Source organism: Armigeres subalbatus, chromosome 3 (assembly GCF_024139115.2).
Source record: "Armigeres subalbatus isolate Guangzhou_Male chromosome 3, GZ_Asu_2, whole genome shotgun sequence".
NCBI classification, from domain to species: Eukaryota; Metazoa; Arthropoda; class Insecta; order Diptera; family Culicidae; genus Armigeres; species Armigeres subalbatus.
Genome location: NC_085141.1, coordinates 138902801 through 139015439, shown reverse-complemented (window position 1 = coordinate 139015439; position 112639 = coordinate 138902801). Strand labels below are relative to the sequence as shown.

The 112639-nt window shown below is 41.4% G+C and overlaps 3 protein-coding genes and 1 long non-coding RNA gene across 9 annotated transcripts; 1 reads left to right on the top strand and 3 right to left on the bottom strand.

The window, feature by feature from the left end:
- Nucleotides 1-7415: 7415 nt before the first annotated feature.
- On the bottom strand, nucleotides 7416-74135 carry LOC134224902 (ATP-binding cassette sub-family C member 4-like). Of its 5 annotated transcripts, none has more exons than XM_062704546.1 (9): nucleotides 73952-74135; nucleotides 51694-52107; nucleotides 14773-14940; nucleotides 13074-14700; nucleotides 12599-13011; nucleotides 12331-12537; nucleotides 9126-9466; nucleotides 8123-9062; nucleotides 7416-8067 (listed from the first exon to the last, which is right to left on the bottom strand). In XM_062704546.1, the coding sequence occupies exons 2-9, from the start codon at nucleotides 51876-51878 to the stop codon at nucleotides 7797-7799; spliced, it is 4152 nt and encodes a 1383-aa protein (XP_062560530.1). In that variant the 5' UTR covers nucleotides 51879-52107; nucleotides 73952-74135; the 3' UTR covers nucleotides 7416-7796. The 5 variants fall into 5 exon arrangements, with proteins under 5 accessions (XP_062560530.1, XP_062560532.1, XP_062560533.1 ...); XM_062704548.1 differs by having other exon boundaries at nucleotides 51694-52089; XM_062704549.1 differs by having other exon boundaries at nucleotides 51694-52089; nucleotides 73957-74135.
- Nucleotides 62983-68778, bottom strand: LOC134222015 (uncharacterized). Its single transcript, XM_062701171.1, has one exon. The coding sequence runs from the start codon at nucleotides 68776-68778 to the stop codon at nucleotides 62983-62985; it is 5796 nt and encodes a 1931-aa protein (XP_062557155.1).
- Nucleotides 69334-69673, bottom strand: LOC134219242 (uncharacterized). The gene is made up of 3 exons (XR_009981521.1): nucleotides 69593-69673; nucleotides 69459-69528; nucleotides 69334-69389 (listed from the first exon to the last, which is right to left on the bottom strand). It is a non-coding gene; the product is annotated as an uncharacterized LOC134219242 (long non-coding RNA).
- A 13120-nt stretch (nucleotides 74136-87255) lies between the features above and the next one.
- Nucleotides 87256-106099, top strand: LOC134226373 (probable multidrug resistance-associated protein lethal(2)03659). 2 transcript variants are annotated; one of them, XM_062707117.1, is made up of 10 exons: nucleotides 87256-87488; nucleotides 87561-87811; nucleotides 101640-101822; nucleotides 101889-102271; nucleotides 102337-103261; nucleotides 103324-103528; nucleotides 103598-104124; nucleotides 104282-104622; nucleotides 104681-105629; nucleotides 105690-106099. In XM_062707117.1, the coding sequence occupies exons 2-10, from the start codon at nucleotides 87627-87629 to the stop codon at nucleotides 105931-105933; spliced, it is 3942 nt and encodes a 1313-aa protein (XP_062563101.1). In that variant the 5' UTR covers nucleotides 87256-87488; nucleotides 87561-87626; the 3' UTR covers nucleotides 105934-106099. The 2 variants fall into 2 exon arrangements, with proteins under 2 accessions (XP_062563101.1, XP_062563100.1); XM_062707116.1 differs by having other exon boundaries at nucleotides 87256-87811.
- Nucleotides 106100-112639: the final 6540 nt, after the last annotated feature.

Genomic DNA, 112639 nt, shown 5'->3' with positions numbered 1-112639 from the left:
GGCAATCAACGTGGGTTCATTAGTGGTGATGGTAGTGAAATGGTGCTGGATGGTGAAAAAATTGAAATGGTAGAAGAATTTGTGTATCTTGTAACATAAGTGACGTGCGATAGTGATGTTACCCGCGAGGTGAAAAGGCGTATTGCTGCTGCAAATAGGGCTTATTACGGACTTCGTATCCAGAGCTGCGGCAGCACACACGAGCTGGAAACAGCTTTCATAGTGATGGGTGATATGCAAAGGCGTGTGATCGGGTGGTGGCCGATCAATGAAAGAATGCGCAGGTAGAGGATCAAAGGCCGGTTCTTCAACTTCAGTATAATCAACGTCCATAGCCCACACTCCGGAAGCACTGATGATGATAAGGACGCATTCTACGCGCAGCTGAAACATGAGTACGACAGCTGCTCAAGCTACTACGTCAAAATCATCATAGGAGATTTGAACGCTCAGGTTGGCCAAGAGGAGAAGTTCAGACCGACTATTGGGAAGTTCAGCGCTAACCGGCGGACGAACGAAAACGGCCTACAACTAATTGATTCCGACGTCTCCAAGAATATGGCTATTCGCAGCACCTATTTCCAATACAGCTTTCCATATCGGTACACCTGGAGATCACCACTGCAGACAGAATCACAAATCGACCACGTTCTGAATGTTGGACGGCACTTCTCCGACATTATCAACGTCAGGACATATTGTGGCATTGACTCTGACCACTATCTTGTGATGGTTAAACTGCGCCCAAAATTATCCGTCATCAATAATGTTCGGTACTGACTGCATACGCGCAGCATCTCGAGCTCTATGGGGCCCCTCTTGAGGACTGCTGGAATACAGTTAAAGCAGCTATTAACGACGCAGCGGAGAACAACGTCGAGTATGTAGGACGAAGTCGACGGAGACGGAACGATTGGTTCGACGAAGAGTGCAGACAGATTCTGGAGGAGAAGGACGCAGTGCGGGCGTTCGCGCTGCAGCAAGGTACCAGGCAGAACGTGGAACGTTATAGACGGAAGCGGAGACAGAAGACCGGTCTTTTTCAGGAGCAGAAACGCCGCCGGAGTTGAAGGAGATGGAACAGCTGTGCCGTTCTCAAGAAACACGCAAGTTCTATCAGAAGCTCAACGCGTGCCGCAAGCCGAAATGTGCAGGGATAAGAATGGGATCGTTTTGACGGACGAACGTGTGGTGATCGAAAGGTAGAAGCAGCACTACGAGGAACATTTGAATGGCGCTAAGAGTACAGGCAGTGAAAGTCAAGGCAGCGGAGGTGATGACTACGTCAGTTCAGCGGACGATGAAAGCCAACCAGCCCGCACCTTGAGGGAAGTCAAAGATACCATCCAACAGCTAAAGACCAATAAAACAGCTGGTAAGGATGGTATCGGAGCTGAGATCATCAAGATGGGCCCGGAAGAGCTAAAACTGAACAGCTACCGGAGGAGTGGAAGGAAGGGGCTATTCGTCCCATCTATAAGAAAGCCAACAAGCTGGAATGTGAGAACTTTCAAGCGATCACCATCCTTAATGCCACTTACAAAGTGATATCCCAGATCATCTTCCGTCGTCTGTCTTCATTAGTGAACGAGTTCGTGGGAAGTTATCAAGCCGGCTTCGTTGACGGCCGCTCGACAACGGACCAGATCTTTAGAGTAGAGTGGGGCAAGAGTACGCACTTAGTTTTCAATCGATCATGTGGGCCTTATGAAGCAAGCTTCCGCATATCAAATCAGTGTCGATGATCAATATACTCTTCCTTTATGTTACCCAGTGGAAAAAATATTGAAATTATTGAGATTCGTTTTAGTAGAACCCTTATTGCAAGACAAGTGAAAAACGCACTCTTACCCCACCGGTGGGGTAAAAGTGCGCATCGGGTGGGGTAAGAATACGCATTTATCCAATCATGTGCTTTAAGTATATATTGACACAAATAAGAGTTAATAACATTTAATTGATGTTTAATGAGCATATATTAGGGAATGTTTAAAGATTACGTAACTCTTAAAGGGGGAGGGGATCCTAAAAATGTGCACTTTCATGCAAAAAACCATTGTTTTTTATATATACAAAAAACTACAGAGGTAAAAATATATACCAGGTTTCGCGTGGCGTATTCAAAGGCATTTTCCTTAAAAAAAAGTCCACCAATCACGTACCGTAAAATTTGGCTATCTTATCACCCCTCCCCCCCTATCTTACACTATTTGTATGAATCCTCTAAAAAATATATGGATCGTCACATTTCTCGCAACCCCTCCCAGCTAAACGTTGCGTAATTTATGAATGTTTCTTTTGATTAAATGAAATTATCGTTTAGATGAAATTGTGTTTTCGTACTATGTTTAGGTGTACAACAAGTCCTAATACAATTTCATTATTTCGCTTCAGTGCTTTGTTCGTTAAGTCCTTTCTAACACCGAATTTCTTCAACTTATCCTAAAAACTTGTGATAATTTCGAATTCTGTCCCTTTTTTCTTAGTTTTGGATCTTTACGCTTTGGGAGAAGTCTTATTTCGGCCGGAGATACGGGTTTGATATCATAACTTGAAGATTCAAATGCGTACTCTTGCCCCGCCGGTTCCTGCGTACTTTTACCCCACAGTCCCAAAAATTATTCAAGTAATGGTTTTGACTTCTTGGAAAACTAACCGGATTGGTGTTCTGTACCATAAAGTATTCTATACAATAGGTTATCGAAATGGTATAATGTTCACCTGATTGAACGTTTATATGGTAATGAAATACTAGTTGCGGAAATCCAATTATTTTTAGCAAAATTACCAAAAAGTTATCTAACTCCATATCTCCCTTGTTGTTTATTCAAATCGTTTACAATTACACATGATAATAGTTGGCCAGAATACCTGTCAAACTGATGCAGTGCTGCTAGTTTATCCTTTTTTATTACTTCAAAAAATCGAAAACGTACTCTTACCCCACGCGCACTCTTGCCCCACTCTACTCTACTGTACGGCAAATCCTTCAAAAATGCCGTGAATACCAGGTCCCAACGCACTATCTGTTCATTGATTTCAAGGGTGCATACGATAGTATAGACTGCGTAGAGCTATGGAAAATCATGGACGAGAACAGCTTCCATGGGAAGCTTACCAGACTGATCAAAGCAACGATGGATGGTGTGCAAAACTGTGTGAAGATTCCGGGTGAACACTCCAGTTCGTTCAAATCGTTCATTTAGCGTTAATCTTTCACTCACCTCTACACACAATCGCAAATTAGACAAACGTACACGAGCCCTTCCAATATTTTCGATTTCGATTGTCTACCGTTTGGCTTCAGTTAGTAACGAATCGTGCCAAAAACAAACAAACAAAATTCATCACCGAATCTTTCCCACAGATAGCAAATGATGCATAGCCGAGTATTTGTTTACATTCGGTTCGTAAACGAATGAAATCGCAATTGAGTGGTGAGTGAGGATTCGCCAAAAAGATTCAGCCCGCAAAACGAATCATTGAGTCTAAATTGAATCAATCTTCTGAGTCCAACTCAGTATTTTCTGCTGCACTCGGCATCGGTTTATCCTCATCTCTCGATTTCTTTTCGCACTATCTTTGGTTTCACTTATTCCTGCTGAGGAGGCACTCAGTAGGTATCAATCGTTTGTTGGTTCGCTGTTGGGTTGAGTAGCATTCATTTTGCAATCGTGTGTTCGCTTATGGATAGGGATTTTAAATCTGCGTGGTTCGTGTGAGTGAGTTTTCCCATAGCTGGCGGAGAGCCGGTGAAACAGGCGGGGTACGATTTTCAACAGATCCAGTCAATTTATCTGTTTCGCGGATGACATGGGCTTTATCGACCGAACATTTGCAAAGGTGGCAGAACTGAACACCCGCCTGAAACGTGAAGCAACAAAAGTTGGACTGGTAGTGAATGCATCGAAGACAAAGTACATGCTTGTGGGCGGAACCGAGCGCGACAGGGCCCGCCTGGGTAGCAGTGTTACGATATACGGGGATACCTTCGAGATGGTCGATGAATTCGTCTACCTTGGATCCTTGCTAACGGCTGATAACAACGTTAGTCGTGAAATACGAAGGCGTATCATCTGTGGAAGTCGGGCCTACTACGGGCTCGAGAAGAAACTGCGGTCAAAAATGATTCACCACAGCACCAAATGTGTCATGTACAAGACGCTGATAAGACCGGTTGTCCTCTACGGACATGAAACATGGACAATGCTCGAGGAGGACTTGCAAGCAAGGACTTGAAGTATTCGAGAGACGGGTGCTTAGGACCATCTTTGGCGGTGTGCAAGAAGACGGTCAACGTCAACGAAAAGAAGAGGAAATTTTAAAGGGGAGATGCGACAGACAAGGACACACAAAAAATCAAATTCTAACATCAATCACTTTCAAAAACATATAGATAAGGTTCATATACTCTAAATCAAGGCCCGTCACATTTCCCTAACGGGTCATCAAGGGCGGTTTGTCGCTTGTAAATCATATTGCCTTCCATAGCGCCCACCTTAGTCCAGGAGTCCGATTATTTCTCCAGAATAGCCAATTTTGTTTGAAAGTTTTATGAGAAAAATGAAATTGTCTAATCTCCAAAAAATATCGACGCATATTGTTTTCGTAATCGATGACCATAATTCACAAACAGGATTCCATGTTTTGTACTGCTTTCATTCTTAAACAATGCTGTTCACTGTACACTGTACAGATGAGATGTTTTTTTCTGAAATTTAAATTTGAGCTCGTTGTTGTATTGGAGGTCGTTAATTTCCATTTGAAACATTTCAGGTACATACACATCATTAAGCGGTGTTGAGAAAATGAATAAATCGTTATTGTGTTCTATAAAATCAGTGAATCCTGCTTTCCGCGCTCGGTAATGGCGGCTTGTCGGTGTTTAAGAATCAATTGATCACTGTATTTTTTGACACTAGCTGGAGGAAAACTCACTGGCGAAAAGGACTTTTTCCCTATCCTTCACCCAGTAACGCCAGCTAGTGTCAAAAAGTACAGTGACCGATTGATTTTTACACACCGACAAGCCGCCATCACTGCTGTGATGGTCTTGGATTTTATCAGCATATTGAACAGATTTACATGAATTGTTTTTAACAAGGTGAGGAAAATGTGCCAGTCTTTAGCAACCAACTATGCCAAAATGTTCCGTGCCAATTTCGTTTCAAATGCTTCAATGTAGAGTAGACCTTCGACGTGTTAGTTGATCCGTGCCTTGCAGCTTTATGTTCAAGTCATTGAGATGTTGGTAATAGCTATAAGAAAAGCTAAGTCACTCGCCCATTCAGGGTCATTCAGACCCGGCATTGTTTTTTTTTTTCATCTTGTAAAAATAGTGCGATATCGTTTCGAAGAGAATAAAATCTTCCAAACCTGGAACAACGGCGTAGTCATTTGCTTCCATTTCCGTCAACATCATTTAGAATTGGTGGTGGTGGATCTCTCCGGGTTGATATTGGCTTAATGATGACCGTCTGTACTTCAGAAATATTGGTCGTTATTGCACATAGATTTTCTTTGCGATTAATGCAAAGTGCGCGGAAATGTAACCATACCACTGTGATTGTTTTTTTCTTTCTTAGAAACTTTACAATGCTAGTGTTCTTTCCCGTCATTGCCGGTGCCGGCTCCGTCAACTGTAAGGCCACTTAAGTTTTTAAAAGAGAGCTTCAAGCTTCTTCATACAGGTCTTACCAGTTCCCCTCGGGTCTTTTCCCGTAGTCGTTCCACTCATTGGGATCAAAGCTGCCATTTCCTCTGTGATTTAATGATGATCATCAACTCCTCTTATGAAGACAGCTACCTGCAGCATGTTTTTAACACCAGCATTGTCATCGATTGCGAGAGAGTAGAATCTAAAAAAGGCAGGTGCGTGGCACGATGGCATCCCAAGTAACATTTTAAGTTTTATAACGCTCTTGAAGACCATATTTTTTTTTAAGAGTGTTATAAAACTAGTATAAAACCAAAGTGTTACTAGGGATGTTTTGCGTGCTACTGGAGACCCCTAGGTCTGGAAATGGAAATTTAGGGCGATAGGTTTAAAATCAGAGGCGCATCCACGTTCCAAGTCGTGGGTAGGACAAATACGAGAAATGACTATTTAGGCAATAGTTATGGTGTTGAAACATGAAACATGAAACCAACTTTGAATATAAAAAAAATTGACTACTGGGCAGAATCCTCACAAAAGTTGTGAAATTTTCGTTGGTCTTCAGGACAAACATTGTATTTGGACAAGTCGAGTCAAGTACGAGACACTGAAGACGGTTTCGACCACACACAGTTGTGGTCGAAATACGTATCTGCAAAGATATCGAAAATAATTGGTGGAATTAAATGGAGAGTACTTAATTCGTCTTAGACGGTTGTATCCAATTCTGTTTTTCATAACTTATAATGATTCATAGAGTTTTCTGCCTCTCTCGTTGTTTATTTTCTATTAAGAGTTATTTTTGCAAACCCTGCGTACTCCACATACCACAGAATCAAGCTTTTTCTATAGAAACGACGCGTACTACAAGTGCCCGACGATCCGTCAAGCACTAATTATTTAACTTCATTGTATCGTGATTTAATACAAAATCAACCCACACATTGCAGGGTGACTGCAGCACTCTGACTGTGAATTAGCTAAAGAACTGCCCATGACATAAAGATGGCAAATTTCTGCAGAATACTAAACTAATTTTTGCTTTAGAAGTGTTTCAAAAATATTGCTGAAATTATTTTTTCAGTCATGCTTTCTGAATACAGTCAATGGACCGCGTGATATCTCCCAATGAAAATGATAAATTGCAGCACTGGTGAATATCAAAATGAATTGGCTGCGAAAAAAAATGTTTATAAATTTGTTCATCTGCGATATCATTAATGGTACAGATAGTTCTAGCTCCACTATGAATGACAGTGCGCTCGCGCTCTCCATTGTAGAGCACACGCGTCTCAATATCGTAACAATCCGATTGAATTAAGCTCAATTGGCAGCAGGACGCCGAACGGTTTAGAGCAGCCCGCAGCTTGATGTCGGCATAAATGGATTATTGAGTTGATTGTTATTTTACGAGTGCAAGTCGGCCCGATATGATATAAAGGTACCTAAAGCTTGGATTACGCGATTTAAGTGACTTTTCATAATTCAAATAGGAATATGACATGAGACCAACAAAATTCGATTCATTTGAACTGATACAAAAATGAATGCATTTATTTTTCCTTTTTACTTTTTCACTAGCTTGATATAAACCAAGCATCACGTAAATCAGAATTAAAGAGCCAGTTTTATGAGTGATTCAATTCCACTAATCTGTCCAAATGAAATTATTTCATATATCTACATACCAAATGTCATCGTACAGATCTTAATATGGGAAATCTTTCGAAATTTTGTATTTGATTTGTTTATCAAACAATAGTTTAGGTAGGTAATTTATTAATGTAAATGAACATCGGAGTTTGTAATTAGTTCGTATTACACATCGACATTGCATACTATAATATAATATAATATAATAAGCCTTAACAATAAAAAATAATGTGATAGGAAAGCTTGGGTCTTTTCGTTTCGATAAATATGTAACGTCTCGGTGATAATGTATTAAATTAAGTAATTTTAAGTAAAATGAAGTATTATTCAACCTCCTGGTTGTAGATTCTTAGCCAAATGAGACTTTATCAACTGGGGAAATGATTTGGTTCCTGATTGCGTACGGAATCACTTGTTTTAAACAAATATTCATAAGGACACTTTTTGTACTTTTGTCTGAATTCTCTCGTTGAATGTTTGATCACATCTATTGATTGGCCCCGATTTCATCGTGCTTCTGTTTGGCAATTTGAATAAGTCTTTCGGATTCCGATGGTCCGGTAGCGAGGACCATTTCTTTAAAGATGCCCACCGGCATCTGTAGCAGATCATGTGGTGTGCCGAATTCGACAGATTCGCCCGCATCCATGACCAAGACGCGGTCCGAGTCCATAATGGTGTTGAGACGGTGAGCGATTGTCAGCACGGTACATTCGGCGAATTTGACGCGGATTGTCTCCTGAATTAGTCGATCGGTGCTAAAAAAAACGATGTTCAGTATAACTGAGGCAATTGTCGCAGAGTAATACTTACTTTGGATCAACGTTTGCAGTGGCTTCGTCCAATACCAGGACGCGGTTGCTTCTTAAAATGGCACGAGCCAAACAGATCAGTTGTCGTTGTCCTACGCTGAAGTTTGCACCGCCAGCGGCAACAGCCATTTGTAGACCTAATGGTCCGTTGGCGATATCCTTCAGCTCGACTTGCCCCAAAGCATCCCAAAGATACGAGTCGGGGTAATCTTCGAATGGATCCAGATTTTTCCTGAGTGTGCCAGAAAATAGGACTGGATCTTGAGGAATGATTGAGATCTTTGAACGCAAGCTTTCCAGGTAGATTTCCCCGGAATTCACCCCGTCTATGAGGATATCACCCTCGACTTGGGCTAAGCGGAAAAGAGCACCAATCAATGAAGATTTTCCGGCTCCAGTTCGTCCCACGATTCCGATTTTCTCCATCGGATTGATCTCAAAGTCAAGATTCTTCAGTACCAGATTTCCACCTTCAAAGTACCGATAAGAAACATTTTTGAAGCAAATACGTCCGGCTTCCGGCCAGCTCTTGTTTAATATTCTGGCCTGCTCTGGTTGTTTTTCTGGTTGCAGATCTCGGTACTCGAGCAAACGCTCAACAGACATCATGAAGTTGGCTACTTCCGCACTCTGTCGGATACCCCACTGCATCATGCCGGTCAGGGCCATGGCTTGAGTGATGGCCAACCCTACTCGGTCTCCCAAGACGTTTGATTCCAACACGAGAAAACTAAATACTACGATGAAGAAGAAAACTAAACACATAAGATCTAATGCAAAACCGAACGCTGTGCTGCTGGTGATGAACATGTAGAAGGCTGCAGTATGGATATCCTGATGGGAATCGAATTCCTTGATCAATTCCTTTTGAGCAGCGAAGGCACGAATCGTTGGCAACCCTGCTAACGATGCTGCTAGATGCGAGAAGACTGGAGATCGTGCTGCAATTAGAAGATGGTACAATACATAATCTGGTCGGAACTAAATCAATCGAACGTGCTTACTGATTCCTTCGAGCCGCTTAATGTTTTTCGATGTTTTGAGATAAATCTTCCTAAGAAAAATAAACAGCACTCCAAGTACTGCTAGTGGAATCAAAAACATCGGATTTACGATTACGGTGACGATAATTGTACCGCTCATATTGAGGAGGATTTGCGTTGCGTCGAGAATTGCTTTCGGCAGCAGTTCGTCTACTGCTCCCATATCCTTGGAGAACCGGTTCAGAATGCGCCCCGATGGGTTCGTGTCATAGAACCGCATCGAAGTTGAAACGACTCCCTTAAACATGGAATCGTGCAGGTTCTGCGATGCACGAATTGACGTTCGGTAGAAGCTGATGGATCTGCAAAAACGAGATTGATGTTAGAATTTTGGGCGCAACATTTATTGTCGTAATTCAGTTGTCAATGTTTTCGCAGTCGAACCTCCGAACTTCTAGAAAACTTAAGGAAAGGTACATTTTTTAACTCCCACGGGAAATTCTTTTGCGTTCCCACGAGAAATTCCTCTGAATTACTATAGCGGGCTTGGTAGTCATATGGCTACTGCTTCTGCCTCATACGCAGGAGGTCGTGGGTTCAATCCCAGGTCCGTTCCATTCTCCTACTTATTATCTTTCTCTTTATTTCTCATGTTCTAGCAATCGCTAGAACTGGAAATGGACTTCCATACCGTTTCCATTACTATTCCTATACTTTCAACTTGAGTATTCTAACAGTAATCTGCTAGAATTGGAAATGAACTATAGAGCTCGTTTCCTACATCCAATTAGAAATTCCATCAGTTACCTTCTCCTATCTATCACATTGGCAGCTCGTTAACCAAGACGGACCCCTGCCTCTCCAACCTAACCCAGAAATTTCAACAAATTCCGCATGAACTCGTGGCAAGTGCAGAGGTATATTCGGCTTGCAGTGGGCGAGTGATTGCATCATCATTTCCTCCCCCTTCCCTACATTGACTTGCATTCTGACGTGGCAGGCGCCAGTATGACCTAACAAATGAGATCACCAGTACTTGTACATTGAAGATGTGTGCTAGTCCCAAGCAAACATCTGTTGGTTCCCTGTGCAAGAACAGCTGATCTGGTCATAATGGAGTAGCAACTACGATTAGTCAATCAAGCTCAAGCTCAAGCTCAAGCCTACGAGAAATTCCTCTGAATTCCAAGAAAAAATCTGCATTTTAAAAGAAATTCTTTTGACTTTGAGTTTAGCCATAAGATGCGCGGCTACAAAGCAAGACCATGCCAACAAAGAAGAAGAAGAAGAAGAAGAAGGCATAGAAAACCATTTGGATTTAAGGCCAAACATTGGAAATCTAAAACATTTATACCCGTAAACACTTGAATGAGGTTTTACCCTGTCCATGGATAAGGGGCTTGACGTTGATATTTCAAGTGTCTTAAAAAGATTTTTATTTTATTTTTATTTTTGTTGTTTAATAGAGTGCTTTTTTCAAACAAAGGTTAAGTTCAACACTAAATTAAAAAATTAAGATATTTTTCCATTTTTTATATCTCCTTTACAAGAATATCGTTATTTTAATGGTAATGGTTTGAAAATAAGCTCCGTAGAGAAACTTTTATCACATCTTACTTAAATAAGGTCAACAGTTATACCAAACACTTGAGGTACCATGCCTCCAAGTTAACTAATAGTTAGTGTCGCTTTGATCTAACAACAACTGCCTATTGGTAAATTTGGAGGTGCCGGCAGGGCTCAGTAGGGGTCTAACTAACATAACTCTAATACTAACAAGACCCTGAAACAAACGCTTATCCAAATAGCATACATCTATTTATACTTGTAGTAGTAGCTAACAATAATTCATTTTGTACCCGTATAGCTGAAGTAGAATTTTAGTAGTGAAAAGTAGAATTTGTAGATTTACTAATTAGGCATTGCAGATAGTGAATGTATCTATTATATCTTCTCGATAATCTTTTTATTTTAGTCTCTGCATGCTGCATAAATCAACGCAAAAAAAACTGTTTCTCTCTTCCTTCTATTAGGTTAGTTAGAAAAATTAGCGGATATATAGGGGACATAACTTAGTGTTTCTCGTATTAAGACAAATTCGCTGACCTTTACCTTATAATAAAATAAATGACCGATAGTAAAATAAATGACTGAAATTTAATGATATCAAATAAATAATAAAAAACGAAAATAAATACATGACCATCGGTGGACAGAAAGACAAGAGACAGAGTTCTGTTTAGAATAGTTAATTGAGACCATTGCACTCACAAGATAGAGAATAACTAGTACCACTATTATTGCTACAAGACTAATAACTTGACCACTTACGGAAATGAGGATAGACCATATGATGCGTTCATCCACTATTATATTGAATATTGTATACCCTGAATCTGAATAACTGAATTTTAGACCTCATTATTTTAATAAATAATAAAGGTTTGAATATTAGAAAAGGAATAGAACTTGACCAAAAAAGCAATTACGGAACAACTGGACAGAAATTTTGTATAATGATCACTATTAGACTACTGAAACTTTAACATATGACATTACTGTGACTGATAGGATACAATTAACTCGACGACGTATTGACAAACATCCGATACTCAACCGTATTAAAATAAGGAAGCTCTTCAATGTGTCCATTTATTACAATAATACTTAAATTAATCTATTTTGAAACTACCCTACCAGAATGATATCATTTCATCTTTATTCGAAATTGTTACTTGGAAATGGCAACAGTACCACCCGTTGTCAACATAGACTACTATTAGGTATTGAATGTCGGCTCCAAGTAACTAATAATTAAATTTACATGTTAACTACTTATTCAGAAAACATCTTTGTACATGTTGAGCTTCCATTATTTGTTCGGTTTATAATTGACAGACTGTAGATAGAAAGAATAATGTATCGGTATGATCACAATACAAACCCAGGCCGCAGTGACCTAGTGAGCAACATAGCTTGAGTCGTCTGCTAGTATTGTGTATCACATGGAGAGCCCAGCCGAGATACCAGTCTATTAAGACTACAACTGGTCAACTCTCGAAAAAAAAAAAAAAAAAAAAAAAATACTCGAATGAGGTTTTAACAAGCGATGTATCATTATTAGAGCGGTGAACGCCGTAAGTCAAATTCGTTAAAGGTTTAAATATTTGTTACGTCAACTATGAGATCATGGGCAGCATTGAAAAATATTATTTTCAAAACTTACCGCGAAATTGCCACTAGAAATATGCTAATCACCAAAGCTCCGTGAACTGCCATACAGAATTCCGTACTTCGGAGTGACGAGATATAGGAATTATCTACCGCTGGTAGAACATCTTCGAGAATAGAAGAATCGTTGGTCCTTCCAAACGATTCACTAACATCGCTGTCGTTGTGCCTTAGGAATATACGTTGCTCTTCCTGCGATGTCCTGCAATGTTAGAAAACTATTAATAACCAAATCGCTTGACTACGAGTTGCGTAAAACTCACCAAAATGCAACCCAGAAATCTGCTCCACTGGCCGCTAGCTGTGTTCCCAAAAACAGGAAGAACAATATAATTATTATCACAGGATTGGCACCACATCTAATGTAATTGAGAAGAACCGATCCCTGAACGGTACCCTTGGAGCTCTGTTCCATGTTTTGATCAGGTTCTGGTGTTCTAGATTTCTCCTTTTCTCCCTTTTCGTGCTGTTCATCCTCGGTGAGATCATCTATCGACTGATGAGAGGAAACAAAAGATCTTGAAGATTCACGCGATCCGCGACGACTTCGCCTGTCCGACGTCATGATTGAACTGTCTCCATCACCGGCTTCCTCCTCGAATTTTTCCAGCAGCTCTACGAAGTCTATTCCATTCTGTGACAGATCGTAAGGTGTTCCCTGCATTGTTATTTTACCCTAGAAGATGTGAAAAACATATTTAGTTATGAAATTTTTTGAAACAATTTGGAAGTATTAACCTCATTCATCACTACAACCCAGTCGGCTTCCTTCAGGAAGTGCACCTGATGGGTAATCAAGATCCTCGTAGTCTTCAACTTCCCTAGGCGTCCTCGAGGACCTATACAGGTATCGAACAAATGCCGACCTACGTGGGCATCCACGGCGCTGAGCGGGTCGTCCATAAGGAATATGTCGGCCCTTCGATAAACTGCCCGAGCTAAACTAATTCTTGCTTTCTGTCCCCCGGATAAGGCTGCTCCACGTTCGCCTATGATTGTCTTATCGCCGTGCGGCAACTGTTCAAAATCCCTTATCAAAGCACAAGCCTTCACAACGGCATCATATCGATCCTTCTCCATCGGTTGACCAAACAGAATATTCTGGCGCACTGTTCCAGCAAATACCCACGCTTCCTGACTTACATAAGCGAGCTTTCCTTTATGAACGATTGTTCCCGTTTCTAATGGAAGCTCTTTCAACATTGCTTGTAATAATGATGACTTACCCGCCCCTACCGGACCAATTATCCCTATCAAAATACCCTTACGGAAATCAACGTTCAGGTTTGACAGCGTAGCGGTTTTCCAGGATTCATCCAGTTCATCCATCTTCTGAACTGTTTCGACGATCTTCGGAACATTTCCATTCTTACTTGGGGGTGCATCCTGGCGCTTCACCGCTCCCCAACGAGCAGTAACATTTTTCATTGAAATCGCCACATTCGGTGGCAGCTGTGTATCCGACTCGATCAGCTTCTGTTTTTCAGAAACATCTCCGTTGGCTCCAATATCGTCGAGGAACTTCTCCTTGGCCCCCGCATTTTCTCCCTCCTTCTCCTCATACTCTAAAAAGCGTTGCAAGCGCTTCATGGCGACCAGCGCCTCTGCGATTTCCGCAATACCGCGCACAAACATGGCTGACATAGTGTTTGCCAAAATAGCGAAGTAAGTAGACACTACAAATACCTTAGCAGCCGTTAGATCATTGCCCAACAAAACCATTGCCATCATTGTACAAAACAGCGCCATTCTAGTAGTGAACAGCAGGAACGTCATGTACAATCCTCGCACATATGCACTCTTGGTTACAATCTTCAACTCCATTCTTCTTGCCAGCCTAATCAGCTGCGCAAATGGCTTTTCCCAGGCATACATCTTGATGACTTGAATACCCGAAATGATTTCGTCCATCAACCGGATTCGTTCGTCAGTTCTCAGCGCCGTTTGCAGTCGGAACCGGGAAGTCAACTTGCCAGTGTATGCCTGAATCGGTGTCACAATGAAGATTACAATCATTCCGATCAGGCCTGCCACTCCGATTTCGATGTACAGCAACACTCCGACGACAATGCTCAACAGAGGAGCGGACCACATCGAATGTAGGAAAACCGACACGATATCGAACCGGTTGACATCGTTCGACAACAGGTTGACCACCTTGCCGGATGCCGTGTCGCCCAAGGCCGTCCGCGATAGCCGCAATGCTTTCCGGTATATCACGCTGCACATTGCAATTCTCACCTTCATTCCGTTCTGGAAGCTGCCCAGAATATATTGGTTGATTGTTACCACGCTAAGTGCGTTTAGTATGACGATGGCAGCGGCGTAATACATTGCGCTTTCCCGTGTTACATCGGTTTCCTTCCTATTGATGCGGAAGAAGAGATACATGGCATTAGTACTTAGTTCCATTCATGTATGGGTTGGCTGAACTAACCGAAAGTACTGCAGCAACCAACCGAGGAAGATTGGTTGGGCCAATCGAATGAAGATATCGTTCACAACGCAGATGAAACCGAGTATAGTGTACTCCCACCAGAAGGTTTTGAAAATCGCCTTGACCAGCGACGGTCGACCCTTGCCGGACTGTTGTTCGAACCATTTCCTGGAAGGGAGATCGGAAACATATTTATCAGTATGAGTTGGTATAGAGTTGGTAGAGATGCGATGATATTAAAAAAAAACGTAAAATCATAATTTCAATCGAAAATATTTTTTTCATAGAAATATCAAACATTCAAACATTTTAAACCAATTTTCTCTGCTTGACGAGATGAAGCTATATTTGTCTATGTAAAAATGTGTTCGTAAAAATAGTCCCGTAGAATCGATGTTATGTGTATGATTATGATTGACGTAGAAACTTTCAAATCTGAATATTTAAAACGCTTCTGTGCTGCCGTAGATAGAATTCCGAAGGGTGATATCAAGATCTGTTTGGGCGACTTCAATGCGAAGATCGGATCCGACAATTCGAACCATGAGCGCATTATGGGACGCCATGGTCTCCGATAAATGAGCAAAAACGGAAAGCTGTTGGCAAAATTCTGTGATAATAACGACATGGTGATCGGGGGATCGCTCTTCTCTCATCGACCGGTTCACAAGGTCACGTGGGTCTCCTGTGATAACATTATAAAAAATCAAATCGACCACATCTGCATCAGCCGAAAATGGAAACAGAGTCTTCTTGATGTACGGAATAAACGTAGTGCCGAGTCGATATCGCGTCTGATCATCACCTCCTCATCGACGATATACGCCTGCGCATTGCGCGGATTCGTCGGCAGGAGGAGAGGGTTGGAAGACGGTTCTGCAGGTATGCAGAACGGTGCTGCAGGTATTCCGGAAGGTAACGTGGAAGACCATTGGACCGCCATCACACAGAGAAAACAATGGATCACCAATGAGACCTGGAGGAAGATAGAGGAGAGAAGAGAAGACAAAGCCGCGATAGAGCGATCAAAAACCAGAGGAGCCAAAGTCTTAGCCAGTCAACGATACTCGACTCTGGAGAAGGAAGTAAAGATGAATGCGAAGATGAATGCAAAGATACCTGTGAAAGACGCGAATGGTCAATTATTGACCAGAGATGCATCCTGAACAGAACATGAGCCAAGAGCGTGCATTGGTGTTCTTAGTTTTGAACTCTGAACACAGTTCAGAGTTCACTGGGTTGGTACGCAAGCAAAACGATCATGGTAACTAAGATTCCTTAGATTTGGAACTATGCAAAAACATACGCTGGTTCGAGCACATGATCTGCCTAGGAGCCGACGTATAACACGCGTCAATACCGAAGCTCCATCATTGCTAGAGATTCAAACAGCCATACAAAGCATGAAATTGAATAAAACCCCAGGGGTCGATCGCATATCAGCCGAGATGCTCAATGCTGACCCCATGACATCCGCTCAACTATTGCATCGTTTATTTCGTAATATCTGGGACATCGCAACTTTCCCGGTCGACTGGATACAAGGTATCTTAGTGAAGGTTTCCAAAAAGGGTGACCTGACTGTATGCGATAACTGGTGAGGCATTATGTTGCTGTGTACCGTTCTCAAAGTTCTATGCAAAGTTATCAAATCATTATCAAAGCCCGAATTCAGGAGAAGATCGATGCAAGGATGTATTCTATCACCGTTACTGTTCCTCATCGTAATCGACGATATTCTGGTAGGTGCGATTGACCGTGAACCAAAGCTAAACGCACTGCACTCCACGTACCCCCGTCTGACGCCATTTGGCTACCAAGATATTGGAAGCATTCAACATTCTCTACCAGCTACAGTGATGTTGGAAGGGGTTGCCGTGTTTACATCCAACGATTTGGTTTTGTTGACGTTTATGACTAATCCTGCCGAAGAGGAGCGCTCGGCAAGGTCGATGCGCTTATTCTGCATATCAGAGCGCCGTTGAGCGAGGATATCTTATATCTCTAGTTATCTTATCTTGCTGCTTCACAAGCAAGAGATCTAGGTCGTCTAGCTTGGTGCTTAAGTGAAGCTAGTTAAACGGAAATAAAAGAACAATTCCAACTCGAAAGCTTCCCGTTACAGCCTCACATCAGCTACGACCCGGATAGGGTCGGACAAGACCCTATTGTGCAGCACCCTACATGAGAAGGCTTTGTACTGTGCCTCGATGAGGTCGATGATTTTCTCAAGGACCCCCTTGCGTATCAGGGTGCCCCATATTTTCTCATGATTGAGACGGTCGAAAGCTTTTTTGTAGTCAATGGATACCAAGTAAAAAAAAACGTGACAATATAAATTCCATCACATTGACAACAATTTAACTCTGTCATAAATTCAACAAAAATTTTGCACGAACTCGTGGCCAGTAGGAAAAATCTGTGAAAATACTCTCCAAAACGAGAAGTAGGAAAAGCAGACTGGGGAACATCTTTTATTTTTTTATTCCTTTATTTATTTGATAGGCACTCTGTGTTACTTAACCGCTACTGTGCCGAGATTTTTAGATCGTTTGTTGTCGTTGCTGGTCTATCTCGTCATGAGTCCATTGTGTTCGTTTTGTCCATGTCGTGTATCCAATGATCGTTGCATTGTCCGGTTGCCATTTATCCGGATTACGTTGGAGGAATGACCCCGAGAAGAACAAGTTGTCAGTCGTCATCAGGCAGCCGTGACGGTGAGGCGTGCACCCCAATACGCCACCGCATAGGCTGCGCATCCGGCGACTGACGAGGGTTTTGGTGGAGGGGCTGGGAATCGAAACCATGACCATTCGCTTGAAAGGCGAACGTGTAGCCAACTACGCTACGGGACCCCCCGTGTTAGGGGAACATTTTGTTAGGAAGATTTTTCCATCCAGTTTTCCACGAGTGGCCGTCAGCGTTTACTCCCGAACTTACTTCCGACATCATGAACGTCAAAACAAAATTTGAGTTTGTCACCAACACATTGTCGAAAGACCGTTCGGAAGTGTGGAAATCGACCTCCGAACTTCAATCTGATGCCGGCGACGTTGTCAGCGACAAAACAAGCTCGATTTTGTAGCAGATAACACCGTGCAGTGCTGCATATTTATTTCATTTTTCCGTGTGAATCTCGTCGGAAGTGGGCCTAGCTGCCAGTTCCCCATGCGTCATGCAAACAGTTTTGGTCTAAATGCACAATACAGTCGGGATTCGCTGGGATTTTAATACTTGTACACCAATTTCTTGAAAAGTATTTCATCGAAATGATATGCTGAAAAACCACCAGCAAATTCAAAGCTTACACACCAAATTTTTTTCGCCGAAAATCAGCATAATTTTGCTGAATTTTGCCGAGCTGAACGATCAGTAATCATTTCAGCAAAAAGAAATTACTGAAAATTTCAGCGGGTCAAGCTGTCATTCCATTTGACAACTATTTACTGAATAATCAGCAAATACAAAAAGTTTGCTGAAAATTCCGTAGGTTTTGGCCATTACAGAATTTGACAGCAACATGCTGATTAAATTCAGCAAAATACATCTAAACGCTGATATCTTCAGCTTTTTCGATCTTCAAAATTATTGACCAAGTGTTTTTTTTAAATATTTATATATTTATTAACAAAGAAATTAATTAAACATTCAAAAACAATTTATAGGAAAAGATACTCCTTTTTTTGTTTTTTACAGGGGAACGACCAAGGGAACGACGCAAGTTTTTCCAAGCCGAAAAATCCCGAAAGACTGCATATTCCACATAAAAGACGGAATATTTCGTGCGACTTTTTGCGGGATGTGCAGTCTTTTTAGGGATTTTTCAGCTTAGAAAACTTATGTCATTCTCCTTGGGTTTTCTATGATTGTAATGGCCTGAAATGCTGGACGTCCTTTTCGATGAGATTTGCTGAAAAAAGAACAATGATTATTCTACATTAGCTTTATGTAAATATATACACACATACAATTTTATTTATTAGATGTAATACTCACAGGAATCATGTTGTATTGAGCGAAATTAAATGTTGAACTTTAATAACACCAGATAAAACCGCTCCTGTTCTAAAATAAACAAAATGGCTACTTCTCTCTAAACTGTCAAGTAGATGGGAAATGCTGAGCCATCAGTAATCGAGAGAAGTATGCTGATTTTCAGTGGAGACAAATCAAATTACTGACTTTCAGTAAGCTACCAAATTGCTGATTGATTTTCAGTAAAACATTTTGCTGAAACACTATTTAAGATTTTGGTGTGACTGAAAGTCAGTATACTGACTTTAAATTGATTCGTATTTGCTGAAAATCAGTTTACTTTTCGAATTTACTGATTGTTCAGTATTTTCCATTAACTGTCAAACATTAAAAAAAACAGCCATCAGTTTCGTGGAAAAGGTGATAATTACTGCGGCTTTCGTGTCCCTCAAAGTTTGGCTCAAATATATAAATATTGAAAAGTACGTTTTATACAACATGAGTCCTGTAAGTATGCCATGTAATGTATCACATATTTGAGATTAAGAAAGATAATTTATGTGAAATCAATTTAAATATTTTTCAGCCAAAGCAAACAAATGTCTTCCTGTGATGCGGTGTGATTTTGGTCGTCCTGGTTATAGAAAATCGTCGAAAATATGGACGTTATTTCATGTATGTCGTATATATTATATGTTACGTTTAAATCAGACAAATAAATTATAAAAACGCAAAAACAAAACAAACTATATTTTTTCTTTTAACAATTTATGCGGGATTAAAACACTGATAATGCATTTTGCTGAAAAGTATCAGCATGAAGCTGTCAAATCCTGCATTGGCCGAACTTACTGAATTTTCCAGCAAACTTTTTGAATTTGCTGATGGTTCAGTAAATAGTCGTCAAACCAAATGACAGTTCACCTTACTGAAACATTCAGTAATTTGTTTTTGCTGAATTAATTGCTGATCATTCAGCTCGGCAAAATTCAGCAAAACTTTGCTGATTTTCGGCGAAAAAAAATTGGTGTGTGGGCCACTTTTTAGTTGGGCCTCCGCTGGTTGGGTCATGGCCCAACTAAAAAGCAACCGTACGTCAAAATTCAATGTAAACACGCAAAACGGGATTGGGCGTCACTGGACATCATTTGTGATGTTCAAGTCGAAATACACGTGTTCAAATGACTGTCAGTTGGCCCAACTAAAAACCGAATTCGTTAGTTGGGTCGAGGTCGTGGCCCAACCAGCGAATCGCGACTGTATGCAAAATTCACTCTAACATTCATCTACTCTGTGACTGAGTGAAATAATATTGCCATCTCCTTTTTTGGCACGGAAATTTTACTCAATTTCCATTAAAAGTGGCACTACTCACTCATAGTTTTGAGTAGTCCTGCTTTTGATGAAGATAGAGTAACATTTTCGTGGAAAAAAGAGGGCCCGTACAGTTTTACTCAGTCACCACTGAGTAGATGAAAGTTGGCGTGTGACATTTAACGAAAACAAAACATGTTATCACGAATGTTCGAGCACGTATACTATTGTTTATTGTTATTCCCAGGTAATCGTAATAATTTAAATAAACTGTAATCATTTAAAGACGACACGTAACGCTATCACAGAGCAAACAAGCTTTATACTGGTTCTGCATATAATAGCCCCATATAGCCGTAAAGGCGAAATATAGTGCTAATGATTACTTTGATTGTGTCTATTTGAAATGAAATTATTCTTTTTTGTTCGAAGAAATCACAAAAACTCGCAATCGAGATTGATGCTCGAAAAAATTCTGCCTCACCCTGGGTGGTGCGAATAGAATCAATTTGATTGTCAAACTGAATCCAAAATTTTCTATTGTGCCAGAACCAAACATTGAAGATTGTGGTTATGTTCGATTCAGATCCTTGGGCTTATTCTACGAGTCGAGTGACTTGAGCTGAGTCGAGTTTAGCAATTCTCACGTGAGGTGACCATGTTATTCAAATGGGGCTATCACCCTACTGTCATCGCCTATCTCTCCAATGAGAAAAAATGGTGGCTAACATCTCTGGGGTTAGCGCGCGGTGGGCCCCACTGACAATTCAAAATTAGTAAACAAAAACATCATTTCAGGACTAATTTTCTGTGATGGAGTAATTGTTGTTAAGCAATTTGAATGAATTTATTACGATTATCATTATGTACCACGTATTCCGTGCCGTGAAAAATGTGTTCGATTTTCAATTTTATTGTAATAAGACCGTCATTCAACACAACACGGTTCTTACGGTGTATAACAAATTTGAATATTTGGTAACAATATTGTATCATAAAATAACGCCCATAGCAAAATAATAACCCCAATTTTATGCTGGAGCCAGAAGCATAGCTGTGTGTCATCCGGCTGGGGGCTATACGACTCTTCTCACGTCATTCGAGCAATCTCACGTCACTCCACTCGTAGAATAAGCTCACCTATATTGAGAAGTATGGTTATTATTTGGGGAAAAATAAAAATTAACTTAGTTTGAGTTTTGTATTCTTTGTAACAAATATTTTCACATTACATTTCGAGTGGTAAATTAGTAGGAATGCAATTAAAAAGCACTTCACGAGATTCAACAGCTGATTGGAGCAAAAATGTATGTAAACCATCGTAAAGTCATGTAGAGTCGCGCGCATTTGTGTGCAGCATGGAAAGAGAAATGCGAAGAGCGGGAAATGTTTGACAGCGAAGTAACTGCAAAAAAAATGTCTCTACTTGCTTGAAGCAGAAAAGCGGCTCTATCCGCAGCACCCAGGCCTCAAAGCTGAAAAATGTCCTATAAAAAAGTGTTGTATGGGTGACTATTGCAAAATCGGTTAAATTTTCGAGTAAAAATATTTGAAAAATTCTAAATTGAGTCTTACACTGAAACAAGTCGGTTTTAAAAGTTTAAAGTCGGTTTGCAAATAATACCTCTTTTGATTTGGACGAGTTTTGGTTTCAAGAATAGGTAATTCCTACCAACCGTTCATACAGAATTCGGCAGAAAATAATGCGAAAATGTTTGAATGTTTACTTTCAAATGCCGCAACGGGAGATTGTTATTGTTTTATTGCAAGTTTGTAAACATGTTCACAAAAGAAGTGATTACTAGTTTCTTGCTCGCCCAGAAGACGCCGAATGAGATTGCTAAGGTGGTAGGGTGTCATTTGGTCACAGTTTATCGCATAAAAATGCCTTTGCAGGATAATTCTAAGCAGTGGAAGCCGGGAAGTGGACGTCTGCGCTTCGCATGTATGCCAAACGTGTTCAAATCGGTCCGTTAAAAGTTTGCTCGCAACTGGTGGGTTCCATCAGAAAACATGCCAAAGAAGGCAAACTTTAGGACAAATCCATACGAGAATCATCAAAGAAGACTTGCATGCACATTCCAGAACGCCACTCGATTACGGTCCGGGTAAAGGAACTACGAGTGACTTGTTCAAAAAGATTGCTTTCATTGTTGAAGGAGGCAAAAAATATAATCCTGGGGCCTCATTGCGCATCTCTTTCGTATGACTTGTTGCATGGTTTGCTCGTTTCGAGTCGAGGTGCGCAATGCCACACCTGTTCTCCGACCCGAAAAGCTTTTCAGCATCGATGCTGAGGCCGACAGCCGCGCGGACCGGTTCATTTCACCGAAGAAAATTATGGATGTTCCGGAGAAAAGGAAGTTTAAATTCTAAACCAATCCGGCTGGTGTCATGATGTTCGGCTTGGTGGCGTCCAACAATTTGAAATGGCCGCCTGTTTTCATTGTATATGGGAATGAAATAAATACCAAAGTGTATATCGGTATTTTAAAGAATCAAGTGGTTCCCAAGCCAAATTCTCCTAGGATCAAAACGTTACCCTGCAGCAGGATGGCGCGCCATGTCACCCTACAATCAACCCAACAATGGCTGAAGGACAACATTAAATTTTGGTTGAGAGATGTGTGGCCCCCTAGCAGCCCGGATCTTGATCCGTTGGATTATTTTGTTTTGGGCGTATGTTGAAGCACGAGCCTGCAAACCATCGCATTCTGCGTAAAGACCCTAAAGTCAGGACGCACATGGCAGTCGATGTCGGAGGACTGGGTTCAAAAGGCGGTTTCTAGCTTCAGACGTTGTCTTGAGGATATTATTAATATATATACAGGACACATTAACTAACTTGATTTGAAAGGACCTTATAAAGATAACTGAACTCAAAAATGTTGATATCATTGCTTGGAGCAGTTGAAAATGGGATTTGCAAGAAATGGAACAAATTTTTTTTCTGCCGCACCCAGAAGGAATAAAAAGTTTTTCTAACGAAAACTTATTTTTGTCCAAATTTTATTTTTAATTTTCAGTGTCTTTTCATCCGAAACTAAACCATAATTATCTCAGAACCCAAAAAACTAAATTTGTTATGAATTGTTATGAAAAGGGTTTACATCTTTGAAAAATAGTATATACCGTCGTTCGGGGTGAAATTTAACCTAGGGAGAAAGATTGGACCAAAAACGAAAAATGTTTTCACTCTGTATATCTCAGAAACTACGAATATTGATGAAAACTTTGAACCGTTCGAAAGATTATTAAAAATTCACGTGTAACAAATCGCAAAACAAGTTCCAAGAGCTAAAGTGCTAATCGTGCCATAATCACAGATGCATCCTGAACAGAATATGAGCCAAGAGCGTGCATTGGTGCTCTTAGTTTTGAACTCTGAATACAGTTCAGTGTGCACTGGGTTGGTACGCCTGGTCCGCAAGCAAAAACGATCATGGTTACGAAGGTTCCCTAGATTTGAAACTATTCAAAAACATACGAGCATGCTTGATTTCTATCCGTTAGATGCCCACGTGCCCATTATTAGACGAAAAATGTGTAGCATACCGTCGCTTGAATTTGTTTTCCTAGGATACAAGTTGCTATGTTAGGTCAGTGCTCTTGAACAGTGTGCTGTGTTCAGAACGTTCAGAGGTCGCACAGACTGAACACTTAACATCTAGCATGAGACAATGGACAGAACATTCACACAACACCCAGTGGACCAGTGGAGAACTCTGCGCTTTACGAAAAGCTTTCTCCTTACCGGGTCGGGAATCGAACCCACACTTCACAGCACATGCGTCTAGACCAGCGGTTTGCATAGCTTGAGGTACCCCCTGGTTTTTTTTTTGAAAATTTATCTGGAGGCATGTAAAAGTAATAATTTCGTATTCGATCCTCACGTGGCTTCTATCAAACCGATTGAATTTTCAAAAATAATTTTGGGCTTCCGAAGCATTTATGCACTTAGACTTCGCTATTTTAAACTTTGCTAACACTAATAATCGCATTAAATTGAGTTAATTTCAAACTGTTGAGATTTAATTATAACACAAATGCGTACACAACGAAATTTTCAACACTACCAATGAAAGGTTTTCGATGTTGGAAATCAAATAGTTCCCAAAACTTTTAGTCTTCTGATGCAATATCATAGTGAAGGAGGCTAGGTTTTATTCCCGGTCTAGTCTATACCCAAGTAACCATTAGCACTATATTACGCAAAATTATAATAAATTCTGGAAGGATATTTAAATTATGATCTTTTTATAGGTTCAAGATTTGAATATTTCAGAATATTTTTAAAATGTGGAATTCTGAGTAAAACATTGCAATTCTGATAAAAATTCTAGGATATTAAAGGTTATTACTTGGTGTCAGCTGCTCAGCAGAAGTTTTTGTTAGAACTTTTGAGAATTGAGGATCTTGGAATTTCAATTAAGAAACAGAGATTAAAATGCGGTGATGTGCTCCCAGGGCTTCCATAGCTCAGCAAAATTATATATTGCCATAAAGCCGATAATGCTGAAGTTGACTGGTTTCGAGATTAGACTCGGTTTGCCTAGAAAAGTCAAGTAGGGGAACTGTTCCGATCTCAATCTCACTGTACATATATCAATCTCATCGCTAAAAAAAGAAATACGACACCAAATTCGTCACTTCTTTTTGTCAACATGCGTGCTCACTGCTGAAAAAAATCACAAAAATAATAAACAAACCAAATTCCTTTCCATTTCTTTGTTTTTGATGGGATGGAAATAGGAGCTATGAGATGAAATGGCGAACCGTTCCCCTATGTACAATTGTACAGGGGTTGAACAAAATAGGCAAAAATTTGACGAAACTCAATGCTTAAAATAATCCGAAACCATTAGACGTAGAATTTCTTCTAGTTTTCTATCCTTTACCTAAATCATAGATTTACGAACATTTGAGATTTTCCGTTTTTTAGGGTATTTTAAAAATGCATTTTTTTGCTTATCATTGTTTGTGACGTGAACCTTCATAGTAATTTATGATTTACCAAGAATCTAGAACTAGTTTTACGACCAACGGTAAAATTCGTTCTCGAAAATTTTTCTGTAATCAGCCTCTCGGAAAGCCACGAGCTTTTATATTCTAGCCCATATTCGGACTAGAGGAATTCCTGCGTTCGAATATTCCAACTTCATTAAAATGGGATAATCAGCCTTTTTGGCTTTTTCCTGTACATCGATTGCTTATTGTTTTGCCTTGACAAACCGATGTGGCTAGTAGAATTCGTAATTAGAGTGCAACCTCTAAGGAACTCTTGGGCTACTATGGAATTTTTGTGAAAACCGTCATCCATGTGGCCAAATGTGACGATGTTTTAATTTTGAAGAAAACTCGCACTGCAATCCTCTCTAATAATATGTTAAAATCTACGCCTGCTTTGTCACAAGCAGTCCCGTAGCTAGTTCCTTTTGGTCATGAGGACGTAATGCATGTTATAGAATCTGTCTCAAACGCTACTGATCAAAAGTAGTTCTTGCCAATTACGAAGTAGCTTATTACGTTTGAAAATAAATTGTCAATACATATATCAATGGGCGTTATTCAGGTCGACAAATTTCCTCAATAGAATAAAAATATTCCATTCTCTCTGGTAGTCAAATGAACAAAATATACTGAATAAAGGAGTACTAGTCGTTTTAAATTTCGATGTCAATCACAAAGTTAGATTTTTTGCAATTTTAATTTAACATCCGCCATTACGCGTCTTTGTTTCAGGTACCCCCAGAGACCAGATAAGGTACCCCCAGGGGTACATGTACCCCAGGTTGAGAACCGCTGGTCTAGACGATTGAAAAGCATAAGTATACACATATACAGCATATACACATATACACACAGTATAAATGAACATCAGATTTGACAGCTGCGTTCTTCGAAAACAATATTTTCGTAATCAAAATTCTTTAAATACTTCACACAAACTGGTAATCCTCGATCTTTTTACGCAGAACACTCACCCAAACTAATTGAGTGAAGAATGAACCAAGAGGTGCAAAGGTGATATTCAATTCCGACCCAGCAGGTACAAGAAGGCTTGGAGCACAGCGAGCTAAGTGGCTGGGCGGATCATGTACAAATCGATTTGGCAAGCGTGGTGCGCAACAGCGCAACCGAGGATGTAGAATGAGAGTTGTGAACTTTTCAAATTGCGATTATTTGTATAAGTAGGGTAAATCACTACTTGGGCCTATGGACCCGGTTCCCGGCTCACTACACAGAAAACTAATGATTTATACTGTTTGGAAGCCGTAGGTTTATGATTGATAATTTTTAAAAAGTCTCCCATTTATTTTTCACAATATTCAATATCTTTCAATCACTTGTTTTACTCCTAATTGATCCAATTGTAGAAAATAAAAATGTAGATTTCAAAATCTCACTCTCCGATGCCACACCACTGAGCCGGAGTGATTCTTTCCACTTTTACAAAACGGTATCATCAAATAAACACCTACCTGCAAATCGTCCTAGTGCTCGTTACAATCATTGCTTCAAGCTTTTAATCACCACACCATAATGCTCCACACACGCACTTCAATCTAATCACTAGAACGTATCACTAGAACTTATATAAACATAATTAGAATACCTATCCAAGCCGTTCCTGGGTGGACGTTAGGCAGAATAACAGCGATTTCAACAATGTTTGTTCTCTCATATGGCCCTCTGCTAATCTTCAGTTTCTATTCATTTCACACTTGCCGCTCGCTTGCGGTGTCAATCGAATCTGTATCTTCATTACTTTCATCTACTCCCTTTCGCTTTGAGTAGTATAATTATCACCGAAAAAAGCCAATAAATTAATTTCGATAAAGTCACGCGGTGATCAAAGCTTTCCTAATTATAATTAGAATACATTTAAAAATGTATTCTCAAACCGAACAAAAAATCACCTCGGCCCAAAAACTTCTAGCCGCACCGTGCTGCCAAAAGGCCAGGAGAATGAAAATGATCCTTCATCGTTGATAGGAAAACTGTTTAATATGTTGACGCTATCATGTTATTTATAATTTTCTCGATTTCAAAAGGTGAAAAAAATATTGTTTTTAAGTATTTGGAAAAAAAAATTGGATGAGTAAATATATCTTCTCAACCAAATAAAAATGATTATGGTGGCTCTTTTCCATAGTTTCTAAAGTTTCTGCGCGAGCGTGGTTCAGAGGTGAGGACTTAAGCCGAGGCTTCATTCGCACGATGTCGAGACTTATGTCCAATCACTATTCACTAAACGCACACCTCTATAGAATAAACCTGGTTGATAGCAACCTATGTAGGTGTGGAGCCGGTTACGATGACATCGATCACGTAGTTTGGTATTGCTCGGAAAACGACGCCTCCAGAGAGCAACTATTGGATACCCTTGTGGCCCGAGGTAAACAACCCTACAGGGAAGTAAGAGGTGTTTTGGGGGATCGCGATGTGGTTTATATGCAGGCCATCTATGCCTTTCTTTGCTCGTCTGACATCAAAGTTCAATTCCCCTATCTTTTTTCTTTCTCGTTTTTGTTTTGTCTTATTGTTCTGTGTAATACGAAGCTATGGCCATCCGGAAGATGCTCCCTGACGAACCACAACTCGAGCCCGACGCTACGCCATACCGTTATTGACGTCAAATACCCGGATGAGCAGCTGAAATACCTCAAACCTAAATCCCAACCTAGTCCGTCCTGAAATTACGCAATCTAACCTTGAGTCGCCACGAGTATCTTGGTCTATACGCTTTCCCCTTACTAACTGTTGATAATAAGATGATATCGATTGTAAATATCATAAAGTTTTGGCTCCGTTAAGTGTTATACACGCCTGAGCCTGTCAAATAAACACAATAGATAAAAAAAAAATGATTAAGAATGATACCATCTGGCATCTTGTTGTCGTGGAACGTGTATATTTTTGTTTACGTCGCATTTTCTACCGTTCCGAGAGATAATGAGAGAGAAATGTTGAGAGATTGAGTGAAATTTTGCTTAGGCCGGGAACTGGTTTTTGTGATATGTCGAATGGAAATCGCTATGACTGAAATGAGTGCTGCACCTCGTTAATTTAAATCAAATAAAAGCTTTCTTGAACGATATTTAGCACGAATAGCTATTTTTTAAGCAGAAGTGAACCCCAATGCAGTATTATACAGCCCACAAAATTCAGGAAAAGTTGCTTCCTGTCTTAAATATCAATTGAATAATGCAGTCGTACGCATGTTAGGCCGGGAATGGAGTAAGAAACCCTATTTCGAAAGCAAAACTGAAATCATGCCAATGGATGGCTTTTTTATATGTTTTAATATTGACAACCAATATTTTTTTATAAGGAAACATCGTCAAAAGCCAGAAAATGATGCGCGGCAAACAATCATTGTCCTATTCTGTTGCAGTTTGGGACAATCGACAAATTTTCAAATCAATAATTTTCACTTTCAGGAGTTAATTTGAACGTTGATGGGTCAATGCCCCCCACCTAATGTCTAATTCGTTTTTCTTCCATAAACAAACCAGAATATAACTCCACTTCAAATGGTGTCGACAGTTTCTTTTTCACATATTTGCAAATACTCGGCCAAGCAAATAGGAAACTGACAAAAATGAATAATGCGAAACTCTCAAATGGTACGGCTATGACTCAGACGGACAAGTTAAATCATGCAAATCACATTTGAATCGATCAATTTCGGACTTTGGACATATTCGCACTTGAATAAAGATCACCATCGAGATGGTGATTTGCTTCATTCGTTATGCTGTGTTTCAATTCGTATACAAGAACATCTACCCATACATCACGTAAAGCTTTTGCAGTAGAGGGACACCAAGAATCTGTGATGTTTTTGAAACATTTTAGAAGTACGATGTCGCTTAGTTCGCGCGCATAGATTTTTTCAACGAGCACATGTTTTCAAGCAGTTTAAACCTATTTCTCGCAATGTGATGAGCCTCGTTTGATATGTGTGTCATACCCATTTCGTTTCGATATTTTGATGATTTTGTTGTGGGAATAACTCATTATCCGACTTAAAGCGGAGGCCAAAATGCAAACCGCATTAAAAGCGGTCAGGGTCGCTACTTTCCGATCGACTAAACAAAGTAAAAAACCAAACCATCATCACGTTGATTCAATACCGGAGGTCAAGAGCGTGAAGTTTTCAACATCAGCTTTGAATTATTACGTTTTGTAAATTCATAAATTTGTTTCTGGAAATAAAACAACATGCATACAAAATCATTCAAACCGGTCTGATGGAGATGATGCCTATCTAATAGTATGAATTCTAGGAACGATCCCAGCAGCAATGATACTTCATAAATTTATGAGGTCAATTATAGCGCACTTCCACTGTTTCAGCTTGCCGATCGAATGGACCTCATTCATTAGCGTTGTACGGTATGAACATTTGCTGCATATTGTTTCACTGCAGCTACAGGCTATAATTGCATTGATAGCTAGGGTATCGCGCAACTTCTACAATTTCATTTTAATTAATAAAAATTAATCTATATACATAAAAATGAATTTCTGTCTGTCTGAACCTTATAGACTCGGAAACTACTGAGCCGATCGGCGTAAAAATTTGTATGTAGAGATTTTTGTGACCGGGAAGGTTCTTATGATGGTTTTAGACCCCTCCCCTCTTTGGAAAGAGGGCTCCCATACAAATGAGCCAGAAAATTCTGCATAACTCGAGAACTAATCAGAGATTTTTTTTTATGCGAAACGAAGTTCGTCGGGTCTGCTAGTAAATAATAAATTCAAATGATTTGATTATCAAAATAAAAAAAATGCCTGTAATATATTAAAATCAGAACGTCAAATAATCGAATGTTTTTGGTGAAGTCAGGTGAAGTCCATCTCTTTGTCACCTTAACTTCGTACCATATTCATATTAGGCTGAATACTGTCAATTTCCGATCGAATATAAGTCAGTGACTATTTATTAAAATTTCGTAAACTTATACATTACTGTAAAACTGAATATTTATATGATGATTTGAACAATTACCCACATAGATCGGACCTCGACGTTCAACTGAGGGAAACTTTTAGCGCCAAAATTAAATATAATCAAGGCTAACTATGTTTTCGTCAAACGCAGGGACCATACTCAGTACGAATATATGAGTGAATCTGTGCAGAAAAAAAATGAGCAAGCAATTTTATGTTTTCATTAGTGATATACGACGTTTGTTAAAATTCGGACCGAAGTTGCTTCGTGAAGGTGAATATTTTATGCTCTGATTAAAATACACTAACAGCAAGACAAATTTACATTATTTTCTAATAATTTATTCTATTTTATATGACTTGGCTTTTGTCATACAACATAGTTGTATTTATTCGAAAATTTAATTATATTTTTAGAATCGAAACAAATCCAAATTCAGAATTGAAAATCAAATTTGAATTTTGATTATAACATGAAATTGCTTTCGCAAGTTATACCGTAAGGGACTGAAATCCGTCCACCTTAAGATTTATGATATAATTTAAAAGGTTTGGAAATGATAAATTACTTTACTACTTTAGAAATAGAAAGTGTATAAGTGTGTGTGAAACTCTAAATGACAAAAATCAAAAACAATACGACCCCGCAAACACCATATTTCAAGTTCAGTATAGTAACATGATTTCACTTTTCTATTTAAAAAATGTGTGCTGCGAACTAAGCAGATAAAGTGAATAATATGTGATCACTCTGAAACTCACACTAAGGGTGGATTCTAAAGGTACGTGTTGAATAAATTACTGTGTTACATAAGATTTTAATTGTGGCGCAACTAAGATGTCGAGTCAATAAATAGGTGTACGAATTTAGATTCCATGAATCGAAGTCCGTACACTGTGGACGGATTTCGGTACAAGAGGAGTTAATTTAATCAGGATATTGAAACAACTTTGCATAGCTAATAGTTTATGACTGTGTCACATCAGAAAATAGTGACCCGTGTCAAGCAGAACAAATAACAAACTTGTTAGTTGGATAATAATTCTATATTATACTAACTCAACGGTTCTCAACCATTTTCTTATTTGAAACATCCTCTATTTTTTTTTTGTAAATGCAAATAACAGCAGATAAGATATAGGCGAATTCGAGTAAAGCTCATCGATCATTTCGACATCTGGTAGTCATCATAAGAATCACGAAAAAAAAGTGTCGTTGGCGAAAACAGTGCATGGGCAAACATAGGGATGGAGTGCTTTTTCGCGATTTCTGCATGATTCATTCACAGTGTTCAGAGTTGAAATATTCGCAAATCGAAAAAAAAAACTATTTCGTTTCTATCGACTTTTTTCCCAAACTCTCGTAGCGCACTCTACCACAGAAACGTACTCGAATTCGCCTATATGTAAAACGGACCTGAAAACTAACAGGATATATGCTGCCGCTAACCGCAAGTCAGTCCCATATGTATATGAATGCCACATACAGACGGGACTGACATGCGGTTATCGGCAGTATCCCGATCCCAGCAATGCATAACAAAATTATAACAAGAGGAGTTATTTATTTCAGAAAAATATTGTAACAAAATGTGTTATAAATTTGGCTGGTTAGTTGTTAAAATAACAAAAAATATATCAAAAATCCCTCTAGCCGTAACACAATAAAATCAGAGGCTGATACCTTCATAGCAACATTATAACAAACGTTGATAAAATTATTCTGTAAAAAAATCTACTTTCAAGGTATAATTGCCTACATCACGTATAAAAATCTGGTACGCAACAATTTACATTTTTTGCAATGTGCTCCTGCTGATGTTGCATGAAGTTGATCGACGTCAATAACTCACGTTAGCAGGCCGCCGACGGCAGCGGATCATGTGGACAAGGGAGATGAATCAATACGTGATCCGTTGCTACTACGTTTGCACCAGGATGGAGACGGATGAGTCCGGTAGACCGGCGATGCTGGAGATGTTCAATGAGAGATTCCCTCGGTTTGCACCCCAGCTTGACCAGAACAAGTTGTACACACGCCAGAGAGCTATTATGCCACATAATATGCTGACTCCAAAAGACGTAGAGTACATCAAGCGGAAAGTGCAGAGGGAACTAGGAGAGAAGGAGGAGGAGAGATCGAGCGATACGTCGAGAAGGAGTTCTGTTGGGTTGGCTGCATCAATCGCAAGTAATCGTCGCGATTCGATTGCCCCCGCCGCTTCAGGACCAATAGTGGAATTGCAACGACAGCAATTAAAGAACGAACTAGCCAATCAAATGGGCACAGCAGTTACACAGTTCCGTGGGACAGACCCCATATCCCGACACCGGATACCTAAGTTGCAGTACTCCTATCGGTTGACGAGTACAGTAAGCATCCTTAACCAGGATATTTTGCCAAAGTTCTTGAAAACCTTGGGGAGAACTTTTAGGAGCTGCAATTTATCGTGTATTCTGCTGCAGTGGCTGTTGTAAGAACGTTTGGATTGCGTACGGGCCCACAAGGTGAGAGTGATGGACGCGCACGCCACAAAGCACAAAAACCCGCGTGGATGCGACGTCTGGAGACCCGCATCGCCACACTGCGGTCAAAGGTTGGTCGATTAACACAGTACAAGCAGGGAAATCGATCAACCAGGCTAGTTCGGAATGTTGCTGAAATTATGAAACCCACAGAACTCCGTGATTTCACCGAGGCGAACATAGCTGAGATCCTCGACAGCCATGTACAGCGGTTGAGTGCTCTTGCTAAACGCCTGCGACGTTTATTTATTTATTTATTTTCTATTGTTTTGAGCAGAGACGTTATGGAGAATATTCGAAGAGGAAGAAGCATAATCGAATGTTCAACATCAACGAAAGGGAGTTCTACAACCACATCCGAAACGACAAAGCCGGCTTTGGCGAGAGCCTTCCGGAGATTGGAGAAGTCACGCAGTTTTGGTCCAACACCCGTCATACACAACGGCGATGGGGTGTGGATGGCAGAAGAAGAGCGATATTGTGGTGGAATTGGAGACATGACCGCTATCAACGTGACCGCCCAAGACATACGTGAGGCTACCCGGTATACCAGGAATTGGGCTGCACCAGGACCCGATTTTGTGCATAATTTCTGGTATAAAAAAACTCACAACGGTCCACGGGCGGATGGCGGAATGCTTCCAGAGCTGGCATTTCCTCACACACTGTGCACAATGAGGAGATTTCAGTACACACCACAGAGAGTGACGTTGATACTCAATGTTTAAAAAAAGCCAACACGGTGAGTGAGGATGAAGACGAAGAGTGAGAGAATTATTCCGGTGAGAGTTGGGCCAACACAAAGTTGTGCCACTTAGTGTAATATTCTTGGAAACGAAATTGTTTTCCATGATGGTCGCAGAAATACTTTGGAACACAAACGTATTTTGCTATGAAAAATCAATTAACTACTTCTCACTTAGAGAGGGGCGGGGGGTTTCAGTGAAGTTTGGCGCTCTATGCGAAAAAGTATAGCATTATCGAATAAGGACAACCCTCATATAAACTAGAAGAAGCCAAAAGATAATATTTGAAAGGAATGGCACGGGAAAGCATACGGTGAAATTTTTAAGACGCTTTTCAAAAATTCTAGAAGCAATTTATCCAAAGGCGTTTGCAGTACGGGGATGGACTTTCCTTTATTGTATAAAAACACATCTTTACGATTTTGAATTTTATTTTGTGAGATTGAACTCTTTACAGTATAAGATGTCCAGAATTTGTGAGAAGAGTTTTAAAAAATTCACCGAGTGCTTTCCCGTGCCATTTTTTTTCAAATATCTTCCGGCTTCTTCTTTTTCATGCAACCTTTATTCGCCAAGGGGAATTGGAACCGATTTTAAGCTTGGAGTAATTAATAAATCTTTTCTAAAAATATTTAACATAGAATTACGCTAAATAGACAGTGTATTGCAATGAGATTGTATGAAAACATTCGTACGGCCGTGAACATTATTCTGAAGGTTGAAGACAACAAAATAACTTCATCTAAGATGGCGTTCAAATAATAAGGGTGGATCAGTGTTTCGACGGCAAACAAACAAAAACCCGTATCAGAGCAGGAGTATTTTGGGCATGATGTTAACATCAAGGAAAAATATAGCACTGATATGAAATAATGTTACTTTATATAAAGTCCAGTTTTCTGGTTTTGTTCCGATTTTAGAACCGTTACATTTACCAAGATTACCTGACGAAAATTATATTAAGAAACCATCAGTGACACGTTTTAAAGCGACAGGTGGGCGTAAGAATGTTGGAAATACAAAGGCTTCAAAGCAAAAACAAAATACAAATAATTTCGCATAAATAGTATCAACAGCTACGTTTAACTTAAGCAATGTTTACTTTCGTTCTGTTCGATTCACCGTTCTATAAAAACTCATTGAGGAACACGCTGTGTTTATTTCATCATTCATCCTCAACTCTTCGTGTTTGACAACTGCATTCGCTGCAGAGTAGAAACACAAAGAGGCCTCACTGCGTTGAGGAAGAGAAAAACTGAGCGATAATCAAAACACACTCTCTTCGGTCTTTTTGAGGAGTGCGGAAGACACGCACATTTCGACTACTCTGAGGAGTATGCCAGCCCTGAATACTTCAACACGGTACTAGATAACCCCGGGCAGCTACCGGATTTCATCACTAGGGGTGTTATTTATCTTCTGCCGAAGGATTGGAACACTTTGAACCTAGCCAAGTACAGACCAATAACGTGCCTTTCGAGTCTGTACAAAGTGCTGTCATCGGTAATAGCGAGGAGGGTGCAGAATCATTGCGACGTCAACAACCTGATGACCGAGGAACAAAAAGGTTGTCAACGCAACACACGAGGCTGCAAGGATCAGGTCATCATTGATGCAGTCGTTGTTGGGCAGGGCACCCACAAGCAAAGAAACCTGAGCATGGCGTATATCGACTATAAAAAGGCATACTATGGGGATGTGGAGCACATCCCTACACATTACCGATTGAGAAAAGATGTTACGGTCCAGGGCTCTTAGCATCAGGAGGGGCATATTCCAAGGCGATACCTTTAGTCTTCTATGGTTTTGCCTTGCCATGAACCCTCTTAGCAGAGCACTCAACCAACACATCTATGGCTATCATTTGAAGCGAGGGGAAACGAGTACACCCATCCGGATGCAGTTTGGTATCGATAAATGTCTATACAAGTTCCTAGGTTTCCTGAAACTGAAAGGAATTCGCCATACGATGATCAGGAAAGAGCTGCAGAAAAAGTTTTTGCATCGTGTCAACGGTATTTTGAAGAGCCTCTTGTCGACCGGCAACAAGGTGAAGGCGATAAACACGTTTGCCGTGCCCTTGTTGACATACAGTTTTGGGGTGATGAAGAGGACCAAGACTGACTTGGAGGTGTTACAACGACCAGTACGAGTGGCGTTCACTAAGCATCGCATGCGCCATCCAACATCGTCCATTGAGAGAGTCACCCTGCCACGTACAGTAGGAGGAAGAGGCGTCACCAATATACAGACACTATGTGTTTCCCAGATCCAGCAGTTTCGAAGATAGTTCGTGGAAAACCAGAACTGCCACGAAATCTATCGCGCTGTGTATGCCGTAGCTGATTCAGCCTATCTCGGTCGTCATAACGAAGTAGCTAAGATTGTGCACCGACAGCTTGCTTTAAAGCACAACTTGATTAACCAGTTTGTCGCCTACTACAAATATGTGCATGTCCCGGTTCTGGAAAATAGTTCCGTGAAGCTGTACTGGGATCGCGAGATCATAATGGATGTCCTCATTCGTGCCAATCAACCCGATATTGTGGTCTACGACAAAAAGAATGAGCGGGTAACCCTCATCGACATTGCTGTACTGCTAGACCATAATGTCCAAACAACATTCTCCAACAAGATAACGAAGTACCACGACTTGGCGGAGGAGTTGAAGCAGATGTGGCACCTGGAGGACGTGCGTATAATCCCGGTTGGTATCTCAGCAACCGGAATCGAACCGAAATCTCTTCTGAGATCCTTAGAAGAGCTGGAACAATATCATAACCTTCATAGCATCCATAATACAGTGGTTCTTGGAACTTGCAGTATTGTAAGAAGGTTCCTGAACCACCATAACTAATACATCCGGTGCAAACGTTTATTATAGGAATTTAAGTCATCCGGCGAATGAGATCCACAGAGCATAATCCCCTTTGACATTCAGATTGCCCGGGGTCGGTGAAAATTCCCAGCCATTATTATATTTCTTCTTCGAATCATTTGTAATTCGACTGGAGTCTTAACGTAAATCAGCAGTTCAGTGCCACTTCAATCCTTTAGATTTTGTGCGTGTATCACTGCAATTCAATTATTCGCGCAGCGCATTTAAAAACGAGACACTTTGAAACACTTAAATGCAAAGGACATGGAGTGTGGATAGGATGCTTATGAAACATAACATTTTCAATTCATCCAGTTGTTTTTATCGCAATATTTGCCCGAGTACTTTAAAATTGATTTCGGAACGAATTAAAACATGAAACTAAACTTATAACAGCAATATAGCACTAATAAGGTACACTGGGGGAAGTGGAAAAAGGGGGTAAGTGTAAAAATCGACTCAAAAAATTGGAATTGTACATACTTTACAGTTTTTACCACATCATAGCATTATGCGATGTTATACGTTGATGCTCACACTAATACTATGTTGAAATTTGTATAACACATACACTAACACGGTTAACGCTTGTTCTGTAATTTTAGGTTTCGCGAAAAATTGATATTTGCATTCCTAAAATTAATTCTTATTTGCACCAATTGTTCTTTTTTCAAGTGAATTTATATCACAGATGACCATTATAATACAACTAAACTAATCCCATTCAATTGGTAGTGGTTTGTACCAAGAAAGCAAATAATTCAAAGATTTTACACTTACCCCAGGTATCAAACACTGCGGGGGAAGTGGATAATGTTCTAATTACGCAATTTTTTCTTCCCTCCAGGGATTATTTCGATAGCTGTGAATCTTAATATGTTCCTTCTTTGTTATCATTGTCATTCCAGTGGTGATTGGACTCATATAAATGAGAAAATGCCTGATTAATCCACCTATCGGTACTGATGCCTTTCACATGTTTTACATATGAAAAAAAAATATATATAAGAAAGTTAAAAATAAATAGGTAAATATATTGTACAATTCACATTAATTTTTATTTCTAATAAGTTTCGCCGTTGAATGCAATTTTTTTGCGAACAAATTGGTTAAGGACAAGTGCTTAAGAATAGCTGATAATTTTGTACGTGCTTTGCGCACACACATACATAAAAGCACGCACATACAGACATTATCGCAATTCATTAGACTAAGTTGATTAGTTTATAACCCTGTAAATCCCATTTTTCCTTTCAAATGTTCATCTTTGGGGCGAACATATAGACTTTACGTACACTTAGTGTCCGAGAAGGCAAAACCAGCCCTCCCCTAGCTATTACGAGAATTCCTTGAGGATCTATTCCGTTAAGGTAATGAAATTATTCCACAAAAGATATTCAGAGCAATTATCGTATTGATTTTAATTATATGTAACTACTCATCACTATTGAAGGCCAAGGCAACATGGGTTTTCCACTTACCCCATCCCACTAGGGTAAGTGGAAAAACAACTCCTAATTTTAAAATCTATTTCCATAAATTTCAAGCGACCAAAATGGTATGAATTACCGCATAGTTGATGCAAAATTGACTGTTTTTGATAGCCCATTTTAATTGAACGCATTTAAATCATTTAAACTGGTTTTACACTATTTCAAACATGCACTATCGATTTTTCCTTTTCCACTTCCCCCAGTGTACCTTACTACTACTACTACTTTAAAAGTTTAATTTCGGGTTTAATATTTGTAATTACTTCATTCCGAATGGTTTTTAAACAATTCTCGTGGAAGAAAGAGAAAGAATCTCTTATTGAATCTCTCCTAAAAAAGCTTGGAAATTACTCCAGTATAAAATCCGAAATAAATCCTTAGAATTCCAAAGAAATTCTCATGGGGATTCTGTTTGAAAATTCAAAGCAATTCCGTTGGATATACAAATTATTTCCGGTGGAAAAATATAGTTCACCTTTTTTTCCTAAGCTTTTTTTAAATTCCTTCGGCAAATTCTCCCGAATCTTCACAAGAAATTCTTTTTCATTTTCATGAGAAGTTCTTCAAAATTTTCCAGGAGAACACTTCTAAACTTTCAAGAAAACTCTCAATTTTCAAGAGATGTTAAACGGCAATGCCACATGAAACACTTCATGGAATTTCTGCTGATTATTTTTGAAATCTCGACCAGAAGTGCATTAAAATTTGTCAATGGAGAATTATTCGGAATTCCCATTTCCCGTTTTTTGGGAATTCTATCACAAATTCTTCGAGTTTTACAAGGATTTTTTTTTTCATTGGGCCACTATCCATATTTTTTGGAAGAGTCTTGGAGTTACCCTCAGGAAATAATTTGAAATTCCAAAGAATAAATCTATAGAATTTCAACGATTTTCTTTAACACCATTTTTTTAATCGTATAATCAATCATATTCGGGAATTCATTTTGATTTTTTCGTAGTTTCAGCTGATTGAAATCTTTACTGAAAGTTTTCCTGCATTCAAAGTTGCACAGAGTTTTAAGAAATTTTAAGGAAATTTAAGGAAATTTTAAGGAATTTCCGCAGGAAACTGCCAAATTTTCATAATTGCCTCAGAAATTCCTGCTGGAAATGCTTCAAAAATACTCTCAACCGCAAATTCTTTCATAATTTTCACGAGTAAATCCTTTTTTGGAATTTCAGATGGACTTGTTTCAAATTTCATTTCAAATTATTTTGGCATATTGCGAATGATTTGTTTTGGAAATCTAAAAGAAACTCTGCTGAGATTTTTTGGAAAATCAGAACAATTTTCTTTGAAAATTCAGAAAAGTTTCCCAGAAAAATTAGCTGGACATACTTTCAAATATATGTAGGGTATAAGGCTCAAACCTTAGCCTATTATGCTGTGGTTGAGCACATTTATCGATTTAAATATTTATATATTGGAAGTGCCAAACTCTATAATAATAATAATAATAATAATAATAAGTAACCACAGGCCCTGAAGAAGATCCCATCCCTGGATCGAAACGTCGGCGATGAAATAAAATAGTCAACGCTATTATTCATGACTGATAGCCAACCCGAAAATCGAACTACAATAATAATAAGCCTCTTGAAAGTACTCTTTCAAGCCTATGAGCATGAGCATGATGACCGTGAATTTCGTAGTTGCTACTCCGTGATCGACCAGAACAATCGCAATTGCACAGGGAACCAATGGATGGAAGCATGGGATTTGCTCTCCAACCTCAATGTGCACAGTCCGAGAGCTCTGGTATTTTGGATATTCTATAACGGCGCTGGCCACCAGTGACGGGAAATGTCAAAAAAAATGTCGTGGGATTGCAATTACTAATTTGCTAATAATTTTTTTCAGAAGTTATTATCAATTCGGATTTTTTTATTAACATTTAATGCTTAAAAAATGCTAGAACTTTGTCGAACAGATCATTGTTCTAAATACAAAGTCTAAGCCATGAGAGCGAAATTAAAAAAATGTCACGGAATGTCATGACATTAATGTCATTTGACACTAATTAGGCTCTCACGCCGCCAATATCAGATTTAGAGAAATGACCTATTAGAAAAGTTATAGAGGCTTTTGAGGGCTACATGCTTATACAAAAAAAACATAATTGTAAAAAATGTGTGAAAAAAGTTTTTAGCAAATTAGTCCCACGACATCGAAATGACATTTCCCGTCACTGCTGGCCACGTTCTCACGGTCATCGGGGATGGGAAGGAATTGATGATGCAGTCACTCGCCCACTGCAAGCCGAGAACACCTCTGCACTCGCCACGAGTTCCTGCGGAATTTTATTGGAATCTTGGGGTTAAGGTTTCATGGCAGAGGTTCGTCTTGGTTAACGGGTTGCCAATGTGATAGTTATGAAAGGGTGGTGTAGTATTCTAATTGGATGCCGAAACGAACTTTTTCGCTCATTTCGATTTCTAACAGTAACCTGCTAGAACTAATCAAGTTGTATACAACCTATACCTATACATATACCTATAGGTATATGGATAGAAGATGGAAACTGTATGAAAGCCCATTTCCAGTTCTAGCGATTGCTAGAACATGAGAAATATATGAAAAGATACAAAGTAGGAGGAATGGAACGGGCCTGGGATTGAACCCACGACCTCCTGCGTATGAGGCAGAAGCGGTAGCCATATGACCACCAAGCCCGTTGAAAGTACTCTTTCAAGCCTATTGAAAGAAAAATTCCGAGCCTCCCGAAAGAAGGCTTTCGAGCCTCTTGCAAGAAGGCTTCCGAACCTCTCGGAAAGAGGCTTTCGAGCATCTTGAAAAGACGCTTTCGAGAAGCATAGAATGATCCTTCTTATTATATTACAACGAAGCAACTAAGCTTTTTGAAAAAAGGCCTTCATGTTTCTCAAATGGAGGCTTCCGTACCTTAATACTCTAGATTTTAGTTCAAAAGCATATTCTTAACATATTGTTTAACATTTTGTTTCGAATAGGTAGATTACATTGAAGATTTTTGATATTTCTTCATAAGACGTTTTGTTTTTTTGATTTTTTTTTTCGCACCGCCCTTCATACACTCTGCTGGTTGCCTCGAGGCCTCTTAGGTTTTGATTTACTGATCGCCATGCATATTATGTACAAGTCTTGTACTATAAGACAAAGTTTTGGAATAAAAAAATTACACAATTATCAAAATTTTATCCCCTGGGGCCAGCGAAGGTACTCCCAGAGGTATATGTAGCCCAGGTTGATTGCCTGAATGAAGTGCTTCTTCTTCTTCAATGGCTCAAAATTCCAACTGAATCTTGACCTGCTTTTCAACTTAGTATACTATTAGCATTTCCTCAGTTATTAATTGAAAGCTTTTCTATGCCCGCCATTGCATGAGACTGTATCTTGTGTGGCAAGTTCAATGGATGCACTATGCCCAGGGTGTCGTTTCCAACACGAAAACATCCTAGACCGGACCGAGAATCGAACTTGCCATATCCGGATTGGCAATCCTACGCTTTTGATCGCAAGGTTACTGGAGAATGAAGTCCTTTAGGTGTGCGGATTTCGTTGCCCACGGTACCGAAAACGGTGTCATAGCTAACTAGGGGGAAAGATGGCTTTGGCAGGTTTTGTTCTATTATTGGCAGGGGGGGTTTTGTCGACCGAATTTTATGAAATTTGGCCACAATATTCTTTGATACGCAAAGAATGTTTAGGCCAAATTTGAGCCTAGTCAGTCATAAAAAACCCCCCTGCCAATAATAGAACAAAACCTGCCAAAGCCGTCATTCCCCCTACTTCTTATTTCAGTGTTTTTGTGAATGAAACAAGAAACACTTAATTTAGGAGCGTTTATATGGCTGCCATATCTAATAAATTACTTTTTGAGCATTATCAGTTCCTATTTGTCAACCGTAATGTGTATCTATGTCGTAATAATGTGATTTAAAGAAATTATTTACCTAGATACGTTGATTAAAAATACTCAAATTAATTCACCTGGTACTAAGATACTGCCTTTCTCATAATTAGCCGTGACATCAACCTTGTTTAGTTCCATATACCATTTTCTTCGCAATTTATGTACCCAATGGTCGATCGGGATTGAATTTAACAGCGATCAATAAGGCTTTGACTTTCGTCGGATGCTTGTTGCTGGGAACTCAGTTCAAATAATTCTTCAATTGCCATGATTTTTTATAAAGTTTATTTATATTGTGTATTATTTATTATATTTATTATTTTTGATTATATTTATTTACCAGATAAAAACTTGGGTAATGTTGCTTTCATGCACTTGTATTTTTTTTCGGACAGACAGACATTCGTTCAACTCGTTTCCGAGTCCTCCTATAAGAAAGTTACTTCTTGTAATGAAAAGATAGCCTTTCCGTAAAACTTGTACGTGTATGAGAAAAGTAAAAAAACAGTCGAATACCGATTTGATAATAAATTTATCTCTGTGCCGAAAATAGCAAGTAAATACAAGACGTACACCATTCTGACAAACGTGACATACTTGTGTTATGTACACCTACCATTGAGAAAATCAGTAACGGAAATTCCATGGACAAGTTCGAACAAGATTGGGCCCCAAGCCCCATGAAGGCACCTAAATGCAAAACCCAACTCAGTGGAAGGCATCCCATTCGCAATGTGATGAAATGCGATACTGGTGCGGTCGTCGTCACGCTGTCACTTGATTGCTCTGTTGTTTCGTTACCTCACCACGCACCGGCCAGCAGCAGCAGCAGCAGCCGCGGTTGTTCACTCGCTGTTATATTATTATTGTTTCGCGTTTCAAGTGTATCAAAACAGTAAATTAGAAGAACTGCTTCATCATCGCCGCCGTGTCGTTGTCGTTCGTCCGTATCGTCGCTCCCGGTCCCGACCGGCTCCATGCAAGGCAGTATCACTCCTATTCCTCCTTGATAGCTACACATAGTGTACGTGCATAGATGTAGTGTGGTGGCGACAAGTCGTTTCGTTGATAGAGGAGCGTTTGCTACAGCAATTGGACAACGTCCACAAATTGATTTAGAATCGTGGCGTTTTCGGTTTTCGCGCCATGTGCAATACAATTGACGAAACGTTAAGTGCTTCTACGGGCGGTTTAATTTTAAGTCGTCTCCGTTTGAATGTCACATTCACTCATTTAATTAATTTCGAATATTAGGCAGCATCTTTGATGTGGTAGTTGCGGTCGCTCCGTCTCCGAAGTGTTGTTTCAGCGATTTTGTAGTCATTAGCAGTTAGGGTAATATCCCACCGTACTGAACCAATTTGTCATCAAATGCAATATAATGTACAATCGTACTATTAATTTGTTTGGTTTACTGTTATACAAACTGGATCAAATTATGAAATCAAACTTTTACAGTACTGATCTGCGGGACCATCGGAATTAGTATCAAACTGATACTAATTCCGATGTTAGTCGGACTGTCTTACATACTTCGAACACAATACAATGAAATTTACATTCATCATGTTGAAATGAACATCGCTAATGATTCGTAGATTCAAATCTTCCAAAGTAGGGTGATTCACCAAAATTGTGTTGAGTTCGGAATACGTTGCATAGTTATTCTATTCGACATCGATGGAACGCTACTACAAGTTTTAATTCTTTTAGCTAAGGCCAGCTATGTTGAGAGGTACTACCCCGTAATTATTCACATGACAGTTTCAATTGATATCCGGCATTTAATGGATGCTCATATCAGTGGAAATTTATCATTTCGTTTAGTCGTTACGAACTGAACAATTCTCTGATCAGACCTTGAACTTGTGATGTCTAAATTCATTGGACAGACGTACGTGAATGTAAATATGCCCATTGTTGTGGACATGTGTGTGTGTAACCAACCGTAGCTGAGTAAGTAAACAGCCACTGTATCATTCAGTTTGATAGATATGAAGGTCGCGAGCCTATCTTTACAGTCATTTGCGACAGCCAGCCAATACGTCATACAGTAGATTAATTTGGGTAGAGTCTTTGGGGTAGGCAAATATGAATGAGGAAGCATTAACTGTACTAAATCAAACAGTTAAAAATACCAAGGCCAAAGAGTAGCACAGAGAAACAGACGTCCCCATCAGCACATGTTCCATCATTTACCTTTTTGCCTTTCTCGTACAACAAAGTTGCTATCATACAAGTCTCGGAGACCAATAGTGTTATATTCGAAAGGTAGTGAAGTCTAGTTGATCATCTTTGAATTTGATAACGATCGACAATTGCGTTTAAAAGTTATCAAGAAAATGGTACATTGAACTTTTTTTAGCGCCATATAAGGTTGGTGTCTTGGCTAAATGCGAAAAAGGCAGTATCACTACTCGGAGAATTAAGTTGGGTTTTAAACATGACTTCCATTTTTTGAAGGTGGTCGCTTGTACAAATAGAGGTAATAAACTATAGAGGAAGATTGTCGCTGTCGTCACTGGCGAAACATCTTTTGTTGGCGAGGATAGGGCACTAAATGTCAACGAAGGAAAAATCAGAACGTTTTGACAGATAGGTACCCAACATGTTTGGGAACGATAACAAAGGGAACCGCAGCGACAATCCTCCTCTATAGTTTATTACCTCTATTCTTGTACACATCGGTTGCGCTTCCATAGATTTTGTTTGTGTTTGACGATGGCGCCCTACCTCCATCTGGTAGTCGCCTGTCCAAACAATAGTGCATTTAGAAATGGTTTCATGGCGATGATTTCGATTGCACTTTGTTCTAAGCAAGACGTTTGTTTAACTATGAGAGAAGGTACCTTATATCATTACGACAAAAATTCACTTAAACGCTCGAAAATAGTGCCTTGCACTCGACCTGTTCTGAATTGTGGGCGTGGCGATTTTTTTTATTGCGTTCGTTTCTTAAAGATTTTTTTTCGTAATGTTCTCAATACATTAACCTAATGAACTTTCCCAGTTTTCCCAAAATATTCATTTACATTTATTTTTTGGATTTTCTCGGAAAGTACTTAGAAGTTTCCATAGGAGATTTCTTAGAATTTCCAAAGAAAGCTCTTTGGAATTCTCAAAGAAAATTGTTCGGAATTTTCTAAGAAAATTTAATGGGATTTTTGGGAAATAGCTTGGAATTTCAAAATGAAAATGTTTGAAATTTCTAAGGAAAAATATTTGGAACTTCCGCGGAATATTCTTTCTAAGGAAATATGGGAAGTTTTTCGGAATTCTGCGGGAAACTCTTAAGAGTTTTTACGGGAAACTTTCTGGAATTTTCATAAGAATTTTTTCGGAATGTTAATGTGAAATTCTTCTGAGTTTCCACGGGAAATTGTTCTAAATGCGGATTTCTACTCTAAATTCTTTGGATTTCAACAAAAATTAAAAAATCCAAAGAAAATTCTTAGAAAGTTTCATAGGAAATTCTTTAGAGTCTGTACTTTTTTTCATTTGCATGGGAAATTATTCGGGATTTCCAGTAAAACTCTTCAGAATTCCTACTCGAAATTTTAAAGTTTCAAGTAAAACTGTTCGGAGTTTCGACGAGCGATTTTTCGAGTTTCGACTTTCTTTTGATTTTTTTGGATTTTTTTTGTATTGTCCATTAGAAGTTTCCCGCAAAAATTCACGGGAAATTATTCAAAAGGGGAAGCGTCGTTTGGTTCAAAGTTATTCGGTGGAAAACCATTTGGCCGAATGACCAGTTGAAATGAAAGTCATATATCCGAATTTCATTTGGCAGAACCGAATATATGGATGAAACGATTATTTGGTCTAAAACGGTATGGCCGAAAATGTCATTTAGCCGACATATGGCCGAACTAATGATTTGGACGAATCATTTGGCCGAAAATGCTGTTTGGCCAAAATGGTCGTTTGCCCGAACAGGGCATTTGCTAGAAACGGGTCATACGGCTGAAAATGTCATTTAATACTGATTTTACTGAAATATGGTCAAAAATGTTGACCCGTTCGGCCAAATGGCCCTTTCTGATAAACGACCATACCGACCAAACAACATTTTCTGCCAAATGACGTATATTAATTTCGGACAACCATTGGTGTTTTCCAGGGTCTCCAGTTAGCTTTGTGGGCAAAGGCGTAGGATCGCCAATCCGGAGATGGCGAGTTCGATTCTCGGTCCGGTCTAGGTCAGCGTTTTCGGCGTCACACCAAACGCTGGCGTGGATCGGCGTGGCGATTTTCTTATTGCGTTCGTTTCTTAAAGATTGTTTTTCCCAAGTGCTCGGGACATTTTCAAAACATTAGGGGAGAATTTTTTGAATTTCGCCAGAAAAGTCTTAGGGAAGATCCATTAATTACGTAACGTAAAAATTGGCTATTTTGACCCCTCCCCCCTATGTCACACTTTTTGTATGAAACATTTAGAAATTTTGTATGAATCGTCACACTTCGCTCAACCCCCTCCTCCTTTAAGCGTTTCGTAATTTGTGGACGCCCCCTAATGAAATTTCACAAAAAAGGAATTCCACGGAAAATTCTTCAAAGTTTCCGCGGCAAATTTTTCAAGGTGTGAATCTCAACAAAATATCAAAGGAAAATGGTTCGGAATTTCCATAGAAAACTTTTCGGAATCTGCACGCGATTTGTTATAATTTCTATGAAAAAATCTTCAGAATTTCCATGGGGAATTTTTCGGAATCAAATTTTTAAAAATTTCTTTGTATTTTTTAATATTTGAACTGAAAATTTTTCAGAATATATATCATTTAGCCAAATAACACGTTAAGCCGAAAGTCATCTAGCCGAAATTCATTTTGCCGAAATGAAAGAGATTATCTCATTTGGACATACGGCATTTTTAAAAATCATGCTAAAAATGGCCTTTCTGCCAAACGACCATTTCAATCAAAGGATCATTTCGGCTAACGACATTTTCGGTCCTATTTGGCCAAAAGACTGTTTCGACCAACGTCGTGCGAACGACATTTTCAGCCAGATGGGTTTCGGCCAAACACCTTTTGGCCAAAAGGCGGAAAGCCCTTTGTTCAAATGCCACTTGGTCGAATAACACGTTAAGCTGAAAGCCACCTAGCCGAATTTTATTTGACCAAATTGAACGTTTGTACGAAACAGTTATTAAGTCGAAAACGGTTCAAAATGTCATTTGACCGAGAAACATTCATACTGCCGAAAGGAACATTCGGCCAAACTGGTAATGCGGCCGGAAGAGTTGTTTGCCCCCCAAGCGAGACTTGCAAAGACACTTTTTTTTCTTGTTTTGGCTGTTGTAATTCTTTTCATCATAGTTGACCATGGATTTACAAACTCATTCGTCCAAGTCCCGTGTATGCTCGTCTTAGGACAATAAAAGTGATTATTAAACCTGGCAGATCTTAAAATATCCAATTACATTAAGCTACTTCGGTCTGATTTTCGATAAACATTGCATGATTATTCAATACATAGAATGACATAGACTACTACTTCATCGACTCATTCATTCAACTGTCACTGAGCGTGCTTACTATGTGCAGCAAAAACATAATCAGCCTTGTTTACATTGACGTTTACCACTGAAAGTGCCTTACGGTTGAGCATCGGACTCAATTCTGTGTGATACATTACTTTATTCATTTAAAACGTGTTTAGATTTGAAATAATTTATCAATTTATGTTTAATATTAAGCTGCCCCGGCTATTTTGGAATACTCTTCAAAGTGGAAAAGTCTTCATAACACAAGAATCATGCGAAATACTTTATATGGGATACCATTACCTTCACACAAAAGGCTAATCTGGTTCGTGGCGAGGTTTGCCTCGCAGCAGATGACGTTATTTTTTTCCTTTTTGCAAGTCCCGTCTTAGGTTTGCCCCAATAGGTCATTAGGCTGAAAATGTCATTTGGCCGAAAAGGTCGATTTTCCTGAAATGTCGTTTGACGAACAGATCCTATGGCCGAAAATGCCGTCTCGTAGAAATGGTCTTTTTACAATTTCGGCCGAATGACCTATTCGGCTTAATGACTTTTCCTAAAATGACCAGTTCGGTTAATCGATTTTTTAGCCGAAGGAACTGTTAGGGCGAACGTTATTTAAGGCCGTATCTCCCGTTCGACCAAATTACATTTTCGGTCAATGCTGAAGTTCATTTAAATAACATATTCGGCAAAATAACAACAACAAATGGCTTTATGCCAAACAATCCTTTTCCGTTCAAATATTTTATTCAAGCGAGACCGTGATCGGTCTTAGCCGTCAAATAGACGACACAAAAAAAAACATTTTATTGCAATGTTTTGAAGATCAAAGCTAAATATCACAGCAATTCCATTGAGTTGGTATAATTTCAGGCCTGAGCTGTCGAAGTCATACGTTGCCACCATTTGCTTCACACGTCACGACTATAAAAAAATGCTTGAATGATTGGACAATTTGCATCTTTTACCGGTGTTTGTCGTTCTCTGCTCTGTCGTAGCTACGTTCGAGTGGACATTGCTCATCACCAACACCTCCTTAGTCATAGTGAATCTAGTAGATACTTTGATCTTAATTCCCAGGTTGAGATGAAAACGTTGCAATAGCATTGGTAGATCTGATACATGCCGTGGGCCGAACTCGAAAACATATTGGAGAACTCGAGAACGTTTGCTTTTTGAGCCAGATTGGGTATACACCCAATGAAAATAGATACTAAAATATGGAAATCCACCTTCTATCTATTCTCATTGGTATATATCGATGACGAGGACGTCCCAAAAGCCTTGGTTGATCAGATGGATATTGGACTGCCTTCGAGGACGTTTTGGGGAAACTTGTGCATCTTGTATTCTTGAAAATTGATTACTGGCTTAACGTTCAGGACGACTGAACTTGATTCACTATGCTGAATTGTCATACAATGTGGTATAGGATTGAAACATTTCAGATTCATTTGCATGCTCTTAGACGTGAAATCTCTACAAGGTTCCGGATATCTGGGTCTTTAGGGTATAGTCAATCTTGAATTTCGATTTTTTTGCCTGTAAAGGCAACAACCCGATGAACAATGGGTACCTAGCTCTCTTTTGCGTTGGGCATATAAGACCCATCCAGTCCTGAAAGAGTTGATAAATATGTCTATCGACTTCAATATCTTGGTAGCCAGTTAGCGTCGCACAGCGCAGCTAAGATTGACATAGGAGCACGGATGAAGAAGGCTAGGGCTGCTCTTGTGAGGTTACAAAATGTCTGGAGCAGTGTTGTGCTGAATCATTATCAGACGATAATGATTGCAATTTTCATGTGAAAACTTTTCATTTAAAACAATAGGCGAGTTGTCGCCGGCGACAATTTCTCAAATTTTGTACTCGAACGATAATAAAGACATAATTTTCATTCAAACCAATATCAGCTAATTTTTAACAGTACCGTTATATCTTCTATTTGGCGTTATGATCTCATGGTAGTAAGGCGCCGTACACATATTACGTAAGCACTTATTGGTGGAGGTGGTTGTCTGTCATTCTCTTACGCCCCATATAAATAAAAAATCTTTTGTATGGAAAAAAATCTTACATGGGGGAGAGGGGGTCGAAAAACCCAGAAAAATTGCTTACGTAATAAGTGTACGACCCCTAAGAAAAAAAAAGTTCAAAATGTAACGGTAAAAGCTTCAAATGAAGATACGACTTTCAAACGATTCTTAATCGCTGGCGAGTTTTTATCACTTGATACTTTAAAAGTAAGATCACAAGTGAGTTTTGATCAATCTCGATTTTTCGAAAATTTTATTTCCCATCCCTGGTCTGGAGATCCAACAAAGATTAGTCAACGCCCCTAAATTCGAATATTCAACTCTAACGTGAAATCTGTGCTCTTAAGAGCTCCGCACATTTGATATGTTTGCATTGCGTTTGACAGTTTTCCCATGGGAAATGTGTCAAACGCAACACAAACGTATCTCATGTGTGGAGCGCTTTATACGCCTGTAAGTGATCGTTCATCAACCGATACCTCAAGTCTATTGGTCTCACAACTGGATCTCAAATAATGAGCTCCCTTGACGATAGTATCAAGAATCGATTGAGAGCGTTGACAGATGCAGGTCGGCCACACAACACGAAAAAGTGTAGACGAAAACAGTAACCAAGAGCTTGAGTGGAATCCGGCAGAACATCGTAGCAGAAACCCAGGGCCTCGTGGCGATGGCAAAGTCTAACCAAAGCAATAATTGGATTGGAATCCAACTAGCGTTTATATAGAGTTGTTCTGCAAGCCAAGTTAGCGTAATTGTTGAATGTGGTCAAGTCAACTGTCGTCAAACGTAATAAAGGAGTTGTCAGTGATTCCAAGCGGACCTTCAACCACTCCGTCAAAGAGGTCACAATCAAGCTGGGTGTGTCGCCTGCGCTGCGACTATGTATCGAGCCATACAACGAGCTCTGTCGAAGAAACTGACTGATCGCGACGATGAGCAAAATTAGTTGGTCAAACCACAAAACAGTGATACCTACGTCAAAGCAAACTTTTAACAACAACCGGTAATTAGAATATGGTATTGGCACCACGCACCATTTAAAGAAATATGAGGATTTGCAGCTTCCAACAGTTGTGTTGGATTGCGTGGGTGGGCGCCCTTTTGAAATGTTGGTGCCGATATGTCCTGGTAGCAATTCACATCTGCACGCTTGAAATTGATTAAAAGTGATTAAAAGTTACAACCGTGATTGTTGCTTGTAGTGCAAGATATAACCAACCTTTAACATCCTTCATCAAACCATAAAATCTAAGGCAAACTTCTAAAATTCGCTGCATTTATAAGAAGAAAACACCGACGGAAAGAAATCGATTAATGCAGTTACTCCCCTATGATATAAAGCGGTTTTTTTTTCGACGGGATCGGGATCGAGAATATTATCGTCTGATTGAATAAATTGTAAGCTACGCCTGAATTCATTGTCACGCGATTGACGAGTGGAACAAAATTCAGCGCCAAGGCAAAACAAATGGATCAACAATCGGCGCAGCTAGGAGTTCATGCGTTACCGTATATAATGTTACGATATAAAGGCGTTCCGGAGTAGTCTGTGTAGCACGCGGTCCTTAGCCGCACATCATGCGCGAATCCCGCGAATCACCTGATCGATCATACGTTGGGACTATTTGGCTATTGGACTTTATTTTAGATATCCGGGGTGCATTAAAAATCCAAAGATTGGGAAAATGAGTGCGTCACGAAAACATGAGAAGGTTGGGTGCTAATTAGTCGAACATTTTCCATCAGATTTCATAGATTCTATCATCAATCGGTACGAAATCTTTCTAGGAATCAACGTGATTAATAAAATCCATTGACTTTAACGGTAATTTTTTGCGATGTGGTCTTTTCTCACGCCATAATCATTCCACCACACGCATGATTGCACTCAGCTCAATCAACTATAAGCCGATCAACGGGTGATGAACAGCAAGCTTGGTGTTTCCGGTTGGTTTATGTCGAATGTTCGATAACGAAATCAATGGAAAGGATACGAGTAGATGCATGCTCGTTGTGTTACTGGCACGTGAATGTGTGATTGATGCAGCATGTTGACTGAAGAAGGGCAAAATGTCAATCGGGCTTAAGTCGATTTTACGTACATGGTGGTTCAATAATAATCAGCATTTAATACACAAAAACACTCACACATGTTAATCCGTTCTGCGTCATATTTTTTCACACATACACATACACACACAGACATCATCTAGTTTTGTTCAACTGAGCTGATTGCTTTGTAATACTCGGAGAGCCGGTAAACAGTTCTGAAAAAATACATTAGTTGCAAGAAGTGGATAGCAGTTTGAAAGCCAGAAAGCTGTATGCATCGACTCAGCCACTTTAAAATAAGCATTCATCTACTAAGAATAATTACTATATTATGATTATTGTACCAATTCAAGACGAGGGAGTTTCAACTTATCTCATTCACAGTATTGTACTTGACCGAAAATTGACAGACCGGATTTGCTTCAACTCTTCTATTTATAGGAGCGGTATGTTAGCAGTATTGAGTCATTGTCATTTTTATTTCGTTCGATTCTGTTATCAGGGCACCTGCAAAAAAAATAGTAACAAAAATCAAATCACGTTTCCGCTACTCACTTTTCTAACCGATCTCCGAGTGCTTCCGATTTGTCAACCTCCAGCGGTTTGAAGAGATCCTGCAGCTCCAACACCTTGGTGTAACCCTTCTTAAACAAATCGATGGTCCACCAGAACGTCAGCACCGACAGGAAGTTGGCATTTTCTCGCGGATTTGTGTCAAGCTTCCTTTTGATCGATTCCATTCTCGCATCGCTCACTCACTTTGGACACTCTTATTGCACTGAGCTGTTTCACTTTATCCGAGTACGGTTCTGAACTGAATTCCCACCTGACCAGCAGTAGGAACTTAACGAGGACAAACACTGCACATATATGGTAGATCGAGCTGCAGTCTACTACGTATTTCACCGGGACCAAACACTAAAAAACCACTTCACTGTTCGAGTTCCACTGCTGGAATGATAAGAAAATCTACCGATCGTTAAATGAATAGAAGCTTCGCTATCATCTTCTGATTGGTCCGCGCCGGGAAGGAACGCCCGTTCGACTGTAATAGTAGGAAGACCGCCTCGTCACTAACGCAAATATACGGCACATATTTACACCATCCTTCGCCGGTTGGCGGGATATCTTATCTCCAAAATGTCCAACGTCATTTATTTCCACACCTTGTACTTCTATGCAATGCGTCATCAATGGATGACAAGCGATAAGTAGTTATCCTATATCTGATTGGATTTTCCATTTTTGTCGTGATCTTGTAAATGGGGGGGCCCGTCTAGACGGTTGTAAACGTAACAAGTCGAGATCAATGTAGAATAGTAATAATTACCAACTAATCAAAATCCGAACGTATCAGCTGGTGTGATAACGTATCAATGGTTCGTAGTAAAGCCATTCAAATTATAGACACGGAGCTAATCAAAAGAGATATTTATAGATGTTTTCTCTCAATGTCGGGAGCTTCATTCAAACGGTTAGGGAAGAGATAGGCACAGAAACATGATATTCACCAACAAGGTTGTTATCAGTTTATGGTTGAGAGCGGTATTAAGTGCCACGTGTCGGTTGTTGTTGAGCGTATGGAGTGCTGTTGGCGAGGAAATCAAGATGTGCGTTTTGACATTGTAGTTGAATGGCCGGCCCTGTCTTTACCTCGCTTTTTTGATAGCACAAATTCCCGTCAATAGTTGCACAACCCTTTTTTGCACGCTTCAATGCAAGTTGAAGTTGTTCAGTTGTTCTCGCTTTCGTTTGCTACTTTTTGTTAAGATGTTTGCTTCTGAGCTCTTGTGACTATGACTACTTAAACCCCACATACATACACACACATAAACGTTGATTCGATTGGATCTCCGGATTATCCATAGTTCGACGTTGAAGCATACAGGCAAAAACAAACTACGACGAAGTGAGGTTTTATCTGTTCGAATATGTGTTTGCGTCTATAGAAAAAAAATGAAATCCCACATTATTTTTACTATTCAAACCTAACTGATTCTAGTTGCTGCTTCATGATAAAAACGAAGAAAATTGCCCTTTCTTTTGAATGACTGTTCAATTTGTGCATCTCTTTAACTGTGTTCGAACCGTTAATTAAACTTGCTAAATAATCAGGGTGCGAATTCTTGTGGGAATGTAGTGTAAGAAGCACCGTCGCTATTTTTCAACCAACTGTGAATAACCTGGAGGAAAATATAAAAAATGTATTTTCCAAATATTCCCATTTTATTCTGTCAAATATTATACGACAGGACAACAGCCAAACGAATAAATATGTACTACATTTTTCAATCAGCTGCTGCTATGGAAGAGTCTCGTGTCAGCCACATACATAAATTTGAGCGAAAACAAGAGAGTATCAATATGTAACCGTTAATACTGAATATTTAAACTCAATTACTCAAATTTGTAATCGTAATAATCGGATGCCGAAAATAAATCAAACATTCGAGACAAACCAGCCCAGGGCTGAAAACAAAACCAAACAACTTGATATTGTAGAACGCCGAGCTTGATCTGAGAATCATCAGCGTTGCGACTCCTACTGTTGCTGCTGCCGTGGATTTGTTTTCTCTGATTTTTGGTCGATTGAACGGCAAAAAATAATGTCGATTATTTCCAGGGCATAGGTTCAATAATTGTTGCGAACTAATTTACTTTAGGGATTGTTTAAAATTTTTCAACCCACCACAACTGCATAAATCCTAAGTAATGGAGAAGCATGGTTTCTGACGGGTCAAGTGTAAAAAAGCATTTTGTATCACTCGTTCGTTGTGCCGTTTTGCACCTATCTAGCATATGTACTCAATAAAGTTGAAAACCGGAATTGGAGACCGGCGAAGTTGGATTTTTCTCACGATTCGTACGTTAATCCTAACTTCGCTAGTGATGGGGTGTATACTGCCCCTATTCGCATAAGCGTCCCATGTCAGTTGAAGAAGTATGCCGTTGAATTTTTCCTTGATTGATAAAACCTGCAGTATTTCTGAAAATTTTGCTTAATATTCTTTATCTGTATAATATTAAATGGACCATAATTATATTTATTTCTTGTTCAAAAGTGTTTCCAAAACTAGAATGCCACTCTCATGCGAATAAATAGCGAGATGGAACAACACAAGTGGGTTTTGATTTTCAAATTTCTAGAAAAAATAGCCTATTATTTTAGGGGTCGTACACCAATTACGTAAGCATATTTTCAGGGTTTTTCAAACCTCCCTCCCCCCATGTAAGATTTTTCCCATACAAATATTTTTTTGTTTATATGGAGCGTAAGAAAATGTCAGACCCCCCTTCATAAGTGCTTACGTAATTTGTGTACGACCCCTTATCAGTTTTTCCTAAAGATGAGGTCATTTTAAGCTTATTTCTGGAAGAAAATCAAAATCGTCAAAAATTGACATGGGACTCTTATGCGAATCGCGGCAGTATAACGCTTCGGTAAATTAGATTAGCGCAACATTAGCGAGGTTAGATTTAACGTACGAATTGCAAGAAAAATCCAGCTTCGTTAGCCATCAATTTCGATTGAACTTGGTTTTAACAAATGCAAAGAGCTGTTGAAATAAACAAGTACTGAACATAAGTGGAATACCACTTCATTATATAACCAATATATTAAAGTTAATACCCACACGTAAAAATAATTCAACTTGATTCATATTCGGAAAAGATCGAAAAAGAATCAAGAGTGCGTCTGAACAACGCGCGCTACCCTCTTCCGAATCCACTCTGAGTTGCGCAACATCCATCACTACGAAGCATAAAATCACCACCACTGGCGTTCGTGCTCGTAATTTTGTTAGTCGCATGAACATTCATGATGACTTGCGATTTTTTTTGGGTAATACAAATATACGTCATTATAAGCGCGGATCGGCGTGATAGAATGCGAACAGCGATCATGTTGAAACGAGCTTGGGTTCCTGGATAGATGGTACAATAACCGGTAGGAAACATTGAACTTTGGAACAACTATTCTTAGTATACAGTATTTGCGCGAAGTGGCGCATGGTCGATGTGCTAATTGAATTAAGTGTTAGTTTTCTTTCACACGTTGACATCAATTTTACTTCAACACATTTTCAAATCAAATATAATTTCATTAATAATCCAATTATCTCACTTTTCAGTTCAATTCAAGTCAACCAGATTAATCCACCTAGCCGTGGCGGTACCTCTCACATGTCTTATAAAATGTAGTAAAAATAAATAAAAACAAATAAAATATTGCTTTTGCGATTTATGCCACACAGTTTTAAGGCAACATTTTCAGTTCGTAGTGACGGACCCGACAAATTTTCAATAAACATGAATAGAACGTCTTCGTCGAATGCCACTTTTTGTAAGCGAATCGGTTGTGGATGAGGGCCCAACGATGAGACGATCTTTTGCACCCACACGAGTTGAATGGATTAATATGTAACACTGTGGGTCTCCGGGGCTCCTTTCAAAAAAGTGTGCTTTTGGAGTGATTCTATGACCTTTACGTACAGTGTACGAACAAGTAAAACACATGTTTTTTTTACTATACTATCTGAATTAAACATCCGCTCAGTGAATTGAAATTTGGGCCGTGAATCAGCTCCGCGTTCCAAATACGGTACTGATACCAAATTCTAATTATAATCGTCATCAATCAACAAACAGGTGTCACCGATTTTCGCCGGTTTAAAATAAGCCGTCAATTAACCAATACAGCATCATCACCATTACTCGTATGTGCTTCGCTTGACCTTATTGGTACCGTTTGCTGACGGATCACTATTCGAAGGACGACCACACATATAAAGGCTCCCCAGACCTATGCGATTTCATCGCCGCGACAGTGACAACTAGCCGCCGCGATTCTATCGTTGGGTCGCTGCAGGCAATGTTCTATTTACGCTTCCATACCAACGACGACAGAATCGCTGTCGCCAAGCGATAGAATCGCGTCGCGACTGTCGCGTCGCGTGTGTTTGGGGGAACCTTAATTTGGATATCTCGTCATCAGCCGCCAGACAGGCGAATTTGCAACCTCAGCTATGGAAGTTACTTCAGCGCGCGCGAATGATTCAAGCGTCGAGATAAGATTTTCAGATGAACGAATAAACAGTTATGCGAACAATTCACCTTGAAGGTTACGAATAGCTTTTCTTTATGGAACTATGTATATTAGTTCGTTACAATGCAATGATTTACTTCAAATGTGAAGTTTTTTACTCCAGTTGAATATTTGTTTTAAATCGAAACTACAGCTTTCCGGTAGATCTAAAAGTCCCAGAATGACAAAATACCTTAAAGAAAATAACCAGATGGAACCGCAAAAGTAATCACTGTTTGCTTACATCACCATACGTCCATATCAGAAGTAATGTGATGCGAGGTAAAAAAAATAAGTGCACACATTAAAACGAATTGCCTACGGTTGATTCTGCTACTCTTCAGCCGCGTGTTTGTTTAATTCATCGCAGTATTTTGGCACTAATACACATTTCGCGAACTGATTCCGCTAGACACCCTTCGCCCGCAGGGCTGGTGTCGAAACGCTGATTCATTGCTACTTATATTCTTGTTCTTGTTCGATTGCGCTTTCAAATGAAAATTGATGCGAATGCTTGTTTTCGTCAGCAAATTTCATTTAATCTAACAAATTTAACGACCAAATTTATTGTTCGAGGGGGGATTTTAAATTTTTACTGAAAAAATGGTAAAGTTTTGAACTTTCATTGAAGTTTTTCAATTTTATCAATTTATTCATTTATTTTTTATTTTCCATTCCCTTCATTGTCAAAAAATCAATGAGACAAAAGAAGAAATCAATGTTTGTTTCGGTCTTATTTTTGCCTTTCTCGTACACGATCCATAGCATTATAGACAGACTCGCTTCACGAGTAAGAAAAGAGTTTAATTGGGTCTACCAAAAATGCCACACTCGCAAACTTACTACCTGCATTTTTCTGGCGCTTGGGGTCGCTTGGGGGGGTTCGAAAAACCTTGAAAAAATGCTTAGGTAATTAGTGCCTTGTTCGCGAGTACGGGCAGAGAAAAGACAAAAGGGGCAGCAGGGACTATGTCCAAGGGCTTGACGATCCCTCCCCAGGCCATCTGCGAGTTGTGGCGCCTGCCTAGGATGTGGTGGGGTTTGACAGTGGGCCCTGTTAAACCTCTATAAAAAGCTGCATGTATCCGCAAGTAGGCTCCGCCAAAGCGACCGTGTGCCGCTCAAAGCGCACAAGCCCAAGTCCTGGTGTTAGGTGGGACGCTAAACAGCCCTGACACGACGGCCCTCCGACGAGACAGGAGGTTTGCGCAGGCCAATAAGCCGCCTTTGAAAACAACTATTACGAACGACAAGATAATACGACTCGATACAATCGGCAACGACCTAGGCGACGAATAAAGGATCACGATTGGAAGCTTGGAACATGGAACTGCAAGTCACTAGGCTTCGAAGGTTGCGACAGGATAATCTACGATGAATTACATCCCCGCAACTTCGATGTCGTAGCGCTGCAGGAAATCTGCTGGACAGGACAGAAAGTGTGGAAAAGCGGGCATCGAGCGGCTACCTTCTACCAAAGCTGTGGCACCACCAACGAGCTGGGAACCGGCTTCATAGTGCTGGGAAAGATGCGCCAACGCGTGATTGGGTGGCAGCCAATCAACGCAAGGATGAACAAGCTGAGGATAAAAGGCCGTTTCTTCAACTATAGCATCATCAACGTGCGCTGCCCACACGAAGGGAGATCCGACGACGAGAAAGAAGCGTTCTATGCGCAGCTGGAGCAGACATACGATGGATGCCCACTGCGGGACGTCAAAATTGTCATCGGTGACATGAACGTTCAGGTAGGAAGGAGGAAATGTATAGACCGGTCATCGGACCGGATAGTCTGCATACCGTATCGAACGACAACGGCCAACGATGCATAAACTTTGCAGCCTCCCGTGGAATGGTAGTTCTTCCCCCGTAAGAATATCCACAAGGCCACATGGAAATCACCTAATCAAGTAACGGAAAACCAAATCGTCCACGTTCTAATCGACGGTAAATTCTTCTCCGACATCACGAACGTACGCACTTACCGCAGTGCGAATATTGAATCCGACCACTACCTCGTCGCAGTATGTCTGCGCTCAAAACTCTCGACGGTGATCAACACGCGTCGGAGTCGTCCGCCGCGGCTTAACATTGGGCGGCTACAAGACGGTAGACTAGCCCAAGACTACGCGCAGCAGCTGGAAGTGGCACTCCCAACGGAAGAGCAGCTAGGCGCAGCATCTCTTGAAGATGGCTGGAGAGATATTCGATCCGCCATTGGAAGCACCGCAACCGCTGCACTAGGCACGGTGGCTCCGGATCAGAGAAACGACTGGTATGACGGCGAATGTGAGCAGTTAGTTGAGGAGAAGAATGCAGCATGGGCGAGATTGCTGCAACACCGCACGAGGGCGAACGAGGCACGATACAAACGGGCGCGGAACAGACAAAACTCGATTTTCCGGAGGAAAAAGCGCCAGCAGGAAGATCGAGACCGTGAAGAGACGGAGGAACTGTACCGCGCTAATAACGCACGAAAGTTCTATGAGAAGTTGAACCGTTCACGTAAGGGCCACGTGCCACAGCCCGATATGTGTAAGGACATGAACGGGAACCTTCTTACGAACGAGCGTGAGGTGATCCAAAGGTGGCGGCAGCACTACGAAGAGCACCTGAATGGCGATATGGCAGACAACGGTGGCGGTATGGTAATGAACCCAGGAGCACGCGCGCAGGACATGCGACTTCCGGCTCCGAATCTCCAGGAAATCCAGGAGGAGATCGGCCGGCTGAAAAACAACAAAGCCCCTGGAGTTGACCAACTACCAGGAGAGCTGTTTAAACACGGTGGTGAAGCACTGGCTAGAGCGCTGCGTTGGGTGATTACCAAGGTTTGGGAGGATGAGGTTTTGCCGCAGGAGTGGATGGAAGGTGTCCCATCTACAAAAAGGGCGATAAGCTGGATTGTAGCAACTACCGCGCAATCACATTGCTGAACGCCGCCTACAAGGTACTCTCCCAAATTTTATGCCGTCGACTAACACCAATTGCAAGAGAGTTCGTGGGGCAGTACCAGGCGGGATTTATGGGTGAACGCTCTACCACAGACCAGGTGTTCGCCATACGTCAGGTATTGCAGAAATGCCGCGAATACAACGTGCCCACACATCATCTATTTATCGACCTCAAAGCCGCATATGATACAATCGATCGGGACCAGCTATGGCAGCTAATGCACGAAAACGGATTTCCGGATAAACTGATACGGTTGATCAAGGCGACGATGGATCGGGTGATGTGCGTAGTTCGAGTTTCAGGGGCATTCTCGAGTCCCTTCGAAACCCGTGGAGGGTTACGGCAAGGTGATGGTCTTTCGTGTATGCTATTCAACATCGCTTTGGAGGGAGTAATACAAAGGGCAGGGATTGACACGAGTGGTACGATTTTCACGAAGTCCGTCCAGTTATTTGGTTTCGCCGACGACATTGATATCATGGCACGTAACTTTGAGAGGATGGAGGAAGCCTACATCAGACTGAAAAGCGAAGCTAAACGGATTGTACTAGTCATCAACACGTCGAAGATGAAGTACATGATAGGAAGAGGCTCAAGAGAGGTCAATGTGAGCCAGCCACCACGAGTTTCTATCGGTGGTGACGAAATCGAGGTGGTTGAAGAATTCGTGTACTTGGCCTCACTGGTGACCGCCGATAACGATACCAGCAGAGAAATTCGGAGACGCATAGTGGCTGGAAATCGTACGTACTTTGGACTCCGCAAGACGCTCCGATCGAATAGAGTTCGCCGCCGTACCAAACTGACTATCTACAAAACGCTTATAAGACCGGTAGTTCTCTACGGACACGAGACCTGGACGATGCTCGTGGAGGACCAACGCGCACTGGGAGTGTTGCGTACCATCTATGGTGGGGTGCAGATGGCGGACGGTACGTGGAGGAGGCGAATGAACCACGAGTTGCATCAGCTGTTGGGAGAACCATCCATCGTTCACACCGCGAAAATCGGAAGACTGCGGTGGGCCGGGCACGTAGCCAGAATGTCGGACAGTAATCCGGTGAAAATGGTTCTCGACAACGATCCGACGGGAACAAGAAGGCGAGGTGCACAGCGGGCAAGGTGGAGGACGACTTGCGGACCCTCCGCAGACTGCGTGGTTGGCGCAGTGCAGCCATGAACCGAGCTGAATGGAGAAGTCTTTTATGTGCAGCACAGGCCACTCCGGCCTTAGTCTGATGATAAATAAATAAATATCCAAATTCGATTCAAATCCAATCCACATCCAACCCAATTACACTCAAGGTAAAATCTATTCTAAATTCAATTTAAATCCAATAAACACTCTAATACTAATCCAATCGGATTGAATCCAAATCCAATCCAAATCCGATCCCAATTCAATCATTATCCGATTCAAATTCGAATGCAATTCAATTCCTATCCAATCACAATTCTAATATGAGTAAAATACAATTCAAATGAAATCCAGCTCAAATTGAATCCAATCCAAATTTCATCCAAATCCTAGTCCAATTGAAATCCAGTTATAATTTTTTGCACGTGCAATTCAAATCAAATCCAAATTCACTCCAAATCAGGGTTTCGACTTTTCGTTTCAATGAGATCAAAGCAAGCATTTTTCAGTTCAATAAATATAAAAATTGAATGACAAAGAAATATTTTTTTTTAAATTATATTTTGTTTTGCTCGAATTTCTCTATTCGTATCATTGGTTAGATCTTCATTGTCGGCAGATAGCAAAAACTCATCGAAAACACGAAAACAAATCGTCCGAAACAACGGCATTGACATTTTCCTCGTAGCCCTGTATTGGCATCACTAATGTAGTAATGGAGCTATTATCTCTGTATTTTAATAGCACGATAATTCGCCTTTTCCGGCATTATAATAGCATTATATCTGCACCAAAAGCTGGTAAGTATTTTATGGATAGCATTACGTGCAGCTTTAAAGCTATATTAAAGCAACGTTTTAATGCGTACGGTTACTTGGGTCTTTCACTCATCCGTCTTTTCTAGAATTAACTTTGGATGATAAACGAAAATCTTTCCTATTGGATGAAAATCCTTTTTCGTTTCATCACTTTTACCTCTCACTCACTTTTCGCGAGAATTATCGCAGAACAATTACGAAATTGTTTGGCCGAGCCGGAATTCGAACACAGAATAAAGTTATTTGTACCACATGTTGCGAAGAGGTGATCGGAAACCGAATCTTTCAGCAGAATTAGACAACTCATCATTTGCCGATTGATCAGCTACAAAGCTAGGAACATTTATTATTAAAACATATAAATTATAACTAAATAATACAATAAAACACTTACATATTCGGTGACAGAATACACTTCAGATCATCTCTTCACTACTATTCAATTGCATCTGAGTAAGCAATTATGTCAGATAAACAATAGCTTACAATTAAGACGCATTTAGGGATGATCGATTTATTTAAATCTATGGCGCGTAAATTTGCGCAACACTCCCCGCCGTAACACTTCATGTTAATGCAAGTTTTACAAATGTCTGATTGATTTATGTATTTTTCTAGCATCCCTAAATTTTACTGTAAGAGCGTTCTGTATAAGAAAATTGAATTGATATTTCGCAGGATATTACTCATCGTTATGCTTTGGAAATATATCTGTGTTGATTCGTAAAGAAACCAGAACTTGAAATTGCCCTGTGGTAGATATTCTCTTGCTCTTCCGTCGTTTCATTTCTAACCGTATCAACACTCCATTGCACAGAAGTCTCGATGTACTTTTTCCCTCGTTTTGAAACTTAGGTACGCGTTAATGATACGTAGGTACCTATCTCTTGTGTGGATATTTACATTTCATCAGAGTAATGTTCATTTCTGTAGCGGCTTATGTCGGACCGTGTTGGCAACAATTCGGCAGATCTCCGTGCATCTCGCGGTGGAGATCTAGTTTGAACTTTGGTCGCTTCATCTTTCCTATTGCGCAATTATCCGATGAACACCACATTGATGAAGGAAAGGCGGCGAATATCTTCCAGATGTTGGAAATTTGCCAACTTGCACAGGATGATTTCCGAGATAATAATACAGTAAGAACGACCAGGGAATGGGATTTATGTTCGTAATCGGAGTATTATTACTTTCCTGTAATAGTGTATCATAATTCATGTTAATTTTATAAACATAAGTAATAATTATTACTACTTATAACCATCTTCTATTACGTTTAGTCCCGTTGTGCAGGGTTTATGAGCAGAAACCTATGGATCCGATATGGTTCGATAATCACTAATCTCGGTGCTAATGTACACTTCCGTACTTTCTACAAATATCCGTACTAAAACAATTATTATAAGTTTCTTGTACATATTTTAGATAAGTGAATGATTACCTTTGCATGTAGGTATGTATAGTATAGCGTAGCGTTCAGGTTAGAATAATTCAATAGATGCAAGCCAACACTAATATAGGAAAGATCAATAGTTCAATAATTTCAAACACCACTTTTTAGAAATGAACTGTTACCTAGTGTAATACACACTCTTACTTTTAACTATAATCGTAGATATTTAATATAACAAGGGGTTTGCCTGCTCGGCACGGTATTACCGTATTATCGACTCACAGTGTTTGTCTTTTTGCCAAGCATGACGTTCGGCCAACTCTCTCGATGGAAGGGTTATACTGTACCTATTCGTGTTGGTATGGATTAGTCAGCAGGGTTGGATCGTGAGGTGCGCAACTACGCCATGGGCGTACGTAACACTCCCCCCGGGTACGCCGAAACTCCGGTCGGCTTACAGATCGTCGCGCCGTACATCCAATACGGCCAGCTTGGCTACAGGGCGCTCGAGTATTCCGTTTGCAGTTTTCACCGTCGCCGCCCTGATCTGGTGGTCCGTTTGGCTGACACTAGTTCCGATGACCTTGCCTTTTGGCCAACAGTTTCTCGGCAGCTTCGGGTCAACGATGATGACTACGTCGCCGATCGCTATTGGCTTGGTATTCGCATACCATCTTGTTCTGCGTGTGATCTCCGGTAGATAGTCGGTAAGCCAACGTTTCCAGAATAGGTTGGCCAACTGTTGAGACATTCGCCAGGATCTCCGCAGAGTTGTTCCGCTATCGTCAAGAGCGCAAAGTGGTTTAGAGCCGTCGGACGACCCCAGGAGGAAGTGATTAGGGGTAAGAGCAGGTGCGGATTCGTCGTCGACTGGGACGTGTGTCAGCGGCCGAGTGTTAACGGTGTTTTCGATTTCGGCCAGAAGACTTCGAAGCATCTCATCGTTTGGCCTGTGTGGAGGGCTAATTGTCATAAGGTTCCGTTTGACTACACCGACGAGACGTTCCCAACTACCACCCATATGGGGTGATGATGGCGGGTTAAACTTCCAGGTTATCTCGGCACCGCTGAACTCTTTCATCACCTCGATCTGGTTGATTGTCATCGCTGCTTCTCGTAATTCGCGGCTTGCTCCGATGAAGCAGGTTCCACGGTCGCTGTAGATGGTCTTGGGTGTACCTCGACGTGCTATGAAGATGCGAAGTCCCATAATGCACGAGTCGGTATTTAAAGTGTTCACAACTTCTATATGGATTGCACGGATTGTCAGGCATGTTATCAGCATACCCCAACGTTTCTCCACTCGACGGCCCACAACGACTTCCACTGGTCCGAAATAATCAATTCCAATATGCGTGAAAGGTCGAGCGTAGGCGTCTAGTCTCTCGGACGGCAGGTCGGCCATTATGGGTGGCCGTGGGGTGGCTCGTTGGTTTTTGCAGTGTTGGCAGTTGTATCGTACCTTCGCATATGTCGTTCGTAGTCTAGGAATGCAGTATTTCTGTCGGATTTCATTTATGGCAGTCTCATGGTTTTGGTGGTGGTACTTATTGTGATAGTGTGTGATTAGAAGATCTGTGGTGTGGTGGTTGCGTGGGAGGATGATAGGATTTTTGGCATCTTCGGTGGCTTGGGTACAAGCGTTGATTCTGCCGCGCATTCGCATGATTCCGTAGTTATCCAGCCAGGGCGTCAACTTGAACAACGAACTGTTTTTAGAAATGCTCTTTGATGATTCGTTCGTTGGTTTCAGAAGAATGTCTGTTTCATCTGGGTAAGCTTCTCGTTGGGCTTGACGTATCACATATCTCTCGGCGACCTGTATTTCTTCAGTGGAAGGGGGACCACACAGGATAGGCTTCTTCTGTTGCTTCAGACGACAGTTTTTTGGGAAACGGTGTACAAGCGTAGCTACCTTGACCATCTGCTTCCAGCTGGAGACATTGATAGCCGGGTCAGGTACGGTGGAATGGGTTAATAGATATGGGCGGAGTTCAGTATCGGTCTTGTTGGCTTTCGACGGTTGACGTGGCCACGCTTCTTCCGGAAGGCGTAGGAATTCTGGCCCGATGAACCACCTGGATTCAGGAGTCATGTCGGGAAACTTCTCCCATTTTGTTCCTTCATCCGCGACATTTAGCTTCGTTGGAACCCAACGCCACTGGATTTGCTCCGTTGATTCCAGAATCTCGCTAACTCGACAGGCAACGAATGGTGTGTAACGACGATGGTCCGAATATAACCAGCAAAGCACATCCCGAGAATCTGAATGATAGAATTGCTTATTCATATTAAATGACAGGGAATCGACAACCGTTCGGGATAACCTCGTGCCGATAACCGCTGCCATAAGCTCCAGTCGTGGGATTGAGTGATATCTCAAAGGAGCAACTCTTGTTTTGGCGGCAACTAGGTGACACCAGACAAATCCATTTTGCATGAATCTTAGATAGCATGCAGCGGCCATGCCGTTTTCACTCGCGTCCACGAATGTGTGAAGTTGAACTTCGTCGTACCTAGAGGCAGCTTGAGAGCGGAAGCATCGTGGTATGTGCACTTCCTCAACTCGCGGTAGGACTTGCAGCCAGCTACGCCATTTGGCAAATGCGTTGTCGTTGATCTTGTCGTCCCACTGGATGCCGCTACGCCAGATTTCCTGTAGAAGGATCTTGAGGAACATTAGGAACGGCGCAATGAGTCCTAGAGGATCGAAAATCGTCATGAGAATCCGTAGTACCTCCCGTTTTGTGGGATGACGACATCCGTTCCATAGGTTGCAGTCGTAGCGGTTCCAACTGACCCTGAAGGTGAAGACGTCTGCAGATGTACACCACCACATCCCGAGCACCTTTTCAGCTTCCGTTTCTGGCGAGAGATTTAAGCTTTTTTCCACAGCGTTACTTCCACGTAGGGTTGCTAAGACACTTTGAGAGTTGCTAGTCCAGTTGCGGATTTCAAATCCTCCCTGCGAATGAACAAACCTTACTTCCTGGGCAAGTTTGATTGCTTCTTCTTCGGTATTGGCGCTCACCAACATGTCGTCAACGTAATGTCGTTTCTTAATTGCCTCAACGGCGGCTGGATGTTTCTGGTTGAAGCGCGATGCGTTCAGGTTCATGGCGTAATGAGCGCTACTAGGGGAGCAACAGGCGCCGAATGTCATAACGCTCATTGCATAAACTACTACTTCTCCGTTCTCATCCCTCCAGTAGAACCGCTGGCACTGTTGGTCTTCTTTCCGGATTTGAACTTGGTGAAACATCTCACGTATGTCACCTGCCAAGGCTACGGGGCGCTCACGGAACCCGATTAACACGGTGAACAACGACGAAAGGTGATCGGGACCCTTCAACAGAGCAGAATTAAGCGATACGCCGAACGCCTTGGCCGCTGCGTCCCATACGATCCTCACTTTGCCCGGTTTGTTTGGATTCGTCACCGGAAATATCGGAAGATACCACACCCGCTTGAATGGTTGCTGCAGCTCTTCATTGGACAATTTTCGTATGTAGCCTTTATCTGCGTAGTCGGCCATTTTTTCCTTTAATGTTTTGGAGAGCACTTCATCCTTCTTCATGCGCGTTTCAAGACACTGGAACCGCCGCTGGGCCATTTTTTGGCTGTCCGGTAATCGGACGTTGTCGTGACGCCAAAGGAGGCCGGTTTCGTATCGTTCTCCTGTGAACTTGGTCATTGATTCAAGCAAATACTGTGCTCGTTGATCGTCGACGGAGAGAAGGGCCTGTTGTGGCTTCATAACTCCCAAGCTATCCAGCGAAAAATAGTCCTTGATAGTTTGGTGTAGGTCGTCGTCCATTTTATAGTCATTTTCGCAAGATCCAATGTGGTAGACAGAGTGCACTGGACTAGTTGCAGATTCAAATGTTCCTCCTCCACATACTGTCCAGCCGAGACGAGTTTTGATGGCAATGGGGTCGTTCGGCTTGCCTTCGCGACATTTGAGGGAAAGGCTGAGATGCTGGTTCTTTAGTCCGATGAGAATGCGTGGTCGAATATTGTGATACGATACGATCGGAAGCCCCTTTAGATGGGAATGCAATGAACACAACTCTTCTATGTCCATTGTCTGATACGGAAGAAGAAGTTCGTTCACCGTGCGCGCACCGCTGACTGTGAAGGTTTTGGCTCCACTATGCACTCCAGCGATCCCCAACTTGATGATCCTTGACATTGTCTCTCGTCGCTGTGTACCACCGGTCCAGTGAAGGCATAGTGATCGAACTTCTCCACCCAGCTCGAGCTCGTCAGCCAACTCTTCATCCAGCAGCGTAAGATCCGAACCATCATCCAGGAATGCGTAGGTACGGATCGACCCACGTTCTCCGTGTAGAATTACTGGAACGTAGCGGAATAGGATGTTGCTTGACTTGGTTTGATGCGTGTGGCACCCATGCGCTGTCGAGTCAGCGTCTGCTCTAGGAGGATCCGTATGCCCAATTGTACGGGGCATTATTCTCGTGTTTGCAGACGTTGCTGGTGTGGATGGCGGTTGATGTTTGTGGTCGTTGTGCAGCAGTGCATGGTGCTTGAACTGACACCCATTCTTCCCACAAGGCTTGGCTTGACACTCTTCATTGTGGCGACGGAGACAGCGACGACAAAGTCCGAACTCCCGTACTATGGCCCAGCGTGAGTCCCGGGAGAAGTCCAGAAAGCGCTTGCACTTGTCGACCGCCAGACATGCTTCCTTGCAGACAATGCATTCGTCGTTGGCACTGCGATTCTTCCAGCTAGATGGTTTGGTCGCCGGGGGCACCGGGGAAGCATTTCCGGAATGAGCATTGACGAAGGCATTTCCCTTCTTCCTTTCGCTCCGAATGGTCTTTTCATTTGTGGTTTCCGGAATTATCACGGTGCTTGCTGCCTCAGCAAGAGAGTACATCCAGGTACTGAACGCTGCTAGGTTGACCCCTGGGATAGATATCCTGTACTGCGCCCAATTCAGCTTGATGGTTGGAGGTAACTTGCTCACCAGTTGATGCAGAAGTGAAGTGTTGTACAGGTATTCATCCAGGCCGCATGCATCCACCGTCGCGCAGAAATTCTCCACACTCACGGCAAAGTCCACTAGGGTTTCTAGCTTGTCTTCTCTGATGGCCGGCAGGGTGTGGATTTTTTCAATGAGCGTGTGAACGATGGCTTCAGGCTGTCCGAACATCATCTTTAGTGTCTTCAAAATACCTGGCACATTCGAGGGATGTACCAAACGGCTTTTCACCGCTTCGAATGCTCGTCCTTTAAGACTTTTCTGAAGTCGAAAGATATTCTCATCATTGCTGAAGCCGCACATGGCTGTCGTATTATTGAAGGTTGCCACAAAGAGTGGCCAATCCTCAGGATTGCCGGAGAACTGGGGCAGATCCTTAGCAACGGCTTGCCGCGCAGCTAGCTGTTTCTTAGTTAGCGGAAAGAAGTCTTCTTCACGTTCCGGCAGACGGCCGACGTACGGTGGGCCTTCGCGTCGAATCTCCTCGAGTATGTTACGTGGGCCATCGATGAGTGCTCTAGAGCGATGATTGGAAAATTGGTCAGCGACGGGGTGGAGGGATTCTTGGGCCACCGAACCTTGATCTTCCGGTTGCGAATGGTGACTTGATTGCGCTTGAGGTAGCCATCTTCTCACGACATCCGATTCACTGTTCGTATTCGACCCGTCCTCGCTTGCCATCGCTTCCAGCAGCCTGTATTTCTCCTCCAAGTACACTCGTTCTTGTTCCATCTTCTTCGCGTTTAGGATCCGCTCTTCTTCTAGCTTCTGCAGCTTCAGCTTAACAAGCGATTGCGAGGATCTACTGGATGCCCGACTGGATACATGGGATACTACAGACTTCGCCTTTCCAATGCTTATCGGTAGATTCTTGTCGGTTTCCGTTGGTAGTGCCTGGTTACTACCCTTGGCCGACGGTTTATTGCCTGCTTTCGACGGATTCTTGTCGAATCCCTCTGCCTGCAGTCCGCTGGGTTTTTTCAGCTCCTTCTGGTCCGTCGGTCGTTGCTCAGATGTTTTCAATTTTTCCTTCGCTGCCGTTTTCTTCCCGTCTGCTTTTGGCTTGACCTGTGATCCCACCTTACAAGCTTTCGACGTTTTCGGGGTTAGTAGATCACCTGGCTCTTGATGGGCTGGAAGGTTGAGTTTGTCACTATCGTGTCCGGCTGCCTGCTTCTTCTTAACCCCACCGGTAGGAACGCCACCATTACTTCGATTTAATGACCCTTCAGGAACTAGCATTGATTTTGTACAAGCTTCGCAGCTCCAAGGTTCGTCCTCGATGGCTTGGGTAACTCCCACACAAGTGAAGTGAAACCATTTCAGACACCTATCACACCTCACCATACTATCCGTGTCCACCGTACGACACACTCTGCACGATTGACCGGGAAACGAATATTCAGGTTCCACTGTTACGTTGGTAACCACCACCGGAATACCACCAATTGCACCACTATCACTACCACCGGCTTCATTGCCTTTTCTTGACCGACCTTGACTCGACATGGCCGAAAGTGACTGCGTTAATTCGTCAATAAACGAAAATAATAAGATGTTGGAAATTTGCCAACTTGCACAGGATGATTTCCGAGATAATAATACAGTAAGAACGACCAGGGAATGGGATTTATGTTCGTAATCGGAGTATTATTATTTTCCTGTAATAGTGTATCATAATTCATGTTAATTTTACAAACATAAGTAATAATTATTACTACTAACGAATCTTAATTTTAACCATCTTCTACTCACGTTTAGTCCCGTTGTGCAGGGTTTATGAGCAGAAACCTATGGAGCCGATATGGTTCGATAATCACTAATCTCGGTGCTAAAGTACACTTCCGTACTTTCTACAAATATCCGTACTAAAACAATTATTATAAGTTTCTTGTACATATTTTAGATAAGTGAATGATTACCTTTGCATGTAGGTATGTATAGTATAGCGTAGCGTTTAGGTTAGAATAATTCAATAGATGTAAGCCAACACTAATATAGGAAAGATCAATAGTTCAATAATTTCAAACATCACTTTTTAGATTTAAACTGTTACCTAGTATAATACACACTATAACTTTTAACTATAATCGTAGATATTTAAATAACAAGGGGGTTTGCCTGCTGTGCACGGTATACAGTATTATCGACTCACAGTGTTTGTCTTTTTGCCAAGCATGACGTTCGGCCAACTCTCTCGATGGAAGGGTTATACTGTACCTATTCGTGTTGGTATGGATTAGTCAGCAGGGTTGGATCGTGAGGTGCGCAACTACGCCATGGGCGTACGTAACACCACATAAGCTACTACCATTTGCATTGATGATGCCACGAAAAGACTCGAATATGAATGAAAAAGACCAAACCAACGTTTGGCGGCAATCGAAGTGAGCAAAAAATGGTTATCACTCTCCAAGCTGTTTTTCTTTCCCGAAAAGCGATTTCTCTCCGAACATTTTCGAAATCCAATTCAAATTCGATCCAAATTCAATCCGAATCCAATCTAAATCCAATCCAAATCCGAATCCAGTGCATATCCAACCAATTTCCAAATCCGAATCCAGTCCAAATGCAATCAAATCCAAATTTTCCGAATTCAATCCGAATCCAATCTAAATCCAATCCAAATTCTATCTAAACCAGCGCAAAACCAATCCAATTCAAATTCAAATCCAATCCAAATGCAATCGAAATCCCATACAATTTATATCTAATCAAAATCCAAATTCCATCCAAGCATCCAAACCCAAACCCAATTTCAGTGCACGTGAAAACAATTCCAAATTCAATTCAAATCCAATTTAACTACAACACTTATCCAATCGGTTTGAATCCAAATTCAATCGAAATCCAATCCAACTACAATTCTAATCCGAACAAAATCCAATTCAAAGCCAATCAAAATTCAAATGATATTCAAATCCAAATTCATTTGAAATCGTATTCAAATCAAATCCAATCTAAGTCCAATCCAATTCTAATTTTTTGCACATGCAATACAAATCCAATCAAAATTCTCTCCAAACCCCTGCTAAATCCTATCAAAACTTAATTCAAATCTAATCCGAATCGGAATTAAATTTAATTCAATTTTAATCCAGAACCAATTTAAATTCAATCCAAATACATTTCTAATCTAAATCCAATTTATTTCTAATCAAAATTCATTCCAAATCCAATCCAATTCTAATTAAAATCCAATCCAAATCCAATCCTAATTCTTCCCAAATTTAATCCAAATCCAATTGAAATCCTATCAATATCCAATCCAAATCCAATTTAAATCCCATACAATTTATATTCAATCGAAATCCACACCAAATCCAATCCAATTCTTATCAAATTCAATCCAAATCTTATTCAAATCCAATAGAAAATCTAATCCAAATTCAATAAAAGCCTGTTTCAAATTCGATCCAAATCCAATAGAATTCCAAATCTGAGTCCAGTTCAAATCCAATCCAATTCAAATTCGATTCAAATCCAATCCGAATCAAAATCTGCATCCAGTGCAAATTCAATCCAATTAAAGTCCAAATACAATCCAAATTCAATTCAAATCCAAACCAAATGCAATCTAAATTCCATCCAATTTATATTCAATCGAAATCCTCTCCAATTCCAGTCTAATACTAATACATTTTCAATCCAAATCCAATTCAAATCTTATTCAAATCCAATCCAAATCTAATCCAAGTCCAATTCAAATCCAATCCAATCCATTTCCAAATCCAAATCGAATCCAAATTCAAATCAAATCCGAATCCAGTGAAAATCCATTTCAACTCAAATCCAAATTCAATCCTAATTCGATTCAAATTCAAACCAAATGCAATGTAAATCCCATCCAATTTATATGCCATCAAAATCTACTCCAAATTCAGTCCAATTCTAATATATTTTCAATCCAAAGCCAATTCAAATCTTATTCAAATCCAATCCAAATCTAATCCACATTCAACCAAAATCTTATCCATATTCGATACAAATCCTATTCGAATACAATCTAAATCCAATCCAAATTCAAAACAAATCCAAATCCACTTCACATCCTTTCCAAATCTCACCCAAATCCAATCGGAATCCTATCCAAATCCAATCTTAATTCAATCAAAATCCATTCCGAACCCAATTCAAATCCAATCCAAATCTCGGATTTTAAATTTTTTCTAGGGAGGTGGTTGATTTTTATGGGGAAAAATGTCAAAACTTTGTAGGACCAGCATCCAACGTTTATTGGTACTGCTGAAAACTTTTTTTTTTCCTACGAAAAGTTTTGCGACTGTAATGGGTATCGAACCCACCATCCGCAGCACAATGCGATTGAATGCCTGTTGACATGACATGCCTGTTCATGACAACTACATGAACTCGAAGCCCACAAAGTTGGACCAACTGTCAGTCATTTGAACAAGTTCGTTTTGACTTGAACTTCACAAATTATGTCCAGTGGTTTCAAATCACGTTGTCTGTGGTTGCATTGAATTTTGACGTACGATTGCTTTTTAGTGGGGAATTTGTATATTTCGTTATGCCTTGGTTGGTTTTTACGCGGTTTCTAAGCCCATTTTATTTTTACATAGCATTTATACTTAAATTTTGGAATTTCTTTTGGCTCCCTTAAGTAAGGTGTTTGAAAAAGCCAAATTTCAAATGAATTTTCCAGAGCTGATCTCTTGGATAAAAAATAAATCTGAAATAAGAATATGCCAGTTTGAGTTGTTCATAACAATTGTATAAAGAAACAAAGTGATAGTTTATTAACTTCGTAGAATTTATGATTCATTTATAATTCATTTTCCTTGTGTTATCAAAAAAACTCTTTCGCGACTTGAGGAATGCAGAGATCGGCTTTTAAGGTGAATCCTGATTCATAAAATCACAAGTTTTCATTTCCTCCCAATAATTTAAAATAGATTCCAATGACAATTATGGAAATGCGGATGTGTTTTGGATATCTAACAACCGTGGAGGTAAAATATACATTTGTTGACTATCAGATCATGTTAAATAGTCTACTGTTCTCGAATTATTCACATTAAAAATAGAAACCTAGAATCTAACTCCATTTGTTGTTTTTCTGCTCAATTTTCTTGGTAAATCTGGAAGTAGACATGATTATTTTGTACTACTGTACATACTAACTTTGTCTGGTACGGGAATTGATTCCACTTCATCATCCTGGAACGTTTCATTCCACCCAACGTATCACTTCATCAGGTTTTTTGCCTTTCTCTTGCAATAAAGTTGTGCCATATGCTCAATCCGAAAGCAAACTTTTGAGAGGAAGTCTGCAGAGTTAAATTTCATATACTCAGCTCGGAGAACTGAGGTAATGTCTGTCAGTGTGTATGTGTGTGTGTATGAATGTGCGCAAAAACAACTTACTCAACTCCAATTGGCTCGCAACAGGTTGCATTCGACGGGAAATTTTACGATGAGTATATACCAATGTTAAAAATAGGACATATCCAACTATCAATGATATTTTATATTTTTCTTATACGCCGTTAATAAACGCAGGAGAAAAGCATCAACAGTGCTTGGTAGCTAAGTTTGTATTCAATAGTCTATACGAAAAGATTATGAAAGTTAAATTAGGAATTTGTTCGAATAGGATGTGTAATTAACAGATTTTTAGCTGTGTGATTTGTCTCCCTGGTGGTTATATTGTCTTTTTAAGAAATAGCTGAAATACAGAAGATTTGGTGGTTTCGAATACCTAACTAGCTAACTAAATACTTAACTAACCTATTATAAACAAACACAAAGATTACCAAAGCTACCCAGAACTGAAATACACTAAACCAAGGGCAATAGTGTATAACAAAGCAACGACCATAGAGCAGAACGTTACATTGACAAGTTGAATGAATATTAAGATATTTGTGTCAAATATTGCATACATTAAGGGATACTCTACATAACATCAAACCGTTGATTTTGAACTCCCTCAATATGCATTATTTTGAACGGAAACTTCAATTACTATAGAATATCACTACACCATCACTGAAAACCTTTGAGCAAAACTTACAAGGAAGCAACTGAAACATGTTTGAATCGTTTTTCATTTTTAATGTACAAAAAATATGTTTTCTTCATATCACATTTTCAGAAAAAAAAAAATCCTTAGGACCTCCGAGGACGATTTTTTATTCACTGCCTTCATGATTGAAAATATTTTTTATTCGCCATAATGTGGTCAGTCGAATCACATATTTTGGTCCCAAAAGCGGTTGCTACCATCCCTGCTTACTAATATCGTAATACGTGCTTCTCACTATCACTGTTTATTTTAGGCCAAAAATATCTGCCAATGCTTCTTTCGCCACTTTGCCCCAAAATAATATCACAACAATCGAAATCAGCAACTCTGCGTAGATTCCTTTTCTGATAAAAATATGTAACTCACTTTACATTTTTTTATGAACTTGAAAAAAGACTATGTCATATGCCAAAGGGATTCAGCATATAGTACGTTGGTGGAATGACTCGGACGGCACAGGTGGACACGCGCGCGGAAATCGCGTCGATATCACGATGAGAACGGTGTTTTGGCGTGAGCACTTCCTGCCGACGCTGAACGATGACTGTCGGGCAGATCTTACTGCTTGGTTGGTCGAGAGAATCGAATATTGCCATAGCATTTATTCACCCCTCCAAGTAATGGTGCCAATACAGTAGATTCTGCCCAGCTGCTACACAGATGCCGGCACAACTTTGCCGATGTCTCATCAAGGCGCTTTTTTTGCGACATACAATCAAAGTTCGCGAATACAGTGCCAGCAGCACGTGGATGAAAGTTGGTGTGCGAGTGCGAAAAGGAGGGTGTGGTATAAAATGAGGTCAAATAAAGTTAGTTTATGGTGAAGATTGGCTGCTTATATACTGAATTTGATTGCCGAATATCGGCTGAGATCTGCTGAAATTTGTGCAGACTGTTCGGTAAAATATTGATCAGTAAAATATTTGTTGGTTGAAGTTTGGATCAAAACTTTAGATCCCAAGCTTAGTCGTTGAATGAAACTAAGCGTGTACATTTACTTACAGATAGTAAATTCCCCTCGAGTTTTCTCAGATACGTGGCTGGCAATATGACTTGCGTAGAGCGCTGTGCTTTTCGATGAATGCTGAAAGTAACGCAGTTCCGCCTCTCTTGTGAACGTCAAGCGTGGTTTTTCGAAGGTGTTGTGCTTTCCACGTGCGAGTCTCAGAAGGTTAAAAGACAGACAGAATCACCGTCTTTGACCAGACAAACTGAACACTTACTCAGAAGATTTTCTCATAAAAGAATATTTCGTTTTGTATTTTAACGAAAAGTTCATAAGAATTTTAACTGGAGCATTTTATTTGTTGCAAAATATTTGTTTTAACTTCCGAAGGACACTCTTTTGAATGTCAGTGAGATTTTTTCAGATTCCCTCTGAAAATTGTATTGAATTTCCACGGAATTTATTTTCATGTTTTCATAAGAATTTAAATTAGAAATTCCTTTAGAATTCACAAAAAAGAAGCTTAGGAGTTGCATTTCAAGAAGCGCTTTTGCTTGCTTGACAAAGCGTTTTTCACGATTCAATGCATGTTCCGAAATAGACTTTAAAAGGTAAATTATATTTTTATTTAGGCAATATTGCGCTTTTTTCTTTTATTTGTGTGAATTTTAATTAATAAACTATTTCTTCTTAACCTTAGTAAGATGTTGGGGTCAATATGACCCAAAACGAAACTTCAAAGTAGAATAACTTTTTACCTGATAATCCAATCGTTCTGAAATTTCTTGACTTCTAATATTTTGTGGAAATGAAGCATCTGACATGAAAAAACTATTTTAAGGTGCAACAGGAACGACCCCACAAAAAAAGTTACGAATAAGATGTTAGGGTCATATTGACCCAGAAATGTAAATGCTTATAAAACAGTCAAATTTTAACCGAATTGCAAAGTTTATATACCGTTCGAAAGATAAACTCATCAATTTTGTGGCTATGTGGTGATATGCTGGTTCTGGAGCCAATGGCCACCGGGAAACGAGTTCCACGGGGACCTTGTCGGTCGTATAAGGAGAGCATAGAATTCGCTCCATATATGCCTTTCGATCGCTAATTCTTCATAGATTCTCTTAAAACGGTAATGTATGGTCCATGAGAGGGCTTCCGACGAAAGTGGCTACTCCTGGTACATGCAAGGTGACCCAGGAGAACCCGCAGGAGGGAACATTTCCGTTATCAGCACCAAAATATGCCGTGCGGCGGCTATTTCGTCATGATTTTCCACAAAATAGATGATTATGCGCTTGAAATCGATAATTGACCACATTGGCCACTCTTGGAACCTATCAGGGGCCCCCAGGGAACCCGTAGAATTGGACATTTCCGTTTTAACTCCAAGATACGCCGTGCGTCGGCTCTTTCATCATGATTTTCCACCAAACAGATGATCATGCGCTCGAAATCGATAAGTGACCACATTGGCCACTCTTGGAACTTATGAGGGGCCCCCGGGGAATCCGTAAAAGAAGATGAAATATTGAACACTAAAATATGCCGTGCGGCGGCTCTTTCGTCATGATTTTCAGCTGAAAATATGGTCATGCGTGGTCATGATGGTCATGCTGAAAATATGATCACTAAAAAATGCCGTGCGGCGGCTCTTTCGTCATGATTTTCAGCTGAAAATATGGTCATGCGCTCGAAATCGGTAAGTGACCACATTGGCCACTCTTGGTACCTATGAGGGGCCCCGGAGAACCCGTAGAAGACGACATTTCCATTTCTACTCCAAAATATGCCGTGCGGCGGCTCTTTCGTCATGGTTTTCAATACTTTATAGGTTCCAAAATGAAGAATGTGATCACTTATTAATTTCGGTATAAAAACGGAAATGTCACCTTCTACGGGTTCCCCGAGGGCATCTCATTGGTTCCAAAAGTGGCTAATGTGGTCATTTGTCGATTTCAGGCGCATAACCATCTGTTTGGTGGAAAATCATGACAAAAGAGCTGTCGCACGGCATATTTTGGTGTTAAAACGGAAATTTCACATTCTACGGGTTTCCCGAGGGCACCTCATAGGCTCCAAGAGTGGCCAATGTGGTCACTTATCGGTTTCGAGCGCATAATCATCTATTTTGTGGAAAATCGTGACGAAACATCCGCCGCACGGCATATTTTGGAGTTAAAACAGAAATGTTCCTTTCTACGGGTTCCCCAAGGGCACCTCATTGGTTTCAAGAGTGGCCAATGTGGTCACTTATCGATTTCGAGCGAATAACCATCTCTTCGGTGGGAAAACACACCGCACGGCATATTTCGGTAGTAAAACGGAAATACTCCATTATACGAGTTCTCTAGGGGCCCCTGATAGGTTCCAAGAGTGGCCAATGTGGTCAATTATCGATTTCAAGCGCATAATCATCTATTTTGTGGAAAATCATGACGAAAGAGCTGGTGCACGACATATTTTGGTGCTAAAACGGAAATGTCCCTTTCTACGGGTTCCCCAAGGGCACCTCATAGGTTCCAAGAGTGACCAATGTGGTCACTTATCGATTTCAAGCGAATAACCAACTGTTTGGTGGGAAATCATGACAAAAGAGCCGCCGCACGGCATATTTTGGTGATAAAACGGAAATGTCCCCTCCTATGGGTTCCCCGGGGGCACCTTGCAAGTACCAGGAGTGGCCAATGTGGTCACTTTCTAATCCAAGCGCATAACCATCTGTTTGATGGAAAATCACGACGAAAGAGCCGCCGCATGTCATATTTTGGAATTAAAACGGAAATGTTCCTTTCTACGGGTTCCCCGAGGGCACCTCATAGGCTCCAAGAGTGGCCAATGTGGTCGCTTATCGATTTCGAGCGCTTAACCATCTATTTGGTGGAAAATCATGACAAAAGAGCCGCCGCACGGCATATTTTGGTGATAAAACGGAAATGTCCCCTCCTATGGGTTCCCCGAGGGCACCTCATAGGCTCCAAGAGTGGCCAATGTGGTCAATTATCGATTTCAAGCGCATAAACATCTATTTTGTTGAAAATCATGACGAAAGAGCCGCCGCACGGCATATTTTGGTGCTGAAACGGAAATGTCCCCTCCTGCGGGTTCCCCGGGGGCTCCTTGCATGTACCAGGAGTGGCCACTTTCGTCGGAAGCCCTCTCATGGACCATACATTACAGTTTTAAGAGAATCTATGAAGAATTAGCGATTGAATATATGGCATATATGGAGCGATTTTTATGCTCTCCTTATACGACCGACAAGGTCCCCGTGGAAGTCGTTTCCCGGTGGCCATTATCTCCAGAACCAGCATATCACCACATAGCCACAAAATTGATGAGTTTATCTTTCGAACGGTATATAAACTTTGTAATTCGGTTATAATTTGACTGTTTTATAAGCATTTACATTTCTGGGTCAATATGACCCTAACATCTTATTCGTAAGTTTTTCCTAATATCCGAAGAAGGTTAATTCTTATTCTTCTATCTTACACTTTTGTAAAACATATAAATCACGCAATCTATCAATAGTTTAAAACTTCATTCAATTTAATTAAAACTCAAATTGGCGTGAAAAAAATATGGACCAAGCGGCGTGTGACAGGTTTTGAACCGCGACGCACCGATGCAAAAATGTCGTCGGAAGCGTATTGATAAAAACTGCCAACAACGGTATGGTGCGGTGACACACACCACACCTCTAAACCTTACGTTAATTGGCTGCCTCCCAGTTACCGCGCTGGTGCAGCTTTTCCAGTCCAGCACACTTAAGTCGGTTCCCGGCTCCTTGCTGTTTTAGACGCTGGATGCTCGTTTATCCACGCTTTCTGTCCCGTCCAGTGAAATACAATGCCACGATGTCAAAGTTGTGGGGATGTAACTCATCTTAGGGGCTGTACACTAATTACGCAGAAGCGGAGCTAAGACCCTTTCCGTAAAACGGTTTCGAAAATATAATTTTATCATTACAGATCGAAATCATGAGAATATGGGTATCAAACTTAATAGCTTTACAAGACGATGGTTATAGAAACATTTTAAGAATCATAGTAACAACTACCTTTCTTATATCTGGTTCCAGGGAAGGACCAATTTGGATCCGACAGGAATCGTACATACAAGGAAGGGTTGGACAGAACGATCGGAGCAGGCGAAATTTTATCACAGTTTAAATGAACATCATTCTGAATTATCAACCGATTTCTTTGCTTCTGCCAGTGTTCGACGAGAAATTTTGGAAAATTGGTTCAAATTTATGTTCAGATAGACGAATACAGAAGATATTCCCTTTTTATATTTATTAGATTATAAAAAAAATATTTTTCCGTCGAACACTGGCAGAGCCAAAGAAATCAATTGTTAATTCACAGAGTTATGGTCATTTGAACTTCGATAAAATTTTGCCTGTCCCGACCATTCTGTCCAACCCCAAACAAGAACAAGCCGTGCAAGTAACACAGCTAAATATTAACCACTGTGCAACTGCCCATCAGCTGCTGTGGCAGTCGGTCTCGGATCCGTACAACGTCCCTGTCGATAACGGCAATTGGGTGGCGGACGGGTCTAGGATGGCAGCTATTTACCCGATCCAAGAGGTGGTACACTCCTTTGCTGAATGTGTCGCGATAGCCAAGATCCATGATGTGTTCTATTGTAGCTGCTGCTGCTATGCCCCACCAAGGTGAAGGTGAAGTGAGGCAGCCGCTGCACCAATTGAAGGGGTCAAGCGTTACTAGAGGCGCTCGCGAAACTCGACGCATTGCTACTTAATGATGGTTCCGCTAGCACGTTCAGAAGGAACGGGGTCGAGTCATAGATTGACGTAACGTCCTGGTCTGGCACCAGACTTGGACTGGAGGGTGGATGAGGGTTACACCCATAGTGATCATGTAGCAATTCGTTTTAAGATCAACTATGGCGTGCAACATCCGAGGTCCGGGGATCCCTGCCAGGTCCGTAAGTGGAGAACCAATCACTTCGACAGCGAAGTTTTCACCACGGCCCTGGCCCTGGGACTGGAAGCCAATACTGAAGGTCTAATCGGGATGCGTTGGTAGTTGCCCTATCACGCGCGTGCGACGCCACCATGCCGAGGAAAGCCCTGCCGAGAAATGGCAGACGCCCGGTATACTGGTGGAGTGCCGAGATTGCAACCATCAACCATCAACCTGCCTCAAGGCTAGACGAAGGATGCAACGTGCCTGCACCGAGGATGAAAGAGCGGACCGCCGAGCTGCGAAACTGACCTTTAACAAGGCCATCAAGAACAGCAAGAGAGCGTGCTTCGACAACATATGCGAAGCAGCCAACGCGAACGGCCGAGGGTACGAACGGCCTGTCAAGCAATCAGTTCGGTTTTCGCAAGGGTAGGTCCACGTTGGACGCTATTAACTCGGTGGTAAAGACCGCCGAGATAGCGATCCAACAGAAAAGGCGATGTATTCGATACTGTGCGTTAGTGTGATGTGACTTAATGTGAAGAAAGCATTCAACAGCGCAAACTGGAATGCCATCGTGCTCTCGTTACACTGGCTTAGCCTGTCGGTGGGCCTGTACCGGATTTTGGAAAGTCATTTCCAGAACCGTGTACTATTATACGAGACCGATGCTGTTGAGAGAAGCGTTCATATTACCGCAGGAGTTTCGCAAGGTTCAATACTGAGCCCGGTATGTATGATGGGGTTCTGAAGCTAAAGTTCCCTCCTGGTCTTAAGATCATCGGTGACGTAACCTCGGAGGTCTACGGGGAGTCAATTCCCGAGGTAGAACTGACCACAGCACACGCGATCAGCACGGTGGCGGATTGGATGAGCGCTATAGGCTTGGAGCTCGCTCAACATAAGACGGAGGTGGTTATCGTCAACAACCGCAAGTCGGTTCAACATGCAGTGATTCATAAGAGTAAAGTCGCTATCGCATCAAAGCCGAGTTTGAAGCTCCTTGGGGTCGTAATAGACGACAAGCTGACCTTCGGCAGCCATGTCGACTATACGTGCAAGAGGGCTTCGACTGTTGTTACGGCATTATCGAGGATGATGTTCAACAGTTCCAATGTGTGGTGTATTCCCTAACCTCGACCAAACCGCGAGTCTTTCGGTTCCCCAAAACTAACACTATATATAAGAATCAAGAAATGTATTGTTAAACTTTATTTCGGCTCCGTAACGCTTCACGGCAAATGAGCCTTCCAAATAAACGAAAGATTAAAAAAAAAAGTTCCAATGTGTGTGCCAGTAGACGTAGGCTACTAGTAGGCATTGCCGTATCTATTCTTAGCTACGGGGACCCGTCCTGGGCGAGAGCTCTGGGGGTATCCAGTTACCTGCGGAAGCTGGAGAGCACGTACCGCTTGATGTGTCTCAGAGTGATATCTGCCTACCGCACGATATCACACGATGCAGCCTGCGTGATTGCGAGCATGATGCCAGTCGGGCTGGTCATCCGGGAAGACGAGGAGTGTTTCGAGCTACGTGGTACCAGAGGAGCCCGCGAACGCATCAGGGTGACTTCGGTTGCCAGATGGCAGCGCGAGTGGGATAACTCTTCTAAAGGTAGGTGGACCCACCGGCTGATACCTAACATATCGAGCTGGGTGGGAAGACCCCATGGGGAAGTTCACTTCCATCTGACACAATTCCTGTCAGGCCATGGCTGCTTCCGGCAGTACCTCCACAGGTTTGGGCACGCGGAGAGCCCCGTCTGCCCTGACTGCCCAGGTGTTGATGAAACTGCAGAGCACATACTGTTCGTATGTCCTCGTTTCGACGTCGAAAGAAGAGCTATGCTAGACGTTTGCAGTCGGGACACAACCCCGGACACCCTCATCCAGAGGATGTGCCAAGCGGTGGAGAAGTGGAACGCAGTTTCGACTGCAACCACGTAGATTGCCTGCAGCTTGCAGAAAATCTGGTTCGTCGAGCAGCAGTCGACAAGCATGACTAACTTGTGATTGGTCGGTTAGAGCGAAAAGAGGCTGAACGTGGGGAAGTGAATGAGAGGTTTGCACATGCCGAGGTAGGAGTGTCGCAGCGGGTGGCAACCGCAGTCGCCACCACTAGGCATGGCAGAAGAATGAGCGCTTAGGTGTTAGTATGGACTGCACATGCCGTAGCACTGCTATCGACACCTCGAGGCACGGCAGAGGAGAGTAGAGTGAGCATCCAAGTCAGCCTCACATGGTGTGTCAGAAGTGAGAACCTAAGTAAGTCCCACATGGTTCATATTGTTTGTCAAGAGGAGCTAGAGTGAGTACCCAAATAAGTCTCAGATTGGTGTGCTAGAGCGTGAATCAGGTGGCAGGGTGAGCATCCAAGTTAGTCTCATATGATGCGTAAAGGGTGAGCACTAGAGTGATTCAAATTTTGACTTTTTCGCTCCTCTATGCTTAAACGATGGTATTTGCTGTTTTATTAATGCTCCTAAAGTTTTATCTAATTTGGATGTAACTAGACTGAGCAAGCGCAGTTTCAAGTTTGTATGAAAATTATTATAAAAACAGTAACTTTTTAAGGAACACCGCTCCGCAACGTTGCTCATTAAGCTATAAAAATATATGAATTGTGTTGATTACATTTGAATAGTTAATGAGTCGCAACACGGAACAGTTTTGCATTTAAGGGATGATATCTATAGTAATTTCCATACAAACTTCAAACTGCACGTTCTCAGTCTGGTTACATGCAAATTAACTAAAAAATTAGGAGGATTATTGAAACAGCAAATGTCATCGTTGAGGCATAGAGGAGCGAAAAAGTCAAATTTTGAATCACTCTAGTGAGCACCCTAGTCCTGTGCTAGCAAATCTGATTCAATAATGACGATAAATTATTGCTAATTCATATAAATATGCCGTTTAATTTGCAAGTATTTTGATTCAATTTTCGCCACCCCCGTGTTCTAGTTTTCGCCACCCATTTGGCGTCTTCTTGAAATGGTGATGGTGAAACAGATATTGAATCCATTAACGCCCGTAGCTTAGGCAACACTTGTTGCGTGCTCACAATATCTGTTTTAAACCAATGGTGTTAATGGTTTCTTTCACATTCTCTATCTTAAGGAGATAGCGATAGGGGGTTAGGGATGCTCTTTGGAAAAGAAGGAGAGTATGGAAAGAGGGGTATTGCCATGTTATCGATCAACTCAATGTAAGTCTTGAACCCTATAATCGATTTGAACCAAATTTGTATCAAATATTGTCTGTCTTAAGGAAACGATGGGGAGGGTGTGAGACAGGGGTATTGTTTAGTTATTGATCAATTCAGTATAATTTCTAAACCCATTTACCGATGTCCACCAAACTTGGAATCCATATTCTCTGTCTAAGGAAGACCATAACAGACTGGATAGGAGTGTCATAGATGAATGAGAGAGTTTAGTATACCTTTTTATCGCATGGGTCGATTCAAACCAAACTTTTAAACACGCTTTCTCTACCTGGAAGACTGAGAGGGACTTTTGGAATGCGGGAGGTTATTGGGGCTGGGTATTGTTTAGAAAACGACTTCTGAATCCTTTAAACATAATTTAAATTCTCTATTATTTAGTTCATCCGAGGTTCTTTGACATTGTACAATTCTCCGAAAACCGATTGCCCGAATTCCTCAAAAATAGCAAATCCTCGACAATAACATTTTCCCGGAAATCACATTTCCCCAAAAATGACTTTAACGAAAATGATACTTCCCGATACACATATCCCAGAATATGACATTTCCCTGAAAATGACATAACCCTGAATGAAGCAGGCCATTAGCATAACACTATTTGGCCTAAGGTCATTCGACATGAAAGGGCATTTGGGAAAATTATTAAAAGCATCTGAAAAACCCTTCATCGAAAGCATGCATTTGCTGGGTTCATTTCATTTATTTAGTCTACATCTAAACAGATAACACTGAATCAACAATTTGACGCCACTTTACACGGTTCGAGGCCGCATCTCTCCATCCTCGAATACGCCTCACGCTCGCCAAGTCGTTTTGCACCTGGTCTGCCCATCTCGCTCGCTGCGCTCCACGCCGTCTCGTACCTGCCGGATCGGAAGCGAACACCATCTTTGCAGGGTTGCTGTCCGGCATTCTTGCAACATGCCCTGCCCATCGTACCCTTCCGGCTTTAACTACCTTCTGAATACTGGATTCGCCGTAGAGCTAGGCGAGCTCATGGTTCATTTTTCGCCACACACACCGTCTTCTTGCACACCGTCAAAGATGGTCCTAAGCACCCATCTCTCGATTACTCCGAGTGCTTGCAAGTCTTCCTCGAGCATTGTCCATGTTTCATGTCCGTAGAGGACTACCGGTCTTATTAACGTCTTGTACATGACACATTTGGTGCGGTGGCGAATCTTTTTTGACCGCAGTTTCTTCTGGAGCCCGTAGTAGGCGCGACTTCCACAGATGATGCGCCTTCGTATTTCACGACTGACATTGTTATCAGCCGTTAGCAAGGATCCGAGGTAGACGAATTCCTCGACCACCTCGAAGGTATCCCCGTCCATCGTAACACTGCTTCCCAGGCGGGTCCTGTCGCGCTCGTTTTCGCCCACAAGCATGTTCTTTGTCTTTGACGCATTCACCACCAGTCCAACGTTTGCTGCTTCACGTTTCAGGCGGGTGTATAGTTCTGCCACCTTTGCAAATGTTCGGCCGACAATGTCCATGTCATCCGCGAAACAAATAAATTGACTGGATCTGTTGAAAATCGTACCCCGGCTGTTACAGCCGGCTCTCCGTATGACACCTTCTAGCGCAATGTTGAACAACAGGCATGAAAGTCCATCACCTTGTCTTAGTCCCCGGCGCGATTCGAACGAACTGGAGTGTTCGCCCGAAATCTTCACACAGTTTTGCACACCATCCACCGTTGCATTTGCTGTGTATAAATCAATAATAATTGCTACCCCAATTATTATCGTAGTTTTCTCAGTGGAAAGCAATGATTAATGTGCTTCCTTCTGGATGGTGGAAGGAAGCTTCTTTAAAAGTAGGCATTCGCCCGGAAAAGGCAATGGAGGGTGTGACCCCTTCTTTAAAAATATGCTATTTCCCGGATAATGGCATCGGTGAATGTTTTTCCTGCTTTAGAAATAGACGTTTGCCCGGAATAAGGCGATTGTGGGGATGATTCCTTCTTCAAAATCAGTAAATGTTTCCAGAAGCCTTCTTTTAATTAAATGATGAAGTATCAATAGGTAAACATAATTACCCTGTTGACCAATTGGTTTTATCATTTTCCGATTGTAAAAAAAACTGCGTAACAAACTGGCAATTCCGAGCAAGACCGGGTACATAAAGCTAGCATTATATGGTCGGTGTTCAGCCAAATCACACCAAGCGCCATCGAAAAATTACCGATTTTTCTGCTCAAACTTTCGTTTAGCAGATTTAATTGATTGCAAATCGCATCGAATATCCCTCAACTCCATAACTGAAGAAATGTATGCTTGAATTGATATGAAACTATTTCCGTTGTCCTTGTACGAACAAAATATCACAAGTCAGTCGAAAAGCCGCTTGGTGCGGTTTGGCTGAACCCCGACCATATATAACTCAATGTTTGTATGTTTGTGTGTATGTTCCAGAATGCTCGTTGGAAAAAAGGGAGGGTGTGTGGGGAGGAGTATTGTTCAGTTATCAATCAACTCAGTGTAACTTCTGATCTTAGCCGATTTCAGCCAAATTTGGAATACACATTCTTCATATTAAGGAGACGACGATAGTGGGTTAAGGATGGAAAAGAGGAGGGTGTGGGGGAGTGGTATTGTTTCGTTATCGATCAACTCAACCCTTCATCGAAATCATGGTTTGCCCAGTGAAAAGCAATTACTAATGTGTTTCCTTCTGGATGGTGAATGTGATCCCTTCTTTAAAAATAGCGTTTGCCCAGAATTAGACATTGGTGGATGTTTTTCCTTCTTTAGAAATAGACGTTTGCCCGGAATAAGGCGATTTTAGGTTTGATTCCTTTTTCAAAATCCGTCAATGTTTTCGCATGAAATCTGCCTTATTTTAATCAAATGATGAAGTACCAATGAGAAAACACAATTATCCTTTTGGCCAATTGGTTTATTCATTTTCCGATTGTGAAAAAACTGCGATTCAAACTGGCAACTTCGAGCAAGGCCGGGTACCTACTGCTAGTACACACATAATAGACATAACTTAATTTTTTAGCTGTGTTGATTAGTATATAACACTATAGGTTTTCGAGCCTTCAATCAAAAGGTCGGTTGTGGAGTGATCATATAGCCTTTACGTTTACTAAGTATACGATAAAGGCAAAACAAGCAAATAGAAAGAAGAAATAATAAAGAAGGAAGAAGGATGAATGAAAAAGATGGAGAAAAAAGGAAGGAAGAAAGATGAAACAAAAAATAAGTTAGAAGGAGTAAGGAAGAGAAAGGGAAGAAGAAGAAAAGGAAGAACTGACTTTTCACTTCTCATTTCCTCCTTTAACATTTCATTCGACCTAATGACCTCGGCCTAATACCCTTGCTGCTGGAGGAACCAACGAAAGTAGTCGTTTAGATTTATTGATCGAAACTAAATAAACCGGCTTAATGTAATGAACAATCGAAAAAAATGTAACATTCTCTGAGTAGTTTTCATGCGAGATTTGATACAAAACGCTTTATGCAAAGAATGTGTAAACATTTTTGTTTTTGAGTGTATCGGTATAGTGAGATTTTGCGAGGCTTGAACAGGCTTAACGTGAACTGAACAGCATCTTCGCTCTGTCACTCCTGTCTAGTACTAATTACATCAAGCTTTGCGTTGAATCTGCTACAGCACATTATTGAAAACTTGTCAATTTGTCTTGCACGTTACTGCAATGGTCTGGCATAACAAATGCAGCAGTCTCTGGATAGTCGCTTACGAGATTTGATTCGAAATGCACAACACAAAAACTGATTTCTGTTTTCTTTTAATGGCATTGTTTCCCACAACTGGGATATGTCCGCCTCGCTGCTTAGTGCTCATTAGTTATCCTCCAGAGTTATCATTTATGCAATTTCCTACATCGGACCGAGACTCGAACCCAGCCAGCTTTAACGTGGAAGGCCCGGAACGTAAAATCCTCCTCTACATTTTGTTTTGGTTGTACAAAAGATAGTTAGTTATCATCATCACGACACAGTCAGTCCTCTCGGAGCTCTGTAGTTTGTTGGTCTAATCCATTGAGAACCTCGTACTATAGCAGAGAGTGAGTGATCAGTGACCATCACTATCACTGCCAGAGCATTAGATTTAGAAGTCCGGGCCGTAGCTGGAGTGAGAGAACGCTGCTTATCACCACTAATTATCGTTAAAGATAGTGAATGTAAATTCGGTCCCCATATGGATTAAGCAGAAGCCCTAGCAACAAATTTTGAGAAGAAACTGGTAAAACATTGCTTTCGTCTCGGCAATCTAGACAACATTATTCAACAATATCGAACCTTATGCTACATGTGCAGCATAATTCTTGTAGCACCACTACGTATGAGCTACAGACGTCGCGTTGTGAATGAGTATTACACATTCTCATGCTGTTAATCTTACATATTTCAAAACACTACCATAAACAGGCTATACATGAACAACTGCCAATATCAAAATAGGTGAGCATGAGTTAGTGGTGAACAACGTGTGTGGTGCCGCTATGAAGAATGGTGCGCAGAATCCATTAGTATTTAGGTTTGTAGTCGTCATTCGTAACCTATGTACGTAGACTGTAGTATAAGTGCTTACTCTATCACGGCGAACAGCTGATTGTATAGTTTTGGGTGATTGCCGTCTGGCGTGTAGAAGTTTGATTAAGGTTTACGCTCAACTTTGATGCAAAATATTCGCCCTGTTTCATCTCTAGTTTCCATCAGTGATGCCGCACCCGGCAACGTGAGCGTACCTGTCGTGATAGATACTGTAGAAAGGACGTTGGAGTTATCTTTCTGTAATCATCGTAAGAAAGGTGCTCACTTATCTACAACAGTTTTATGTTACCAAACAAAACACTGTGATTGATTGGTGTGAATGCTAGTAGCTTTCTAGGGGAGATTGAGATGACATTATTCACGTTGGTGGGCAAGCGAGAACAAGTGGTTTGAATATGGAAGCTCCGAAGGTGAAATTGTGTAATAATCCACGCCAAAATGCAAGCTTCCTGTCGGTGCTAACCTTCTGGTGGACGGTGGACATGTTCCGTAAGGGCTCTACCAAGACGCTGGAGCTATCGGATTTGTACAAACCACTGGAGGACGATCATGCTGACAAGCTGGGAGACCAATTGGAACGGTAAGTATTGGTTGATTGAACTAATTAAAGATGAGTTTCTAATTGATTAGTCAGCTTGTTGTTCACTACAGGGTTTCTATGATATGTGGCTTTGCTTGTTTCATTGTTATAATGTTAATCAATTTTGTTCTAGAGGTTCGCATCACATACATTTTGATCCGGTTAAAACAACATGTGATAGCTTGCACTTGTTCAAACGTGTAGAATCATGTCAGTAACATGACATGAAATGCTGCGATCAAGATCACAAACCTGATGTCCCAACTGTTATCAAAAGCAGTGACGTTATACTCGTTCAGTTTGTTTACAACATAATAAAAAGAGCAAAATGAAATCACTCAACCACATATCCGTCCGTGGGCTTTCTCAGACAGATACAAATTATAATAGTTATTTATTATTACATTCAATCCAGATAGGCATTATTCACTCCTGAAAAAAAGTACCTATATGTGACACTAAGTGTACACTAATTTAAAATAGAGTATTGTTTGACTCTCGAGTTAGCATTTTGAAAGATTTAGTACCGCATTCTGACAAAGTGAACTTTTTTCCAAATTAATTTTGGCGTTGAAGAGTATTTCACCAAGTGTTATTTTGCGGCTCCTTCACAGCGTCAAATTTTCAAGTCACAGGTGTAGTAGATAAGACAGAAGATGCTAGAATAAATAAAACATATTAAAAATAACTAATGATTTACTCACCGATTGCTTTGATTCTGCACCTGTTCTGAACTAATCAAAATGACAAACCATTTCCTATAGATCAAAACAAACGCGAAAGAGACTGACAGATACATGAATGCATTCGTCTGAGTGAACAATTTTTCAAAGAGAGGCATGAACCAATAGAACCAGCCAACGTTGCTCCAGTTAGCGCAGATTTCCCGCTGATGTCTCAACGCTATCGTCGACAGAACTTCAACAACCAAGTTTTTTCTCGCAGAAATGTTCGCGGTCACCCACCACGTTCATACGTACGTCCAGGAACACAACGTTTCTTTGGTCACGGAAGATTTCAACAGACATCAGCAATTAGTCAGAACTCGCCTCAACGCTACAGATGCTGGAGATGTACCAGTATGTATCACGACCCATCTGATTGCCATGCCATAGATAAGATATGCCGAGGATGTGGACGGAATGGTCATATTCAAATCGCATGTAAAGCAAGGACCCAACCAAGACTCAAACGAGACTCGGATTATCGAGCACCTTCTCCTGAAGCCCCACCGTGTAAGATTGCTGTTATCCAGAAACAGGACATAGTGGAAGATCTTGCGGAAAAAGTAAGTGAAGATTCTAATGAATAATTACTTAGCATTATGTTTAACATGATTGAAGTTTGAATTGATGAAGGAAATTTTTATATTGAATACAATTTATAAAAAAAAGAATAAAACTAATAAGGATGCATTAGCTAGCATTTAGTTATGAAATAATTTACACATATAAATATGAAAGAATTACTCATACTAAGTGAATTTACATATTTTTCTGACAGGCCCCTAGAGTCGATCCATATGAAAGAAAGGTATCTCGTGTCTCTACAGTTCCGCAACTGGCAGACGATGGCATTATTGAAGCTACTGTTGCCGGCATGCGTTGTCGGTTCCTTATCGATTCAGGCGCTCAAGTCAACACTTTCGCAGAACGATTATTCCGCTCAATGATGTCAGATCCTAAATATTGTGATGGTGTTCTTAATTTACAGAACAAATCAGACCGTCCGTTGAAAGCGTATGCCTCGGAAGGAGAAATTGAAGTGGTTGCGACATTTGAAGCGTATTTGTTTATTTCTGAGGACAGACCAGTCTATTTAGAAAAATTTTATGTCGTAAGAGAACTACGATCCCTTTTAAGCAGGACCACGGCGACGAGATACAGCGTCCTTATGCTAGGTATTAAAGTTCCTATAACTACCGGTGGTATTGCTACGGTATCTTTCCAGACAGTGGAAATAGCTACTATCAACACCAACGAGACTTTTCCTAGGTTCAATATTCCACCGGTGAAAATCGCATACAACAAATCGGAACCACCTTGCAGGAACGTCTACCTCAACATACCACAGGCGGTAAGACCACTAGTCGAAGAACGCCTACATCAGCTGGTTAATTCGAACATTATCGAAAGAGTTACAGAACACATGGACACCTCTTTCTGTTCGTCCATGATTGTAGTTCCAAAAGGAAGGCATGACATTAGACTTGTTATAGACCTCAGAGGCCCAAACAAATATATCATTCGAACACCATTTAGTATGCCAACTTTGGAAAGCATAGTTGCAGATTTAAACGGAGCCAGGTGGTTTTCAACGATTGATTTGAAAAATGCATTTTTCCACATCGAATTGGATGTAGAATCACGCCACCTAACGAATTTTTTACGGAATTCGGTATGTTCCGCTGTGTGCGACTACCGTTCGGGTTGTGCAATGCGCCTGATATATTTCAGGAAGTACTACAAAGAAAAATTCTCGGTGGATGTAGAGGAGTAAAAAACTATCTTGACGATATATTTGTATATGGAGCTACTAAGGAAGAGCACGATGCCAACCTGTCTGTAGTGCTAGCACGTTTGCGAGAACATAATGTGGTGTTAAACGAGGCTAAGTGTGTGTTTGGTACACAATCAGCTCAATTCCTGGGTTTCGTTCTGACTCCTGAGGGCTGGCAAGTCGATGAGGAAAAACTGATGGCCATAAAAAGTTTCAGAACTCCAGAAAGTTGCGGAGAAGTCAAAAGCTTCCTCGGCCTTGTAACGTTCATCGATCGGTTCATCATGAATAGAGCAGATAAAACAGAACATTTGAGAGCGCTGGCAAATTCAGACAACTTCTATTGGACTGAAAACGAAGAGCATGAGTTTCGATTTCTTCAAAATAGCGCAGTCAACACTATCAAAACTCTGGGATATTACAGCCCAACTGACGTAACTGAGTTGTATGTGGATGCATCGCCTGTAGGATTAGGTGCAGTACTGGTGCAGTTCGATAAAGCCGGGGTTCCTCGAGTGATAGCTTGTGCTTCCAAATCGTTAACTTCTACAGAGCAGAAATATCCGCATGCTCATAAGGAATCGCTGGCTGTTGTCTGGGGCATTGAACGATTTGCTTCTTATCTGCTAAGCAGACATTTTGTCGTTAGAACAGACGCCGAGGCTAACGAATTTATCTTTGGATCGAACTATCGTGTTGGAAAACGAGCTTTAGCGCGGGCAGATGCATGGGCTCTTCGAATACAGCCCTATGATTTTGTTATGAAGAGAATTCCTGGCGATTCGAATTTGGCGGATGCACTGTCAAGGCTCATACATCATTCTCAGGAAGCAATACCTTTTGAAGAAGATAACGAAAAACATTATTTGTTTGCTCTTGACTCAGGTAGTATAAACACATAAAAAAATATTCTAAATATATGACCAAATAAACTTTTTCCGGTAGGTACACTGGACGTTACTTGGAATGAAATAGAGATAAATTCCGAAAACGATGATGAATTTCAGCTATTGCGGACTGCCATCCAACTTGACAAGTGGCCACGGGAGCTTCACAAGTATGAGGCTCAAAAGAAATTCCTACACGTCCTTGGGTTTTTGATCTTCAAGGACAATCGAGTCATCTTGCCATTATCATTAAGACAGCGCGTTATGCAGACGGCGCATGGAGGGCACATCGGTGAAGTGGCGATGAAAAGGATTTTGAGAGAATTCTTTTGGTGGCCAAGAATATCAACCGACGTGGAGCGTTTCGTCAAAGGATGCGAAACATGTCTTCGTCTTTCTAGAAAAAACCCGCCAGTCCCTCTTAGTAGCAGGGAGTTACCGGATGGGCCTTGGCAAATACTTCAGATAGACTTCCTCAGCATTCCAGGGTTTGGATCAGGCGAGTTTTTAGTCATAGTCGACACATTTTCACGATACTTATCCGTTGTGGAGATGAAACGAATGGACGCTGATAGCACCAACACAGCACTGTGTGAGGTGTTTCAGATATGGGGTTGTCCTCTAATACTCCAGAGCGACAATGGTCCTCCATTTCAGGGCAGTCAATTTATCAGCTTCTGGGAAGACAAAGGGGTAAAAGTGCGTAAATCGGTCCCCCTCAGCCCTCAGTCGAACGGAGCTGTGGAACGGCAAAATCAAGGGATTACAAAAGCTCTTGCTGCATCCAGAATAGAAGGGTCCAATTGGAGACGTAACCTTCAGCTATATACACACAATCATAATAATCTTATCCCTCATTCAAGATTGTTGGTAACCCCATTTGAGCTAATGTGCGGGTGGAAATTCCGTGGTCATTTTCCATGCCTTTGGGAGCGACGGCATAAAGAGCTGGATCATACCGATATCCGCGAGAGAGATGCTGAAACGAAATTAGCAAGCAAAAGAGATGCAGACTTAGCTCGAGGTGCAAGGAAATCAGATTTGAAAATTGGCGATACAGTGCTGTTGGCTCAGTACAAGAAATCGAAAACCGACCCGGTTTTCTCAGAGGAGCGCTATAAAGTTGTTACGATCGACGGCCCGAAAGTAGTTGTAATTAGCAGGTGTGGCATTCAGTACGCTCGCAACGTACAGGATGTAAAACGGGTTTTCACGTCGTCAGTTGACCATTCGAGTATTGATGAGACAAATCCAGCGTACACGAAATCGGCTAACGATATTCCCGATGTTGTGATGCAGGCACAGGATGAAGGCACATCACAGACGAGAGACCTCAGGCATAGAGGGAATCTCAAGCGACCAAGCAGATTCGACGGGTGCTTCGTTTACGGCGTATTCCAGTAGACGTTTTTTTCTATACTGGAAGAGTAGAGATCGAACCGAATGTAGTAGATAAGACAGAAGATGCTAGAATAAATAAAACATATTAAAAATAACTAATGATTTACTCACCGATTGCTTTGATTCTGCACCTGTTCTGAACTAATCAAAATGACAAACCATTTCCTATAGATCAAAACAAACGCGAAAGAGACTGACAGATACTAGAAAAATATGCGCGTTCATAAATTGCTGAATAAATGGGAGTATTGGGCGTTCATGGTTATTTATATCGAATCATTCAAAGTTTAATCTGTGAGGGGAAAATTGAAAGCTTTGAGGTGAAAGTTAGAAAGACGTTAGAAAAAGTTCTGTGAGTAAACTTTCTGATTTAGAAGATTAAATATGTATATAACTTGAATTGCGTTCAAATAAAAATGGATTCGTTCTGATAGTTTGTGTAACCGTATTGGTTGGATAACTTTAGGGTTGTGTGTGTGTGAAAAAATCAAGGGTTCGTGCAATTTGAGTTGGACGAGTACAGTCATTCTGAAAACTAGTTTAGGAGAGACAAGACGGTACTCGACGTTCAACGTTTTATTGAGTGAAAATGGAAGGAAATTCGGAAGAAAATCACCACAACAGGATATGCCAAATTTGAACCCAGTCAGTCATAAAAAACCCCCTGCCAATAATAGAACAAAACCTGCCAAAGCCGTCATTCCCCCTACGTTAAAAATTTAGGATGAAATTGAGAAAATGTAAATCGTGTAAAAACAGAATCCAGTGGGGAGATCGTAGTGTGCTGAGCCAAGAATCGGACGTGAAAAATTTGTGCTGTCAATTTTGTCGTTTCCATCTTATTCATCATTGTAAAATAATAGTTATATTATACGAGGATTGGAATGTGATTGTGATGGTTCAATTCAAAACTGTATACTGCATTGAATCGCGTTGTGTCCAGACATGCTTCTACCCGGAAACCAGATATCGGGAATTAGGTTCGGAATTTTCGTTTCTGCTGATGGATTCAAGACTTTGATGGTATCCTTGGTGCCATGCCAGCAGGTTTTTTAAATTTGTGCATGGGTCGTTTAGATGTAACAACGATCACAAATGGAGTACCTTTATCGATTCTTGGAAAACTCATAAATCAACGATTATCATCGCATCTAAATTTTGTTGTTTGACAAAATCACTCGCGGTTTTCGGGAGCCTCTTCGTAATAATGTAAAAATTTTAAATGTCACTAATTAGCGGGATTGAATGACTACAGCGCCATCTAGAGACAAAAGATTGGACAGTATGCATTTTCCCATATATTCAGTCGATTCTTCCCACATAAACTTTAGCTTTTTGAGCATCCACTTTTTTGCCCACATTATACACGACTTGACGGATCTGGCTGAAATTTTCACAGTAGCCTCTGGGAGTAAAAACTTTATTTTCGAGAAGTATACTGCCGTTATACACATAACTGCCCCATGTACATAGGAAATCCCAGCAAACATGGGACAAATATGCTTATGACGGCAGTATACATCTCGAAAAAATATGATTTTTTTTTCATATAAGTGTGGACCCAAGTCGGAACAGAACAGGACAACAGTCGGAACCCAAGGAACAGAACAGGCGCGGAACAGACAAAACTCGATTTTCCGGAGGAAAAAGCGCCAGCAGGAAGATCGAGACCGTGAAGAGACGGAGCAACTGTACCGCGCTAATAACACACGAAAGTTCTATGAGAAGATAAACCGTTCACGTAAGGGCCACGTGCCACAGCCTGATATGTGTAAGGACATAAACGGGAACCTTCTTACGAACGAGCGTGAGGTGATCCAAAGGTGGCGGCAGCACTACGAAGAACACCTGAATGGCGATGTAGTAGACGAAGATGGCGGTATGGTAATGGACCTGGGAGAACGCGCGCAGGACATAATCTTACCGGCTCCAAATCTCCAGAAAATCCAGGAGGAGATCGGCCGGCTGAAGAACAACAAAGCCCCTGGGGTTGACCAACTACCAGGAGAGCTTTTTAAACACGGTGGTGAGGCACTGGCTAGAGCGCTGCACTGGGTCATTACCAAGATTTGGGAGGAGGAAGTTTTGCCGCAGGAGTGGATGGAAGGTGTCGTGTGTCCCATCTACAAAAAGGGCGATAAGCTGGATTGTAGCAACTACCGCGCAATCACATTGCTGAACGCCGCCTACAAGGTACTCTCCCAAATTTTATGCCGCCGACTAGCACCAACTGCAAGGGAGTTCGTGGGGCAGTACCAGGCGGGTTTTATGGGCGAACGCTCCACCACGGACCAGGTGTTCGCCATTCGCCAAGTACTGCAGAAATGCCGCGAATACAACGTGCCCACACATCATCTATTCATCGACTTCAAAGCCGCATATGATACAATCGATCGGGACCAGCTATGGCAGCTAATGCACGAACACGGTTTTCCGGATAAACTGACACGGTTGATCAAAGCGACGATGGATCGGGTGATGTGCGTAGTTCGAGTTTCAGGGGCATTCTCGAGTCCCTTCGAAACCCGCAGAGGGTTACGGCAAGGTGATGGTCTTTCGTGTATGCTATTCAACATCGCTTTGGAAGGGGTAATACGAAGAGTAGGGATTAACACGAGTGGTACAATTTTCAATAAGTCCGTCCAGCTATTTGGCTTCGCCGACGACATAGATATTATGGCACGTAACTTTGAGAAGATGGAGGAAACCTACATCAGACTGAAGAGGGAAGCTAAGCGGATCGGACTAGTCATCAACACGTCGAAGACGAAGTACATGATAGGAAGAGGTTCAAGAGAAGACAATGTGAGCCACCCACCGCGAGTTTGCATCGGTGGTGACGAAATCGAGGTGGTAGAAGAATTTGAAACTGACAATCTACAAAACGCTCATTAGACCGGTAGTCCTCTACGGACACGAGACCTAGACGATGCTCGTGGAGGACCAACGCGCACTTGGAGTTTTCGAAAGAAAAGTGCTGCGTACCATCTATGGTGGGGTGCAGATGGCGAACGGTACGTGGAGGAGTACGTGTCGAGGTCAATCTAAAGATTCCTGGTAGCGATAGCCTACAGTCGGTGCCCTCCAATGGTGTCATGTCGAAGCTGATAGGTTCTTACTTTTACTTATGGGTCATGTACACCCCTAGTGATGCAAAGAGCCGACTTGAGAGACCTTCATCCTAAGCGATGTCCAGCTATCGCTTTAACCTTAAGCTGGTATGTTCGCATGCCACGATCTACTCAACTAAATCCTGGTTTAATAGTGGAGCCATTCCACCTCGATCGCAAACGACACGGATAATCGGCAGATTTATCCTATTGCAAAGAAAAGTATCCCGACAGCGGGAGCTTCCTCGCAACCGACCGTAACGCGCTCAACGCAAGCTAACGCACCTGTTTATTGTCGACATCTACATTCGCTCCGACGCTCATAGCCCATTTTCCTCTATGGCGGCCTACTGCTGCAGCATGTTCCAACCTCTCCCTGTCCTGCGTTTTGACACATACTTCCGACGTCGTTTTCGGACCACTCCATTCCGCGTAGGAACGTGCTCAGCTGTTTCTGTCACGTCTGAACATCCCTGAAAGGCGGAGGAAGCCGCATGTCTAAATCTGTGTAGCCACCACCTGTTAGAAACTGGGTCAAGTCAAAGTTCAGCTCTCAATGGGGCCTGTCAATCCAGGCCGACACGTTGCGGACTGGGTGGTGGGTCTATCTGCCTTTGGTCGAGTTGTCCCACTCTCTCTTTGTCATTTGGCTGTTGTTGCCTTGATATGCTTTCGGGCATTTCCGGCACCCTTGAGTACGTAGTACTTCTCGCCTTCCTTGACCACCATTTTGATGGGCATCATGTCTACGAGTACTCTGTTGCCTCGCGTGATACCGTGTGGTATGCGCTAATGACTCTCAGACATATCAGCTTGTGCGTGCTCTCCAGCTTTTGGACGTTGCCTGAACGCCGACACCCAGAATAGACCTCCATATCACAGTATTGAAAACAACCCGGAAAATAGGCAATTAAAAGAAAAGACAGATCGCACAGACTGAATACTTAACACCTAGCATATGACAATGGACAAGACATTCACTCAACATCCAGTGGACCAGTGGAGAATTTTACGCCTTACGTTCTCCTTACTAGACGGGAATCAAACCCACACCCCACAATACACAAATGCGCCCAACTAAAACTGTCGCCGCTAAAAGCACGGCCCTGAAGCCCACATTAATTTCGACAGCCCGTATGAACAGGGCTCTTCAATATAATTCGATTGTATGAGATTTATGCAAATAATGTAACAAGAACTATCATAAGGTCTCAATACCTTTGGAAGAATGCGGTGAAGTTGCTCTAAATGAATGAAAGTTTTATATGCAACTACAAGTCCATATATGTACCTAGAGCCCTTGCGAATGCTTCGCTAGTCAAACAAGTCCATCGCAGATGTAGATCAATTGAACTCAACTCCTGGACAATTTGGAGACCCTAGAACATCTGCATTGGACTTATTTGAAAGGTAAAGCATTCACTAGAGCTCTAAGGACTTATATGGACACGCTCGGTTGCTATCGATTTAATGCCAGGTGTAGTTGTCCTGGTGGACCAATTGAACTCAACTCCAGGACAATTTGAATGATGAAGCATTCACAAGGGCTCTAAGCACTTATATGAACACGCTGGGTTGCTATCGGTTTGATGCCAGGTGTAGTTGACCTGGTAGATCAATTGAACTCAATTCCCGGACAATTTGGAGACCCTGGAACATCTGCGTTTGACTTATTTGAATGGTGAAGTATTCACAAGGGGTCTAAGGACTTATATATTTTTATATTTATATTTTTGCTTCTTCTTATGAGTTCCAAATTCGTTTTTGTACAGAGATCTGATTTTATAGAGTTTGGCATTTCGGAATATCACCTTTACACAGAGCTCTAATCAGTCAGAAGATTCAGCAGATCTACCAAATTCGTATCCGCTTCTAGCCTAATAGATCAGCGCTCTAGAGCTTGGAGATTCACGTAATAACGGAGTAGCAACCATGGGCGGTCAATCATGGTCATGTTCATGCCCTGGAGCTTGGAGATTCATGTCGTCGGCTTCGAAATCAGCCTAAGATTGAGTTACGTTTTTATAATTTACTCCATTGACTCCATCCAAAAGGTGCAAAAGATGGGTCACCTAAAAGCAAATTAAAGTCGTTCCATACTCTTCCTACCATCACTCATAAATATTAACAAGAATAGTAAGAACTAGAGCACAGTGTGGTAAATCTTACTCCGTAATTCACCACAAAAATGTGTCTACCCAGCACTACAGGCTCCGTTAACATCCCCTCGGCACGGGTCGCCTGACACCTCTGATTCGGGATTAGCTATAGGGACGTCATATTGTCAGCTTCAGTGTTGTACCGAGCCGTGAGCGTTCTCAATAGTCCCTCCCTGATGTATTGCTTAATTACGGTCCGGGGGTACGGTCTAGCGAAAGGGTTTTGGTTTTAGTGGGTCGGGTGAGAGTTACATGACATACCTATCCTCATACTACCTGAGTTACTTCATCATGTGTCTGGTTGCAGATTTCCGTTTACCCTCAAGAAAAAAAAGTGTTGTACCGAGCCTGGCGATATGACCGGATTTACATCGTTACGCACTACTTATGAGTATCCATATCCCAACGTAACGTAACAGGTCATATATGGCCGAATATCTCCGTGGTCTTCGACAGGACTTGAATTCGGGCGTTCCTTTCAAGTCCTAATCGGGAACCAGAGTTTGAGGACTTTCCCTGAGGAAACCGGGTGCATCAGGGCTGTGTTCTGGTGATGACGCTTTTCCTTTTCGGATGATTAACATTTTCTTGTATGTTGATGATATCCTGCTGGTCGTTGTTGGCAACACTCCAGCCCGCAGCTGGATAAGAACGCAACTCGCCGTCAGTGCCGTTCTTCGCTGGACCACTATGCGCTCACTATGACTGACAGCAAGTGTGCCAGATTCAGAGGACATGCATGCAGATGGAATCAACAGTTGTCCGGGCATAGTGTTAAGTTAAAGAGAATATCCTATTCCCAACAAGAAAAACGTCAAGGTGATCGCTGACTGTCCATCGACCGGAGCCTCTCCTTACTACCGCACTTCCGCGGAGTCAAAGTCAGTTCTAGGGCCAGAGTAAATCACCAACGGAAATACACCCGGTCTGAAATTTCCAGTCCAGAGTTTAATTGCGATTTTTTAGAACGTGTTTTTGCCTCAAGTCATTCCAATATCTCTATAAATCAAATTGAGTTCTCGTTTTATGGCCATTAAAGGACATCCGGACTGGTCCTTTATTCGGTTCAGCCTTTATACAGAAAACTCTCTTGTTACGTCATCTCTCAACGTTCAACTTTTTTTTTCTAACCACATTTTATAATTCTGGACTGTTTGCTTAAGCTTTTATTTGAGTCTACCCCAATTTGAATCACTTATTCGTGAGTTTTAATTGCCTACAAGTGAAGAACCTGAAGAACGGATTATTTCTCAAAATTCTCATGAATAAATAAGGAACATTTTTTTGCAAACGGAGGGGTTATCACGTCCATCTGGAGAGAGTAAGAGGTTGTGGGTTGCCAATGAAAATGACATTTTCGAATTTTGAAAAACGACATTGCTCACAAGTTTCATTACCCCAAAATATGACCCCATGCAAAATTTGAGGTCAATCGGACATGATTTAGGGGTGCCTAAAATTCATCAAAGTTTTGAAATTTTTACCCATGAAAATTTTCCCAAATCGAATTTTTGTTTTTAATGCCAAATAACTTAAAAATGCATGAAACGTCGAGATCTAATGTTATTTGAAAAAAAAAATTAAAAATCGATTTTTTCTCTTAGAACATTTTTGGGACTTTGTTTTTTGATGCCAAAAGACTTAAAATGCATGAAACTTTGAGAATTATTTTTTTGAAAAAAAATCTACTATTTTGGGACTTTGAAAAAAATTCTTATGGCGAAAACAATTTTTCATCGAATTTAAAGCTAAGCCCTAAAATATGTCTTGTATTGTCTAAGCCCTAAAATATGCCCCTATGCAAAATTTGAGCTCCATCGGACAAGATGCTTGCTATCAAAATTTTGATTTTTTGTAACTTGATCTTTATACGTTGGGTTTTGATTTCATGCGAACCGCGTGATAATAACCGCGTAAAAATAAACCTCAGTGTAATAAACATTAGCCAGCAATCTGATAATTTTCTCCGTAAATCAGATCTCAAAAGTTTTCAAAGTTACAGAAAATTCAAAACTTTGATAGCATGATTTTGAGCACCCCTAGATCATGACCGATGGAGCTCAAATTTTGCATAGGGGCATATTTTAGGGCTTAAGAAATGTTTGCGTAACTTCCGGATTTTAAATTCGATGAAAAATTGTTTTCGCCATTAGATTTTTTTTTCGAATTCCCTAAACAATCGATTTAAAAAAATAATAATACTCAAAGCTTCATGATTTTAACTCATTTGGCATCAAAAAAACAAAAAAAAATCCCCCTTGTGAGAAAAAAAATAATGTTTTGATTAGACTTGTGCACCGCCGCACCACGCCTCCACCGCCGACGATTTTCTCACCTCGAAACTTCCGGAGGAATGCCGGCAATGCCTGGAGGAACTTCCGGAAGAATCTGGAGGAACTTCCGGTGGAATTCCTGGAGAAACTTCCGGAGGATTTCCTGAAAGAACTTCCGGAGGAATTCCTGGGGAACTTTCGAACGAATTCCTGTAGGAATTCTTGGAGGAACTTCCGGAGGAATTCCTGGTGGAATTAACGGAGGAATTTGTAGAAGAATTTCAGAAAAATTCTATTGTTTGAAATAAGCTCACGCCGACTCACTCCGCCGTGCCGCCGCCGCTGACAGAAAATGATCTATCACGCCGCCGCCAACAAATTTTCAATCGGCGCACAAGTCTAATTTTGATCAATTTTGAGCACCCCTAAATCATGTTCGGTTTAGCTCAAATTTTGCATAGGGGGATATTTTTGGCTACGAAAACGTTTGCGTATCGTCCGGTGTTAAAATCCAATGGAAAAAATTTTCATCTTCTGATAAAAATGTTCTAAGAGAAAAAATCGTTTTTTTTTCAATTTTTTTTTTAAATTACTTCAGATTTTGACGTTTCATGCATTTTTAAGTCATTTGGCATCAAAATCAAATACAAAAATTCGACTTCGACTTTTCCTTTGGTGCCCCCTTGGGAAAATTTTCATGAAACTTGTGACCAATGTCGTTTTTTGAAATTCGATGACAATATTTGTGTACCGTGGGGCATCGAAATCCGTACACTTAAGCACCATAGTATATGAAAAAGTCATCAGAAAATAGGAATCGAATGTAAATAAAACGTTTGTCATTGACACAGGAGCATGAAAGCTTCTACTTTTGAAGTGTTTCACATTTACTCATTAAAAACTACGAAAAACATGATAAAATAATGAATAAAATCTACTACTCCTGACTCGAAATCCGTCCACCGTGGACGGATTTCGAATCAAAGGATCAAAATCCGTACAGCTATTTTTCAACTAAATATTTGAATTGAAGCAGTCTGATTGACTAAACTACCACTGTAAATAGTTCGATACGCACCTTGAGAAGCGATCCCTTCGATTTGTATTCCGCTTATCTTATGTAATGATTCGCAATTAGCAATTAAAACACAGTTACTTTTGGTGCAATTATGCTCTACACGAAAACAAAATGGCGGCAAAAACTCCGCGTTTGGTGGGTGGCGATTTGTTTTTGATTTTTGTTGTTTTAATTTCAAAGCCTTCTTTCCATTTCTATGCCCTAGAAGCTTACTGCCAAGTATCTGAACAGGATAAGATAAATTATTTCTACATGAATTACCTTTAACCCCCTTTAATTTATTGATATCTCAGAAGGTGGACGGATTTCGGTGCTGTACGGATTTCGGTCCCACACTAATGGCATTTTTTTTTTGAGAAAAAGTCCTCGGATACAATTTTACATTTCTAAGATTTCTTACTTTTACTGAATTCAATTTTAGAAACTGGCGATTACAACTCTTAAACTGTAAACACAATCGGAAGGCAAAACCTTCGTTGTTGAAGGCCATCTTCCGTACGTTCTGGAAAGACTGGGTCGTTCTATCGCTGGTAACGGTTTTCGGAGAGATTATCCTTCGTATCGCACAACCGATTTTCCTCGGAAGGCTTTTGCTCTACTTCAGGTAAACCCCAGAAATATCAAACAACGTTTCAAACTATAAACTAACAATAAATCCGAACCGCTGCAGACGTCAATCGGACATGACCTACGATGAGGCGCTGTACTACGCAATCGCTATGGTCGCGGCTAAAGCGGCCAGCATCATTTTCGATAACCAGTACGGCATCCTAACCTGTTTGACCGGCGTCCGAACCAAGATCGCGGTGTGTAGCGTAATGTACCGGAAGTCACTCCGGCTGTCACGGAATGCCCTCGGGGACACATCACCCGGGAAGGTTGTGAATCTAATGTCAAATGATATCAACAGGTTCGACATTGTGGCGTTCCTTATCTGTTTCATGTGGGCTGCCCCTATCCTAACCGTTATTGTGCTGGTCCTGCTGTGGTATGAGGTCGGGTGGGCTGGGCCCATTGGCATGGTAGCCATTTTTGTGGTAACACCAATTCAGTGTAAGTATTATGAAACAATGGGAAAAAAAGTATTAGGTTTATGATTTGATTATTCTATTTGATAGCGTTTTTCGGTAAGCTAACGTCACGCTTCCGACTTCAAACCGCATTGAAAACTGATGAGCGTATCCGTCTTATGGATGAAATAATTTCCGGAATCCAGGTCATAAAGCTGTATGCATGGGAAAAACCATTTGCCAAATTGATTTCCACTGCCCGAAGAGCTGAGCTGAAAATTGTCGTAAAAAGTGGCTTTATCCGTGGATTGTACATGACCTTCGGGTTGTTTACAACTCGGGCCGCACTGTTTGCCACGGTGGTTGGATTGCTCTTGATGCAGGAAGAGATAACGGCTGCCAAGGTGTTTGTAGTGGCAAGCTATCTGAACATAGTGGCGTATGCAATGTCGGGCATGTTTGTACGAGGAGTGGCGGAGATTGCAGAGGGGCTGGTCGCTACACGGCGGTTGCAAAAGTTCTTAGAGTACGATGAAATATCGTACCAGACTCTTCATTACGGGGATCGTAATGATAGCGAGAAAATGGAAAACGAACAACCGAACGTTGCATTATCTCTTCAAAGTGTTACTGCCCGGTGGGTTATGCCGAAAGAGGAAGATCAGAGCCATCGGCCACTGACGCTCGATAATTTGAACGTGGATATCCCAAGAGGTAAACTGGTAGGTATTGTTGGAGCTATTGGATCCGGAAAATCGTCTATTCTTCAAGCTATTTTGGGAGAATTACCTCTGGAATCGGGACGAATCGTACGCAATGAAACGGTTTCATATGTTAGCCAAGAACCATGGCTGTTCGCTGGCAGCATTCGTCAGAATATCCTGTTTGGTATAGCCATGGATCGAAAACGATATAAAAAAGTAATTCATGTGTGTGCCTTGGAGGCGGATTTCGAACAGTTTCCGGATGGTGACGAGACTTTGGTTGGTGAGCGAGGTATTTCACTATCAGGAGGACAAAAAGCTAGAATATGGTAATAATTACATTGTTGAGTAGTTGAGTAGCAATTTCTCGATAATAATGATTCCTTTATAGTTTAGCACGAGCAGTCTACAAGCAATCTGGCATGTACTTAATGGATGATCCACTAAGCGCAGTTGATGCCCACGTGGCCAAACATTTGTTCGATTTGTGTATTGGAGACAAAGGTTATCTCGGAAGGCAAGGGGCTACAAGGATATTGATAACGCACCAAGTACATTTTTTGGTGGAAGCAGATTGGGTTATTGTAATGAATGATGTGAGTAGCTTTTCGTTTTATGTAATCAGCTCATTTTTCATTTTTTAACTTATTATTCTATGGTTTTAGGGAAAAATAGAAGCCCAAGGTACTCCTCACGATTTGATGCAGAAAGGTATCGATTTGGTCAAGGTGGTTGAATCCGAAGATTCTGATATCGACAAGATCGACAATGATGCATATCTAAGTCGGCAAAATTCGTGTGATTCGGTAGTTTCCTCGCGATCTAGTATTAGTGATTTGCAAAACGAACAAACCAAGGAGCATTATGAAAAGCAAAAAATGGAGCAAGCGTTTGAAAAATCATCCGAAGATAGCACTGGAGGATCTTTGTTTCTAAACTACTCGAAGGGAGCTGGCAGCTTAATAATAGCAACAAGTTTGATACTTTTGTTTGTACTGACTCAGTTGATCGTCAGCTTTTCTGATTATTGGATTTCATTCTGGGTGTCGCAAGAAGAGTTGAGAACGTTTATCATGGACAAAAATGATTCCATCAGCATGGAAAGTGTACCACCACAGCCGTTAGATACGGATATATGCCTGTATGTTCAAGCCTCAGCAATTGTTGGTATTTTTATAATCGGTATGATGAGGTAAGTACATGCGGAATTCAAATTAGTCAAATTTACCTCTACCATTTCGATGCCTCATTTTCTTGGTATTTATTACATGTATTGTTGTCAATTTTAACCTTAGCCTAATTCTTCAAGGTCAAGGAATGTTCTAATTTGTCTCCTAATCCCATAAAAGGGCCATCAACTTTTATCGCTCTTGTGCGCGTGCCTCCCAGAACATCCACGACTGGTGCTTCAAGGGTTTTATATCAGCCACGAAACGTTTCTTCGATACCAACCCATCAGGTCGAATATTGAACCGATTCTCCAAAGATATGGGTGCCATGGACGAGTTACTGCCCAAATCGATAATGGATGCTTCGCAAAGTGTACTAACGATCATAGGTGCCATGCTGGTCATTCTCATTGTTCAACCGTTCTTTCTGATACCGATTCTGATACTGCTGATGTTATTGCTTTACACACGGAAAATCTACATGAAGACTTCGCAAAACAACAGAAGACTCGAAGGAATCAGTAAGTTTAAAGTGTAATAATACTGAAATATGTATTAACAAACAATTTTGTTTTTCAGCACGATCGCCAATTTTCACTCACATTGCTACCACGTTGAATGGTCTCCCCACGATCCGGTCCTTCGGGGTTCAACAACTTTTGATTGAAGAGTTTGACCAACATCAAAATATCAACACCGGAGCATATTTCATGTTTCATTGTGGAAGAGTAGCATTTGGGATGATACTCGATTTGATATTTTTCCTATTCCTGGTGATCGTAGTGTTTACCTTCCTCCTCCTAGATAGCAACGTGCTGGGAGATAAGGTTGGTTTAGTAGTTACTCAGATAACATCCTTGGCTGGGTTGCTACAATTTGGAATTCGGCAAAGCGCCGAAATGTTCAACCATCTGATTGCGGTGGAACGTTTACTCGAGTATAAGAACTTGCCTGCCGAAAAACAACCCACTGAAGACGTGGATCGTGCCGTGCCGTCGAAGAAATGGCCTACAGAAGGCCGGATCGAGTTTGAAAAAGTAAACTTCAAATATTTCGAAGGTGCTCCATCAGTGCTACGAGACCTAAGCTTTGAGATTAATCCAAGAGAAAAAATAGGAATTGTTGGTCGAACTGGAGCAGGAAAGTCCTCGATTATCGGTGCACTCTTTCGAACGGCAATAATTGAGGGAAGAATTACAATTGATGATGTTAATACAGAAAATTTAACTCTAGAAACCCTGAGATCAAATATTTCCATTATCCCGCAAGATCCTGTGTTGTTCAGTGGAACACTGAGAAAAAATCTAGATCCGTTCGATAGATATAGCGACGCGGATCTGTGGCAAGCACTCGAATTGGTTGAATTGAAAGATGTTGCTGATGGACCTTCCGGTTTACAAACTTATGTAGCATCCGGTGGATCAAACTACAGCGTTGGTCAACGCCAACTGCTGTGCTTAGCGAGGGCTATTCTTCGGAACAATAAGATACTTGTTTTAGACGAAGCAACGGCTAATGTGGACCCAGAGTATGTGGCATTTATGCTTTATAAAGAATAAAATTTTCATTAATTCTGATTTGCTTCCAGAACCGATCATCTGATACAGCAAACCATCCGACAACGTTTTGCGGAGTGTACGGTATTGACAATAGCTCATCGGCTCAATACCATCATGGACTATGATCGGATACTGGTTATGAGTGATGGCAAAGCTGTAGAGTTTGGGACGCCATTCGAGTTGGTTCATATTTCTCACGGAGTTTTCAGAGAAATTGTGATGGCCACTGGTCCAGTGGAAGCGGAAAATCTCATAAACTTGGCCAAGAAGTAGAAGTTTTTGGTATACTTCATCAATTACTATAGTTCAATTACTTTAGGAAAATATCACATTATGTTCAGAATATGTACTTTATAGGAGATGTACTTATGTATAAATATATTTTTAGAGAACTTTACTTATCTTGATGCGCAATGAGTAACTCATGCAAAACATTAAATACCGTATTTTTTATTGATGACCATCTTTTAGTTTTTTTCCTGACACGTATTTCGAGATTGTTGTATTGATTAATGATTACCAGCGTTAATTTTTCGCCGGGTTTTGAAATTTGAATTTCGGCTGGTTTCAGCTGAACGTTTCCGCATGATTTGAAAATAATATTGTATTGTCGGCATGATTAATGTGTGATGTTCATTTGTGTAAACCAACAAAGCGGGGATGAAGATCCTTTGGAAGCTTTTTGCAGGAATACTGTATGAAAATTGTAATGAATTGTGGAGACCCTACGGGTGCTCGCAGCGCGTTTTTGTTTAATGTACAACGTTTTATTTTTTTTTCTTTCCTTTTAAACTTGTATTTTCTTTATATTATTCCTTCCGGATACGCGAGTGCTAACATTCTACAAGTGAAGCATGTAGCATATGTCCAACGGAAGAGCAGCTAGGCGCAGCGTCTCTTGAAGATGGCTGGAGAGATATTCGATCCGCCATTGGTAGCACCGCAACCGCTGCACTTGGCACGGTGCCCCCGGATCAGAGAAACGACTGGTATGACGGCGAATGTGAGCAGTTAGTGGAAGAGAAGAATGCAGCATGGGCGAGATTGCTGCAACACCGCACGAGGGCGAACGAGGCACGATATAAACAGGCGCGGAACAGACAAAACTCGATTTTCCGGAGGAAAAAGCGCCAGCAGGAAGATCGAGACCGTGAAGAAACGGAGCAACTGTACCGCGCTAATAACACACGAAAGTTCTATGAGAAGTTAAACCGTTCACGTAAAGGCCACGTGCCACAGCCTGATATGTGTAAGGACATAAACGGGAACCTTCTTACGAACGAGCGTGAGGTGTTCCAAAGGTGGCGGCAGCACTACGAAGAACACCTGAATGGCGATGTGGCAGACGAAGATAGCGGTATGGTGATGGACCTGGGAGAACGCACGCAGGACATAATTCTACCAGCTCCGGATCTCCAGGAGGAGATTGGCCGGCTGAAGAACAACAAAGCCCCTGGGGTTGACCAACTACCAGGAGAGCTATTTAAACACGATGGTGAGGCACTGGCTAGAGCGCTGCACTGGGTCATTACCAAGATTTGGGAGGAGGAAGTTTTGCCGCAGGAGTGGATGGAAGGTGTCGTGTGTCCCATCTACAAAAAGGGCGATAAGCTGGATTGTAGCAACTACCGCGCAATCACATTGCTGAACGCCGCCTACAAGGTACTCTCCCAAATTTTATGCCGTCGACTAGCACCAACTGCAAGGGAGTTCGTGGGGCAGTACCAGGCGGGTTTTATGGGCGAACGCTCCACCACGGACCAGGTGTTCGCCATTCGCCAAGTACTGCAGAAATGCCGCGAATACAACGTGCCCACACATCATCTATTCATCGACTTCAAAGCCGCATATGATACAATCGATCGGGACCAGCTATGGCAGCTAATGCACGAACACGGTTTTCCGGATAAACTGACACGGTTGATCAAAGCGACGATGGATCGGGTGATGTGCGTAGTTCGAGTTTCAGGGGCATTCTCGAGTCCCTTCGAAACCCGCAGAGGGTTACGGCAAGGTGATGGTCTTTCGTGTTTGCTATTCAACATCGCTTTGGAAGGGGTAATACGAAGAGCAGGGATTAACACGAGTGGTACAATTTTCAATAAGCCCGTCCAGCTATTTGGTTTCGCCGACGACATAGATATTATGGCACGTAACTTTGAGAAGATGGAGGAAGCCTACATCAGACTGAAGAGGAAAGCTAAGCGAATCGGACTAGTCATCAACACGTCGAAGACGAAGTACATGATAGGAAGAGGTTCAAGAGAAGACAATGTGAGCCACCCACCGCGAGTTTGCATCGGTGGTGACGAAATCGAGGTGGTAGAAGAATTTGTGTACTTGGGCTCACTGGTGACTGCCGAAAATGACACCAGCAGAGAAATTCGGAGACGCATAGTGGCTGGAAATCGTACGTACTTTGGACTCCGCAAGACGCTCCGATCGAATAGAGTTCGCCGCCGTACCAAACTGACAATCTACAAAATGCTAATTAGACCGGTAGTCCTCTACGGACACGAGACCTGGACGATGCTCGTGGAGGACCAACGAGCACGAAAGGAAAGTGCTGCGTACCATCTATGGTGGGGTGCAGATGGCGGACGGTACGTGGAGGAGGCGAATGAACCACGAATTGCATCAGCTGTTGGGAGAACCATCCATCGTTCACACCGCGAAAATCGGACGACTGCGATGGGCCGGGCACGTAGCCAGAATGTCGGACAGTAACCCGGTGAAAATGGTTCTCGACAACGATCCGACGGGCACAAGAAGGCGAGGTGCGCAGCGGGCAAGGTGGATCGATCAGGTGGAAGATGACTTGCGGACCCTCCGTAGACTGCGTGGTTGGCGACGTGTAGCCATGGACCGAGCCGAATGGAGAAGACTCTTATATACCGCACAGGCCACTTCGGCCTTAGTCTGATTAAATAATAATATGTAGCATATGTGCCGGGACAAGAATTGTTCCGCTCAAACCGAGTGGTTTTCTCGCACAGATTCCGTATTTCTTCGATTGGGTGCAAATTTAGTTCTCCACTTTATATGAGGTGCATGTGAGTAAGTGGAGAGAAACGGTGGTGCTAGGCAGACCGCATCGTGCTTTCGTGCTGTGCGATTCTTTTCTCTATTTGCGGAAGGAAGTTTTTAATACTACCCGAAGCTATTTTAATTTCAACAGTGCTTCTCAGCGCTATTTGTACCTACTGATCCCGTTACGATCTTTTCAAGGACCCGTGCTTTCGTTTTACGTAAGTGGAGAGACACGGTGGTGCTACGGAAGGGATAGCGGTCTAGCCAGGGACCCCGGGTGAAAAATGATTTTAGTGTTTCAAGAACAGATTACTGGAGTAAATTTAGATTATTGGAAAGTCTTGTCCGGCGACTTATGAAGTTTTTCTCTGGAGATTGCAACGTTAGTGCTTCGGATGTTAGCAACTGCGGAGTTGCCGGAAATGGCGAGATCGATTCTCGGTCCAGTCTAGCATGTTTTCGGGTTGGAAACTTTCTCGACACTCTGGGCATAGTGAATCGATTGTACTTGCCACACAATATATCCTAACGATGAGGGTTTCGTTATAGCAAAGGTAAACGGAGTTTACTTTTATAGCTGTTACTATCCTCCTAGATGGAGTATAGGGCAGTATACTAGCGTAGTGGACACTCTTGCGGTCAAACTAACTGGTCTAAAACCGTTAGTAGTAGCAGGGGACTTCAACGCGTGGGCGGTGGACTGGGGATCCCGGTTCACCAACGCTAGAGGTCATATTGTGCTAGAGTCTCTAGCTCTGCTAGAGTCTCATGCATCGACGTGACCTTCTGCAGCGCGGGATGGACGTTGAATCCGGATTGGAGAGTACATGAAGGGTATACAGCTAGTGACCATCAGGAACTTCGTTTTATGATTAGCTATACCCCCACAGGATCTAGAGCTACGAGAAAGGTCAGAGGTGCTGACCAAGGATGGCGCATTTCACAGTTCGATCGAGAACTGCTGATTGAATCACTACAGTGGGAAGATCGCACCTTGAACCTTAATGGTGACGAGTTGACCGATGTCTTGACACGAGCTTGCGACATGGCTATGCCAAGGAAGTGTAAGCCATATGGGAACCGCAAACCAGCGTACTGGTGGACTGACGCGATAGCTGAACTTCGTAGATCTTGCCTTAAAGCCAAAAGAAGACTACGACGTGCAAGAAACGAGGTTGATCGACTTGATAGACGCCGGACATTCCAGACAGCAAGCAGAGCTCTAAACTACGAAATAAAGTGTAGTAAAAGAGCATGCTTTGAAAGGCTGTGCAGTATGGCAAACAACACTCCATGGGGGGATGCTTACAGGATAGTGATGGCTAAAACAAATAGCACACCTCCTGAGAGATCTCCGGAGATGTTAGCTAGGATCGTTGAAGGGCTGGCTCACCAGACTGGCCTGATACACCGTATGGGTCGGTTGGCGTGGTCCCGTTAGTGACTATCGAAGAGCTTATCGAAACCGCAAGAGGTTTTAAGCTCAATAAGCCCAGTTAACATTTTGATACGTATAGCTTTTGATATAAGTTGTCTTATACAAGCAAGTAAACTTGTATATAATGCACTGAATCGCTATATACCTACTAAAGTGGAGGCCATATGCGTACTTAATAACGATTTTCTTGAGTTTTCGTAAGCATTATTACGATCTAGCAAACACAAAAAAAAATTGTAAACAAACATGTCTCGAACATTTGACCTCTGGATCCAACGCCTAATGCTCTACCGATGTGCTAAACAGCAACTGTTGAAAAGCAGCAACTTTTTGACAATCATAATCTAGATGAAACTCTAGTGTTGACTACCATAATACAGTATACGATGTCTATCACATGTATACGATTCAAGTACTATGTTGTTGTACGTACAAATGTAGCTTGAGTCTTATATGGAAACTTTTTGTAATTGTTCCGATAATGTTTATACATAAAACGATTGCACAGCATCACAAACGATTCTGCCAACATATTAACGATGATGAAATGTCAACATCAACATTTCGCCGTGTTTACCACTAGTGCTGAGTTATTTTCATTTGTTTGAAGTTTAGTTGTTTTTTCAATGTTTGGCAGATTTATAAGGATTTATAAAACGGAATATAACAGCATTCATGCTATGGAATCAAATCACATCGGATAGATTGAAGTAAGTAGAAATGAAATTTATTTTATCGCTGAGATACAGTGGGCTTTGGTCAACGCGCAGAAGTAAAAACTATTTACGTACAATGCACATCCGTATACGATTTTTATGACAACACGTATGTGGATATACGATATTTGCGACTCAATCTGATTAACTGGATATTGTTTATATCATTTTACGATTTTGTTTAACACAATCGTTAATATTCCATATGCAGGTATTACATACGATAGTAATCATATTTGGGATATTTTTATAAGCAATCATTTACGAGTGTGATAAAAAACTGCAGTATATGCGATCAAATATATACTTTCATATACGATCTGTGGTTTACTGGGAGGCGCTGGGTCCGGATGGTATTCCGACCCTGGCCCTTAAACACGCGATTCTTGCCGCTCCAGATATGTTCAGGAGTTGCCTCAACGTTGTCTGGATGTAGGAAACTTTCCAGATCGTTGGAAACGACAGAAATTGGTGCTATTGCTCAAGCCTGGGGAATCCCCGGGAGAACCTTCGGCATACAGGTCGATTTGCCTCCTCGGCGGAGCTGGGTTATTCTGAATAGATTGTCGATTTATACCGAGCGTACTGGTGGGCTATCAAACAACCAGTATGGCTTCCGTAAAGGTCGTTCCACCGTCGAAGCAATTCGATCGGTAACGGATACGGCCAAGATAGCGAGAGGTTTGAACAGGCGAGGTATTAGATACTGCGCATTGATTACACTTGATGTAAAAAATGCGTTTAACAATGCTAACTGGGTAGCTATTGCTGACTCCTTGCACCGATTGAGAGTTCCGGATTACCTGTGCAGGATACTGAAAAGTTATTTTAGAATAGGGTGCTGATATACGACACGGATGCTGGTCAAAAGTCGATCGTAGTGTCTGCGGGTGTTCCACAGGGGTCGATCCTCGGACCGGTTCTGTGGAATATTATGTACGACGGAGTATTACGCTTAAGTCTCCCGGCCGGTGTGAAAATAGAAGGCTTCGCGGATGACGTAATGCTAGAGGTAACAGGAGACACTCTCGACGAAGTCGAATTGAAGGCTTCATACGCGATTGGCAGAGTGGAGGAATGGCTCAACTCGAGGCGGTTGTCCCTTGCACACCACAAGACGGAAGTCGTTTTGGCGCATAACCGTCATGGGTTGCAGCAAGCGAGGATAAGAGTAGGGACCTGCACAGTTGACTCCGTGAGGTCCCTTAAGCATCTGGGCGTGATGTTCGACGATAAGCTCAATTTTACGAGCCACGTCGATTATGCATGTCAGCGGGCTTCATTGGCGATAAAATCTTTATCACGAATGATGTCCAACAGATCGGCGGTGCATAGTCAAGTGCGTAGGTTGATAGCGGGCGTAGCATTGTCTATCATCCGCTATGGCGTACCGGCATGGGTCGTAGCACTAAAGGACGAGTACAATGTAAAGAAACTGATCAGAGTACACCGGCTGATGTGCCTACGTGTCGCGAGCGCATATCGCACCATATCATATGAGGCGGTGTGCGTTATAGCTGGGATGATGCCGATAGACATACTCCTAGAGGAAGATGTGGAGTGCTACAACGAAAGAGACTCGGTGAAAGTGCGAAGTGAACAAAAACAACGAAGGCAGTAAGGGCACCTGTGATGCAGTGAACACTTTGCTCACCCCGACAACCAACATGTCGCGGTTGGGCTGCGGGGACCTCCGTATGTAGATGTAGAGGTCATTGCGGTTCATGCGAGGTGGTTGTCTCCAACGTGAGATTATGATACGGACCGCTAGGTTACTATCATAGCTTGCGATCGA

What these genes read in the sequence shown, in the direction of transcription:
- LOC134224902 (XM_062704546.1), bottom strand. Translation starts at nt 51,878, where the DNA reads ATGGAATCGATCAAAAGGAAGCTTGACACAAATCCGCGAGAAAATGCC. An exon ending in TTTCTAGTGGCAATTTCGCG is followed by an intron (nt 9,467 to 12,330) that starts GTAAGTTTTGAA and finishes TCGTTTTTGCAG; the next exon opens with ATCCATCAGCTTCTACCGAA. An exon ending in TAAGCGGCTCGAAGGAATCA is followed by an intron (nt 9,063 to 9,125) that starts GTAAGCACGTTC and finishes TTCTAATTGCAG; the next exon opens with CACGATCTCCAGTCTTCTCG.
- LOC134222015 (XM_062701171.1), bottom strand. Translation starts at nt 68,778, where the DNA reads ATGCTAGTTCCTGAAGGGTCATTAAATCGAAGTAATGGTGGCGTTCCT.
- LOC134226373 (XM_062707117.1), top strand. Translation starts at nt 87,627, where the DNA reads ATGGAAGCTCCGAAGGTGAAATTGTGTAATAATCCACGCCAAAATGCA. An exon ending in GGGTTATTGTAATGAATGAT is followed by an intron (nt 103,529 to 103,597) that starts GTGAGTAGCTTT and finishes CTATGGTTTTAG; the next exon opens with GGAAAAATAGAAGCCCAAGG. An exon ending in CAGAAGACTCGAAGGAATCA is followed by an intron (nt 104,623 to 104,680) that starts GTAAGTTTAAAG and finishes TTTGTTTTTCAG; the next exon opens with CACGATCGCCAATTTTCACT.